The sequence below is a fragment of the Cheilinus undulatus genome, linkage group 7 (genome assembly GCF_018320785.1).
Source record: "Cheilinus undulatus linkage group 7, ASM1832078v1, whole genome shotgun sequence".
NCBI lineage: Eukaryota > Metazoa > Chordata > Actinopteri > Labriformes > Labridae > Cheilinus > Cheilinus undulatus.
Window position 1 is genome coordinate 23,656,258 of NC_054871.1, and position 144,179 is coordinate 23,800,436.

The 144,179-nt window shown below is 38.0% G+C and overlaps 3 protein-coding genes across 3 annotated transcripts; 2 read left to right on the forward strand and 1 right to left on the reverse strand.

Moving 5' to 3' along the window:
* Positions 1-545: 545 nt before the first annotated feature.
* On the reverse strand, positions 546-43,292 carry LOC121512382 (ankyrin repeat domain-containing protein 13C). The gene is made up of 13 exons (XM_041791622.1): positions 42,582-43,292; positions 39,672-39,713; positions 25,072-25,176; positions 18,818-18,903; positions 16,870-16,915; positions 15,455-15,521; positions 13,543-13,687; positions 11,302-11,433; positions 10,545-10,706; positions 6,169-6,248; positions 3,658-3,756; positions 2,302-2,402; positions 546-2,118 (listed from the first exon to the last, which is right to left on the reverse strand). Exons 1-13 carry the CDS (start codon positions 42,958-42,960, stop codon positions 1,988-1,990), a joined length of 1,575 nt encoding a protein of 524 aa, XP_041647556.1. The 5' UTR covers positions 42,961-43,292; the 3' UTR covers positions 546-1,987.
* A 2,338-nt stretch (positions 43,293-45,630) lies between these two features.
* On the forward strand, positions 45,631-60,458 carry LOC121512574 (cystathionine gamma-lyase-like). Its single transcript, XM_041791901.1, has 12 exons — positions 45,631-45,895; positions 48,364-48,445; positions 48,620-48,715; positions 48,821-48,930; positions 49,208-49,342; positions 49,479-49,536; positions 51,754-51,831; positions 53,782-53,934; positions 54,624-54,745; positions 55,327-55,379; positions 56,372-56,510; positions 58,169-60,458. The coding sequence occupies exons 1-12, from the start codon at positions 45,710-45,712 to the stop codon at positions 58,181-58,183; spliced, it is 1,227 nt and encodes a 408-aa protein (XP_041647835.1). The 5' UTR covers positions 45,631-45,709; the 3' UTR covers positions 58,184-60,458.
* Positions 60,459-62,082: 1,624 nt separating this feature from the next.
* On the forward strand, positions 62,083-77,244 carry LOC121511790 (cystathionine gamma-lyase-like). Its single transcript, XM_041790586.1, is given in 11 exon segments — positions 62,083-62,306; positions 65,259-65,340; positions 65,474-65,610; positions 65,791-66,006; positions 66,143-66,200; positions 66,919-66,996; positions 68,776-68,928; positions 70,762-70,883; positions 72,446-72,498; positions 72,901-73,039; positions 75,690-77,244. Coding segments are annotated over 11 exon segments (1,227 nt in total). The 5' UTR covers positions 62,083-62,132; the 3' UTR covers positions 75,705-77,244.
* The last annotated feature ends 66,935 nt before the right edge of the window (positions 77,245-144,179 follow it).

The window sequence follows — 144,179 nt, forward strand, 5'->3', positions numbered from 1 at the left end:
AAATTAAGTTTACCGACTAGTGCTGCTCATTATCTCAATAGACCTTTAATGGCAATGTTCTCATGTTACAAAATCACTGCCAAAAAAAAAGAGGTAGCATGTCAAAAACTCTTAAAGGAATATTTCAGTATTTTTGAAGTTTAGTTGAAGTGAAGGTACATAGCAGTAGTAGAGGCTTTAGCTTCCAATGATTTCAGTGAGCAGTGCTCCTTTAAGAAGGACTTGATGGTTGTACTGGCCAGGAAGCTAGGCTATACAACGGAACAGATGGGTACAGTTTCTCCCTAAAATTTAGTATGTTTTTTTTGTAAATACGGGCCACAAAACGATGTTTGCTCAAACTTAAGCACTATTAAAACATTTTGAAGCATTTTATTTTATACCCAGTGAGCCTCTCTCTCTTTGTCACTACTTTGCAATGCAAGAGCGCCTACCCAGTAGCTAAAACCTGCATTGCAAAGTAGTGACAAAAACACAGAGGCTCTTTGGGTTAGAAAGTAAATGCTATGTTAAAATAAATAAACAGCTTTCACACATCTGACGCTGGTTCATGAAGTTTATCCAGTAAAGGGGTGGGAGAAAGAATAAGGCAGGAGAATCAAGAGATTCATTCTTTCTTTAAAACATTACAAGTATGTACAAAACAGCAAATGCCAACAGGTTACAAACAATAAACCCTTGAATTTATGTAATCTGACGCTACATAAAAAAAAAAAAAAAAACATCTGCGAGTCTCCTCCTGCAGGGGACATCTTAAACTCAGCACAAAAAAAGCTGTATATACATATTGGGTCTCGTCACGTGTAAAAATGACATGAACGATGCAGTCATTCCCTTCTATCTACTTAGTTTACAATCCCCAGGTTTCCTCCTTAAACTGGATTGTACAGTTTGTACATAGTTTACAAAGGGTTTTTATAATAAACAAAAGATGTGAATATAATTGCTGCAACTCAAACAAAAAAAGAGAAAAATGTACCATAAAATTTTCAGCTTGTCTGGCAATGCCTTAAAAACCATCATGAATCAAATGAGGATTTAAGGGCTGACCATCACTATATCAGTGTCTATTAACTCAGCTGAGTGTATTGTGGCTGTAGTGGATCTAAATAGTGCCCAGAAGTTCAGTGATGCTACTCCATGCCCGTGAAAATCAATGTTACACACACCCACACACACACAAACTCACACACAATTTTATAATGTGCATCATTTAAGTGGAATTCTACAAAAACAGGTTTTTAGGTTTCAATTTATAAAAAGGGTCGCTTCATTAAGCATTTCCCCAAACCAAACTGGATGTGAGTGTAAAAACTGTGACTTTTCCTTGTGTTACAGGTCTAAATGAGGCTTTTTACCATTGAATATTTGACCAATCTCAAACCCAATACTACAAAACTTAAAATGAGTCCTTAAAAATCTGTTTAAGTAAGGGGGAAAAAAAACCTTAAAATCATATTTTGCAGAATCCCCCCGAATGTGTCAGACAGTAATATCAGTGCTTCACTACATGTCAGTTGGAACTCATTCCCTTTATAAACATTACATACGAACTTAATACATAGCATCAACTGTCTTTTGCTTATGCCCCATTTTCAGAGCTCTCACCTGCTCTGCTGTTTCTCGTTTGATCTTCAATGCCCTTTCACTGATAAGACATACAGACTCTCAGGTCAAACATATTTGCACTTCCTGCCTCGGCTTCAGGATTCCCCCAAATTTGAATTAAGAGTAAGAATCTGCAACAGTACGTTTAAAACACAGATGTGGAGATGTTGCCCCCTCTGCCGTGGTGAGCCTCTGTCCGCTTTGATAAAGCCTCGTTTGTCCCATTTGGGAAACTGTGGTCACCTTGTTGCCCTCCATAATCAGGGCATGGAAGAGAGTAGCTGTTTTTCTACATCCACTTTTTGGGTTGGAATTCCAAAGTGTCTCATAGCGTAATGTTGCCTGAATGTCAGTGTGTTTCCTCCTCCAGCGTCAGAGGTTAAAGGTCTGGGAAGCGGCTGGGGTCTTCCTTGTAGTCATTGGGGATGGTAAATATGGACTGATCAAACTCATCGTAGCGAAACTCCTGAAAAGTTACCGTGGCTGTGATGGTGGGAAAGACAGGGATGTCTGCAGAGAGAGAACGTCAGTAGAATTACAAACACCTTCGAGGCATGCTTTGAACCTGTCTGGGCTACATTTCTTGATGCATTTTAAATGGGTAGCAGAAATAAATCAAATATGAAATTCCCTTTCAACACAGCTTTTATTTTTTCCCAACATAGTATGGTTCTTTGAATTACATCTGCTTACCAAGTTTGACAGGAAAGCCAGGGGGGAGCTTCATCTGAACAAACTCCCTGAGTTTATTAAAGTGCTTGAATGGTGCAATGACCTCGAGAACGTTCAATAACCTGAAGGAGGACAAAAGAAGAACAGAAAGTCACAGGTTGCAGACTGTAAGCTGGAAAGAACATACGGCTGAGCCACTTTGGATGAAAACAGTTCTTACTGATGTGATACAACACAGAAAAACTACATTTTCTACTTTATTTTAAAAAGTCAACCATTTTCAAGAGGATCTGGCTGCAGACCTCTATGGTGGGGCGTCCAGCAGCAGAGCTCTACACTGGGGCTATGACGTAGGCTATATTACCCAAGCTGAAATTGCAAGACTTGGTAGATTTTCGAATCTTTTTTTTTTTTTTTCATAAAACCGTGCTTTTGTGTAAAACAGCCACTTACCGGCTCTGTCCGAAACCACACACTCATTCCCTACTCCCTATCCACAATATAGTGAGCAACATAAAGTGGACTATATAGTGGACTCATCTGCAAAACACAAAAATGATTTCAAACACTACTCCAGCCGCGGGAAATGGCATCATCGCCATCTCACAATTAAAACATTTAGCAACAACGGCTCATAGATTTCCATGACAATGGCTGAGGATCAAAATTAATTTTCACTGAAAACTGATACTGAACATAACGTATTTTCACAAAAAAATAAAAATACTAATGGATAAAAGAGTCCCCTCATAGGGGTAAAAAGTTACTCCGTTTTGAATCCTTATCATTTTCTTACAGATTAAACATTTTGGTTAAAACCAACAAACAAAAAGAGGCTTTAAAAAGTTAAAAGCAGCAGCCGCCATTGCCCCAGTGTAGAGGTTCGCGGCTTGGGCAATGTACGTCATCGCCCCAGTGTAGAGGTCTGCTGCTGACGCCTCACCATAGAAGGCTGCAGCCAGATGCCTCTCACCATTTTAAATTCAAGAGAACTGTAGCACATTACAGACAAAAAAACATGTGAATTCAAAATCATAGAAAGTTTTGTGAAGTAGAGAGACAAAAGAACAATGCCAGTTTTTATTTAATGTAAAGAAAAAAATAAATTCCAATGAAAACTTTATCTGTAATCAGCCTAAATAATTTCCTTCCCTTTCTTATTACCGCTCTGCACACTGCCAGCAGGAAAGAACCTCAGGAAAATTTTCTTTTAAAAACTATGTGGTCCTGTGTGGCTTAGTGTTGTATCTAAACTTGTGTGATTGTGTTTACTGTTTTATGTTTTTACCTGCCTGCAAAGCAAATTTCCCTTAGGGGACAATAAAGTTGAAAGTTGAAGTTGAAGTTGATGGTAGCCAAGTTAAAGAGAATACTCACGATTCGATGCCCAGAGGGAAGTCTTGACTCATGGCTATCGTGGCTTTGAAGTTTTTCTTGCTCTCTTTACAGACCAGCTCTCTCCCGAGGTGAGGGGCTCTGCAGGAACAGGGAATTGTAAAACTGTCAGGAAGTAATCACATCACCACAAAGAGCTCGGAGCTGTATGAAGCAAAACTCTGACACTTGGAATGTCTGATCAATTCAAAAAGTGGATTCTAAAATGTAGCTATTACCACTGAAGTAAAAGCCCTGCTGTCTGTCACCTGTTATTTGTTTTTAGCAGAGACTCAACAAGACAACCATGTGTAAGGTTAGGTAGTCTAAGTCATATGTTCATACCCATTCATACATGGAGCAACTTTAAAGTGCTTTATAAAGTTAAAAAAAACAAAAAACAAAAACAAAAACAAACATAGCCAAGAAAAATATGGCATTTAAACCCAAAGTGTACTGAAAAATTTAAGTCCAACAACCATTGATTATATTGTTTTATGTTGCTAAATGCACACCACAGCAACACCTCTTTCTCTTTTGTTTCAGGCCTCAAAACCCAGAGGTTATTTCCAAACAAGCTCCTATTGAACTTTGAACTCTACTTTTCGGAGGTGGTATTTTGGATACACACAGAAACAAAATTACTTCACAAAAACAAAACTACCAGGGTCAAAATTATCAGCCCCCTGATGAATCCCAGCCCGTTCTTCTTTGGCCAATCTCTCAAGCTCCTCCAGATTTGATGGTCTTCTGGCATGGACCTTGGTCTTCAGTTCACCCCACAGATTTTCAATGGGATTCAAGTCAGGGCTTTGTACAGGCCAATCAATAAAATTCACTTTGGTCTTCTGGAGGTAGTTCTTCACCAAGAAATACATACGCCTTGGGTTGTTGTTGTGTTGAAAGACAAATGGACAACCTAGACCCAGTTTTGCTGCTGGCTGCTTGAGGTTTTCTTTCAAATCTTTACATATCCTTCTTCCTTCAACTTCCACAAGATTCCCAGTTCCAAGCATCCCCACAGCACAATACTCCTGCAGACGTGTTTTACTGTAGGGACGGTGTTCTCTTTGTTATAATTCTCTCTCTTCCTTCTTAAAACATAAGCAACATCTGTATGGCCAAAGAGATGTAGTTTGGTCCCATCTGACTAAAAGATATGCTTCTATTATGCATAATCTTTCTCTAGGTTGTCCTTAGCATACTCCAGTCTGGCTTACAGGTGTCTCTTCTGCAGAAGTGAACTTCCTTGGTCCGTTCCCGTGTAGGGCTCAAGTGATTGTCTTCTTTGACACTATAATTCCCAACTTGGCTAAGTCATTTACTAGTGTGTTGGTAGTTGTTCTGGGGTCTTTAGACACATCTCTCACTAGTTTTCTTCCCAGGGCCTTTGAAATCTTCCTCTTCCTTCCCCAGCAAGACTTGTTCTGTACTGTGTTGCTCTCTTCGAATTTCTTCTCATTTCTTACTCCTCACCCCAGCTGTTGACACCTGGAAATGCTGTGATAACTTTGCATATCCTCCTGCTTTGTGGGCAACAACAATTATTTTTCTTAAGACTAAACCGATTGTTTTCTTTTTGCCGTGACAGCTCAAATCCTTATTGAAGTTTTTATACTGTAGAGGATAACCCTCAGCTTTAACTTGATTTTACAAGCTTTGAGCATTATAAAGTACATCATCTCACAGCAGTAGTTTGTGCTATGGCTCAACAAAAAGGTCAGTTCTGAAGGGGTAATAATTTTGACCTGGTAGTTTTTGGTGTTTGTGAAATAATTTGTTTTTGTGTACAAAGTAAAATAATGTAAGCATCTAAAATAAAACTAGGATGTCTGGAAAAACTGTGTTAAAAATTCCTTGCTCTACTTACCAGCACTTGGGAAATACTGGGTGTGAAACGTAACACTGTTGCATCTTCAATGTTTAAAGTAATTTCTAGAGTAAAACTACCACCTGGTGGTTGTGTGCCTCTGTGAGGTATACCACGGCCATACAGTGAAAACAAAGTGGCGGGTAAAGAAGGATGGCTAGGGGGCTCAAAGGAATGGATATGAAGCCAAATGACCTTGACGTTTTAACTTTAAAAATCTTATCAGTTCATTCTTGAGTCAGAGTGGACATATGTGCATGGTTGAAAGAGAACCCTCAAAGTGCAGTGTTCACAAGCAACGGATGAACATGAAGCCAAACAACCTTGACCTTTGATCAAAAATCTAAACAGTTCATCACTAAGATTAAAATATACAATCACTTAAAAAGCAATAAATGCCAACTATAATATGGGTGAAATTAGAATGTAAATAATGTTAAATTACACAAAATTAATTAAGAGCAAAAAAAAAATCTTGTGGAATAGACAAAATATATAAACACCACAGTAGTTTTATAAGATGCAAAATAAAATAAGTCATTTTCCTTCATTCGAAATCATGATACTTCTATGAATTCTGCAACATTATTTCCTGTGACTTTCTGGCTTCCCCTGTAAGAGTTGTCATTAATGAAGACACCTACTTTCCATTGTCAGCAGTGATGTATTCTTCCCAGGATATGGTGTTGGGTGTAGGAGGTGTTAAAGACTGCCGCCGCACTGGCTGTGGGGTAGAGAGACAGAAGAAAAGAAGGTTGGATCTCAGTCAAATTAAAGACTAAATAATAAAAAAACATAAATTATGTTCAAAAGGTTACAGTAAGATAGTGCTGGAAAGGAAAATAAACAGAATTGGTATTTGATTTTACAAAAACATAGTCTACTTAATTCACAGGCTGGGGGGAAGAATCCTTTAAAATATGTTTGGAAAGTACTTGTATGATGGCGTGGAGTAGTTTTTTTTTTTTTTTTTCTTTTTTGATAGTTATGCCAATAAATTACACAATAGTAGGTGCCAAGAACTTCTGTTTTATTGCTGTCATATCAAACAAGTATCACTATTGTTTGATTTCTACCAGAATTGTACCAAAAACTAAAATAATGGTACCCCTACAGCAGAGCAGTCTAAAAAGACACAATCTTTTCCATATCAAGCAAGGTGTTTTGAAAGACTTTCCCCCTCACATCAATTGTATTGTCTAAACCTCCTGAGGAGGATGACTCAGCATGTCCTTCCTGAATGAACTATGGAGTTCTCCCTCAGTGTCAGTTTATTTTAGGATGCAACAATCTGTTCTCGCTAAACTGGGATGAGTTCCATCCTGTTTCTCCTAAAACTGGTTTTCCCTAAAGATGAGCCTGCTGTTGGCAAAAATATGTGTAAAACAAAGCCTTTCAATCTGACCTCTCTAATACAAGCAAAGGTTAAATAAGGTAACTAGGGCAGAATAATGTGGATAAATGTTGTGGCTGATTGGACACCTGACTGTGCCAAGTGTGGGCTGTTTGTAGTGTGAATAAGAATGGAGACAGTGTCTTCATCCCCACTCACACAACAGTCATGACAGAACTGCTCAGTGTTTTCATCGTGGGCAGTGGCCTTGTCAAGTGCCCTCTCTCTCTCAGACAGTGTATCAGGGCTGGCATGTTGTTGTGACGAGGACAGAGTACACACAGTCTGCTGGTATGCTGGGCCCTCCCCTCCATCATTTCGTGGCACCAGGGGTTTTAGCCTTCATCCATGTGATCAATAGTGTCAAGCTCTTTTCAAAATCCTCCCCCGCGTTTCCCTGTGTCCACAGGCACAGCGCTGACCTGCTCTCTCTCTCTCTGTGGTAAACACAGCGACGTCACTGCAGCTGCTTATTTCCCTCTCACTTACTTCCATCTGGGGCGGGAGGAGAGACTATTTCCACAATGACACCCTCTAAAACACAGCCGACTCAGTTTCCACAACACGGGTACTGGCTTAAACAAATGCAGATAGACTGACAGACAACAGAGGGCACTGTGATGAGACAAAGCCTGGCACAGAGCAAGAGGGGAGTAGACATAAAAACATCCATTGAGTGTTGAGAGGCATTGTTATCACTGTGCGGCTGGCTTTATGCTCAATGTTTAGACAAAAGCTTGGAAAGCAAACTCTAGAACATACTGTGGTGAGGGGATGGTAAATGGGAGTCATCTCTGTGAACAAGGGGCAACTATGTAGCTTTCACCACTAGGTGGCAGTGCTGGGACAAAAATCCATGCATGGTGGATGAAGAGAGGGTGGACCTGTCTTACAAGCAACAGTGACAGGGGTCTGGTTGTTCTGTTATGATGTCCACAACAAATAAAATATCAAAAAGACAACACGAGGAGGTCAGACAGGAATGTCTTACGAAACCATGCAGAGTTTATCCTCAGAGTTTGGCAAGACAGTTTCAGGGCTGGAGTTGTTGATACGCTGCAGGTAAAGTAAACAGGTGTTCATCCTCAGAGTGGGTACTCTCACTCAGAGGTCACAAAGTGTGCAGCTACACTCTGCTGTCTATACTTGGTTATATGCTTTATACTGAAGGCCCAGGTGTCTGCAAATATCACAACAAATAAAGCAGATTTAGCCATATTTAGCTGACTCATTGTTTCTTCATCTTTCAATGAGAACTTAAACAAGAATGTACTGGACGGAATATAGAGTGTATGCTGCAAAACTGACATTAATCGAACCAGCAGGAATTATATTTGATATATTTTGAGCAAAAAAGACAGTTATATGTTTCTGGCATTGTCATTTTGGGGGTCACAGGCTGAGAAGTTTGGAAACCCCTCACCTATGCAATCTAAAGCACTACACAAAGTTCTTCATTATCAGTTTCTGACATGTCAGAAAGGTGACTGTTTTGTCACATTTACACTTGAAGTCATTTTTGAAGGGGTTATACTTCAAAGCAGGTGCCATCAAGTACATTTGTACAAGGGCCGGATTTGACCAGGCAGATGCTGTGGGGGCCAGACTTTCAAAATAAAATGAAACAATATGGTCTATTTCACTCATACATGTTTAAATATTTGTATTTCTTCCCAAATGTACACAACATTTTGCCTTGTTGTACATTACTGAGTTTGAAACTAATCTACTGTAGTAATTGCAGAAAAACACAAGCCGGAAAGAGGTGTGTTGTTTTGATCCTCAAAGAAAGTTGCACTCTCAAAGAGCCTGAGGCCAAAGATTGATCAAAAACCCTGCACTTTAAATCAAGAATGGACTAATAAGTATGGGTATATTATGCAAGCTTACAGAAATGCTACACTTTTGCACCTCTTTTATTCAATGCTTTAGTGCATTGAATTGAAGGGCATTCCTAATATTTTTCTACTACATTAATATTTGTTAAAATCCAGAATAAAAGTCAGCACGCTATATACCTGCAGTCTGCTTTTTGGAATCGTCCGAAGGGCAAAAAGGTTTGAACTGGCCTCCTGTGTGATGGTTTCCATTTCACTCAGCAAAGTTTACAATGTGTAGTTTCAGTTCTGTCCCTCTTTTAATACTGTCTGGGATTGCTGCATGGAGTTTGCTCATCTATCAGCCATAGTACAGTAGTTGAGTTCTCAGTCTACGGCGATTTTTGTGAGACGGACAGCCCATGAGACGCTCTGTCCTCCACTGCCTGAGGATTGTTTTCTGTCAAACCACGAGGTTTATTCATGTAATGATTCTGTGTCTGATTGTTCCATGCTCTCCCCACATGTTACTTTTGAACTACACAGTCTCATTAAAATTAGGTGTATGAATAGACATTTACTACTGAGTGTTAATTTTGGCAGCTATTTTGAAGTTAGTCTTAGTTTTAGTCTTTATATTACAATTCTTTTTAGTTTTAGTCGCATTTCAGACATTTTTGACCTCTATAGTTTTAATCAATGAAAGGTCAAAAACATTTTCAATCTACTCATGAAAATACGGACATACTTCATATGCAAAGTGGAAAAATACAGATTTTGAATGTCCATAAAAAACTAAATTACGTTTTAGTCTTCTTACAGTTTCCTGATGAAAAGTAAACATACTTTTCATTAGAGTTCAAGTCATCAAAGATATATTTTTAGCTAGTCTTAGTCTAGTCTTCCTTTTGGAAAAAAGTAGTCATAAAACATTTTTAGTCGACAAAATTAACACTACTACTGCTGGGGATAACTGCCAGTAAAAAGTTGCTATCTGTATGCTGGAGGCCTCTGCATACTATTACAAAAGGACATGTTTTTAATATAATAATTGATATATAATTGTATGGAGTTATTTGTGGCAAGGATGCACAGAGCTGCATCTGGAACCATTTCAGGATGGCAGCTGCTGGCAGAAAAAGTTAAGAAATTGTTATTGTAATTATTGATGGAGTGGTCACCACAGAGTCTTTTTTTTTTGTTGTTTTCGTTTTGTTTGTTTTTCCCTTTTTGGTAATTTTTTCTATTTTGTGATATGTGTAGGTTCTTCTGCACATAAACAAAGGCTATTCAATTTTTCAAAAAGAACACAAAAAATATGCAATGATAAACTTTCCATTTTCTTTAAATACACAGTTAGGAAGAGTTCGGTCTGTGTCGTTATGTATTCAATGGGGTGAATATTCAACGGCAACAAGTCTCCAGCGGTGTGTGACAGCGGCAGCTGCAGGCACTGATAGTAATGATGGTTGTGTACTTTATACTGGTACAGAATATTGGTGGCATTGGTGTATAAGCCAGGGACACCTTTTAGATAAAAATAGGTATTGAAAGTACAGACTATACACTCGATTTTATGGGGGGACCTTCTTTTATAGAACCTGACAACCAGTGGTATTCCCATAATGACAAAAGCAAGCATTTTTTAAGTGTTGATGTGTTGTTAGCACTGATCTTTAACAGGGTGTTTGAGCTCTTTTAATCACATCATGTGAGGTCACTTAGGGGGATTTAATTTGATTCTCTAGTGAAATACCTATCCCTCTGCTCGTGGCAAATGACAGTCAGCCATGTCTGATGCCTGACTCACCTCAAAATTCTGCTCTATGAGGTTCCCTCCTTTGCTCAGGCTCTCCATGATGGCCTTGTTCCTCAAGATGTCCTCCTCACTCAGATGCTCTCTTCTCTTCCTGGACTCCAGCACCAGGCCGTTCACGGAGTAGAAATCAGCCAGAAAGTTTCCCACGCGCTCCTGGAGGGATAGAGAACAATTAGATAAGACAATATTTCCTTTGTGATAAGAGGAAGAAGCAGGATAACAGATAGTGATTATTGGCCAAGCTAAAAATACATAACAGTGACAAAGAAAAATTTAACCACCCAGATCTGTTTCCAGCAATGTTGAAGCACTAGGATAGGGATTCATGTTTTATCTTTTTGTCTTCCAGCACACCATCAGAACACTACCAAAAACTTAAATAATGGCATCACTTATAATCTCTCTATGTTGTTTTTTATTTAGACATATTTTGAAGGGGTCAACAGTCTGGGTTCCTTTTGATTCAACCAGATAAAACCGTAACATATTGCTATTTATGTTACATTACATGCTACATGCTTTCTGTAATGTACATTCCAATATATGTATGACCTCTGTGTACTGGTTCCCTTTCATTTCCTGCATACCTTGGGAAATTTGATAAGAAACTTTGTTAAAATGTTTTAAATTCCATACGTCCCTCCAGACAAACAGATGACACATAGCTGGCTTTTAGAGAAGCTGTGATGGTGAGGGTATTAATCATGATCACAACAAACACAAAACAACCACAACTACGGACACCAACCGTTTTGTCTTCTCTGAACAGCCAGCCAGTCTGCGCCCTGGAGAAGGTGATGGACTTGGTAGAAAGCGTTGCAGAGTACACGTCGCTGCTCATCAGAATGTCTACTTCTTCCTCTGTCTCCATCTCTGACTCCTGTACAGGACAGTTAGGAAAGACAGCAGCATTAACATATTTACACAGTAAGAGGATGCATCTGTTCATTAGAAGAGTAAAAAGGAACCAACTTTTTTTAAAACCAAAACAGAAGAAATAATAACATCTGAGAAAGGCTGGATTAAATGGTCGTATTGCTGTGACACTTATATGTAAAAACAATTACTTTTGAGTTCAGTTTTCTGTTTCACATCTCTGCTTTCAGCAAGGAAAACCATAAAGATAGCTTAAAGATAACATAAAGATGGCAAACATGCAGAGCTGCTGTTTTTATAGAGCAAAGGTTTGATAATAGTAGTCACAACTGCAAACATAAGACACCTCAGACATAATACAAGTCTGGAGTTTTTAATGTAAAAATCCTTCAAACATAATGCATTTCCCTCAGATGAAAAGCGGTTGCCTACTGCAACTAAAATAACAAAATTCTCACTAACGTAATAACTATTATATTTGCAAAGATTGAATACCTTTGTGGGAAGGTAAAAATCTCCGGCTTTAAAAAAAAAGAGGTATTTCTCACAAATGTAATATGAACATTAACACTAAATACTTTTGCCCATTGTTTGTTTTAGCCTTTTTACAACTGCCAGTTGATTAAGGCCAGCCTAAGCTCAAGTCACATCAAAAAACTTAATCATGGCAGTTTTTTATCGCCATGAAACAGAAGGTAGCATTTTCAGAGTCTTAAAACACTCCTAGAGCCATGAATCTTAGAAAAATAGACGAATGGATTAAAATGTGTCAAAACAGCGGTCTGGTGAAATTCTCAATAATGTTACAGAAACACTGTTCACCTGGCAATTTTTTTATGACAACTTAGAATCCCTGACCACTCAAAATTAGTTTTTAGTTTTTAGGAGGTTTGTACCTTATATGTTTAAGACCCAGTAACTTGCTCTTGGGAGAGTAAGCACAGAAATGTTGTTGTTTTCACCTCTCTATGAACTGTAAAATTATATATATTTGGGTCACATGAACCCCCTCTGGGGGCTTACTTTAAGAAGAACCCCTTGGATTTTCCAGAATTTCAAAATTTGATATCAATCCTCTCTTTTTCTCATCCAAAGATTTTGTGCTGAGATTCATGGCTGAAAAGCTACTTCCTGTTTCATAGTAAACAAAAAAAAAAAATCACCCATAGCTTTTACAGCACAGAATTTACAGTGGGCAAGTGCTATTACATTTGTTGGAAACGTATTACATTTATTGGATTACTACATTAAAAGCTGCAGATCTGTATTGCGTGGGCGGTTATTACATTCGCAGGTGTTACAACAGTGCCTGTTATTAAGGCTATCAACTTCACTTGATTGACACATTTTATCATTTAAAAATCTTTCCTCACCTCTGTCATTAAACCATGCATCCTATTTTCATGTAAATGCTGTTAAAACGATTTACTTCATGTACACTGAAGAGTAGATTGCATTATTTATTATAATGTTTAACTCAGCATCCATAGCAATCCTTATCTTTACACCATTACCTAATGCAGACTTGTATATGTTTGTTTACTAGCTTAGTATTTCATGTCTCATGCTGCACTGGGGTGTGAGTACACTCATTGGCTGATTCTAATTTGAATAATGGAATATATGTACAACTATTTAACAATGAGTTGTTTAAGAAAGACTAAATGCACCAAATTTGTTAATCTATTGGTGTTTTGAGTCTGATCTATGGCTAGGAAACAACATGTAACAGTCTAAACTTATTAAATGAGAGTACCAAATGCTTATTTTCATTGTCCAAACTCTTAAAACCTTGACATGTGTTACCTTTAAACTGTTACCTGGACAAATCAAGAACTATGAATATTTGAATTTTATATTTTATATTGCCATTATTTTTTTATTAATCCATTTAAGTTCCCTGTCAGCAGAGGTACTGTTGTCTTCATTCTCCATCTGTGTAATTTGTTTTACACAAAAACAGTCCAATTCCTTGTATGTAATTGTCCTTAGCATCACTTCTGATTCTCCTAGTTCTGGTACCTTAGGTTGGTTGTGCTGCACATTTCAACCTTCAGGGGGTGCAACAGACTCTTTAGTCTCCCAGTCTAACACCAGGACATTTCCAGCTCACCTCATGGTGTATCCGCTGGTAGACTTTCTGCTCATTGTCCAGCACAACAAAAGACTCAGATGGGATAGCATTGCCATTGAAGATGAAACTGAGGTCACCACGTTGACACTTCATGTCTGAAAAGTCTATTAAAGTGGTATCCAATCTGCACAAACAAAAAGAGAAATTACAGATTAGATTTAATGTGGCAACTAATTGAAAAAAGAGGCCTGCTAAATAAGGGCAACGAAACAATCTGACAGCAACAGAGCTGCACACAAAAGTGTCAGGAAAAAATGTGTTGGCCATTGCACCTTTGCTCTGAAAGTTCAAGATGATGTTTATGGTAATCATTGCCATGGGAGACCAAAAAAGCGCTTCAAGAATCCTTTTTTGTCAAAGTGGGTAGTCCTAGAATGAAGCATGACAGCAAAGAGAATCAGTGATGTTCTTCTAAAGACCAGACACAAAGTGGTAGGTGCTGTGGGTAGGTATGACAGGCCTGACGCACTGTAGCATGAGAATGTAAATGAACTTGCTGTGACACTTTTTTCCTTTACTTCCTCCCTCTCTGTCTGTCTGTCTCTCCCTTTTTCTCCCTGAAACTCCAGGATAATAAGAGAGCATTTTGAATACCAAATTAGACAGCCAAGAGCGGTTTTAGAGAATAATGAATAGCTCTGCATCAAGGATTTCTCATCCAGGAGCGATACAGAGAGACACAAACACTCACTCTTGCATAAACTCAGTTCTGTCTTTAGATTTAGCCATTGTATTATCATCCCTAATATAGATGAATCAGTATATCTTCACAATGAAGGTCTGTTCTTGTTTTTCACACATGTAACCCTGTTATAAACTAAAATCTGTGTGTTAATGTGTGCATAGGCCCCATCTGTGAGAGCCTGGTGTTGGCTTTTCCCCCACAAGACCATTTAACACAGAAACATGGATTTTCACTTCGGATTCACTGTTGCGTCAGCATGCGTCAGAGTGTGACAGATTTCTGCTGACGCCCTTTGTAAATGAGAGAGGAAGCGGAATAGACACTACAGTAACTGTCCTTCATTGATGGGCTGAAAAAAGAGAAACAAAGAAGTAAACTATTCGTGTCCTGAAGCACAGTGCAGCTTCCTCATGCTGCCAGACAAGGATTTCACACCCTACTTAACCAAACTACATGGACGGGATGGAGAGGAAGATACGAGAGGAGAGGAGTTTATGTGCAGAGAATGATAATATATTTAACAGCATGTACCAAAAAGCCCCTATACAGTGCCTGACATCTGTGGTCCAGGAAGTAAATTTGCCATTCAAATCCTCCGTTGGCATTTCTCAAAATCCGCATATCAACAATTTTAATCCAGAAACAGAGCCATTCAGCTATCTCTGAACTCGTGGCTAGAAAACATTTGATTTGGCGCCAAAACAGCATTTGAAAAAACAGAGAAAAAGGCAAAGGTGCATGACTGTGTACAGAGTTTTTTTTCAAGGATGCAGGAACTGCATATCCCTTTTATATCATTTTTACATCATCACCCTAAATTACACATGCTGATTTGCATGGGATAAGTATTACTTGTGGACCTGGTCAATTCGCATGGGATTGAAAACACAGATGTACCACACATTTATTACAAATTACCAGAGGTCCCTAGGTAATACTAATCCTGTGTGAATAGGGCTTTAGGCTGATAATCAAATCCAACATGAGAAAATGAGTTGGATTTTTACTCCTGAAAAAAATGCTGTTGAGCTCAATAAAGTAAAATAAAGTAATAAAAAATAAAGTAAATATAATAAAGTAAAGTAAAAGAAATAAAGTAAAAGAAACAAAATGAAAAGAAAGGGAAATAAAGGGAAATGTTTTACAAGAGAATTTCCTTTCTCTGTCTTCAGAGGTGTTATATTTGCATTCGTGGACAGGACTTGCCTGATGTTGATGCCTTGCTTGTAGATCTTACACGCGTCTGAAGGCAGGATTCTGGAGAGCAAAGGCACTACAACATGAAAAGATACAGTGAAAACATGTAAAACAACAGCTAAATTTAGAAAAGTACACTCAATAATGAAAATCACCACCATCTTTAAAGCCTCAGTGGCATATAGCTCTGTAGACTAGAGTTGGCATATAAAATCTAGCTCTGCAGATGAATCTTTAATAGTTTATATTCCTCAGCCAGCTAAATCCCATCAAAACAGAAACCCTTGGTGTTGTTCTATCTTTGAACAAAGTACTTTCACAATACATGTAGGCTAAACAGAAATATTACAGTGTCAGGTTGTTGTGTTTGTGTTGTTTTAAATCACCTTGGCTCTCTTATGTACATTTTCTGCCTCAGTTGCCATTATATCACTGTAAGGACACTTTAAAATCATCCATTCACTATATACACTATAAAGCCCTTTATAATATTATTCAGCACTCCTCTAAATAGCTTAAATGAAGCTGCTGTTTATGATTTTATTTTATTATTCTGTTTTCTTGATGTAAAGTGTGTTTTAAGTGTGCTAATTAGTTTCAAATGCACTGCCTCATTTGCATGCATTACACTGTGTTTTAAATGGCATGCATCTGATCACACAGGTCACAGACACACTACTGCCTTTGAATGCAAAAGTACAGAGAATATTTTCTTTTATACTAAAATTCAACCGTTTTAAACAACAGTTGCCACACTAATGCCTTTTGCTCTCATACGACCTCCATCAACAAACAAACTATTATGCAACAACTTTACATTTATCTGCTCTCATGCCTCTGTTACATAATCTTTCCCACATTGTCAATAATTCACAAACACACAGTACACTCGCTCTGGGACCAGACTTGTGCAGACGAAGCAAAAACTGCTTCACCATTGAGTAAATACATGTAATCTACCGTCACAATCTATCTGCTTACTGTAACAGTCTACTACGCCATAGTTGGGTAAATTAAGGGCAACTGGAGAACAACGTCCATGTCTGGTATTAGCAGATATTGCTGACATCATCATAAAAAGAGGGCATTGATGGATTAGGAGATGGTGTGTTCATGTCCAGCAGGAGGAGTTATTTTCAGCCTGTGTCTGCTGGATGCTCAGTCAAAGTCCATTTTGGCACAGATAAACACACTTTCTGGATGGATGCAGTGTAGACAGACGGACAAAATGTAAATAGGGCCAGAGTATCACTTGGTATTTGAATGCCCAAAACGGATAGAAATTTCTGTTACTGCATTTTCTAAATAGGGTACGACTAATTCAATCATATCATCCTGTTAAGTTCACATTAACTTCCAAGTTTTATAATGTCCCAACACAATGTTTATCTTAGTAAAAATGCAGGAAATGATGCTTGACTCACCCCAACTTTGGAAGTCCCAATGAAGCTCCAAGTAAAAGTCTCCAAGCTGCAAAAGACAAAGACAGAAAAATATTAATACCTAATCTTTTTATTATTTTTTTAACCAAAATAACCAACTATAAACAAGAAGTCTTTGCATAGAAGTCAAAACAATGTAACAAAGTCTTTCTGTTTACATGGATATGCATAAGTCTCTATATCCTCCTATACAGGTTATATGCAGAAAACAGTCACAGTTACTCTGATGACAACTCTGACAATCATTCAACAGTCACAGAAAGTCAGAAAATACAAAATCAGAAAATAGAACCCTCAATTAACAAGCACTTTAGCCCTACTCAATGTAAAATATCCTGCACTGTCCCTTACTGCACTTAAATTCTTATACTCTTTTCAGTTTAATTATTTTTTCGTGTTTAAAGTTTAATTCCTGTAAAGTGAGAGCAAAGCTAAACTGAAGTGAAATTCATTGTTTCTTTAGCATACTTGGCAAATAAGCTGATTCTGATTCTTCAAATTCTAAACAAAATCACAGGGCATTTCAGGACACACAATATTCTTAAATTATTATTTTGTTAAATCGATGTGTCCGTGATCACTTAATTTTTGTAACTGATAAGCTATAGCTTATAGTTGATCTATATTGATTTAAACATTTTTTCCTGTAAGTATCGGAGGGTTGCTAATTCTCCCAGCATGCAATAAAGATATACTGGCACAATATCTCGTATCATTTATCATGTTTGGCATGACTAATGTGAATGTGAAATCCTGCTAGCCAAACTTAAGATGTCATTACAAATATATAGTAGTAAGAAGGGATTTTGATTTTACATTTAGCAGAAGTGAACTGCAAAGATGTAAATACACAAACTCAAGACAAGTGAGGGATTAGCATACAGTTAGCTTGCATTCTAGAGGCACAGTGCAGCTCTGAGAAAGCACTGACAGTTCAGTGGGACTGATCATAAGTGTGCAAAATCTTTGAAAAAATAACATTAAAATAACAGCTACAAAATTTAAGGCCTTATATCTAATTCAAGACTTTTCAATACTTTTTAAAAGCCTTAATTTTCACTAAATTGATTTATCATCTTTTAATACTTTTAAGACTCCGTGCTATAACTAATCAGCCTTGGCTGCTGTGAGGTGATAGGAAGGCATGGACAGATTCTGTCATCACCATGGTCAGTCTAAATCTGGTCTTGGCTAATAATGTCAGGCTGCTGGAAGTTCATCATTTCCCAAAGCTACAGAATCTCAGAGAAAGATGATGTAGCTTAAAAATAACAACATCACTGACACTACAGCATCAGGAACACAACTTCTAATGTCAAACACAGACTCAACCAAATGTCAGACAAGTTTTACATACAAGTCAAGGTGGAAGTCTACTAAAACAAGCCAAATCTGGCCCTAAGAGTTAAAATCGACAGATGTTTATATCATGTTACTCTATGCTCTGGCTATTTAGGGAATAAACAAGAACTTAAGATGAACAAACAATAAACACTGACGTATAACTGTGACTCTAATGTTTGTTACTAGTTTTATGTTTCTAATGTGTGTACTTGTGGATACTTATTATGTAAGGCCAGGCAGCTGCAAAAATTGGAGGTGTCATTAAAGCCTTAAAACCCACAACTAAAATCTGACCACGTGAAAGTATGTGCATGTAGGCCTGTGCGTTCCTCCTGGCTTTGCTTTGTTGTCATGACAGTTATTTGCACATGACAAACTTGACTGTAATCTGGGAAGAATGAATGTGGGAGTGAATTTTGCATCTAACCATGCAATAAACAAAGAAAAGATGGCCAAAAGAGATAACAAAACAGTGCAGAAGGCCAAGTATGAAGATCTTATGAGAGGAAAACAAAACAAACGAAATAAAGTATGAGGACACTGGAACCATCACTGTTAATGAGAGCAGATCAGAAACCGAGTTTACTTCTTTAAGGGCTTTCAGCAGCTTGGGCCTTTTGTCTTCCACACTCTCCCTGGATTGTTGCTTCAGCTTCCTCAGAAGGGCTGTGACTGAAAGACACAGAAACACAAACAAGAAAGAAAAAAAGGCAAGTGAGACCAAAAGCATGAACAGTCAGAGAGATTTCAGCAACTTAGGAAAAAAGGAGTGGCTGACGAGTTTTTTTTTTTCCACAGAGAAATCTGTTGAAAAGTTGAATGAAGAAATGCCATTTGTTCCCACACCAGCCCAGAGTAAATTTATTTGACTAACCTTTTGCTTTACTGAATCAGGATCCAACAGTAACTCTAAGAAAAAAGCATTTACTTTACTCAAAGACTTATTATTCCATCATGAGACTTGGCTTTTGGTAGTCCCCTCTTTTTCTGGCCCTCTATTACTGGGCAAACTGTCCTCAGTCTTGCTTGTTCTATATACGGGGACTTACTGAAACATGAACCCTTCATAAGATGTTTCAAGAGAACACCTGTATTTGGACAAAATTACCTCCTCATTCATTTTAATAAAAGGCAAAGGAACAATGTGAACAGGCAGCAATAGTTAATGCTGGAACAATTCTCATCGACATATCGCCAATGTCCACTAATGGACTTGTTTTTGTTGGCAGCACCAACTTTCAGGATAAAACCATTAAAATTCAGACTTTTTACAGTGTCTTGAGCACAAAAACACCTTTCGCTTTAGCTTATGTGAATGCAAGGAAGTAACAGCTCACACTCGGACCCTGTATCTGTGTCATTATAAGCACAAAGGTTTCAGTTTTATAGAAGCACATATTTCTTGTATGAATCTACAACAAGTCACCTCCATTATCAGTGGAGCAGCCTTATTATGCTAATCCTCACAACAATGATACACGGTAAAGATCACATAGTTTATGGCTTTATGTTTAGAGGTATGCTGACTTCCTGGAACCAGATAGGAAACTCCTACCTGCATCACACCCATCCCTCCTCTCTGCCTGCAGGGATCAAAACATTCCAGGAAGTTCAAAGGGAATGAGACTGCCAGATAGAGGGGCTGTCTGCTAATGAGCTACGCCTTTAACCTCCTTAACGACCTGAGGGAGAGACGTTCTCGCTGGAGACTTTAAACCATGGCAGCTCACATTTAAAACCATTCAAAGCTTGTTAGTTTATTGGCTGCAAGAGACCTTCATAGTTAAAAGAAAATAAGAGGATCCACACCCAGTCAGCTGGCATTTATTTTATTGCTAGTTGCTGTTTATAAGGGGAGTGAAGGCATTAGTCACTGACATGATGGTGGTGCTTTGATAAGGGCAGATTGGGATTAAGTGATGACATGATGGAAAGAGGGATAAAATATGAAAAAATATGCATGTCATAGCCTTTAAATATGACAATGAGCATTATGGCAGCCTAGCAATCATTAGCTAGGCCCTGTGCTCCCTGTGGTGAGTCAACACGCAAAAATATACTATAAATGTTTTCTTACTGGGGCTACCTATGAGGTAGCAATGAGAGGGGCAGCAATGATGAAACAAGGCTGAATGAAAGCACCAGCACACACACATACACATGACGACACACGCAACTGACAGGCACAAGTACAGGATGAGGGTGTCTCTGTGGCCTGGCTGCCTAATCAGTGTGGACAAGCTCTGATGGGGTTCCTCCTGATCCTTGCCGCTTCTCAGTGAGACCAGAAAAAAAAAAACACACAGAACAATCTCACCATCTGGCCACAGACCACCCAGCCAATACAGGCCGGTGCTGACGCTGAATACTTTAACACTAACCTGAGCTGACGCTCCATGCTGGTACTAACTCACCGAGACACTGATTAGGGCACTTTCCTGGCAGTAATTAGGTGAGTGATCACAGTAATTCCAGCTTCACACATTAATGAAATGAGGCAGTTTCAGGACAATTTTGCATCAAAATCACTACAAAAAGCTTCTATTTGCTGATGCTTGGAGGTCTGAAAAGATCTAAACGGCCAGTGTTGACACTTGTAGGTTGTGTGGTCAAGTGCAGCAGGCAGGCAGAAGCTAGCAGGATGATCTGAATGTTGTCATATTTAACCTGCTGAGACCTGAGCTGTTGAAATGCATTTTTAGTTACTCTCACTTCTTTAGAATAAGAAGAACCTGATACATTTAAAAGCTCAGCCTTGTCTTTGATCAGGAGATTTGTGATGTCCTACTACTGCAGAAAATACAGCACTGCATAGGTTTTTGAGCCAATGTTATGGCTGTGTCAGCTGTTCCTTGTAAATTCGTGAAAGTATTAGAGGGAATTCCTCAAAATTTCAAAGCAAATTCAGGAATGATGACAGAAATATCTTAAACAGATAGTAGATTTAATTATTAGATATTAGATTTTATACTTAATAAAGCCCCAATTTTACAGAGGACAAATAATGTTCTTGTCATCGGAAATATTTGTTGGTTTTAATTTTAGGTTAAAAGAAGTAATTAAAAAAAACATAGTGGCCTGATAGACTGTGTATATTTTCTAATGTGTGATTTAAGAAAAAAAAATGGCAAAGGCAAGCAAGCTGTTCCCTGACTAATAAACACCAACAAGACTGTGACACCCTTTAAACAATCCCCTGAAGCTGACATCCCAGCTGTGTAGAGGACAGAAATAGATCTTATTGAGCAAAACAAATGACTGAATCTATTTTTAAACATTTGCATTCTTGTGCTAATGAAAAGCTGTTAGTGGCACAACTTAGGTAACAACAAATCATAGCAGGAATGATGTCAATGGAAATTAGTCCAGAACAGAAGCTAAAAATAAAACAGTGAGATTACTGAATCATTATATCTATCCAATTTTAAAAATGCTGGCATTGGAAAGGCACAGAGAATTTCTAATTTAATGCCTATTTTTATATGACAGCAATGACTTGAAAAAAGTGCTTTACAATTAAAGCAAGCCAAAACTGCAGAACTAAATGCACTAATCATAAATTCTAGATTAACTGTGATTAAAAACCTGTCATCATTTGCCAGTAATACTGTGATTAATTCAGACACTTGTGATGTGTTTATTAGAATGCTCAAATTGTGGCAATTAAACTGCAATTATTTAAAAAGACTGGTAAAGACATTGCCACTGTGTCATAGCCTTAGCTGATGTCAAGAATAATTTAAATAAAGCACAGGGTAGAGTCAGCTGCAGGCAGTAAACTGTGGAAATCCTGACCCTGATGCATGATTAATTTACTAATTTCAAACACTTTCCAGGCTTGGGCATTCGCCTATATAAATCAAACATAACATCTTGGTCTCTGCTCCCTCACAGACTTCTGACTAAAACTGACTCAGCTCAAAATGAGTATCTGCTAGGAAGGGCTGTGCGGTGCAAAGTCTATAAAAACTCCACTTTTATGATGCTGAACGGCAAAAACAGCAGCAGTTTCCTTCAGCAAAATTTCCCCTTATGACATTGTGACAGGCAGGTTAATTTTTATGGAAGTGTTATTATTTTATATTGTGCAGATTCAGCATTTTCTAGCTGAGCTGGCACAACAAGGGCTCTGACCTGTACTGTGGTCTCCCATTAAAAGGTCAAAAAACAACACCAGAAGCTTTCTTTAAGTTATAACTTAACTTTCTGCCGTTCCCATAATGCCTTTCACAATATGCAGACCCCATAACCTCCAGTATTCCGAATGTCACAGAAGCAGTAGTCAATGACCTCTACTGGAGCTGTAAAACACAAAGGTTTTCCAAGAGGGAAAAAGTGACATGTGTGCTCTTAACTCAAACATTTATGTGTGTCATGCTGTTGCATCACATGGTGGTCTGTGCAAACTATACAAGGTGAGGAGGACCTGTGAGTGGTACAGAAACTGGTGCTCCATTAGAGGCTGAGATCAATAGAAACACTTGTAAACCTGGTGAGGTAAGTAAGAGGCATTAGAGAGTTAATTAGAGGACACAGTCAATGGAGACACTTTAAGCTGCCTCCCCGTATGATTGCTTGGTGTTTGTGCCAAGTGACTGCACTAATAAGCCCCAACTCTTTCATCCAAACAGCCTAATGCTCACAGAGTGTGTCTGAAAGATTTTAACATTATCCTCTCTTTCACATGGACTTCAGCCATATTGTTCCTGTCTGTCTCCTAACACTGTATTGTTAAGCCAGTTAACTGCATAAATGAAGATACACGTAACCGAGCACAATGGGATCCCTTATACAAAGGATATTACATTTGTGATGCTGATATAATAACAGCATTAAGCTGTTAAAATGTTAAGCTTTGACCAAAAAAAGGGTTTAACACCAGCCATGAGCATCTCAGCTGGTCTATAGTTTCTATCGGATTCCAGTTCTAAATCGATACTTTTTAAAGGGTGCTGGTGCCTATAAGGTGCCTGAATTGATAGCGGCTGAGTAAAAGCTGTCTCAATATTGTAAATCATTTAGAAAAAAAGATGCCAATCAAACATATAATTCAAGGTAACAGGTGTTAATTCTTCACATAATGTATTTTATGCTTCTCTTCTGGAGTGGCCTGGGGTTGGGGTGGTGAGGTACAGGAATGAAGCACCGAAATTTGTCTTGGAATTCAATACAGTAGGAGTTGGATGTGCTGGTACCACAATACTGGATTTTTGCAGACATCTGATAGGCTGATATTTACAGATTTGTTTTAGCTATACCGATATGATTTTCAGATCTAAAATTTCAGTCCTTTGAACACACTTTAAAGGTCATATATTATGCAAAATATACTTTTCAGGTTTTCTAGAAAAAATATGTGCCCCTGGCCTGTCCACAATCCCACCAAGAATTAGAAAAAACTCTAAACAATTGCTAACTGTTAGTACTAGGGATGCCTGATGTTATAACTGGTCCCTCTAACTGGTCACTGTGCACTTCACTTGTCTTTTATGTTGATGTTTTAATGTTGTCTTATTATGCTTTTACTTTATGTAAGGTGACCTTGGGTGACTTGAAAGGCACCTCCAAATAAATGTATTATTATAAGCAGGAAATCAGTATGGGCAGCTATTGGCCTAACCAGTTAAATATTGGTACCAGCAGATATGCTGATATACCAATCAGTAATATAATTCATCTCTCTGCCTTAAAAATTGCCAAAACGTGCAACTATATCATCAGGTATAGGTTAATGTCTAGGGTGCCACGCACTCATGGAGGCCCTCTATGAGCCCTGAACATTTTGAACAAAGCCCCAAACATTTAAGAATCACAAGACTGTCTACTCCCCCACTCCTCTCTCAGCACTGTTTGAATCAGCCTCTCTTTGCACAACAGAAACTTTGTGTTTTATACCCTAAAAAAGCTGTGTCTATATTGGTATTGGCTAAATGGGTTTTTGTAATAAAGGCATATCAGATATCTGCAAAAATCAAATATCATGCATCTCTAGTTAGCACCAATTGCCTCTTCTGGGAACAGAGCTGTTTTCCAGTATTTTGATGTAGAAAATGGGGATCATGTTTTTCAGAGGCTGCGTAACGGTATATTCACATAACAATAATACTCAGCACAGGAATGTGGATGTTAACCTGCAAAATGATTGAAGGCCTGCGCTGCTAGCAATGCTAACGTTAGCCACCTACTGCAAACTAACTTTGCACTGTTACGGTGTGACTTTGTTGTACTGTTGCAGTGTGAAGTCTGTTTGCAGAATGAATTTATTATAGTATTCAGCTAAACACAATTATAATTTCCATGAAATTGGATGAAAAATTATACACCTAGGAACATCAATAGTTTTGTGTTATTACTGTAGTGACATTTAGAACTTTTTCAAGGAATTAGTTTATTTAATATTGACAATTTCACTTAACAGTAGGTATATTAATGCAAAAACAAACACATCTCAGACAGTGTAATAACATTCTGAGCCAAAGTTTGAGCCTTTTTAGAATTGCTGGTGGAAAGCAGGCGAAACGGGGGCTTGACTATGATCAGCCTATGAGGAGAGAGAGAAACATCTAATGAATTGCCTTTCATAGGAGCACAAAGCCAGAGGGCCTTGAGGAATGTCCCCTCGCTCTGAGGGACAAAAGAGGCAGGCTGGCATCACGACCTCACTTGGAGGCAGCAGCCTGGAAGAATGTGCAGAGGCAACTGTTGATATGCATCTGCTGGTCAAAACTTTTCTATCCTTCATCGCCACTTTCACACAAGGAATACTCAAACTGATAAAAGAGATCTCAGAGAGTTACAATCACAGAGAGAGTCGCACATCTGTTTCAGTAAGTCACTTACTCATTTGTCGGTCTCCGTAGCTGATGGCTTCAGCAAGAGGGCTCCATCCCTGAGCGTTCTTCACCTTCACAGGTGCATTGTGGGCAAGCAGCAGATGGGCACACTCTGTGAGAGCAGAGAGACATGCAGTTGTACATGATTACTCACATTAAAACAGCTAAATCTTTTTTTTTTTTTTAAATACAGGAACATAAGACACGTGTACATTCAAACACCAGCAGTCCAAACAACACTGAAGAGGAGACAGAAACATCTTTACATAAATAAGTGCTTTCCAAACATGACTCAGTGTGTGCTCGCGTAACAAAGGTCTGTTTGTTTTTAGTCTGAAGTGCAGATTTTTTGGGAAGAAGTAAAGGTTTGCTCAGGCATGGCAGTTGCACACAGGCTCATTCAGAGTCCAAGTGAACTTGAAGTGAACCTATTTGTGCTGTAAATGAAAATCAGCAAATCTATTGTTCTGTGAAAGCCATCAAGCAACACCGTAAGTGTCATTTTCTCTCTAACCAGTCAGTTTAATCCCAACTGCTGCTTACATTTTAAAGCTGGTTTAGCAACTTTGGAGGAACAAGAAATAGTTATGTACATTCAAAAGAACTGAAGCAGAAAAATGTCCTACCAAAACACATGAACATACTCGGCCTTTCTTACAGCAAGAATGAACTGAGGAGAGGACTGTGTTCTTAGCTGTATTCTCAGGCTTGTGGCAGACTTTGTTGTCAAAAGGCAGAGTGGGAACAAGTAGGCAGGTACCAGGAGTTTTTCTTATAAGTCTTTGATTATTGATTGCAAGTGGGAGGTCATGGGAAATCTATTTAAGTCAAGCATAGAACTTTTTTCTGTTAACTGCTTTCCTGATCTTTAAAATTGAGATTTAGATGGTACTTCCACACTTGCACAAAACTCCTGAAAACTCTTAAATTATGAGATTAGTTGCTTGTGTTTACACATAATTTAGTAGTCAGATTTGCATTCTTTGGTAAACAGACTTGAAAACATCAGGCCATTAACTAAAAAATGCATTCAAAGAAAACTCATCTGGACCTAAACAGGTAAAAGAAAATGGTTTCCTTTTCACTAGACAGAAAAAAACAGAGACAAGCTGGACATAAGATGTGCTGGGCTCTAAAACAAATAAATTCTGTCCAAAAAAAAAAACTTTGTCTTTCTGAAAAATGCCTTCCTGGTTTCTTGATGCTCCACAACCACATAATGGTCAAAAATTCAGATGGTAAATGCAAAAAAAAAAAAACTCTTGATCAATATGATATGATATGATATAGCCTATGATATGATATGATACAGCATGACACACTATGATGCCACATGATTTGACACATCAAAATACAATACAATGTGACATGACGGGATGAGATATGACACAAAATGTGAAACATTGCAGCTTTAGGGTGTATTCACACCTGGCTTGTTTGGGACAGTTGTTCCGAAACAGTGAGCTGCCCCCCCAAAGTCTGGTTCGTTTGGTCATATGTGAACACAGCAATCACACTCAGATGCGGGACAAAACAAGCGGGCCGAGATCGCCAAAATAGGGTGGTCTCGGCTCGCTTCCATTCGAGCCCTGTAGCGGTCCCTTTGCGGTGAGAACACAATCACCTCAGAAACCAGCACAACTGACTCATAACTGTAGTACACACTGTAGTCGCTGGGGCAGTAATGCGCCCGGTTGCCAACCATTCAGTTAAAACAACAGAAGAAAAAGGAGCAGAAGAATCAGCAACAGCAGAAGAAGAAGGGAAGGCGGAAAAACAACAGATCTATCTGAGCAAAATGAGTCGTGGCTCCGTGAGGCGGCACATCTTTGTTTTAACAAGCGCATCAGCACATTATTTTCCAGCCGCAGAGTTGACTGTCGAAAAAAATACATGTTTTGTTGATTTAGCGAACACTGGTACATTAGCCAGATGAACACTATAAAAAAACTAGCCACACACACTGCTGATGTTCCATGGCTGTTGTTTTTCCCCGTGGAAAGTGGTTAAGAACCTGAATGAATGATTGAAGATAAGGAAACTCCCCCGCCTTCCGAGTAAGATTTCTGACCAATGAGAGACGAATTGGATCGCACGTGGCATTTGTTTACAGTTTTGGACTGCAAGAGACTTTTGCCTTGTGAACACAAATGAACCAAGTGACAACTGAAACAAATGTATCAGTTTTACCCCTGAATCGGAACAAAGCAAACGAGCCACAGGTGTGAATACACCCTAAGATCTTTTACTGGGAAACTTTCTATTGTCATCTCTGGGCCAGTGAGGGGAAATCTGTGTTTTATGCAAATAATATGTCACTCATTTTTCGAAAAAAAGTTTCTTTGTGACATTCAGGACATAACAAGTACTTAGTTTGTTATGTACAGACAAAATGCTCTGTTGGTATATGGTGTAAACCAAAACAATGATTGATTGTCTTATAAAGAATGGCTTCAATGAAAAGTCCTTTGTTCAATATAATCTCACTAGAAGACAAAGATCATTAAGTGCACAGAATAGGACAGAGTGTGTTTGTTGTATGACTCTAAGGAAACTGAGAACAAGATTAATTTTCTGTTTCACTGTCCAATTTACACTGATTTAAGGGATGCACTTATTAGGAAAATGTCTTTAATTAATGCTGAATTTTTCTGTTTGGATGATTACTAAAGCTTGCCTTTTGCTTTACAAAAACTACCTTTTTTGTAGCAGATTATATTTTCAAAGTTTGGGGAAAAAGGCAGAATGTATTATTACTGAGCTGGGATCAGTATAATCAATCAATTAATCAATGATACAATGCGATGGGATCAATACAATTGGATACAATACACTACATTACAAAACGATATGACAAGATTGTTACCATACAATATAATGCGAAATGATACATTATGAAATGACACAACAATACAATACAACATGATATATGATACGAAATGATACATGACATGAAGACCCAGGTAAAGATATCCCAATAGGGCAATTCTACCATTACTGAAATATTGCAGAAAAATTGCACAACGATACATCACAATTCACCTAGAAGGGAGGATTTATGTATTCATTCCCTGTAATTTGGTGCATTTTCAACACCTCAGCCAGGCATACACTGTGCGAATTTCATCAGATTCAGCCACGAATTTTGAGTCATGTGAGAGCAGAACCACGGGCAGAATCCTCAATGTCAGGGTGTTTTTTTTTTCTTTGTAAACTGTCAGACATCATCTTAAATTTTAATCGCAAAAGCAGAAATGACTTTCTAATGCCCCCCACACCCCAACTTTAATAAAGGAAATAAATGAGCAGGAAATATTACTACCCACAGATCTCCAGCTGACACAGACGGCGATGCTGTTTGTGTGTGGGATATATAGAGAGAGCAAGAGAAAGAGAGGCTATGACTAGATATAATTTCAACCTCAGTGTTTGAGGGAAACTGCTGATTTTTGTCACAGTCCTTCCTGATTTGCTCATAAAATGTGGGCACTTAGGTGGTGCACAACCATCCGATCATATAGTTTGAGTAAATAAATCGTGCAAGATGGTCGTGCGTTGAAGGCGATTCAGTTGCACAGTATGAACTGACATTCCACAACATCTGTCATAGAGCCGGCTTGAAATCAAAGATGTATCCCCGGCTTTATCCAGCTTCATCCTTTAACACTTTTATGCTGATGTTTGACATTACCCCACTGTCTTCTTTTTCAGCTATCCTGTTGTTAACTTCTTTGGTCAACTAACCATTCACATTACCTACCATTCGTGATAGAAATCCTCTGAGGTGTCAAGAAGTAGTGATGCAATCAGTAAAATTAGCAGGGAAATTTGTATAGAGCTCCATATCTATTAAAATCAAGATACCAACATTTGTCAGTAACGTTTTCACAAGTGTTTCAGGTTGGTGACATAAACTTATCCTGCCCTAATTCACGAATGGAAAACAGAACTTGTGTGGCATCAGATGTGCACAGGACAGACTAGTTTAAACACAAAGGCTCTCCTAAGCCCTGCCTGGTGTTATATAAGTTGAGACTAATGAGCTACTGCTTATAATCATGTTTGATGTTGCTATGGAGACAAAACAAGCCCAAGAAAATAATTCTAGCTGCATGCCAATACTGTGCCATTTTCTAACTGAACGTTTAACACTCTTTCAAATAACAAAAGCAAGAGAAGGACACTTTCATCAGCTTTACATTTTTTCCTGTGCTGCCTTTCAGTCCTGCTGAATGCCTCCATTTAATCTGATCAGACTTTTATCACAGCTCATTTGACTTTGAAACAATCTTCTGCTGTGCTCTGCTAACATTTGTGGTTATAACTGAGTAAGTTTCCTTTAGCATTTTATCAAAACGATACACACAGTCCTGGGTTTTTACGAGGACAGACTGTGTGTAGGATTAAGCTGACAGCTGACCCATTAACCAAAGACCCATATGGGGCCTTTGGTTACACAATCCTCTCCTTCCTACTTTTGAATCCATACTGCCACGAAGTGAGGGAGGAATTTCAGAAATAAAATGTCAAACGACACAAGAAGACATCCAAAACTAGCTCTCTGAGCGGTGCTTGCTTTCTAATGATGGGAAAACACCCAGTAAGCTTCATCCTTTCTCTGTGGTGAGATCAGCAGTAGGTGCAGCACCAAAAAAAAATGCCCTCACCCTACGGGCAACGTGTCAACAAACTACAGCCGGCCAAAAATGAAGCCTGTTGTTCCGGCTCGGCTGTCAGTTTTTTGTGACATCATTCATTAAAATGTTGGCATCTCTACAGCTCGCTGCCTCAGCACTGGGTATAGTCACAGTCACAGGCCTGTGAGCAACAAATCACTGAGATGCACAGCAGAGGCTACCAGCTAACTACTGGTAACGTATGTAAGGGTTAAACTCAAGAACTTAATTATGGTTGTTGGACCTCTGAAAAGGAATTTAATGTCATACTAAACTCACAGTATGATTGTATTTAAATCATCCACAGTTATTCTCTGGTTCTGGAAGGTTTGTATGGCTCTGTAGCAGAAGACTGTGTCTTTGCACATTCAAGCAGTCAGTGGATGAAGAACAAAACCAAAATGTAAGCTATGCCAATACAATCAGCAATTTTATGAGCAGTTATGAAGCCTTACTAGGGAAAAAGAGGAATAATTCAGAATGAACAGCAGGAATGCAATAATTCAACTCATGATACAATACATATTGTGTTACTAGGTACAATTTTATGAACTTTTAAACAACATTTTAATGACATGATGTCCAAAATATGTTGTTGTGCCCTCTTAGGAGATAAATTTGTTTTTCTGTTGACTTTTCTTGAATAGACTTACATCATGTGTAGCTGGCATTAGGGGGAACAAAGAAAGTCTGTGAAAGTTGTTAAAAATTCACACCACTATGAGATACAAGGGCTCTTTAGTTTATTGTTTGGGCCTTATTCAATTAAATTCAATTCTTATGCAAGTGCCTCACTGCAGAATGATGCTTTCTCTTCATTTAAAGGCTCTGTGACTACGGGGCATTTCAAGTCAGAAAAAAAAAAGGTTAACAACAAAAAGTCAATTTTAACTTGCAAAGTGTAACTCTAATTCAATTCAGAGTTACACTGTATTACCAAAAGTATTCACTCACCAATCCAAGTAATTGAAATCCAGTGTTCCAATCACTTCCATGGCCTCAGGTGTATAAAATCAAGCACCTAGGCATGCAGACTGTTTCTACAAACATCTGTGAAAGAATGGGTCGCTCTCAGGAGCTCAGTCAATTCCAGCGTGGTACTGTGATAGGATGCCAGTGCAACAAGTCCAGTGGTGAAATTTCCTCGCTCCTAAATATTCCACAGTCAACTGTCAGTGGTATTATAACAAAGTGGAAGCCATTAGGAACGACAGCAGCTCAGCCACGAAGTGATAGGCCAGGTGAAATGACGGAGTGAGGTCAGCGGATGCTGAGGCACATAGTGCGCAGAGGTCGCCAACTTTCTGCAGTCAATCGCTACAGACCTCCAAACTTCATGTGGCCTTCAGATTAGCTCAAGAACAGTGTGTAGAGAGCTTCATGGAATGGGCTTCCATGGCTGAGCAGCTGCATCCAAGCCATACATCACCAAGTGCAATGCAAAGCATCGGATGCAGTAGTGTAAAGCACGCCGCCACTGGACTCTAGAGCAGTGGAGACGCGTTCTCTGGAGTGACGAATTGCACTTCTCCATCTGGCAATATAATGGACGAGTCTGGTTTGGCGGTTGCCAGGAGAAAAATATTTGTCTGACTGCATTGTGCCAAGTGTAAAATTTGGTGGAACGGAGACTGGGAGCCAGGCCTTCTCATCCAACATCAGTGTGTGACCTCACAAATAAGCGTCTGGACGAATGGTGAAAAATCCCCATAAACACACTCCTAAACCTTGTGGAAAGCCTTCCCAGAACAGTTGACGCTGTTATAGCAGCAAAGGGTGGACTGACATCATATCAAACCCTATGGACTAAGAATGGGATGTCATTTAAGTTCATATGCGAGTCAAGGCAGGTGAGCTAACACTTTTGGCAGTATAGTATAAATAGTCTTCATTGTTAGAGTTATTTGACCGTGTTGATCCATCAGAGTTAGTCCAACTTGACCTAAACTCTGCTCACTGCTATTTCAAATTTTGGGGGATATGTTGGTGGAGTTTTTCCCTCATGCACTTAGGCAGGGTGTACAGTGCTGAACAAATTTATCAGACCACCTGTCTCAGAGACAGTCTAGCAGCATGAAGTGCTTTAATGCAGACTCTTTCATTTTCAGTGAGCTCTCCACGTTTTACCATTTTGAACAGGAATGAGGAATTTCAAACTGAATTCACCTTTTTATACCCAAATTTGAGACGGCTCACTGGGCTTCTCTGAGAAGTCAGAAATTAATCAAGCATAACATTCAAGCACTAAAACTCATTTTTCTGTTCAGGAACGCAAGTAAATAACTAATTTGAAATATTAATCAAGAAATATTAACGTGCTTTACTATTTTTTCAGTTTTTGTGTGAAGCAGTACATTTGAAAATTCATGGATAACAATAATAATTATATTTTAGCATTAAAAATATCATTTGGGTTAAAGAGCTTCTACATATTGGTGTATTAACCATTGCAGAAACATAAAAAAATGATTTTGGTTTTACCAATTTTTACCAATGCTGTTAATTTAGGGCAGCTGTGGCATAAACCTTACTTTGGGTGGTGGTCTAATAAATTTGTTAAGCACTGTATGTGTTTAGTTTGTAGTATATGTAGTGTTGTAGAATATTATAGTAGTTTGTAGTATATATATGCGTTTTGGTGTTTCCTGTACAGTGATAACTGCTTCTCTGCTCATGTTTATGGTGGGTTGATGTTTTTGATGTTGGATACGGTTGCACCATGAGTGAAGTTATCCACTGAATAAGTGACTTGGATGAACTTAAAGGGATACTTCAACATTTTGGAAAATTCACTCATTGCCATAATTCCTATAGTCTTAGTAATAGGTTCATTACCTTCAGTTGTCGGTGTAAGCTATTTTTAGATCAGCGCTGCCGAGTTCAGACCTGCTATGCCAAATTAATGTAAGCAGACAGTATTCCGGCTTTCCCTCATCAAACTCATACACAATCCAACAACTCCAAAATGCTCTTGTGGACAAGTTGTGACCTGTACATTCAGCACACTATGAAATAACCATGGAACATTATGAGACGGAGATGTTTTAAAGCTAAATGCAAAGCCGGAACTACACTCCAGACATGGCTGCTGCACTGTCACTCCGCCCAGTGGTTTACTCAAGAAATAGTTCAGAGTATTTGCTTCATGTGTCATAAGACATAATTATACATTATTATTTCATAGGGTGGTGAATGTGCAGGTCACAACTTGTCCACGAGAGCATTTTGGAGTTGTTGGATTGTGTATTTGATGAGTTTGATGAGGGAAAGCCGGAATACCATCTGCTTACATTGAGTTGGCACAGCAGGTCCAAACTCAGCAGCGCTGATCTAAAAATAGCTTGCACCGACAACTAAAGGTAATGAACCTATTACTAAGACTATAGGAATTATGGCAATGGGCGAATTTGCCAAAATGTTTAAGTATTCCTTTAAGAGTAGGTCAATGTAATAAATATCGGAGTTGAATAACACCGAAAATTTTACCTCAATAAATGATGCCTTCTGCCAGTTGAAAAAGAGAATTTAACCAAACTGTGAATCCTTTTTTAATCAAACTGATTTCAAATATACAGATTTGTATCAATTTGTAACTATATTGCATGCCATCATTAAACCCCTTCTTTATGATAATCATATAGTGACTGAAAGCTGCAAGGAAGCTGTCCATTCATAAACTCTTTCACTGCAATCCTTTGAGTCAGCCCTACTAGTCATGAGAACAAATTCAAACTGGTTACTGCCCTCATGTTGAGACTTGTTTCTACGTTAAACATCAGCATGAAAGCTATTAAAAAACAGCCTAAGGTACCTTACTCACAGAGCCAGAGTGTGGCACAGAAACATTGTCATAGACTCTAAAGTACCTCACCACCCCCTGATCTACATACTCAAAATTATTTATTAATGAGAAACAGGCTAGGATCTCATACATTCTTTATGACAGAGAGGAATACATTTTAAAACTCTCCCTAATTAAACATTTCACCCAAACAACAAAGAGAAATGTGCCAGTCCCGGGAGTATAGTTAGAGAAAAATAGAGCTTTTAGGCTACAGAAACAATTGCAAGCAACACTACTGCTCTAGTATACTGAAGACTGTGCTTTAAGGTGAAAGTGTGGCACAGAAAATGAGAATGAACAAAGACAAGCCAAAGGGGGAGTCAGTAATCACACAAGGGGAGCAGCTGAGGTTCAAAGATTTGGCTCATGACTTGTCTGAATTTGATTTCTTTTAAACTTCTGCCCAGTTTCTGCTCTATGTGATCTGCATGCTTAAGCCCTGAACTCCAAATTGTGACTCCTTTAGGAAGATTGGTTAAAATCTGCCAAATTGATGTGTGCTTTAACTAAATAAGCAGAAAAAGTGGATGTAACTGTTGAGTGTTTCACAAACAGCCTTACATCAGCAGACCAAAAAAAGAGCAGACCTCTGTGTTTATGTATGAGTCTGATCCGTGCCGGGGCTCGGGGATGGAGCTGCTGATAACAGAGGTTGATGTCGAGTGCTAGAGCGCTTCGCTTTCTGATGTAAGCCTCCCCTCTGGCCTTTGGCCTATATATCACCCTGCTAAATCCAATGATTGTGTAATAATAATGACAACATTTAGCAGATATACATTACATAACCGAGGAGGGAAAAGCCGGGCCATGTGTCCTGTGCTTTGAATCCGCCAGTTTCTGGACAGACCTCAGCCTTTCAGGGTTTAAGGGGGAGTAGACTCTCAAGCTTTGAGGTTTTATCCAATATTGATACTAGAGAACATTTTCTGGGCTAAAAATATGTGTTAAAGAACTGACTCGGAGTCTCATTTAAAAATCACTGCTCTGCTGATTCACATTTTCAAATATACAAAGCATATAAAAAGTATTCACCCCTTGGATGTTTACCCTTTCATTGATTTTATGGCTCAATCAAAAAATCCAAAATACCTCTTTAATGTCGAAGTGAAACAGATTTCTACAAAGTAATGTCAATGAAATATATAAAATATATATAAAATATATGGCTGCATAAATTTTCACCCCCTTTAAGTTAGTATTTAGTGGATGCACCTTGTGCATCTTTGGTGAACAGCCCTTTTACAAGTCCAGCAACAAATTCCCTATTGGACTGAGGTCTGGGCTTTGACTCGGCCACTCCAGAACACTCACCTCGTCTTTAAAACATTTCTGTGTAGCTTTCACTGTATGCTTCGGGTCACTGTCTTGCTGGAAAATAAATCTTCTCGCAAGTTGTAGTTCTCTTACAGACTTTATAACATTGTCCTCCATGATTTTCCTATATTTTGCTGAATTCATTTACCCTCTACCTTTACATGCCTTGCAGGGCCGGCTGCCAAGAAGCACAATGCCGCAACCGTCATTCTTTACAGTGGGGATAGTGTGTTTGTGGTGATGTACAGTGTTTAGTGTCCACCAAACATAGTGTCTTGTCTGTCCAAAAAGCACCATTTTGGTCTCATCAGATCAAAGAATTTTCTTCCACTTGACCATGGAGTCTCCCACATGCCTTTTGGCAATTTCTAGTTGAGATTTAATGAGGTATCTCCAACAGTGGCTTTCTCTTTGCCACTCTCCCATAAAGCTTTGACTGGCGAAGAACTCGGGCAACAGATGTTGTATGCAGAGTCTCTCCCATCTCTGCTGCTATAGCTTGTTAACTACTTCAGAGTAGTCCTGGGTGTCTTGGGGGCCTCTCTCACTAGTCTCCTCGCAGTCACTCAGTTTGTGAGGACGCCCTGATTAAGGCAGATTTATACATGTGCAATATTCCTTTCATTTCTTGATGATGGATTAAACTGAATGCAGGGGATGTTCAGTGCCTCTGAATTTTTTGTATCAATCCTCTGACTTATATCTTTAAATAACATTTTCTCTGAGCTGCCTGGAGTGTTCTTTTGTCTTCATGGTATAATAGCAGCCAGGAAAACTGATTAACCAGTGACTGGACCTTCTAGAGACAGGTGTCTTTATACTACAACCACTAGACACTCTCACTGCGTTTGTGATCCCCGTTACACTAATTGTGACAGTACTAGCGCCAATTTGCTGGACCTCTGTTGAATTGGGGCTGTCATTTTAAAAGGGGGTGAATATTTATAGAGTCCCTTTTTTATGTTACATGTTTTTTTTTATCTAATTGACATTACTATGTAGTAATCTGTTTTCACTTTTACATTAAAGACATTTTTGTTGCCAAAAAGTCAAATTCTATTGACCATGATGGATTTATAAAAACTATCAAAGGGTAAAACATACATGGGGGTGAAAACTTTATACTTTATAGGCACTGTACACTGATCTTGGCACAGCCCTTGAAGTGACTTGGTTAAGGTTATCACAATACCTGAATTTTAAACCTGGATATGATTCTAACAGAAATCAGTCAAAATAGATATCATGACAACAAAAATAGAAAAAAGGTCCTAGGTACCCAATATAGGGTAATTTCCTGTTTTCAATTTCCAAAAACTGCACATAAACTACTTCACACTGTCTAAATTGCCCTAATACACTGGTATGCATTGATCTGTGCAATTTTCCAGTTTCCTTCTACCCACCATCCTTATTAAAGAAATGTATTAAACCCTTTAAAGCTTATTGTATCATATTCGATACACATTTTTGTGAGACCTCTATCTAATGAACATGATTAATAATTTCCATAAAAAAAGTTTTGTACACAATCTGATAAATGATTTAAATAGATTTTCCAGTGGATTATAAACTGCCAAAAATGTCTAATACAGATATTTTATGGCAATTTTTCCTTTTTTGGATTTTGGTGTAAGGTTACATAAACATCTCAGTTCCAAAAAAAAATTTTTCTGGCTATAATTTGAGGCTTCAAGCTTATAAGGGTTAAAGTTTTGGTACATGATATAGAAAATGAATCAAAGTTTCAAAATGTTTAGGCCGCTAACTCAGTGTAGATTTCAGTTTCAAAGGGCTAAAATGAAGGATTTTTTTATTTGATTACTTATTTTGAACACTTATTATGTCTTGTGTTAAAAATATATATATAATTCTAAAAACCAAGGTGTATTTTCCATCAACAGTATTGTCCAACCAAAAATTGACATTAAGTTTGTAAGCATACACATCGCAGAAGAAAACATATTTAAATTTAAAGTCTTTAAAAGTTACAGTATTTAGCTGGTTTTGTTGAAAATGCAAACAACAACTGATCAATTTTCTAAATTGGCCTCTGTTGAGATAAACTTGTGGCTGAGGAAATGTGAGCCTTACCATGATCAACATGACTGAATTCATAATGCCAGGTGATTTTTCTTTCTTATCAATTATTTTCTTTTAATTTCCTTTCTTGCTGGCAGCATACAAAAAACTTCATCAGAAAAAAGTCTTCTGTGCATTCACCAAAAATAAGGAAATTTTTCATTTGTGTTTTTGCCACCTTGTTTGGAAGGAAAACTTTAGTTCTCTTTGTTTATCCGTCACTTAATATGAAGGTACAGTTTTCTGACAAAAAATATCTAATCCTTCTTTCTTTTGACAATCAAATGAAGAACTCCTTATACTCCTTACAGAGACTGGTTGGCACTTTGAATTTTTGTTGTACATGTTACAGTGACAATAAAGCTATTCTGTTTTACTCTATTTCTGTTCTAAATTTACATATGATGAGATTTTACCTTAGAAAATGTGACAATGTCTCCTCGGCATGCTTTAAATGATAAAATTCTACTCTAGAAATAGTCAGTCTTGCCTCTTTGTATTAGTGGGCCATAAAGAGGTTTCACTCTTCATTTCAGTCAGTTTCAAATCAAGTAAAAGCTTGTTTTTTCCTTGTAGGAGGCTGGGAAAGAATGATCACACTGCAGTTCATTTATATGAATCGAATCGAATAAAGTTGCCTGGATACATTAACATTTAGCCTATAACTCATTTGCTTGGCTGGCTCTCTGATTCGACCAGATACACAGCAGCAGAAGTATCGATAATAAGAACTTCCCCTCTGGGTCTCTAGCTTGATTGCACATGCAGGAGGTGTACAGAGGTGCTGCTCGAGTCACTTATGACTCGAAACAGAGTAGCGAGAGAGGCAGAGCAGGATGGAGGAATAAAGTGCTAATCTAATGCTTCACTACATACACTGGCTACAGAAGAAGCGCTTGTTAAGAGGCTCTGTGGGTTGTTAAAAACCCCGCCATCACCACCCAGTCTCATCTGGGCTGAATCCATCAGTGAAGAGGCTTTTTCACTCACTTCCCCAGCATTGATGCTACACACCAAATCAAACAGGAGTTGAGGAATCGCACTGACAAGGCCCTTGAGGTTGGGACTAATGTTGTTTTTCTCAAGACAAATGGAATATTACAGTCCATAATAACACTGATATCCACATGCAGTTTAATGGGATAATCTTGTTTTCTTTAGTGGCAACATTTTAGCCTTTCAAAAGAAGACTTTCCTGGACCATGATGGTATACTGGCTCCATAAACCACTAGGTTATCTTATATCTTCAAAATTAATCTCATATACAGTCATGATCATGAATTTGAGGCACGTAGGGAGTTTAGGATTCACTGCAGGGCCTGACATGTCATTGCCCAGGGCATCCATGGCCTCCTTAGTTTTCCTGAGTTTGTCTTTAGCATGTACAGAACCACAGGTGCATAATGCTTGGATTTTCAAATTTATGGACTACAGACATGTGTCACTGTCATTAACAGCCTTGTAAATAACAGGCACTCAGCTGTAACACAAACAGCCTTGTCCTCTCCATCCCAACAGACCAGCCACACCCAGACTATGATCTCATGCTGTAGCCTTCAGTCTGTCTGGCCTGAGCGTCCCTGGAGGACAGTGAGGCTGCTCAGGCAGGAGACAGGCAACCTCATTAGCAAAATCAATTCTACAGCGTCCCATACGCCACTACACTACAGCCCTCGCAGCGTGATTTACCAATAGGCATCAGGAGAAGCGGGACCTTTCGCTCAGGCGACAGGAACTGAACTTTGCCGATGAAAAATCAATTGAAACCCGTGCTCGAGTGGCAGACGCTAAACAAATGGGAACATGCAGTGCGGGTAACCCTATGCTTCTCTGAGAGTCTGCTGTAAAAACAGACGGGATTAATTTTTTACAAGCATGTTGAAGTCTCCTTGTGATATTAAATGTAAGCATCGCTTCCATGAGGATCAGTGCATTAATATTTGATGCACATGCTTTCAGCTAAAAACAAATTCATGTAACAACTTCTACAATGCTTTGATACATCCTGACACACTTTACCAATACGTCAAACAGATTGTGCCTGTATTATATACCAAACACAACTGGTTACACTTTTAATTTCTACCTAAAAATACAATTCTGTACCAATCAATATGAAACAGGCTAAAAATTTTAATGTTTGCGCCATTTTCTATTGAAGCTCCTTTAAATAACCAAGTTAACTTTTTGATAATTAACAGCAAATATTATTAAAGCTGAAGATTACATATATAATCTTATCTAACTATCTTTTCCCCAGATGTTAAGTCACTGAGCCAGTGGTGGAGCATTTCTCAGGACAAGAGACTTCAGCCACAGCAGGGGATCTAATTTCTTGTAGTATCATCATAATCTAATTCCCAGTAATTACATTTGTTCTAGTATTTCCATTTTAGAAAAAAAAAAATTGATTTACTTTCCTTAGTTTTCACCAGACAAAACCTCTTAATTCATGCATGAACATCTTGCCTTCTGGGATGCATGTGGCGCGATCTGTTTGCTAGTGCTCATCCAGACAAATGAACACACAACAAACAGAGGAATTTAAAATACACGTGCAGAAATACACAAATAAAACAGATAAAGCATAAAGACACACAGAGTCGCAGAGGGATTCATTTGAAATACCGCAGAGACACAGGGAGATAAAAATACACCACATGGAGGTAAATCTTTGAAAAATTACTCACCTTTGTGCCCCATCATGACAGCCAGATGCAACGGTGTGTTTCCTATAGGATGGGGAAAAAAGGGAAGTCATCAGCTGCATTTGATTATCACAATAAGAGGAGAGAGTCTGTGACAAGCACTGTGCCTCCAGGACTGTCACTCTCAGAGTCAATTAGGTGTTTAAACTGGAAGGCAGAAGCCAGTAAATTCTAAATTATACACCAAGTGTTTGTGTGCCCCTGCCATAACTAGCAATAATACAGTCCATTAACCTCCTGCACCCCTGATAAAGAAGGGCTTTAACTGACAGCGTTGTTGCATATCAACACCCATGAAGTAAACAGTGAAAGGAATGTATTCAGGGAAAACAATATTTGAGCCAGGTTTGGATAAGCTCAGGTTTTTCTTCCCAGGATGTAAAATGTGCCTCATAAGCATTTGGAAATTCCCTCAAGAGGAAGGCAACGTGCCCCGTCAGCTCCTTTGGGCTCCTTTTCCAAGAGAGGAGTGGTTGGCAAGCATCCAAAGTAAAGAAGGCCAGCCCTGTAGAAGCCCTGATGTGATGTGGGTAAACGTAAGCTGGGTATCAGCCAGCGGTCACACTTTACATCGTGAGAAATGCAGAGGTAGGGCAGTGGAACATCAGAGATGCCAACAAGCATGACTGAAGTTCAAGTTTCTTTTCTTCACCTAAAATTGTAACTTAATCTGTCTTCAAGACTGCTACTGCCAAACCAGGCTACCCGAGGTGAACCAAATTCTATTTGCTTACTTCAAGTCAATGAAACTCTTTTCCAATGTCTGCGCCCTGCCAAGTCTAGATTAACCAGCCAAAATTCCCAGATGATTTCTGTGAATTTCTTTCTTCAGTACAATAGAGATGAATCACTGAATTTTTGATATATGTATCCATTTAAATATTATGTTTTAATTCCATTCTTCTAGTTTCTTTAAGTGACATCTTCTGCAAGTTACTGTTAAACTAAATAAAATTAAATATTCATCTTTATCTAAGTGGGGTGGAAAGAATTCAACAACCATATTTGGGAATTTAAAGACAACTATTATTTGAGAAAATATCTCTAATAAATTAATTAAACAAGTAATTGCAGCCCTATTACACAGAAGAACTAGAGACTGTAGAAAAGTAGATAATCTAAAATGGTTTGATAAACAACTAGTACTTTTTGTCCAGACTTTAAGCTGGTAAGATTAAAATAATATTGATACATTTCATTAATACCACAGCAGAAAAAAGTACAAGGCAAGCATTATTCAATCATTAAAAATTGCAACTTACTCCTACATACTGTATATGGCACAATTATATTAGCAATTAATATAATTAGCAATACATAATTAATTATACTAGCAGTTTATGTGTAAGTGCCTAAATGTTGCTTATGTAGTTTTGTAATTCAATCAGTGTATACGAGGTGCCAGCAATATCTGGTGGATCCATTCCTCTCATAAGAACATTTCTGATAAGTAAGATAAAGTTGTTTAACCTCCTGAGACCTGAGCTTTTGTTTGTAATGCATTTTTAGTTTCTTCTACATCTTTGGGATCAGTAAACCAGATAAGTTTAAAAGTTCAGCCTTGTCTCTGAACAGGAATTAGTTTGGACCAAAAATGATGTCCACAAATCTCCTAAAGGTCCTGCTTCTGCAGAAAATACAGCACTGGATTGGTTTTAGAGCAGATGATTTGGCTGTGTGTCCGCCAGTTGGTCAGCTGTTGTGGGTCTTAAGAAGTCAGAAAGTCATTTTGATGATGAACAACAAGGACTTCTGAATTTCTTGAAAATCTCTATGAAAAGTCCAACACATATTCTAAAGTATTCCGTGAAAAAGTATCCTGTAAGTATGTCAAACATTCCTCATTTGTTTCAGTGAAACTGTACCACAAGCCTAAAAATTCCCATAAATATCCCCAAAACTTAAAATTAATTTTACTTGAATGGACATTTACAAAAACTGTAATTGAAGAAATAACTACTATGTTGTAGCCAAAAATGTACTGGTTCAGAAACATGTTGGCCCTGTGTGAGCCCTACACCAAAACAGAAAGAAAATAACCTCAGCATCATTTTCTGTGCTGTAAAAAAATGGTGTATTGGCCCTGATTTTCACATCAGTGCATCATAATGATTTAAGTATTAAAATGTTGACAGCCTTACTTATAATGTGTATCTAATGTAGGACTCCATTACTGATTGCTTTATCTATTAGCCTGTATTCATAATAGCATAACAAAGGTGCAGATAAACACAACCTTCAGCAACATAGAAAAATCAACCTTCCAGACAAAAAAGTTTTAAATAGTAAATGTTCAATTCCTAAAGCAAAGTTGGAACAGATCTGTCTACAACTGGGGTTGACTGGACAACGAAGTTGAGGTTAGACATGGGGACGGACCACATTCCAGTGCTGACACTGTGCTTCAAGTTCAGGCCATCCTGTTGTTAATGCACGTGAACCGGAACAAAACAAGTTTGTGACCTTTTAAGTCCGGAGAGGAATCCTTAGAAATGTTGATATGTTATCTGAGATGCCTATGGAGAAACCCTGACACACTATGAACAACTACATGACTTATACCTCGAGTATCTGTGAATTCTGATGCTGAAAAGTTGCAGAAGTTAGATTATTTTGAAGCCTCTGGTGTTAAGATAACAATTTTTCCCACTTTTTGGTTCCTTTCACCTGCTGAACTTGACTGGATGGCACTGTAAGGCAATGAAATCAAACTAATGCTCAGTTCTGTATCCAGGCCTGTGGCAAGGAGAAGCCTCGCCTATTTCGTGTGCTGCCAAAGAGGGATGGCCTATTAGCAAACTAAAACTAAGCTTTACCGGATGCTGAAATCATGGAATCACCGTGAAAGGGTTTGAGATGCTGCCTCCAGAGATGGGGAGCAGACAAACTCACCATGAACGTCCTTTTGGGCGATATTCTGAGTCCGTATGAGCGATGACAGGCGCCGGACATCTCCTTTAAACACGCACTCATGTACCGGAAAGTCCTGCCCAGTTCGGATGATAGGGTTTTTGTTATTGTCATCGATGACTTCTGATGATGACAGTGTGTTGGTGTTAGCATTAATCTGGGACTGGTGGTTCTGCTGCTGCTGTGTGGATGAAGACTTGATTAACTTGTGATTGCTGAAGATTTTACTCGCTCTGCTCTTGTTGTTCGTCTTGGAGGCGGTGAACGTCCCAGTGGCTGCCTCCTCGTCCGGCTCCAGTAAATCCTCCTCCTTGCTCGGCCTGTGGTCCTTACGCTGGGAGCGGATCTTCTCTCCGGTCATTTTCTAAACAGTTGACGCTGACGGAGCAGAGGGTGTCGTCTCTGACGATGACCCTCCGGGCGAACTGATGCGATTCGCCAGTTGGAAGTCTCCTCGCAAACACTGTAAATTGTACAACATGAAAACACTTGCCTCTTCGCCTCACAGACAAAAAAGACCGTTTGTTCGAGGACGAACAAGTACAGGCTCTCGTTCGACGGTTTACTCTGAAAACAAACAGTTTGTCCTCCTCCTGTCGTCCAAAGCTGTCGTCGGTTATTGGTTGCTCTACAACATAAGCGGCTCCAGTTGACTACTAAGGAAGATACGACTCTTCCGCCCCGTACTATCGCGAGAGTTCAGCAAAGGTTACTACCGGTCACCTGCAATACATTTTATATGCTGAATTCCAGAGGTTCCAGTTGAAATAATTAAATATTCTACACAGGGAAGAATAAAGTTTACTAGATATAAAAACTTGTATCGTTTTATAGGATGATTAAATAGGTCTACATAACATAAGACAGTATATAAAAATAGCCAACCACATTTTTAAAAGGAAAGAAAAAAGGGGAAATTGTTCCACATAAACAGAGAAACCACTTTAAAATCTTCTTCAAAATAGTAATGTTCTGAACTTTTGATTCAATGAATTTAACCTTTTTGACATTGTGATATGCAGGGATTATTATACATCCTCCCATTGAGTGCTTAGGCTACGAGTTGGCAAAGATGGAAGAAGTAGGCTATTGTAATTCAGTAACAGTGTTTAAATATCACGATTAGAATATCCTTATAATTAGTAGGAATTGATACAATGTGTTGGGTGTTTAATGACATTGAATTTATATTAAATTGGATTGTAATTAACATTGGTTAGCTTGAAGACAATGGTAGGATTTCACTGCTCTGATATGATAGCTACTTCTATGTGATAGTGGGGATTGTGTATTTCTAACCATTTTGTTTAATGTTCCAATAACAGCTTGTATATGAATTTTGTGTTTTTAATGTACTACATTGTACTGTTCAGTTCCATCCTGATAAAAAATACTGTAAATTAAAACAGAACCCTCCTGTTAGGAAAGTTTATTCTTTCAAACAATATTTAATATTTTATAGTAGGACATACAAAACATTAATCCAGTCCCCTGGAAAGGGTGAGACAGGATAATAACATTTAATGATTTTTTTAATCAACAAAAATAGCATTATTAACAGGCATAGACATCAATTCAAAGCTATTTACCCTCGTCATATTTAATTCCACAGCAAAATCATCAAGTCCCATAGTGTTAAATTTATCACTCTCCCTGAGTCTAATTCCCACAGGTTCTGAGTTAAATTTACACTTCAGAAAGTGTTGATATTTTAATGCTCAAATGGTTTGACACTCACAGTGTTATTTCATTAAACTTTAAAGTGTATTTTCAACACATGTAGGTACATTGTATGTTCATGTGGGTTAAAGCATTTATTACTAATACATTGCAACCATGCCTAATTGACTTTGTGAGTTAAAAACAACACTGAAATGTTTAACACTAAAATATCAACACTCCTGTTTTTGCCGTGTATATTCAGACAAGGTCAACAGCTGTATTTGTATCCCTTTTGCATCTATTTCTCCAAAAATACATAACATTTCCGCTCTAGTCGACAAGATCCTTCAAATAGTCTTATTTTTTATGATGTATAACAATATTCAATGGCATTAACTAACATTCAGACAAAACACTGTCAGATTTATCTAAGCTAGAGATGAGTTCTCTTCGGATACAGTTATGAATGTTTCTGATGTTTTTGTGTCTAGATATGACTTTTCTTTGCACTTTTCAGATCCCGCAGGCAAGCATTTGTACACTAGTGTGTATGATATCAAAAACAATCTAGTATTTCCTAGTTTTCTTTCTCTTTTTTCCTGTTATTATTGTTATTATTATTATTACTAGTAGTAGTAGTAGTAGTAGTAGTAGTATCATTATTATTTCTATTAATATTGTTATTATAAAATCAAGGCATGTTTTATTCAAAGCATTTTATTATATACGTGATTGAGTAACTTATTTTCCATTGCTGTGGAACTTCTTGGGTGTTCAGTATTAGATCTGAGCTTTTGACAAGCCAAAGCAGAACAGAGGTCTCAATACAGAGCACTTCCGCCCCCTACGGTACAAAACTTGAAACGCAACTTACACTTCTCTGTTGACAGTACCACGAGGAAAAACATCATAAGAAATTAACAGTGAAATCTTTGAACTGAACCAATAGTTGTGGAGGTGAGTTAGATCACCGAGTGTATTGTTGTTTGTTTGACTATTAAGAATTATTTGATTGTTATTTTGTAGATTTCAACTTCAAGTAAATGTATTTCTTTCCATTTTAAGCGCTTGTTGTGATGGTATTTAAAAATCTAGCCTTTAGACTGTAATGACAATCTAAAAATTAAAGTTAGGATATTGGAAGCTTAGTAAATATGTGAAACTTGAACGTTTTACAACGGTATGACCTCCCTGACTCAAACAGCAGGAAACGTTACATCAGTACACACTTAAAGAACGCAAGCAACGTGTACAGTCACGTGGTTTGGACGCCCCTGTAGGCCCACCAATCTCGGCCGTTCCCCGCTTGTTGATGAGCGCTGATTGGCTGACGCTGCCAAGCGCAGCGACGGCCTACGTTAAATGGCTTTCCTCTTCACCATATAGCGGCAATGCTTTCTCAGACAAGCTGAGTTAACAGTAGTCCACGTCTGTCGGAGCTAACCGTCATGGAGCAAAATCACAAACAAGACGAGCAGAACGAGCTGTTCGCTGGCTTCAGCACAGCCTTTAAATCATTTGCTACAGAAGCTATACATGTAGGACAGGAACCGGAGCAATGGAAGTCAATGGCTGTGGTACCACCGATTTCTCTATCTACCACGTTCAAGCAGAACGGACCAGGAAACCACGCTGTAAGTAGCCCTATATGACTTGGACTTGGTTACTTAAAGAGAGGGGGGGCCAAAGGGGGTGATGGGAACCATCTGGTGCTATGCACGTGCGTATAGCTCATATGCTGGGTCATGCACGAGGACTTAGGTGGTCTATGAATTATTGTAGGGTAGTAGTAGCAAGATGAAGTTTCTGTGTCTCGTAGAGTCTGTTTAGAATATGTAATTTAAAGACACTGAATTGGGACAGACATTTTCTTAACCCCAGTATGTAATCAACCATTAGAGCAGCTAAGTGGCATATGAACCACATTCATATTTTTTAATTATCAGATAAATATATAAATAAGGCCTTCAAAAAATATAAATTTTGGCTATCCTTTCAGGTCCTCAATACATCTAACAAATTGCTAACCCTTTTTCTAATAACTGTCTATTATAGAGAAGCTTAAACAGAACAGAGCCAAAGTTAGAGTCTGTGAACAAAATTAGTGCCAGATACTATCCCATGCATGCTTTTTATAAGGCTTTGTATTGTCCTGTTTTGTGTTACATTAGAACAGGGCACTTCATGGGGAACTATCCGGAATGACAATGCAGAGTTCTTTTTATCAATCCCATGTGACATGTGTTATCCACCTGTACTGCCTCTCAGAAATCCCACAGATCTGCACAGCCTTACTGTAAAATCTATCCCAGGCCTGACTAAGCTGTACTGGATTAATATGCATTTTCCCCTTTCAGTTAAGACTGTTTGAAAAGTTGACTCATAAGAACTGTCAATGTCTTTGGCAATGATTATACTGTGGGTTAGTCATGAATTGTTTCGGGCTACAGGTTTGGTGTTTGAATGTGCTGTTGTTACCACAGCCGCACAGACAAGCATGTCGTAAAATGAAAGAGAGCAGAGGTCATTTAGGTTTTCTTGTGTCTGGAACAAAGGTGCAATCTGTTTAGTTGAGGCATGAATGAACCTTGATGTCTTTCTGTTTATCTTGAGGCATTTTTACAGCATCAACAACTAACGTACAAACAGGGAATAAATATGTGACCAGAGTATTGATACACTTTCAAATGGTGCTTGTTACACATTTACTCCCTGTTTGTACTTTAGTTGTTAATGCATAAAGATCACTCATTCAGTATGAAAGTGTGTTTCCACAAGGTTTAGTTTGATTCACTATTATTTGTGTTTCCACTGTCAAAAGTTGGAAAAAGGTTATCCAATAACCAATCAATACTGTCCTAGCTTTTTGGCACCCTCCTGCTGGGGTGCCAAACATACCTATCCAACCAAAAATGATTAAGCTAGACACACCCCCATCTACCAAAAAAGGATATAACAGTCTGTGGAAACAAAGCAAAATCAGGGTTTAACCGCTCAAACCAGACCAAACTTACTTAACCAAACAGACCACTTGGTGGGAATGCACCGTTAGGCTACTTTCATATAACTCTGTTTAAAAATGTATTTCTTGTGTTAGCCAGATCATTCTCCACTTATGTTTATAGTCTAAAGTTTATGTGGTATGTTTCAGTTTTTATATACAGTACTTAGTCTTCTCCACACTGCCTTTCCTAATCCTTGTTTTTGCTTCCGTCATGCTACAGCTCTTACTTCCCCTCAATTAATTGACTAGTACCTGCTGAGCCCGCTGCCCATGCTGATCTCATGACCTCTTGACCTTGTTCTGTAGTATTTTCAGTCCCTTTGACTATGCCATATGCTCCCAGAATAGTGTTTGAATTACCTCTTTGAACATCCCAAACAGCGCCCATTGCTTGTTCAGTTGTAAAACGAGGAAACTTGCCAAACTAGAAAAGCATTATCAAGGGTTATTTGGCCTTGTGCACTTTGAGAACAGAACATAAGCTCCCTGTTCAAGGCTACTTTAGTTCCATTTGTGTCTAAAGGTAGCAGCCTCTACTACTCCTATCATTTACCTCTCTCTCTTTCACAACTGCTTTTGAAGCACTAAAGTTTTCACTGAACCCAAACACCTGTTACCTTCATAGTCACTTTTCCCTGTAATTTTCTTGATAAAGCAACAAAAATGTTTTTATGTAAAGAAAACAATAGGATGCATGTTTTTACATTGTCTCAAACAAGAAAAACTTGATAGTTTCTCCCACGAGGGAGCTCAAATACTGGCAGTCGTTTAGTCAGCAGAGAGTACTTAAATTACTGGGCGAAACCATGTTATTTTAAGCATGCATTGATGTCGTAACTCACAATAAATACTCTATAATTAGTGATTCTAGCAGCTGTCAGTCTTGTTTGCACACCAGCATCATTAGCAGGTCTTCAAACAGTGGACTAACACTGGTGTTGGGTGCTTGTGATAGCAGTAAGCCAGAGCAGAAATAGAATGTGTTAAAAAGCTAGGTCATCACTTGCATTAGGCAGCATGTCCGCAAAAAAGAATGATCTTTTTAGGATAATACATGATTTTGGTGACTGAAATGTCTTCTATTTTTGTTTTCTGTAGGGGTTTGAATATAGCCGGAGTGGAAACCCGACAAGAAACTGCCTGGAGAAGGCTGTGGCTGCTTTAGATGGAGCAAAGTATAGTAAGTAAGGCTGTTACGTGCCAAGCATATTCCACACAACCATTAAGTAATCACATTGTTTTTTAACAAAGAAGCTTAGAAAAAAAGATTAAAATGCGCAAACAGCAACGTCTGTTTCTTCTAATAATGAACGGATTTGTGACTTCAAAGTCTTTGGTACTTTTTTTCCTGCAGGCCTTGCTGTTGCCTCAGGGCTGGCAGCCACATTGACCATCACACACTTACTAAAGGCTGGCGATGGCATTGTCTGCATGGATGACGTGTATGGAGGTAAGAAAAGCTATCATACTATGTTTCCCATATGTGCCATTACATACCCAATTGATGGTGATATTCGAAACATATCATGTGTTTTGTCAATTTCTTGATCACAAGGCACAAATCGCTACTTCCAAAGAATTGCCAGGGAATTTGCCCTTGAGGTGTCGTTTGCTGACTGTACAAAGCCAGAGAAGCTGAAGGCGGCTCTAAAGAACAACACCAAAGTAAGTCAAAGGATTGTTTTTTTGGTCTAAGCTGGTGTGAGTTTAGCACAGCTTGTTTTCAGTTTTTTTTTTATTTAAGGTCTATAACTAACGCACAAAAAACTCCCAAACCTCAGAGTTGCATAATTGTTGCATAAGCGTGCGTTTTCCTTTGCTTTGTGGAAGTCATTATGAATCAGCTTTTTTTGTAAACCAGTACCAGCAAATGATCATTCATTACATTACCCTCCTAATGATGCAGCAACAATGACATGACATAATCTCTGTCCTGTTGTAGCTGGTGTGGATTGAGACACCCACCAACCCCACCATGAAGGTTGTTGACATCAGAGCCTGTTCTGAGTTGGTCCATGAGCACAACAAAGACATAGTGGTGGTCGTGGACAACACTTTCATGTCCGCCTATTTCCAGGTGAGAGCGACAGATGTGAGCTTCCCGCTCTTTTGAAGTTGAAGCAGCGATTTAATAGTTTCCAGCTGTTGAATTCCAGCTCATGTGGAAATGAGTCACTGATTAACATGTGTCTGTTTGTCTTGTGCTCTTGTAGCGCCCCTTGGCTTTGGGAGCTGATATCTGCATGTATTCAGCCACCAAATATATGAACGGTACGTTATAAACTTTGACTTCCAACATGACCAAAGTTTTTACACTAATTGCCCTTAAAAGTTGTTGTGCAGATAAACAAAGCTTTACATGTAGTGCAGCAAAAAGACACAAGTGACATCCTTAAACAAATGAAGATAAAAAGACAGAAATTCTGACACAGTTGTTACAGGTTGACCAGAAGCAATGATGCTGAATGTCATACACATATAATTAATAAAAAAAGAGAACCAAAAATACATGTATTTAAAAGTTAACATTTATTTCAGTGATAATTTTGTTGACTAAAACTATGACTAAAATTGCTAGTTGAATACATTTTCCATGAGGAAGATGAGACTAAGACTAGCTAAAAATACATGTTTGATGACAAAACTCTGATTGAAAGTAAGTTAAGTATTCAGAAGGCGGACTAAAACAAGGCTAAAATGTGGTTTACTTTTCATCAGACATTCAGACTCCATGATATTACTTTACTTTGGGTAAATCTGACAAAACACAACATTTCTGTAGCTCTTCTGTCTTTCTGAGGTTTATCAGGGTGCCCAGAACACACAAACATGATTTTGCACCAAGTTCAAACAATTATCACTGCTCTATAAGGCAGTGGTTGTGTTAGAAAATAGGTTTTCATATAAAAGCAAAGCTTCTACATTATCTTATCTGCTTTTGTTTATCAAAGCTAACTGGGTCTTATTACATTGACAGGGGCCATGTACAACACTACTGTTGGGCCAGAGTCAACCATATAGCTACAGTAATTCACTATTGTGGTGCAGGCTTCACCTGGCATAGCAGATGGATTTGCCAGACTCCATCTCTGTCATCAGGCAAATCAGTCCAAACTAAAATGTTTGTGCAGCATCAAACATAGCTCGAGCCAATCAGCGTCAATAAGGTGGAGTTTAGTTAAACTAGCTGTCTGTAATGGCTACCTCCGATGCAGTGGTTAGCTCAGATGTTGCTACAACATAGTGACAGTTTTATCAGAAGTGGACCACTTTCTTTCTATGAAATTAAGAGTAAAAACAACACTAAAAGCGTTTCATGATGGAAAAGATGTTTTTGCTCCTCTTCTGACCTGCTTCGGCAGGTTATGGGGTGATGGTTTGTTGTCCTCTGAGTGATTGTATAGAATGGCTGCTAGTGGAGTGATTAGCTCAGACGTAGCCACAGTGGTGGTTTTGTCAGAACTGGACAACATTTCTCTTTTAAAAAAAAGAGCAAAGAGCCACACTGAAACCTTTTCAGTACAGAAAAGATGTTTTCACTCCTCTCCCGGCCTGCTACGGTGTGGGTTTGTGATTGTTACGGGTGGGGTCTGTCAATGCTCTATTTCTTCTACTTTGTCGAATTTGCTACTGCTGTGCTTAATGATAGCAGTCTATCCCTAACCCTAACCATTCACCCCATATACACAAAGGCAAAGTAGCACATTTCAACAGGTAGCACAAACTGACAAAATACCTGTTTTTCCAATGGCTGTTGCTGCAGTAGCTGTTAGCTGGGATGTAGCTGTTGGGAAGTAGCAGTTTAATCAGAACTGTACCACATTTTCTTTTAAACAAATACAAAGAGTCACACTGAAAGCTTGTCCTGGCAGAGATTTTTTTGCACATTTCTTGACTGGTCTTGACATGAATAATATTCACTGAGGAGCTTTTCCATTCTCAACTATGGCAGCGGTATCCTGTCCACTCAGGAGAAGCACATGTGTACAACCTAATTTTGTCTCATCGCTCTCATTGGCTGCCATGAATTTGACAGACAGAATGTTCCTCCATTCATCTTCTGTGGATTTTTTTGAAGAGTCCTGCCCTTCCCAAACACTTTCTATGGGAGTTTTCCCACATGAATAGGAAATATATCCATGTAATACATATATAAAACAGACTAACTGGCATGTCAGGTTAGTGCAGAAGATCTAGAAAACAAACATTGCAATACCAACGGTCAAAAGCGGTACAAAAACATTTACAACATATGCATACATTACAAACAGAATATCAAAAAGAATCTGTTCAAGGTGTATTATACAAAGATTTAAATCAGTGATCACATGATTATTTTTCCTTGGTATTCTTGAAAGCTATTCTTAACCAAAAGTTTCTGCAATAAATTTGAAAATTGCAAATTGGTTCTTGTTCACTTGCATTAATTCCGTTCTCTCTCTCTTTTGTAAATCTCACCATGTTCTATCCTTCCTTTTATTTTGACAGGTCACAGTGATGTGGTAATGGGTCTTATCTCTGTGAACAGGGAAGATCTGTATGACCGACTGAAGTTTTTGCAAAATGGTGAGTAGAGGAAAATAGTGCATGACTTAATGCCACCCAGCAGATGATTTAATGCACTGCACAGTAGACTAGATCTGAACCAGCATATACATTCTTTAGTAAGGGAATAACATGACCTTGTGTAAAAGTATACAGGTGTTTTTGAAAAGGGAGATTTTTCTCCTACATTTTCAAAAATAACCTCGTCCACACATATGACGCTATCGTTAGTTCATGCAGGACATGGTAGTCGTTCACCCAGCTGTGATCAGCTTACGGTCAGCTGATCTGAATTATCTTTCTCTCAACACAGAAGTGTATATAAACATGGCATACTTCTCACTAATCCCTGCTTGCATGAATGCTGATGCACCACGCTGCTACTGCTGCTGCTGTCAAAGCTTAAACTCCTCCACCCCAGCCTACTCCTTTATAGCATAAAGCTTGTTGCACCCTCATATTCAAAACTATGCAACTATGGATAAATTGCTTTTGAGCTTACTCTACTGTGTGCAATGCACATAGTCATAAATGCATCTATCCATATGGGTGTTTCCAGCCATGTGCTCTTTGGTGAGTCAAAGCATGCTGCTTGACTAACCCAGGGATAATCTTTTGAGCAGAGACTTCTCTGCCAAGTAAAACTGTCCATCCAAACTGTCTATCCATTTTGCAACAAAATGGTCAAATATATGATGAGAGTGTTCCTGACTGAATCTGTATTCTTGAAATATCTTTGTTTACATAAAACTGCAAGAATGTATTGTGATGTGGTGTAAAGAGCACATGTCATTGATAGTCAGTCCTTCACTGTGTGGGGGAATCTGCTCAGTCAGAGATGGCAGCGATGTCTTTGACATGCAGAAACCTTCTTGCCATTCCTTTAAAAATCAAATGGTCATTTCAAAGAGACCCCACCAATCTGAACTAGGTGTCATCCAAAATTGTTGACGTCTGTGGTGGACTTTGTGTCCTCGATAACCCTCATAGTCCATTCAGGTATCTCTGTTCGTCAACAAAGTTGGAGAGCAACTGTGTGTTTACTAAGCATGTAAAAAGTCCAGTTAGCAGTGTCAACACCAGCACAACTTTGGCAACATGTGCTGTGGCCATGTAAATTAAAGAGATAATGTTGCACACCAGTGACTTTGAACAGAGAAGAAACCTGTAGTGAGGTTTAACAGGCTCAAGACTCAGTTTTCACTGTTTATTTTAATGCTGAGTTTTTAAAAATCTTCACAATGGAAGCAGTTGTCCAAAGTGTTTTCTTCAGTGAGCTAAAATGCAGTTTGCATGTGTACAAAATGCAAAGAAAAAAAAAAACATCTTTTTTTTCCCCCAAACTTCCCACCTACATGTAGACAAAGCCCGATTCCCAATCTTCTCTTTTCAGCCCCACTACATGTGTCAAGAAAAACAGAGCTGCACATTTATTGGACCACGTAACACAGCATATACAGCCAAAGGTTATTTGCAATGTCTGCCCCTATAGCTGGGCCAAAAACCATGCCATTGAACAAACTATCCCAAGTGTGGGTTTGGTTATTTTAGTTAATATGTGCAAATCTAATTTTCAAAACCCCAGAGCAGACGAAGCTTTGTTCCTCCCGATCCTGAGCCTGGATAGCGAGCTAGCTGTTTAGGTCATGGCAGGCAAGAGAGCAAACATTTGCCTGATCTAGTTTTACCAGATATGGTTCTGTAATAAGATGTTATTCAAGGTCACAGTAGTCAGAGAGTATAATCGCTGCCTGCCTCTGCCACACTCTGTATTTGGGGACCCAGTTGTTTTAGCCTGACCTACATTCACTCATTAAACCACCCCAACATGCTCCCCACAGCTAAAGTTAAGACCACACTTGAAACCTTTTCACACTGCAGTATAAGTGTATACTTTTGTTGTCTGCTACATCTGTGTTAAACATGTCTTAGTATAATTGTTGTGTTTTCTCTCATCTTGTCTTGGTTCAGCACTTGGCTGTGTCCCATCTCCCTTCGACTGTTACCTGTGTAACAGAGGACTGAAGACGCTACACCTGAGGATGGAGTGTCATTTCAAGAACGCCATGGCTGTGGCTAAGTTCTTGGAGGCCGATCCCCGGGTGGATCGTGTCATCTTCCCAGGTGATGTTTCTGTGTTGTAATATTCATTCCAAATTGTTGTTGAGACATGCTAAATCCAAAGCACCAGAGGCTATTTTCTTTTAACTGTATGTTGAAGTCTGCTGCGAACTCTATCAATAAATGAGGTGATGTTATGACAGAATTATTTAAGGGTTATATGGGTTCACAATGTCAAAGAGGTTTTTTTAGCCACTTGACCTCAGTATAAACAGTTAACACTTTTGTTTAATAAGGGGTTACAGGTGATTAAAGTCCAACAGACCTTGGCTTATGAGCAAAAATATAATCCCCTCCCTAGTAGAAAAGCATTAAAACAGTTATACAAACCTTTCCTTTATTCTATCTTGTAAAAAAGTTGCTACTCATTTACAGCTGCATGATCTTGATTGTTTTATATGCAACCTCAATCTATTCATTAACTTGTGCATTTTAAATATAGCAACCATTGCCTTAGATGACATCCACAGCTACATAAAATACACTCCCCTGTAGCTGTAAGAAGGCAGTAAGCCAAAGGTGTAAGAGTACATTTGAAATGAACAATAATTAGACCACATCATTAAGGTGTATTCAAACCCACAAACTGCCTGTATGCTAGCACGCCTCTACTTGCCTTCACTAAGGTGAAGAACAAACATCCTGCTATCCATCCTGACTAGTTCTGTCCTGTTCTCCATCTTCTGATGTAGGACTGCCCTCTCACCCACAGCATGATGTAATGAAGAGACAGTGCACCGGATGTCCTGGGATGATCACCTTCTATATTAAGGGGCAACTGGAGCATGCGACAGCCTTCCTCAGTAACCTTAAAGTAAATACATTTTTTTTCTTTGGTTGATGTGGATAATGTATTCACCTCTCTGGCTTAGAGTACCTGTAGCAAAATGACAGGACTAGATACCCTGACTGTGGAAAAACGCTTGGATAAAACAGACACAGATGCATATGCAAAGAACCTCACCAGGGTTTCAGGATGCATTATGACTGTGCCATGACTCTGTTTTCATTCCAGTGTGTATGTTAACAATTCTGAGGTTACACACTGTTGACATGCCCAGTGAGTCTCTGTCTCACATAATTAAATGTGGAGAATAGAAGGTGTGCCTTTTTTCCATGCACTGCTTGTGGTTCCCAGCTACTCGCAGTCATTTCTGTTCGTATATTATAATGTTTTTAATCCAGTAGAAGAGCTTAGTGTATAGATAGAAGATTTATAAACATTTTCAAATTTTAAACATGACAGATGTCATCTGACCTAATGATTTGAGCAGCTATTGTTATCATGTGAATGTTATTAGAAATCCAGCTACAATTCCAGCTACAACTTTCTACTAGTTGTACACTTAACCTATGCTCCAAATTTGTTTCAAATCATGTCCTTGTGTTTTTCAGATGTTTGCGATAGCTGAGAGTCTGGGTGGATATGAAAGTTTAGCAGAACACCCGTAAGTATTTTTGTATGAATTTGTAATACAAGAATTATTCAATTGTACAGGTAAACAGTTGATTTCAATTATCCAGTCATTCAACAGTGCTGTTTTTCATGTTTAAAAAGTGCTTTTTAACCTTCTGAACCCTGAGCCTATTTTTTAGGTTTTTGCTCGAAAATTGAATACCCATAATAAAATAGGTATATCTGTGCAACCACAAGGTCTATTTGAATAATTTTAGTGTCATAGGAAAGGAGAATTTTTTTTCTTTTGTTTCTTTTTTTTTTTTTTTTTAGAAAAAGAGAAATTTCACAATTATAGTTTGGAAAAGCGATTTCTGTTTTTGTGATTCTTTGGCCTCTATCTCTCTGATACTTTGGTTTAGACTAGTTTGGCATATATCATCGGAATCTGTGGATTCTCTGCTTTCATTTGAGCTGTTGATCGTGTGTTCTTCATAAAGTGTCATAGTGGTAGAGGTGGAAATATGGCGAGTGGGTTGACACAGTGGAGCTGTACGGAGTTTGATATGTCATAATTCATTTAGTTTTGTTTGAGTTGTTTTTGGGGCATGTTAAAAGGGTTTTTATAGTCTTGTAGCCCAAGTTCTGCTGTTTAATTTGATGTGCAACATCACTATGTTCTTTGTTGATTAGTGCATTATTTCACACTGTGTTTGCCAATGCCTCTCAAAGTCCCCCAGTTGGGGGACCTCTGGGTTCAAGAGGTTAAGTTCATCAGCATGATAAAAATACAGTTAAAAATTTCAATTGGTAAGAGAAATATGTAGAAAAACCTAAATGTAAAGCCTTCATTCTCAGATGTAATGTGACAATGGTGCCACAGAAGGTGAATAGAGATCAAGAAAAAAAAATACCGATTTTATTTGAAGCACTCTGTTTCTATTGTAAACTAAGCATGTCAGCTCTAACTCTTACTATAGCAGGAAAATCTTTTTTCTGTGTATGGCTCATGTCTTAGCAGCTTTGTCTCCATTGTGATTTCAGGGCGATAATGACTCACGCGTCGGTTCCGGAAAAAGAGAGGAACATCCTGGGAATTAGTGACACACTGATCCGGCTCTCAGTGGGATTGGAGGATGAGGCAGACATCATTGAAGACCTGAAGCAGGCACTAGATGCTGCTGTAAGTAACAGCTAGTAGAGGAGAAAAAAAATAAACCCTCATTTATAGGTATTTTTCCTCAGTTAAAATTAATCACCCAAGCATCTCTCAGTCTCAGGATGCACTGGTTGCTGTATAATATCACCATCATCACCTCCAACTCAATCCCAGTTAATTTTTCCTGAATATTTCCTGTTGTGTCCTCACATTCGCTAAATCGGACTTTACAGAAATTTTACCTGAGGTCTAGCAGGAAAAATCTGTGTTATTCATCCATTTGTCTGCACATATGCAAGTAACTACGGAGTTTTTGTGACAGTCACAGGAGTTCTAGATATGTGTGAAAGCACCTTAGTTTAATCTCAATGTGCTTTTTTCAGTTAGTTTTCTATTTTCAGATGTTTGTAGTCATTAACAGCTTTACCTGCTAAACCTCTGTGTTCTTGTTAACAAAAGATTACTGAAACAGGGAAACAATGACATATAGTCATTTAGAGGACACAAGTTAGTATGCTATTCCCCCTGTTTTAAGAAAAACATGGTTTATTTGCAGCATTGTGCTAAAGCATTACATCATCTACAGGAGTATAATGGCAGTGTCTCTTATTGGTGGAACCTCCTGTTGCCTGTGAATTTCAGCTGTCTGCTGCTACTAATTGTTTTCGCTCTTCTCCCAGCCTGCTCTGGTATGGGTTTGCTTTCTGGAGTCTGCTGGTGTGTCCAATGGCTGCTGCCGCAGTAGCTATTAGCTAAGATGTAGCTATAGGAAAGTGGCAGTTTAATCAAAACTGGACCACATTTTCCTTTGAAACAAGATATAAGAGTCACACCAAAAGCTTGTCTTGGCAGAGAAGATGTTTTTGCACATCTCCTAACCAGCCTTTACATAAATTTATTCACGGAAGAGTACCACCATGATTTAAAGGGTGTCCAGATATCACATGTGATTTTGTAATTATTAACAGAGGGAAAATGCACCTATGCATTTGTCTTCTTTGTAAGCATAAGGTTACAAGTTATCAGAGAGCTGTGTGCCATGCAAGGTAAAAAAAAGTCTACTGGTGCTGTTTTATTTCCTGTGACATACTGTATGTCAATCAACTGTGAAAAATGTATTGCCGTTTTTACTTAAATGCAAACATTTCTGAGTACATAACAGAGAAAATATTTAACCTGTATGGTGCAGAACATAGTACATCTGTCACTATGAAAACAAGTCAGGCCTGGAGACCAAGTGGGAGTCATTTTGGATCATTTAGAGAGAGCCAGACCAGGAAGAGTTGCTGACCAAGACTGGGTTAGGTATGCAGTGGTTGCATGTTCTGTACTTAATAGATGGCTGTGGCACATCCACTCTCCCTATAAACTTCCCTCTGTCTGCCTGCTGAATGACCAGATCCATCATGCCCTGTGATATTTCTGTATCTGTGCTGCAGTCTGAGCGGACGGGGCTCTCCCTGAGAGCCACTCACTGAGGGATATTCTTCCAATTTTCACTTGCTCAGCAAGTTCCTGTTGGTGCTGTTTCACAGTTTATGTTTGAAAATGCAAGTTCTTGGTATTTTTAACCTGTTTCTCTTTAATGTAGGTCCTTTTTAAAACTTTTTTTGAACTGAGTCATGCTGCATTCATTTAATGGTGCTAATCAGTTTTTTTCTTTTCCTCTTGTCTTCCATTAGCATCCAAAGAAGTAAGCGGTTTTCATGAGGGTGATCTCGAGGCTAAGGTTGAATCAATCGATCGGGATGATGCTCGGAGGTACATGAAGTCTTAAATCACTGCAGATCAACGTTTTGTACCTCAGTTAAGCGCACAAACAGCAAGGATTCACCTATCAGGGAACAGCTTATAAAACAAATGATCTTATATGTGAATAATTAACACAATTGTAACATAAGAATCTCTTTTATGCCAATCTTACTAGAACCTCACTTTTAATCTTATTTATCTTGTGCTGGTTTTTGCTTTGTTTTTATGTTTGTATTTGTTTTGTTTTAATTCAGTTTTTTTGGAAGGCTTTAATGCAGCAGTCAGTCCAGAGTGATGTGAGCAGTCTGAGGTTTTTCAGGAAAATCACCAAACGCTGTATTTACTGTATCTTTTTACTGTTTAAGCCCGTGCTCTTCAGGCCGAATCCTAGATCTAATGAAAATAGCATTCTCCAAATGAAACGTCATATGTATCCCCTCTGGTTTATAATCTGTGGTTGTAACCTGTATCAATAACATCTTTCACATAACTGGTATAATTAGCTCTCCACATACGAACTGTGTTGAAATTCAGACCAGCATAGGTAAAGCTAAAAACTCTACGGACTGGCTGAGAGTCAGCAATGTTTCTCATACTGAAATACTTAAATTTTGCTCAATTAACTATACTCAAAGAAACTATGCTGTTATCCCCTATAGCAGTGGTTCTCAACTGGTGTGTCCTCAGGACCCATCACTGACTGAATGAGAAGTTGTGACTCAAATTTGAGATTTTTTTTTTTTTGACCACTTAAATATTTTTAACGAAAATATTTGAACAAAATGTGACTTGTTATAGAGGCTCAGAGAGAACCTGCATGCATAATTTGATTTTACGTCATCCTCTATGATAATTATTATTATTATTATTGTTATTTTAAGGGATGTGTGTTTTTGGATTTTCACTGATATTTCCTAACTCATTTTAGCCAGTACAGATACCAGTACCTATACCCATATATACCTGTGCTACAATTTCCCTGCAAGCCTTATTGTGACAGTCTATTGTCATATTCAGAAACAGACTTAAAACTAGAAAAACATCTAGTTCTAAACTTAATAAAAGCTGTATTCTTTTTACAAATAAGGGCATTGAGCAATGAAAAACAATTTTTTTTTTTGGTCTTAAAAAAAAGAAAATTCTTGCACATTGCATGCAAAATGTATTTTTTTTTCAGTAACAGTAAATCAAGCTTCATGTGCCTTTGTTCAAAGCTACAAACAGTTCTGTAAAACCTGCTCAACGTAGAGCACTAAATTAAAATGTGACCCCTTCTGGAGCTTAATTTATAAGGTTCAAATTAAATCTCTTATCTAAAGAAATTTTTTTCTCTGGTTCAAATTGCTTGAAATAACACAAAAAATGTCTAAAGTGCAGAAAACTTAAACTAGATGTAGTTTGAACCTAAAACTTCCATCTTCAAATAAGTTTGAATGTTTAAGGAATGAAGATAATAGAGAAAAATTAACTACAGCCTAGGTAGGTCTATTAATTCTACTGTAAACTGCACTATTGTATTTTTACTTTCTGCCGATATATACTGTGGATATATTTGCAAATATAGTCAGGAATGTGTCATATCTTCTGATACAAATTTCTTAATTTTAAAATTTAATTTTCATATATCAATTTCATACAGATGATTTCATGAATCCCAAATTATTTCTTAGGGATTTGCTAAATTAACTTGTTAACTTTGTTTTCAGTTGGGGAGCCAGTAGTCTAGTGGTCCACGCCCGATGAACAGATCTTAAAAACTAAGTCCGTTGTTGTTACAGGAAAACGGAGTTACTCTTAGGTCTACCATATATCAGACTTTTTGCTGCATTGTTTTCCAGAAACTCGTTCATGACTCAAATTTGGGTCATGACCCATCAGCTGAAAACCACTGCCTTTAAAGATAAATCGACCTTTGCGAAATTATGCTTTATCAAGCATATGTGTGGTTAAATAAGATATATTTTCAATTCAGTAGAGACGGAGCAGAATTTTATTTTTTCTCTTAATTCTGAGATTAGTGTCCCATTTATGCAGAAGATCTGTTTTTCCAAATTTATTTGAAAAATTGTCACTAAGAAAAAAAGCAAAAAAATTCAGGCCCATTTATTTAGAGATAAATATCTTGTTAATGTGTTTTTTTTTTTTTTTTTACAGAATTAGCAGGACAATTATCGTCTGTTTTTTTGGATAAACAACCCTGTTGTTTTTTTTAAAAATCAACAACAGATCAGATACTGTATTAAAATTACAGTGAATGCAATACACCTCTATTGTTTTTGGTGCACACAGGCTTATGTGTATGCCTTTAGTATGTTCAATGTTTTTTTTTTTTTTTTTTTTTTTTTTTTTTTTACAATTTTGTGTGGTCAAAGGAGGATTTTTTTGTTATTAAGACCTTTTTTTTTTCTTTTTTTAATTCATGTTATTGACAAAAATAGTCTCCAATGTTGAGACTCCAATGCTGTTTCTGTGAAAGTAAATGCTTTGCTTGGGCACTCCTTGCCTTTGCTCTCCCCTGGCACATCACTCCTCAGCACACGCTTCATTTGGGCCAGACCACTCAAGATCAATGTCATTATGTAACTGGCAAATCCATTAAAATCAGTTTGCTGTACAAGTCTCTGCATGTCTCACTTCTGCTGAACCGTTGCACAAACACAGTAAATGTGAACTTGGCACTGATGAGAATAACCAGTCAATATTTAATTTAGCTCGGGTAGAGTTGGTCTGCATACTGGGGTTTAGGCTGATGAATTCAATGACTTGGCTTTAATTTTAATGATCAAAGTATCAGGAGTATTATCATGTGGAGATTTCCCAATATTATTATTGTTGTCATCAAATCAAGGCATGTATCATTCTAGAAATATGTGCAGCATATTGTATTTTGGGATTGTGTAATTTATCGCCTACCTCCCACAGTGGCTGGTGGATTAAGAAATGTACAAGCCACTCCCAGTTTTTATCAGCCACTTTATTACAATGAGCAGCATTAGATAATGTCAACAGCCAAGGTTCAAAGTATTTAAGTAATATGCTTTATTAAAAGGAATTGTTTTAACTATTAAAGAAAATACTGGCATGCTCTTTGCCTTGTTCAAAGGAGGAAAAAGATTTTAAAATTTTTGTTATTTTGAGTCAGGTTAGAGTTTCCTTTGCAGCCAGATCCTCCCATCTTCTCTCTGCACATGCCAAAGCACTTAGTAAACCCTTGTTTTTACAAGTGCTATGCAATATTATGGGAGTTATCACAATCAAAAGGTTATGGTGTTAAGTGTTATTTTATCATGTTTAATACTGCTATTTCCACATGTCCCATGTTTAAAGACAGCAGGATGTTTTAAAAACCACTTAGACACATATGGGACAAGGTCAGCAAGAGAATAAATGTGCCATTTTCTTTACAGGGCTCCACAAAATTTACACAAACTGTAAGTTTCTTGCAGTAATGTTAACTGTAGGGCTGTGAGTGGGTAGGTCTACTTGGCACTGCTCATAAAGTCAGCTGTAATAAGCAGAAAGCCAAGATTCAGTTCAGTTTTTCACTGTCACAAAATCCCTCTGCTACTGTTATTTACCTGCCCCTGTGGCTGGTAGGTTGAGCAAACTCACCTGACACTGCTCCAAGATACCGGCCTTCAGCTGGTGGTGGGTGCCAATTTCCCACCCTGGTACACACACAAAGAAGGCAAACAGCATGCACGATCACATGGTTTGGATGTCCCTGCGGATCAGTCAATGCTGTTCTCCGCTTGTCGATGAGCGCTGATTGGCTGATCCCGGCAAGCACAGTGCAGGCCTTGAACATGGCTTTTGTCTTCACCAAACTGTGTTAATGACAATGTAAACAAGCTAAGGTTCACTCCAGTCCACATCTGTTGCGTTCTGTCTGTCATGGAGCAAAATCACCAGAACGAGCTATTCGCCAGCTTCAGCACAGCCTTTAAATCATTTGCCACAGAAGCTATACATGTAGGACAAAAACCGGAGCAATGGAAGTCAATGGCTGCGGTACCACCAATTTCTCTATCTACCACGTTCAAGCAGAACGGACCAGGAAACCATGCTGTAAGTAGCCCTATATGACTTGGACTTGGTTAATTTCAGAAAGTGGGCCAAGGAAGGTGATGGTGAATGATATGGTACTATGCACATGCATATAGCTCATATGCTGGGTCATGCATTAGGACTGCTGTGGTCCATAAATGAGATGTCCATAAATGTAGAGTTGTTTTTTGGGACATTTCAGACATGAATACATATCAGCAGGATAAGTTTCTATGCATCTTCTGAGCATTAAGTTTAGAATATGTAATGTGAAGAAAGGGCTAGATATTTTGTTAACCCCAACATGTATTCCAGCCTCAGAGCAACATATGAACCATAAAAGTAATTTAAAATTTTTTTGATAAATTAGAAAGGCCTCCCAAAAATCTAGACTTTGAATATCCTTCAGGTCCTCAAAACAGCAAACAAATGGCTAACCTATTTTTTAAAACAAATAGTCAATTACAGAACAGAACTGTGGCAAAAAACTAGAACCAGAGTTTGAATCTATGGACAACTTTAGCACCAGATACTATCCAAATCATGCTTCTTACAAGCTTTAATACTGTTCATGTTGTATTAGGACAATTCAATACATGGGGAACTATGCGGAATGACAATGCAGAGCTCTTTTTTTTTTTTTAAAATAATCCTATGTGACGTGTGTTATCCACCTGTACTTCCTCTCAAAAATCCCACAGATGTGCACAGGCCTAAGAATAAAATCAATCCCAGGCCTAAATAGGATGTACTGGATTAATATGTATTTTGCCAACCCTTTCAGTTTTTTATTATTAGGTAAGCATGAATTTCTTCATTTTCCAAGAGGGAACAAATATGTGACAGAGAATTGATACACTTTCAAATGGTGCATGTAACACTTTCATTTCCTTTTTCATACTTAGTTATTAATGCACAAAGCCATCCAGTAGTATGGTGTTTCCACAAAGCAGCATGGTTCAGTTTGATTTACAATTATTTGCATTTTGACTATCAAAAGTAGGGGAAAGGGTGTCCAAACAACCAATCAATACTGTCCTGCTTTTATGGCTGTGGAAACACAAGCAAAGTCAGGATTAGCTACTAAACCAGACTTTGTGGAAATGCACCAGAAGTGAACTTTATTTTGTGTTATCCAAATCACTGTCCACATATTTTAGAAACTACAGTCCATATTGTATGTTTGGATTTTTATATACTCTTAAGTCTACTTCACATTACTTGTTTTTGCCTCTGTCATGCCACAGCTCTTACCACCCTCAATTAATTGACCAGTACCTGCTGAGCCCACTGCTTATGCTGATCCCCTGACTTCTTTACCTTGTTTTTGGAGTATGTTTGGTCTCACTGAAAAAGCTCAAACCTAGAATAGCAGTTTAAAAACCTCTTTAAACATCCAAACAGTGGCCTTTGCTTGTTCAGTAATAAAACGAGGAACCTGCCAAACCAAACTTAGCACGATAAATGAGGACATTTTTTTTTTGGTCATTTATTTTTTTGTTATAACAATGCTTCTTGACAATATATTGTATACCATTGTAAAGCCGATTATCTCCCTTTAAATGGGGACACATTTATAAGAAACATGAAATGCATCTGTGGGATGAGCAGCAGAGCTGAGTATGTGGGCTGTGCCCATAAAAAAATTTGCCAAATCCTCTCTGCCAATGCCAAACAGCTTATTCTGCTATTGACTCTTGTTTGGTGGATTGGATGATTGAAGTCTGAAGAAACAAGGCATACAAGTACATCTAAAAAAATTAGAATATCATGAAAAAGTTCAATATTTTTTGTCACTCTTTTCTGTAAGTAAAACCCATATATCATATAGACTCATTACACAGAGTGAAACATTTCAAGCCTTTATTTCTTGAAATGTTGATGATTATGGGTTACAGATAAGAAAACCCAAAATTCAGTGTCTCAAAAAATTAGAATATTGCATAAGATCAATAAAAAAGGATATTTTAACAGAAATATCAGGCTTCTGAAAAGTATGTTCATTTCTATGCCTTCAATACTTGGTTGGGCCTCCTTTTGCATGAATTACTGCATCAGTGCGGCGTGGCATGGAGGCCATCAGTCTGTGGCACTGCTCAGGTGTAATGGAAGCCCAGGTTGCTTTGATAGCGGCCTTCAGGTCATCCGCATTGTTGGGACTGGTGTCTCATCGTCCTCTTGACAATACCTCATAGATTCTCTATGGGGTTCAGGTCAGGCCAGTTTTCTGGCCAATCAAGCACAGTAACACCATGGTCATTGAACCAGCTTTTGGTACCTTTGGCAGTGTGGGTGGGTGCCAAGTCCTGCTAGAAAATGAAATCAGCATCTCCATAAAGCTTGTCAGCAGAAGGAAGCATGAAGGTCTCTAAAATGTCCTGGTAGATGGCTGAGTTGACTGTGGACTTCAGAAAACACAGTGGACCGACACCTGCAGATGCCATGGCAGCCCAAATCATCACTGACTGTGGAAACTTTACACTGGACTTCAAGCAATGTGGATTCTGTGCCTCTCCACTCTTTCTCCAGCCTCTGGGACCTTGAACTGTCAATCCAGTAATGCTGCAACTTGGTTTTGCAGAACACCAGTTCCATGCAGATTCTTGGAACAGACACCTACTGACCTCTGTTGCAAGGCCCATACTCATGAGTGCTGACAATCAGGTGGCTGATTGGCACCTGACTGTCAGCACCTGGGGGTACCAGAAACTCAGGGTCAATAGCAACAGCAAAACAAGCTGTTTGGCATTAGCTGAGCAGATTTGGCAAATTTTTCATAGCCTCAACCCACATTCTCACCTCTGCTGTCCATCCAACATATGCATGTTCCTTACAAAACGTGGCACCATTTAAAACTCAAATAAACAACATTATAAGTAGCATTGCTATGTTATTTTCTGTGATTCGATATCTCTTTGCTATTGTCCATGATTTTGGTGACTGAAATGTCTTTTTTTGTTTTGTTTTCTGTAGGGGTTTGAATATAGCCGGAGTGGAAACCCTACAAGAAACTGTCTGGAGAAGGCTGTGGCTGCTTTAGATGGAGCAAAGTATAGTAAGTAAGACTGTTCCGTGCCAAGCATATTCCACAAAGACATGACACATATAATCACGTTGTTTTCAACAAAGCAGCTCTAATAATGAACGGATTTGCAACTTCAAAGTCTTTAGTACTTTTTTTCCTGCAGGCCTTGCTGTTGCCTCAGGGGTGGCAGCTACACTGACCATCACACACTTACTAAAGGCTGGTGATGGCATTGTCTGCATGGATTATATAAATGGTGGTAAGAAAAGCCTAATACTATTTTTTCCAAAGGATTGTTTTGTTGGTCTAAGCTGGTGTGAGTTTAGTACAGCCTGTTTTCGAACAGGTTTTTTTAATTTAAGGTCTATAACTAACACACAAAAAACTCCCAAACCTCAGAGTTGCATAATTGTTGCATAAGCATGCGTTTTCTGTTGCTTTACAGAAGTCATTACGAATCAGCTTTTTTTTGTAAACCAGTACCAGCAAATGATCATTCATTACATCCCCCTCCTAATGATGCAGCAACAATGAAATGACATAATCCCTGTCGTGTTGTAGCTGGTGTGGATTGAGACGCCCACCAACCCCACCATGAAGGTCGTTGACATCAGAGCCTGTTCTGAGTTGGTCCATGAGCACAACAAAGACATACTGGTGGTCGTGGACAACACTTTCATGTCCGCCTATTTCCAGGTGAGAGCGACAGATGTGAGCTTCCCGCTCTTTTGAAGTGGAAGGAGTGGTTTAATAGTTTCCTGCTGTTGAATTCCAGCTCATGTGGAAATGAGTCACCGATTAACATGTGTCTGTTTGTCTTGTGCTCTTTTAGCGCCCCTTGGCTTTGGGAGCTGATATCTGCATGTATTCAGCCACCAAATATATGAATGGTATGTTGTAAACTTGGACTTCCAACATGACCAAAGTTTTTGCAATAATTGCACTTGAAAGTTGTTGTGCAGATAAACAAAGCTCCACCTATAATGTAGCAAAAAGACACATGCAAACAAATTATGTAAAGCACAAATATTTTGATACAGTTTTTACAGGTTGACCAGATACAGGAAGTTAAAAGTTTACTTTTGCTGACCAGCTGGGTTTAAAAAATGGGTTTTCAAAATTTGAAGCCTCCTTTACCTATTTGGCTAGAGTTATTCATATGCTGTAGCTAATTCTCATTTGGGCTGGAAGTTCTGAAAAAATATGTTGCGTACAAATGGTTAAAAAAAATGAGATGAGATGAATGAGATGAAAAATTTAAATCTGTGATCACATGATTATGATGCCCTGAGAGTTACAGAAAGTGAGACATAAATAATTTTATATATATCCAGTGCTTAACAAATTTATTAGACCACCACCCAAAGTAAGGTTTATGCCACAGCTGTCCTGAATTAACAGCATTGGCAATTACCAAAATCATTTTTTAATGTTTCTGCAATGGTTAATACACCAATATGTAGAAGCTCTTTAATCAAAATGATATTTTTAATGCTAAAATATAATTAGTATTGTTATCCATGAATTTTCAAATTTACTGATTTACAAAAATTTTTGTTCTTTCTCTTAAAATCTCAGCATGCTCTATCCTGCCTTTTATTTTGACAGGTCACAGTGATGTGGTGATGGGTCTGATCTCTGTAAATCAGGAAGATCTGTATGAGCGACTGAAGTTTTTGCAAAATGGTACATGACTCAATGCCACATGATGGGAATTGTCAATGGGTAACTGCATTATCAGCCTTTATAAAGACCAGTTCAGACCAAAGATTTGTGGCGTAACAAAACTGTTTTACGACATCGGTTGTGATGGTTGCAGCTGTCTGAACTGAGCCATTGCAGCTCAAATCTAGTCATCTGATGCTGTTGCCTGCGATTTCGTTTGCCAAACCACAAACAGCTGGTTTTTGGATGTTGCAAGCAGATATGTAGGAAATAAAGAAATGCCAAAAACACTGATTAGAAAAAGAATATTCTTTTTGATAAAATGCTGCTGTGAACTCATGCATTACCAAGACTTTATAGATACAGAAAAAGGTCATTATTGTCCTTCTTCTAGAGAGAGATTGATTGCACAGTAACTCTAGAAAAAATCACTTTAAGTTGATTAACTGTGGGAGTTCTTACAATGGAAAAGACATATCATCTTCTCCAGTCGCATTTGTCAAAACTCAAAGGAATCTTGCAGAGTGGCCTGTCACAAGCAGTTGAGAGTTTAAACTAGTCTTGTCACAAATCTTTGGTCCTTAGGTTGTATTGCACAGTAGACTAGTACTGAAATAAACCAACATTTAAATTATATAGTTAGAAAGCCTAACCCACCTACAGCCTAAGCCACATGTAGGCAGTTTTCAGGTGTCTCTATACATCAGCAAAATTGGACGGAAACTGAGTGTATGTAATACACATAACAAAAATATAAACACAGCACTTTTGTTTTTGCTCCCATTTTTCATGAGCTGAACCCAAATACTTTTTCTATGTACACAAATAGCCTATTTATCTCAAACATTGTTCACAAATGTGTCTAAATCTGTTAGTGAGCACTTCTCCTTTGCCAAGATAACCCATCCCCCTCACAGGGGTGGCATATCAAGATGCTGATTAGACAGTATGATTATTGCACAGGTCTGCCTTACGCTGGCCACAATTAAAGGCCACTCTACAATGCGCAGTTTTACTGTACTGGGGGGTCCAGGGGGGTTAGAAAACCAGTCAATATCTGGTGTGACCACCATTTGCCTCACGCAGTGTAACACATCTCCTTTGCATAGAATTGATCAGACTAAAAAAATTAATCAAAAATTAATATCAATGTTTGGAACGTGAGTTAGAGGTGTGACTGATTTACTCGTCTGATATTTTGGGTTGAGGAAACATGTTGTTGCAGTTTTATTTACAGAAATTAATTGTTCATTTGTTTAGAGACAAATATTAAGCAAGTATAGTGTTGCCACACAGTTGAGCAATTATAGCCAAAGCTAATTTGCAATTCTGATCCCCAGCTGGGCCAAGAGAATTTACCATTTAACAGACTCCCCAGAGTGTATTTTGGGTTTTTTTTTTTCAATATGTGCAAATCTAATTTTCAAAACCTCAGAAGAGACAAAACTTTGTGCCTCCTGATTTTGCCAGCTGTTTAAGTCATGGCAGGCAAGACAGCAAACATTTGCCTCATCCATTTTTATCTGATATTGTTCTGTAATAAGACGTTAGGTCACAGTACTCAGAGAGAGTCATCACCCCCAGCTCTGCCACACTCAGTATTTGGTTACACAGTTGTTATAGCCTGACCTACATTCACTCATTAAATGAGCCCAACATGATCCTCACAGCTAAAGTTAAGACCAAACTTAAAACCTTTTCACACTGCAATATTAGTTTATACTTTTGTTGTTTGCAACATCTGTATTAAACATGTCTTAGTATAATTGCTGTGTTTTCTCTCATCTTGCCTTGGTTCAGCTCTTGGCTGTGTTCCATCTCCCTTCGACTGTTACCTGTGTAACAGAGGGCTGAAGACGCTTCACCTGAGGATGGAGCGACACTTCAAGAATGCCATGGCGGCGGCTAAGTTCCTGGAGGCCGATCCCCGGGTGGATCGTGTCCTCTTCCCAGGTGATTCTTCTGCAATGACATATTTATACCAAAATGTTGAGACATGCTTGCTTTTGCTTCAGTGCATGCTGAACACAGCACCAAAGGCAATACCCTTTCAGTTTAATGGTAAGGTCTGTTCACAAACTGTTACCAGACAAGAGGTGATTTAATGGCAGAATTGTTCATGGGTCATTTTGGTTCAAAGAGAGGTTTTTTTTAGGTATTTTTTTACAGTCTCCCTATAAAACAGAATTAATCAGTGACAGATTTAATCTAAAAACTTCTTAGTCAGTTGACCTCTGCACAAACAGTGTACATGTTCTTATAAAAAGAAGTTATTGGTGGTTATGATCCAGCAGAGCTTGGCTTATAAGCAAAAATGAAATCTGCTCACAATTATAAAATCATAAAAACATGGTTCCACAGACCCTACGTTCTTTTATCTTGTTATAAAAAGGTTGCTACTTATTTACAGCCACATGATCTTGGTTGTTTTATATGCAATCCCCTGATATCCATTAACCAATGTGTTTTATACATGATCATCGTTGCTTCAGATGACATCCACAGAAACATATTACGTGTTCATCTGCAGCAGTTTGAAGGCAGTAAGCTAAAGGTCTATGAGTGCGTTTGAAATGAACAATAATCAGTTCAGATTATTAAGGTGTACACAAACTCACAGACTAGCTAAGTGGGCAAGTGTAACATGCAATATGGAAATCCATCAGCTGTGTGTGTTGTGGGTCTGAATGAAGGATCTCTCTGCTCTGGTCATGTTTGAAACCTATGTATGTTTTTTGCTTATTTATGTTTATAAAAATATAGTAAATCGTTAAATAAAACAGTATAATGTCAAATCCGATTTTAAAAAAATGTTTTAAAAATGACATAAATAATTCAGGCAGCAAATTAATAACAATTTAAAGCCAAAACACCTATTTTTAGTTATTTTTCTTTACATAAATAAACATCATTCTAACATCCACATGAATATGCATCTAAAAGAGCAAGTCCTTAACGAGGAGCAGTGGGTTTATCCACCTATAATAAATACTAGGACAAAACAGATAAATATTACATTTACGCTCCCAAAACTATTAAAACTGGTGCAAAAGATGCCGAACCTTGCATAGAACACTGCACATCAGCTTGTCTGCATATAAATTGTGATTAAAACTTTTAGACATTTTTCAGGGGAGAATGGCATAATATTACCCTACCTCTATGCTAACGGCTATTTTTGATCGCAAAATTCAAATAACAATCAAAAAACAACATTTCATGTAATGCATTTAGACATACAATGCAAAGTGTCCAAGTGCCTGTCAGTTTACAATATTGAAAAAAAAAATAAAATAAAAAGAAGGTGAATACCCAGTGAAATTAAATGGAAATCCAGTTTCTATCTGATTATTTTGTATGTTGTTAAAATGAAGTACGTTTCAGATGCTTTCTTGTTTTGTTCTGCATAGTTTTGTATCTTTAAGAAAAGAGATCAAAACTGAGCTTTTTAGCGGGCTATTTCATTCTATGGATGTGGTATTTCCATGCTAATGGCATTGGCAAGAGTGCTCACTGCGCGTGTACGTCACGCGCACGCACGTGTCTACATCATCACATCCACACCTATGGTCCACACACACATAGTTCCCAAAATACGCAGGAAGGTGGAAAAAAGACACTCCAAAATGTGAACTATTATGAAAATTTTGTATTTTGGTAAAATTAATTGGCTATAACTTTATGAAACTGCTACACACGCCTCTACTTACCTTCACTGTGTTGGATAACAATCATCCCATTGTCCATCCTGACTTGTTCTGTCCTCTTCTCCTTCTTCTGATGTAGGCCTGTCCTCCCACCCGCAGCATGATGTAATGAAGAGACAGTGCACCGGATGTCCCGGGATGATCATCTTCTATATTAAGGGGCAACTGGAGCATGCGACCGCTTTCCTTAGTAACCTTAAAGTAAATAATTGCTTTTATTCAATGTGAATGATCTCTTCACTTACATAGATACACAGACAAACAGGGCAAGTCAGTGACATAAACCCTTCAATACAACAGAGACACAGATGCATACGAAAAGAACGTAGGCAAGTCTGAGGTTGCACACTGCTGACATGTTCAGTGAGTCTCACACAGTTAAATGAAGAAATTAGATAGCTTGCCTATTTTTCGATGGCCTGTGTGCAGTTCCTGGCTACTTGCAAGCATTTGTGTTTGCACAATGTTATGCTTGATCTCAGATCTGGCCAACAGCCAGACTGTCTTGGATAAGATAAGCCTTTATTAATTGTACAAAATATTGACAGTGAAGTGGTGTTATATTACTTGATATCATTACACATGTGAAAATAATGATCAAGAGCAAAGAAAAAATTGCACACTTTGGATAAATGGCTGTGATATCTGTGGGACTGTAGTAGTCTATTCAAGAGTTCATATACATATTTGTGTGTGTCTATACGTTCATTCACACATGCATATACACATAGATATATCTATGTGGCATTTACAACTAGAAAAGCACTCAGATGTCTCGTGTGTGTAGATAATGTTTATGCACGTGTTTTAGATAAAGGATAAAAGCCGTGCAAATATACTTGTGTGGCTACAAATTTATTGGGGTTGCACACCTAAGTATCATCTATAGTATCAGTTGCTTACAGTATATGATCTATTTCCTCTAAGTGTGTACCAAAATCAAGGCTGCAACATATGACTTTTTGATTGTTGATTAGTGGCTGATTATTCAAGGTATTTTCAGATAATCTGATAATGCTTGGCACAGTTGCTTGGTGGCTCTTATTAAACTAATATACCATAAAAATGTATATGTCTTGGCTTTGAGCATTACTATAGTTCATACAGGAAAGATAATTCTGTTTATGTGTATCCTAGTAACAGCATCAATATAATAAGAGTTTATTTCACTGTTTATTGGTAGAAGTGGAGGAAACAAAGGAGATGAAAAGGAGGGAAACAGAGTAACTGAATGTTAGAGTTGATTGTAAAAGTGACAAATGCTCAGTGTGTCTTATTTTTAAAGAGTACACCTTACCAATATGCCTTCTTGACAATGAAGGTCCACTTTACAAATCTTACAGACAATAATTTTGTTATACCAGAAGCATAGTTTTGTTTGTGAACAGCTGAGTGCTGCAGTGTAGATGATAACGGGCATAGTCATGGATTTGCATATGCAGCTCTCAGCAAAGATAGTCATTACATGAGAAGGCATAGTCCTCATCAGTCTCCATTCTGGAAAATTATATGTCTGTGTATGGCATAAAAACATGCAGTTATCTAACCACTAAATCACTCACAAGTAACTCTATCTTCAACTATTTTTTAAAATCTATTTATGTCAAAAATGTTATCAACCCTGATGAAAATGATCCTGAAAAAAAGTTTTGTAGTTGTATTTTCTTCTTGTGTTTATTAAATTCTATCTGTGATTTTCTATTTATACACATTACGCATGCTCAACATTTATTTCACATCATGTTTTGTGTGTGTTACTTCAGATGTTTGCAATAGCTGAAAGTCTGGGTGGATTTCAAAGTTTAGCAGAACACCCGTAAGTGTCCTTGCATGATTTTGTAATACAAGAATCATTCAACCTTATGATTAAACAATTTAATTTGATTATTCAGTCAATAAAAAATGTTCATTTTTTATTTTCTTAAGTTCAGCTAAGCTGAAGTCTTTTTAGTTAAATATCAGCATGAGTAAGCACAGTTCTATATTTCAGTTTATAAGCAGGATAAAACATATATAAAGCAACTGTTTTTAGATGTAATATAGCCAAGGTACCACGAGGGGGCAGCAGAGATCTAAAATAAAATATATTCTGATTTTAATTGAGGGTCTCTGTCTCCATTGTAAAGCAAGCATGCCTGCTTGAACAACTACTACAGCAGCAGACTGTTTTCTATGTATGGCTCATATCTAAGTAGGTCTGTCTCCATTGTAATTTCAGGGCAAGAATGACTCACGCATCCATCCCAGAAAAGGAGAGGTGTGTCTTGGGAATCAGTGACACAGTGATCCGGCTCTCAGTGGGTCTGGAAGACCAGGCAGACATCATTAAAGACCTGGAGCAGGCACTAGATGCGGCTGTAAGTAACAACCTATGCATCAACTAGTATTTTTCCTCAGTGAAAAAAAAAGTTTTAAAAACCTGACCCATGAAGATTTATAGAATATTTCAGGCTGGCTGCTCCCAAAATCTTCCTGAGTTGCTTGCTCACACATGCAGCCTTCAGTTTGAGGATGCAGGACGTGATGTGGAAATGTCAGTTAAAGCTACAGACTCTGATGCTAAGATGACTATTTCTGCCTTTTTTTCTCTAAGGTTGGATGATACATGAGGTCTCTGATCCATGTGCTGAAGGTTGGAGGAAATCTGTCTTTCTATTTTAGCAGTATAAGTCTCTTTGCCAAGAGTGTAGAAAATGCTATCATTTTTTGATATTGAGATCTTGAGGTACTGTTCCAAATATTATATTATGGCAATTATGGCAAAAGGTTCTATGGATAATCCTACAATATGGATAATCCTACACTATCAACCTTTTATTTAGAAAAATGTGGGTTATTCACAGTATTATACAGAAGCACAACACTACCTAAAATAGTCGAGTAGCACAGCGACGGCTCTGATTGGTGAGGCCCACTGCGACCTGTGAATTTCAGATGTAGGCTGCTCCTAGTGAAGTTAATGGTCATGGGAATTTGGCAGTAACTGTTGAGCTCTGTGGTGATGAAAGTTAGTTCCACATACATCACTTACCACAAGATCAGCCAGTATAAAAGTTTCAGTTGCAGCAGCTGGTTCTAACCTATAGAGGGCAGTCATTGTGCATGTTTTTAATACAATTGTTGACTTTCAGTACTTTGAGCTCAAATGTCAAGATTTGGACCCTAACTCATCAAAATTGCTGCCCAAACCCATATTCATAGGTTTTCATCTAAAAGGTGTCTGAGGGTTTAGTTACTTTAAAGCATGGAGATGTCTATGTTCTCCAAGTTTTACCCAGAAAAAGACATGAAATCTTTTTAACCTGTATTGGTATTTATTGCAAAACAACTATTTTGCTCTCTTCTCTTGGACCTTTGTGGTGTTATTGCTGTAAAGGACACTTAGATATCACGTGTGATTTTGTAATCATTAGTCGGAGGATGAATGCACCCATGCATTTATCTACTTTAGATTGTAACTTATCTCAGAGAAATGCCATGCAAATATCTCTATTAATGATCAAAAGCACAGGGCCCTTTTTAACTTTTGAAGCAACATTTTCCAGTACAAAACATAGAACATATTTGACCTGTATAGTGCAGAACATAGCACATCTGTCACTATGAAGACAAGTCAGACCTGGAGACCAAGTGGGAGTTATCTTGGATCATTTAGGGAGAGCCAGACCAGGAAGAGTTGCAGACCAAGACCAAGATTGGGTTAGGTATGCAGCAGTTGCACACTGTGCACTTCATAGAGGGCTGTGGCGCATCCACTTTCCCTATGAGCCTCCCTCTCTCCCCATGCTGAATGACCAGATCCATCATGCACAGTGATATTTCTGTATCTGTGCTGCAGTCTGAGCAGGGGGGAGTCTCCCTCAGGGCCATTCACAGGAGGGATATTTCTCCATTTTTCACCTGCTCAGCACAGTTTATGTTTATGTGTCTCAAGAATCACTTTCCTTTGTATCATCCAAAGTATGGAAAATTGGCTTTAGACTTTAACAGACTCAAGTCTTAAAAATACTTTAGTAGATTTATTTGTTGCATGCTCTTTTCTTTCAAGTGTATTTGCTGTGTGAAGCCTTCAAATATGTCTCCTTTGGATGCCAACAGCAGCATTCCCAGAATTCACATTCCAGCTTACTGCATGGGTTCAGCTTCTCACCTTTGTGCACCTTTCCCTCTCAGATCTGGCCGTGTTAATCCAGACATCTGTGTTTTTATCACATTTCTCTCTGCTGAAACAGCCGGTGTTGGCATCTGAGGTTTTATTACACCTCCATCTTTCTCCCTGTCCTGGCATGGCAACTGAGGTTTTGACCGAATGCATAATATGTGGATCATTTTATTGATATTTCCTGTCGGTGTGGAAGGTTTATGGATGTGTATTTTATATTCTGCAATGACTTTTTAAATGTGGAAAAAAACTAATGAAACAGCAAATATGCAGCAGCTCATTTAGAATCAATCTGGCATTTGAGGAACCAAGGTTGGCTCATATTAAAACTGTATTTGTGGAGCTCAAGTTTGCTGGCTTTGGATGGTTCACCTGTTCTACCGTCAGAAGGGAATTTGGGTTTTCTGAAACCTTTTTTCACCACTGTGTGCAGCTTTCAGCAGCCTGCACTTCGTTTCCTCATGATACAGATAATGTCTCTGAGTCCCTCGTCTGCCCAGCTGAATCAAATGGAGATTAAATGGAGACAAATATCTCTAAGAACAGTCTTTGCGCCCGGCAGATGCACCTCTGATGGGTGAAGCATTTAATTGGAGGGGATGGAGGGTCAGATGAGGGCAGGTGGTTAAAGTTGCAGCTAAGTGACTCATCCTTGGGTTGGATTGGAACCACAAATTTAGTGCAGTATCCAAGGTGATGCTGGAAAGTGCATGTTTTTGGTGTTTTTTAAAACCTGTTCTCTCTGCCATGGATCCTATTTTAAAGAAGCTAGACTTGACCTGAGTCATGCTGCATTTTCTTTAATGGTACTAATCAGTTTTTCTTTTCCTGTTGTCTTCCATTAGCATCCAAAGAAGTGAACAGTTGTCATCAAGATGACCTCAAGGCTGAGGTTGAATCAGGATGATGCTCAGAGGTACATCAAGTCGTAAATCATTGCAAATCAATGTTTTGTACCTCAGTTAAGTGCGCAAACAACAGAAATTCACCTATTAATAGACAGGGAACACTTAAATTAAAAACATAATTTTTGAAATTTTTGCAGATTTATTAAAAAGGAAAAGAACTGAAATATCATATTGTCATAAGAATTCAGACACTTTGCAAAAACACTTACATTAAGCTCAGATTCCTTCCATTTCTCTTGATCTTTGCTGAGATGTTTCTACGCCTTGATCGGAGTCCACTTGTGGTAAATTAAATTGATTGGACAGACCTTTCTATAGAAGGTCTCACAGCTGGAAAAGCATATCAGAGCAAAAAGCAAGCCATGAGGTCAAAGGAACTGCCTGAGAGACAGGATCATTAAAGTTTGGCACAACCATGACTTTCCCAAGAGCTGGTCATCCTGCAAAACTGAGTAATTGGGAGAGAAGAGCCTTAGTAAGAGAGGTGACCAAGAATCTGATGGTGACTCTGACTGAGCTCCAAAGATCCTGTGGGGAGATGGGACACAGTTCCTGAAGGACAACCACCACTGCAGCCCTCTACTGATCTGGGCTTTATAGTCGAGTGGCAAGATGGAAGTGTCTCCTCAGTGCAAAACACATGAAATACCACTTAAACTCTACTCTTAGTATTCTAGTGGTCTACGCCCCATGTACAGAGACTGCTTCTCAAAAGCAGTCAGCCAAGGTTAAAATCCAATCTGTGGCTGTTCTCATGCATGTCAGTCCTGACTCTCTGTCTCCCCTGTTTCCAGCTATCCACTATCCTTCCCTATAAAGCCCGCAAATAAATCTTAAAAAGGAATGCTACGTGTCATTACATGAAAACAGAGTAAAATGAAATGTATGGATACATGTCTGCATCAGGCTACCATGCATCATCATTTTTTTGCTGCATTTTCTCACACTAACCACTGCCTTAAAGTATAAATTATGTCTTTAAAACTCGAAACTTTGCTTTGTTAAGCATAAGCTTTGTGAAAAAGAACAAATTCATATCTAAGAATAAGGAAATAATGGTTGTGAAAATTTTAAATCTGCTCTGATTTTCTGAATTAACAGGAAAATTTGTGGTCAATTCAGTAAACATGGAACAGAGTTTTATTTTTCCTTTAAATTCTGAAATAAGTTTCCCATTTATAAGAAAACTACCCTGTTTAAGTTAATTGGGAATTTTAGTCTCAACAGACAAAATGACTTTGGTCCACTTAACTATAGAATTTCCCAAATTTCTTTTAGTCGATTCTTATTGAGATTACATGTTAATTTTCTTTAACAGTGGCTTTCTCTTTGCCACTCTCCCATAAAAATGATCTTATCTAGGCAGATTTCCATATGTGCCATATACCTTCCTGATGGATTTAACTGAACTCCGGGGGATGTTCAGTGTCCTAGACATTTTTTTTGTATCCATCACCTGACCTTTCGTTAACTTTTTCTCTGAGTTGCTTGGATTGTTATTTTGTCTTCATGGTGTAATGGTAGCCAGGAATACTGATTGACCAGTGAGGGAACCTTCCAGACACAGGTGTCTTTATACTATAATTACAGTACTTGAGACACATTTCCTGACACATTCCCTAACCCATTTCACTAATTTTGAGCTGACTAGCACCATTTGACTGAACCTATATTGAATTAGGTCAGTCATTTTAAAGGGGGTGAATATTTATGTATTCACTTATTTTACCTTACATATTTTTATTTAATTGACATTACTTTGTAGAAATCTGTTTTCACCTTGATATTTAGGATTTTTTTTTATCATTCTTTTAGTCAAAAAAGCCAAATTATTTTGACCAGAATTTATTTATAAAAATCAATCAACGGGTAAAACATCCAAGGGGGTGAATACTTTTACAGGCACTATAACTCATCATTCAGAAAAAAAAATTGCACAATTTAATTTTTCCAAAGTTTATGAGATAGCTATCCTGTTGATATGGGGAAAAGAACAGACTTAACAGGATGATTATCTTGTCCATATGCATAAGATAAGCAGATATTTGAATTTCACAAGTGAATGCATGCCTTCAGTATTTTCAATGTTTTTTAAAATATCAAGTGGCCAAAGAAGGATTTTTTCCTATGATGTAAAGGCTTTTTCAATATTAAAAACCTTGTTTCAAAGATGCTATGTCTCTGTGAAAAATATTCTCCAATGCTATTTCTGTGAAAGTAAATGCTTTGCTTGGGCACTCCTTGCTTCTGCTCTCCCCCAGCACATCACTCCTCAGCACGTTTGGGCCAGACCACTCAAGATCAATGTCATTATGTAACCGACAAATCCATTAAAATCAGTTTGCTGTTCAAGTCTCTGCATGTCCCACTTCCTCTGAACCGTCGCACAAACACAGCAAGTATGAGTTTGGCATCAGTGAGCGTAGCCAGATTCTATTTAGCTCGGGTAGAGTCGGGCTGGGGTTTAGAGTGATGGATTTAATAACTTATTTCAATTTTAATGATCAAAGTATCAGGGATACTTTGGAAGGTTATCTTTGCTGGAACTTTAATTTGCAACCCTCAGACATGCAATAGATTTTATTCCTCTGAGAAGCTTCTTACTCACCCATTAAGATTTTTAAAAGCTATATCTATTCTCAAGTCCCTGCCAAAGCTAAGGTATTAATTTAGCATCCCTAAACATCAGCCCAGAGAATTTATGAAGCCTGGCATGTCCATAGATTTGAACCTAATGGAATCAAGGTTATGGTGCTAGCTTTGCATTTAAAGTAGAGGTGCTGCTGAGGTTTGTGAATTTGTGGCGAGATCTCTCAATGTGGGGTTTCAGTACATCATCATTCAGAGCAGGTTTACCGTTTCTCTCATCTCCCTTCAGTCAGCCTGGGTCGATCAAGAAGAACACATCATCATCAGAGGAGTCTGAAACCTGGAGTCAAGACTATCATCATGACTTAAGGGAAGCATGAGAGGATGTGATATGACGAGTTTGTGTTTATTTTGCAAATATATTACTCAGCTGAATTCACTGCAAAGTAATTCATCATATCATTAGTTTATAAGACAAACGTCCTAAATATAAACAGTAGCCGTTGTGACTCCTGTTTTGGTTTCACTCTGTTGCAACAGAAAAAGAAACAAAACACCCACTTCTTTTCCCCGCGAGCAGTCTGCACTCCCTCACATCCAGAGTCATAGATCCCCTCTCTGTACACAAATCTGCAGATAAAAAGTTTATAGTTCAACTTGCTGTGTCACTGACTGCGATGCCAAAAATGGCAGTAAGCAGCAGAAAAGGTTTGAATTATTAACATTGTTTCCCAGAAAGAAGTGACACTGACTGCAAATAGAACAGTCATGTTTGTCAGGCTGGAGTACAATATACTGCCAAAAGATGCCAGAGAGATGAGAGAGGCAAACGATGTATGAGAGCAAGCTCCAGTTTACTTCTGATGAAATGCTTGCTTACTATATTTAGTACACTGTTGACTTCCCTGTCAAGGTTACTTTTATAGTCATGCTGGCGATAGCACAATTCAAGTGGAAACTAATTGACCAACATTGGGGTGAAGCAGCTGACGCCTTCAGAAGTATCTTATCAAACTAGAAAGTCACTACTCTCAGTCAAAAAACAGCCCACAAGGAACTACAATGAAAAATCCTATTATAGTTTTAAGTATTTGGAAAAGTTTAAAAAGCACATTGTTTTAATAAGTGAACTACAGAAGTACATTACAGATTTTGTTATTCAACAGAAATCCAGCCAACTGGTGCTAGTGGTGTCACAATTAGTGAAATGGGGATCACCGAAGTGCAGTGAATGTGTCTCAACTGATTGTAGTTTAAAGACACCTGTGTCTGGAAGATCCAGTCACTAGTTAATCAGTATTCCTGGCTACCAATACACCATGAAGACAAAAGAACACTCCAAGCAACTCAGAAAAAAAGTTTTTGGAAAGAATAAGTCAGGGGATGAATACAAAAACACTTCCAAGGTACTGAACATCCCCCAGAGTTGTGTTTACACCATCATCAAGAAATGGAAGGAATATGACGTGTGTAAATCTGCCTAGATCTGGCCGCCCTCCCAAACTGAGTGACTGTGCAAGAGGGAAACAAGTGAGAGGCCACCAAGACACCTATGACTACTCTGAAGGAGATCCAAGCTTTAGCTGCTGAGATTAGCTACTCTGCAAACAACAACTGTTGCCAGGATTCTTCAAATTTTTATTGGTGAGTGGCAAAGAGAAAGCCACTGTTGAAGAAAAGTCATATCAAATCTTGAGTAGAGGGCATATGGGAGACTCCATGGTCAAGTGGAAGAAAGTTCTTTGGTCTGATGAGATCAAAATGGTGCTTTTTTGGCCATGAAACGAGACACTTTGTCTGGTGGACACCAAACACTGCACTTCACCACAAACACACCATCCCCACTGCAGCATGGGGGTGGCAGCATCATGCTGTGGGGATGCTTCATGGCAGCCAGCCAAGGAGGGCTCAAAAAGGCAGAAGGTAAAATAAGTGTGGCAAGAGAACAATCGTATTCAGACTGCAAGATAAATTGTTTAAGGACAAACTTGATTATATTGTAAAATCTGTACTTTTATGGGCCAAATTTGTTAAGAATCAGAAATTATCTGCCTGAAAATAATTTGTTTGTTGTACTTCAGTCAAAGTGAAATATACACTTATTAAGAAGGGAAACAATGTTTCAAGTTTTAGAGCTTTACAAAGGCACTATAGACATTGTTTTACAATCAGGTTCTCTTTCCAGCATGAAATCAGTGGTTTGTTGTTGGAAGTGGTATTTAGACTATTTTGCAGCCCCACAAATGCAAATCCTAAATCCTAAATGGTTGGTGTGGGAAATCTGCCACTGATCAAACATTTGTGAGCAGAAAGTTTTGCCTGTTAGTGCTCCCTAGTCCTATCACCACTCTGCCACATTAACCCATCTGTTTTCAGGGAACAGAGACCTGAGATTAAACAGCGACTGTGTGTGTGTATGCATGTATGTGTAGTGTGTTTTATGGTCCATGTAAATGACTGTGGCTAAATGAGAAGATAAATAAACCTGATTTGTACTTTATCCAACCCTAGCTGTTGACGACCATAACAACAAAGAATTACAACACGATACCAATACCTCACAACCAGCACAGTGTTCTTTCAATTTGAGCTTAATTGACACAGAAGCCTTTAAAATTAAAACATATAGATGCAGCAAATTGAACGAGACAGCCAAATGACCCAAAGAGAAAAATGACCACAGTGATGCTGACCTTCAGAGTGATGTGCTCTATTTACAGTGTCATGTTATATAGCTGGGATGTAATGGACGTACACATTTATGTTCATTTTAACAGCATGTCTGCCACGCTTTGTGCCTTATGAATGGTTCTGAATGACAGCCATGCTAGCTTCTTTACTGAGACAATAGAAACTCAGGGTTATCTCGCTCTTGACTTAGTTTCAAGGATTCTTAAAGTTGACATAATTTTCATATTCCTTTTGAAATGTTTTAATAAAGATGGGTACTACTTTATAATAATGGCTCACTATATTTTATTGTTGATTAATGTTTAATGATTTGATGTCACAGTTTATTGAATTCAGCTTTATAGATGATCTATTACGTCAACTACAAACCAGTCATGTGAGAGTTATAAGCGGTTCATAAAATAATCTAAAATGTGAAAACTAAACTAGGGTGTGTGTTTATAATTTAATTTCCCAGATAATGATTCAAACATATGGTGAGGGTTTATGGAGGATTTATAAGCACCTACCAATAAGTGTTTTAAAATGATGTACAAATAAGTATTAATATTGGAACATTGATTATTGATAATAAACTGAGCATAGATGAATAATAACCTATGCTTTACCAATAATTCATAGTTAATAGTAAAATGTTGCCAAAAGAGTCTTTTACAATATGTAGAACATTTGCACTAAAATGTCTAATAAATTAAAACCTGACTACTTCTATGTTGTACTTAGATTACCACATTGTTTTGTGCTACGTTCATCACAGTTATTCTGTGCCATCAGCTGTGCACTCTGTCTCCCAAGATCCTGCCATAATGTCAGCCCCACCACCCCTGACCCTCCAGTGTGGCCCTACTAGACATACCCATATTGTGGTAGCTCACCTATGCCCACTTCTGTGGCTTAGTTGTTTTTTTATTTGTTTTGCTTTGTTTTTTTTTTTTTTTTTTTTTTTTTTTTTTTGAATTGAGGAGCCTTTTTGATTAAAAACTGCAGTCTTTAAAGTGTACTTGATTAACAAAATAACCCTTTTCATTTCATGGATACCTTTTTTACATAATCAGGGAGAAAAGCTGCTAAAAGTGGCCTCTGTGATGAGAGCTGCATGCAATCCCTGAATGCTTTTTTGCATGCAGCACCACACATCATCTTTTGTTATTGTTTTGATTGTGATCCCTCTAGAAGTGTAAATAACATACTGTGTGTTTAATGTAGGAACATCATCACTCGTAGATTACAAATTTAGCATTAACTAATACTGAGGTAATGATTAACTAATGTGTAATAGTGTGTAGTTTAAAGTGTTACCAGAAAAAGTCACATTTTGATAAAAAAAAAAAAAAAAATCTAATAATAAATTTAAAGTAAATTTGTAAAACCACTGGGTGGCTTGACTCTTCATTCCTTACTGTGGATTTCAGTAGTGAAGTTATAAGTGAACGTCACTTCACTTCACAAAGGTTGCCTCTATTTCTAGAGCAGTAACACTAAAGAGCCCTCACCACTCCTGTCCACACTCCCAGGTGTCCAGACCATGATTTGAAATCTTTGATATGCTCAGTCCTCATTCTTTTCTCCATCTATCTGTGACAGAAAAAGAACATAATTAGTCCTATATTGACTTTAGATGATGTCAATTTTGCTGCCCTTCTGGGAAAACTAAAAAAGGCAGCAGCAGTAGCGATTGCCAATCTCAAACTGTGAACTTTGTTAACCCATTTATACCCACGGCTGAGCTGCAACAAACTGAAAATGGATATTTTAGATGACTCTCTGCAAAATGACTCATGGCTGGAACATGTTGTCCTCTAAACTCTGCAGCCATTAAATATAATGGCGATTAAGCCGGTAGGGAAAAAATATGAAAGCGCCTTCAGGACAGACAGTGTTATCACATGTAATCATCAAATAGCTGAAATACACCAAAACAGAGAAAAACATTTGTCACATACATGGAACCATCAGTTCTTGAAAATCGTTGTATGATTATGTGATTCAGTTGACAGTGTTTCATTACAGACTGACTTAATAAAAATGTATCACAGGGGGATAGTACTTGCTTCCCTTATTACAGTATTCAGCCTTTCATTGTCTGCCTTCTCCTCCCCACAGTAGATATATTGATCCTGGCAGCAGTGCAGCGCTGTACAGCTTTGAAAACCTGAAAGAGCAAAAGCAATGCTTTTTGAAGACAAGTCTGCAAGGACAATGAAAGAGAGCTTTATGCATCATTTTGTGTAGGTTTCTATCCATAGTAAATGTAAAGCTCATTGGTTTTTGGTGCAAGGTGTTGCAGCAAAATGTAGAGACATATATTAGAGGCAGACCACTCAAGGAAAGTTTTCAACTTAAAAAAACAGTGATAAATAATTCCATATACATACCATGTTTCAAGCAAGAACAGTCCCATTTTACTTTTTTAGTATTTGTAAAGATGTAAGTCGTACTTAAAGCTCCTGTGAGTAACTTTATGTTTCTGCTGATAGGGGTGCCTCCTGTGGACAAAGAGGTATTTCCTACAGCTGGTTTCAGTTTCAGATGACTTTATTCATCCTTGGAAAGCAATCCAGCTTCAATAAAAGACACAAACAGTCATAGTAACAATTGGAAATTTCAAGTTCATATCTGTCACAACAGATCTGCAGACATACAGGTGACTAATTAAAAAAAGTAGAAACACTTTAAATACAACAATTGTAATGTATTCTATTATTAAATAAATAAACATACATAAAGGCTTGAAGCTTATGTGACCATATAGTTAAGGCTATCAGCATTCAATAGCCCAGTAGCTGAAAGAATAAAGGAGTTACAGTTTGTTCCCCTTCTTCTTAGTGTCATCCAGAGAGCAGTAAAGAGAAAGCTGAGTTGCCAGGATGGGCAGCTATGAAGCTGATTGTACCCCAGACTATAAGTAATGTATAAGAAAGGCTCATCCTGAAAAGGCTATATATTATAACACCATGAATATTTGCCTTGTAAAACATAGAGGAAGGCTGTTGGGAGTCACTTTGTCTGCACTCAGTGAAGGAACCCTTAAAGGGGACACATTATGCAACAATAACTTTTTCAGGTTTTTCTAACAAAAACGTGCCCCTGGCCTGTCCACAATCCCCTTAGGAATCAGAGAAATCCATTTTCTCCCCCCTCTCTTTCTCCACCTTTCAGAAAATGTGTGCTGAAACAAACCGTTCTCAGATTTCCCCCTCATGATGTCATGTGGGGAGTTAGCACGGCCCCCAGGTTTGGTTGGCCCTCCCTGCTTGGAAGAAAGTTCCACCAGCTAAGAGGAGGATCAGGAGAGCCACATCCATTAAGCCAGTGGTTCCCAAAGTGGGGGTCTGGACCCCCAGGGGGGTTGTGAGACAGTGAAGAGGGGTCGCAGGATGTTTTCCAAAAAACAAAGAAAAATGTAATATGATTTAAAATCAAAATTTGACTATTAATATAGATTTGTTTTTCAAAATAAGTTCAATTTAAAATAAAAAAAGTATTTCTCATGTGATATTTGTGCTTAAATGCAAGTTAAATTTATATAAACCACCTAAAATGCAAGTTTTTTACATGGTTCTTTGTGAAACATCATGCACTCTATCCCCGTCAAGGGCAGGTGGGGGTCCCTGATGTCTGACCGCTATTTGGGGGCCACGGGCTTAAAAGTTTGGGAACCCCTGCATTAGGCCTCATCCATTTTGTGAGAGGGAAGGAGTCAGACAGCTAATTACCATTTAAAGCCACAGACAGAAACAGCTCGTTCTGAGCAGGCCTGAGACAGAAGGGATTTTAGACATGCAAAAATCCAGTTCTGGAGTGTTTTTTTTAGCAACAAACTTCACAGGCATGTTTTGGGGACCTCTGAGACCAATATAAACTTGTCTTAAGGGGTGAAATATTTCCCCTTTAAATAGAAGTCAAGGGGCTCCAATGAAAAAAGGATGGGGACCACTGTTCAACCTTTAACAGACCCAGGCTCTAAGCTCTAGGTCAGGGCTATTCTATTACAAATTCAACTGGGCCAAATTTTAAAATCAAGAAATGTAGACGGGCCAGAAATATTCAGTGCCCAGTAAGCAGCTGGTAATGTCAAATTTCAAACCAATACAGATCAAACTGATAAAAATATGCACTTTTTATTTAAAGTCTCCCTTTTAAATTTGACAACATGACAAAAGCACATGAAAAAGTGCATAAAACACAACAGAGCTGTTTTTGAACCTAACCTGAGGTAGTAAAAATGTTTTTTTCACTTGAATAAAAAATTAAATAAATAGTATGAAAAATTAGAATGAAATTCTGTAAATAATAATTTTGGTCACATCTTACCCAGGCATATCTTTAAGTGCATAAAAACTAAATTTTTCAGTTGTAGCCACAGTTAAAAAGGACATATTTTATACTCGGCTACTTCTGTCAGCATCGCCAGCCACGCTTCAAAACAACGCAGTGCATCATTGGTAGACTGTTGCTAGGCTACGCAGAGTGTTGCATTCATGGTCACTGTGGGAATATTTATGAAAACTTGCAAAACAGGTTGCCCTCAGCATCTCTGGCTGGCCACAGTCTGGGCCACTTGGGGGTTGGTTCTAGGCTGCATGTGGCCCTCAGGCCACTAATTGAATAGGCCTGCTCTAGGTTGTGACAACACAAATGCAACCTACCCTACCACACGACCCCTCACTGGCCCCCCAACCCATAGACCAATGGGCAGCAAGACTCTCAGTTATAAAATGAGATAGACAAGATTTGGCTGTGCCATGCCAGTTATATGTACTGAACATAGATAGGTGTAATAAGAAGACAACAGGCAATGCAAAGAGTAAAACTTTACTTTCCTTGCATTGAGATGAGGCAGTGAAAGGATATCATGCTTCTACATGACAGCATAAGTATGGATGGGAAAAATGTGCAGAGAATAAAAAAATCTGCTGGCTGCAGCATCATAAAAGTTTGCAGATTCTCTCTTAATTTGATCTTCCAGATAATTCCCATGAGTGCATGATAAGGGAGTTGTTCAGTATCATAAACAGCATAAACCAAACTGCTCCTGGAGCCATTATACACCATCCTCTGGCCCTACAGTGAAAACTGGACAGAGTGTATGATTTCTGAGATAAGCATAAGAAACACCACAGCAGGAAAGATATCAGCATTCAAGCAGATGGAAAAATTTCAACAATTTCAAGCTAAACAAAAAATAATAGGTGGAAAATTTCATGTAGGTCAAAGAGGGTGAATTTAACTTTGGCATGTGCACATTTTATTTAGGTTGTGCTGTAAAATATCTGCTGAGGAGGCAGTTTCTCATCATGTCACACAGAGATCAATACATAAACATGTTCTTTACCCTGGGCTAAAATCTGTAACAGCACAGCATGACATGCTGCAGACATACATGGAGACGAATGAAGCAGAAAATTGCATCTTGTTCCTCCTTATTACCATCTGTCTATTGAGATCTATTGGATCTTTGCTCTTTCCCATGGAGTCATTAACAGCTGTATATGTTTACACATAGTCCTCTGAGAGATCCAACAGGACTCCTTAAGATTAGAGAGAAGAATAACTCCTGAGAAGAAATTAGTTGTCAGCATTTGGATGAGATGGATGTGTTTGCAGGTTTGAGCTGGAAGCAATATTTTCCCTGCTCCTGACCCCATCAAGGTGCAGATCCACATCTATTATTCAAACTCTGAGGTGTGTTGTGTTGTTGATCGGAATCACTGAGCTGATTCTCTTCTCCCTCAGTCTGGATCTGTCCCAATCTGAAGTTTCATTTGTTTCCCAGAAGTCCTTGTCTCTGCTGGGCCAAATTCATCATCCAGGAAAGAAGCATTAGCAGCACAAATCCTCTGTCCTCTCTGAAGAGTCTGAGTCTCAATCAAAGTGTCAGGAGTCACTGCCAACAAAGCAGACTATTATGAGACAGTGAAAGTACCAGTACAAAGATTATGATCCACGGTTTGTTGAAGCTGACAGCTCTGAGTGTCTTGAAAATGATTTAAAGGATTTGTAGCTGATTTGTGAAATACAGAAAACTGTGCTAAGGCACAAAAAGGTACATTTAACTACACAAATGAAACATGGAGTGCATAAAGACATTTTCTGAAACAGCATCGTCCAATATCTTAAAAATTCAGGTTAACATTTAAAATGATCATAAAATAATAAAATACCTGATTACAAGTCCCAGAACTGACAAAAATATCAGAGGACTTACATGTCACCTTTTAATCAATAATTTTGTTTGATGCACATAAGTGTCCCAGATTTATTGGTGTTAAATGAACTGATGAAAAAGTATGTTTAAAGTAGTAATGTTTATGAGGTGCCATGCAAGACATCACTCATACTGGCTTTTCACATACACATATTCTTCTTCAGAATTCAAAAAGTTTAACTTCCATAAATTCTCCATTTATTTTATACAAAAATAAAATATTTCAAGACTTTATTTCTTTGTTATTCTTTGTTTTGTTCATTCATGCAGTCAGCGCTTGGTCAAAGCTCCTTTTGTATGAATTACTGCATCAATCAGATGTCGCATGGGGGCGATCAGTCTGTGGCACTGCTGGTGTGCTCTGATAGCAGTCTTCAGTTTGTCTCTATTGTTGAGTCTGGTGTTTCTCATCCTCCTCTTGACATTTTCCTGACATTCTCTATGGGGTTCAGATTGCTTCAGTTGGCTGGCCAATCAGTCACAGTAACACCATGGTCAGTAAACCAGTTTCTGGTAGTTTTGGCTTCACTGTGGGCAGGTGCCAAGTCCTGCTGGAAAAGGAAATCAGTATCTCCATAAAGTTTCTCAGTAGATTGAGCATGAAGTGCTCTAAGATGTCCTGGCAGATTGCTGGCAGATGACATGGCACCCCAAATCATCATTTGACTTCAAGCACCTTCTTTTCTTCTCTGCCTCTCCGATCTTCCTCCAGACTCTAGGACTTTGATTTCCGAATGAAATGCTAAATTTACTTCATTACTTCTTACCCTCCTCCTCAATGATTATATTCTTCTTTTGCAACCAACTTTTCCATGATACTCTATTTTTTTAGATGGCTTCAAGCTGCATCTACACACCAAATTTTATTAATCTAGGTAAAACTGCTTATTGACTGTTTGACTTTTCCATAAAAGCATGAAAGGTGGCACCACTGAGGCCATTTTCAATCTCGCAGAGTTTTAGGCATATCCCAATTTTCACAGAAATCATTGCATGTCTAATAGCTTGAAAATGGGCAAGAGTGGGAGAAAAACAAAATGCCTAGGACTACAGTAAGGCTTTCACATCCATTTGGTGCTTGAGTCCTAATAATAGATTACAAAAATCTTATTAAAGCTTTCACAACAAAAGGTTTGGTAAGTTTCTTTGTTAAAACTTTCTTGCTGCAGGCTGGCCCTACCTATTTTTTTGTATTTATTCATTTTTTTATGTGTTGGACCTTTAAAGCAAAGACGTAGCCTTTTTTACTCAGCCTGCTGCTCTTGTACCTCCTGTTTCCCATCATCAAAGTAGTTTCCTATTCTGTTTCTAACACTTCCCTGATGCAAACAGGTACTCAAAAGACTCATTCACTCAGCTACTGCTGCTGTTATGAAGATGGAAACTATCCTAATGAGGTGTTGTTCACAACATCAGAGTCAGAAACAGGAAAGAGATAAATCCCTCCAACATATTTTTTTGCATAAATCATAACAACCCTGAAGACGATTTGTTCCATTACTGAGCATCGACAACGTCCCTAAGAGCCAGAGTTTTTGAAAAGGATGTGTGCTGATGGGCGTCCTCCTGAGGGAGCCCATCATCATATCTGTGTATCTGGAGCTGGCGGGGGATGTTATCTCTGTTTGTGGGTGTTACCTGCTGTTTACCTCTGCTGTTTCCTCCACTGCTTTTGTTGCATTACTGCTGCTGAATGAAAAATGAAAAAGTTGGCCAGATCCATGTTAGATTAAAGGAGAAATTAAACACATAACTTAACAGTTTATACTTTGATCATGACAAATATTAGAGCGCCAAACAAAAGAGAGTTGTGCATTACATCATTCAAGAAAATAGTAGAGAAGTCGTCTCATCTATCGCCTAGAATGGCTTTATAAATAAAGATACACCAATGTGCAAGGCAAGGTGTGAGCAGCCCATTTGACTTTACAATATAATGTACTATGATCAGTACAAAATCTACATTTGTAATAGTAACTATGACTGAGTTATTAAAGTATCCAACTGAAAATGTTCTTTTTTATTTGGCAGACAAGTTAAACACTTTGAAAAGCACGTGTTGTAACCATAGTAACCCCAAGAGCAGGCGCTCACAGGATGAAGAGTGTAATGTGAGAAGTATAAATGCGCAGCACAATCTGACCTCCACGTAGAACACCATTATGATACATTCACTCCTCTTCCTGTTAGTGTCAGGCATAGAAAAAAATAAACTCACTCACTGCATGACATAAAAAACACAACAACATGGACACATGTGAAACATGTTGATGCATAAGAAAAGCGCATGAGTGGCTGCTAATTAGCCTGATGAAGGTCCAAATACTAATACAACCTAACTCTTTCACATTAACTAATCAATACTTTTCTCTTTTACTCACTCGTGAAGCAATCGCAGCATCTCGCTTTAACGTGGCTTGTGTTTGAATATATGTGCTCCACCCATCAGTCCTGCCTCAGCAATCAGAAAACTTAATGATGGACTTTCTGCCTCAACTGACATAAAAAAAAAGTCTTAAATTTGCAGGCAGAGCAGAACTCCACATCAGCATTCAGTGTTTCAGAATGGAAAGGGCAACCTGAGTACAGGCTTGTTCTTTGACATTTTAAGGGTCCCTCTTCTTAAAGCACTGATCTGGTTGAAGGACATCCATTTTTCATTTAGTTGCACAAGGTAGCAGTAATGGTTGTACTGTCTACATTTTAATTAAAATATCATCGTCATGAAAGCAGCTGGAAATTTCGAAAAGGTCAAGTCTGTATAAAGTCAATCAAAATCCTTTTTTACAAATGCACTCAGGAAACTGATGACTTGAATATGACAGACAAACCACAGATCTTAGATGCCTCCTCTTGTTTATCAAACTGCGGGACATAATTTGCAACTACAATGTATATTCCATTTAAGAAGTTTTTTTTATTAATTCAATTAAGGTCAATAAAGGTCAGAGGTCCTCTCCTGGATTAAATTATGTATTGACTCGTTTAAGAAGTAGTTACCAGACAGTAGCTTGCTTCAGCTTCATTAGCTTTAGTCAAGTCAAGTCAAACTTTATTTCTATTGCACATTTCATACACAAGGCAACACAATGTGCTTCACAATCTCAGGAAAATTAAAATCATAATTGTAAGTACAGAGACAAAATAATATAAGTACAGTACATCTACCAGACATTACCCACGCAAACACACACACTCACGCACACACATACCACAAACATGCTGAAAGCAAGCAATGAGATCTAGCCATCAGTGGTGGGTGGAGTACACAGTTACAGTACTCAAGTAAAAGTACTGTTACTTAACAACAATAATTACTCAAGGAGAAGTAAATGTACTCAAAATAAGTACTTGATTAAGACTAAATAAGTACCTTATTAAAAGACTACTTAAGTAGTGAGTAACTTCATGAGTAACTTCATTTTGCGCAATATACTACATATTGCATTACGGCATTTTATTCAGGGGTAGTAATGTAAATTGCACATTGTCATAGATAAAGTAGCATAACTTGCAAAAAGTAAAAAAACAAACAAACAAAAAAAACTTAATACATAAAGCAGCAGTCAAATTATGTTTGTTAATCACAATTATTGAATGAAAAATTCAATATAATGAGAAAAAGCAGACTCTTTCTCTCATAATAGTTATCTTATTTGTACATGATGATTTTAATCTCATATACATTAATTTGTACCTGCAGTTCTTACTTTTAGCAAAATGCCAGTCATCAGCCCTGATCAAAAGTCAGTCTGATAAGGTGTCAACCCAAGTCCATAGTCCTGTAGTTAGATTCACCTGGCCTCTGCACGATGTAAGCATTATTAAAAAGAGGCTCATATCATTGTGAGGAAACAACAGACATTTTACTGAAGAAACCATAAATAAAATGTGTATTTTTTCACTTTATTTGGTAATAGAGTAAGTGGGTAGAAATTACTATCTATTTATTATATCTTGAATTGAGATAAACCATTTAACATCAAGGGTCCCCTGTAATACTAGGCCCCAGACAGTGCCCTGCCATGGGTGGCCTTGGTTACAAGCACAGATTTTTACACACATTTTTTTGTATTTATCTTTTCAGACTTAACCAAATGAAACTGACAAAAATCCAAAGTGATGATAGCTTCAGCCTTTCACTGACTTATGTCAGTCCAACATTCATCCTCTGACTCATTTTTTATTGGTTTTCCACACTACTAATCTTTTGTATAGTTCAAGGCTTGAAAACTGCATCTCTGTGATGTTTTCTCGGAAAAACAAAGTCTGCTTCTGATGAGATGAAACATCTGTGTTGGCAGACGAAAAGCGTACTCGACACCATGAGACACAAACCTGCTGCCATGAACTCTGCAGCCCGTCACATTTCCATCAGCCGCTGAGTGATGCTGCAGATTAACTGCGCCCTGATGTCCTCTGCTGTCTTCTTTGATGGGTTAGTACTCCATAAATTTGTATCTGTAAAGACTCACATCAACCTGATTTTGGCCCAAGTAAAAAAGATACTGGATGTCTGAGTGAGGACAAGGCAAACATGAAAAAAACATCAAAGAGAATCAAATTAAATTTCACTTTAAAGTGAATCCCGGAAGAAAAACAGGCCAGGATGTGAAGACTCCTTTCATGAGGTAAATAGGACACAACATGAGCACAAGAATGATTAAATATAGACAGTAAGTGGTTACATGATTCCCTAGAATGCACTATCAACAGCAGAAAAGTTTGTCAGGAATGAAAACGCTTAAATAGTTGAACTTAAAGTGTCATACATGACCTAGTTCTTTAGTTTCATAGAACGTTATAGTCTGGATATTGTGCAAAAGGCTGCAATAAGAGAAATATTTTCAGTGCCAATTTAGGGATGTTTACTCATCTTACTGTAAAACGAGTAGGGTCAGATTTTAACTGATCTGATTTTTTTATAGTTTGGATTTTTTAGAAACTAGACCATTGGCTTCATGTGATTGATGACTTGAAGAATTAATTCAAATCTACTGTTCACATATTTAAATGAAAATAAGTCGATAATGACCAGTTACCATTCACCTGGGGTACCTGTGCTGCAAATGTGCCTTGTGGGTTTTAGCAAACATAACCTCTATCTTAACTACCTTTTAATGTGTTCAGATTCTGACTGACTGACAAAAGAGTATATCCCTAAAACCTGACCTCTCAAACTTCCCCCATCCCACATCATCAATCATCATCTACTCTGTCTTCTCCTGTTTTTTTTTTTTCTCTCTGAAAAATACTGTGCTCAAGGCTCTCTTCCAAAATAGATCTTAATCCTGATGAGAATCCCTGATCAGATGAAGGTTAAGTGTATTGGATGCAAAGTCAGAGTTTCAAAGACCCTCCCACATGATATGATATGCTCACTTTAAATCTAGCTTGTGCACCCAGATATATGATATATGATTCCTGTGTTTGGTGTATTATTTCTCAGATCTGTGGACAGTAAGCCTTCATTTACACATAAGCTGGGCCTGATGGCTGAAGGTTACAGTGTTCTTAACTCATTTCAACAGGTCCACAGATTGTTGCTATTGTGTAACTATTAAATGAAGCCCCTTCTCCTTTAGCAGTATTGAGAAAACTCATGTTATTTTTGCAAAGTTCTTAATCTTATGATGCACAAGTGTAGGACAGTACACATTTTAGCGCATAGTAGTGGGTACTTTTAGACCCTTTTTAGGTGTGCTACAGCACCCCTAAATTTCTCTAAAGCACCACTGAAATAATAATAACAAGAGCGTAAAGGCCTACCCCACCAGGAGTAGTTGTTGAAGAAGAGTTTCAACACTCTAGTAAGAGTTCATTCAGGAAGACTATATTCCACATGCTAGTTTAACCCTCAGACCCTCCTATAAACCTTTTAGGGCCTTTGAATTGTAGTTTTCACTCCCATTTTTGCAGTTATCATGCTAAGATGAGGATATCTGACAAAGATGTTAATTTTTTAATGAATTTTGGGATTTCAGCATCCACACAGTGTTGACAAAATTTTCCACTGTGTAGACAAAAATCTTACAGTCTTCCCCTTGGAACCCTTTTTGGCCCCATTGACTACGGACTATCATTGAAACCACTTATTTTCTACTGCCATTGCAATATAGCTGTCATTAAGAGGCAAAATTTGCACACACAAAAATCCCTGCCAGATGCCTGGACTGGACTGGAGTTAATGACAAGAAAAAACTTTTTTTCATCCATCCATCCATCCATCCATTTTCTATACCGCTTATAGAGCCTACCCCAGCTGTCATTGGACAAGAGACAGGGTACACCTTGTACTGGTCACCAGTCAATCACAGGGCTGACATACACAGACAGACAACCAGGCACTCTTACATTCACACCTACGACCAAATACTACTGCAGTGCTAGCCTATATAGCCTGGAGCTGCTCATGTCTGCTACCTCTTGTCTTGTTGTTCCAGTTCACCCATCATTAATGTGACAGAAGAATGTTCATCCAGTCACCTTCTAAGAATTTCTTGAAAAGTCCTTGCTTCTCATGGGAGATTTTCCCTGATGAATGGGAAATACATACAATGGACAAATAAAACAGTCTATGTGGCGTGTAAGGATAGAATTCAACACTGGGAGCATTAAAGGAGAATAAGCAACTTTCTCTTTGTCCTGAAAGCTTAAAAATGGCTTTATTTTGGCTTAAGAACTTAGCTGGAGGAAACCACTCACCACAGAGTTTATTTGCTTTTCAAAATTTAATGATGAATCAAATATCACACCAAGGTTTATTGCAAAAGATTTGACACAGGCTTTTATGCTGAATGACTTACAAAAAAGTGTAAACTGATAATTTGATGAAAATAACAGCAATAAACTCTCTCTCACAGACCATACATGTAAGATGCCATCTCAGTCAAATTGGAAGTGCTGTAATTTGCCAGTTTTAGTGTTTTATTTTCAGATTTAACTTTATTCATGGCAATTAGATTCATGAAAAACACATTTCAAAAGTTATAGACTAAGCAACATTTCATAAATAAAACAGAAAAAGTTCAGAGGTCTAATCTGGGATTAAATTATGTATCAACCCATTTTAGAAGTAGTTACTCAAACAGTGGCTACGCAATACTACATTACTACATTAGGCAATGTAGCTAAGGCCCTGTCCACATGAAGACTAATTCAGGAGTATACGCAAAAGTTTTTTGTTGTATCCACACAGAAACTGTGTTTTGGGTGACTGTAAATGATACTTTTTGAAAACAGGTCCCAGAGTGCACAAATCCGTAAACAACTACTATTTCATCTCTGTGTGGACAGCCAACCGCATCTTTCTTGAAGCGATTATGTCACACATAGCATTGCTCTCTTAAGAAGCCTGCGCGGGTCCAGCCAAAACAACAATGGTGGATTACAGAGCTGTGCTTCTGCTACAGAAGCTACCGAGCTTGTTATGGCTTTTACAGCAAAATCTGATGCTTCTTTACCACCACACCATATGTCCTTAAATCCAACACGGAGAACAACCAGAAGGGCAACTAGAAGAAAGTTTGTGTCAGTTTTCTGTGATCTTCTTCTCTCTTCTAGTGCATTTCCGTGGCAGCAATACAGCACCATGTACAGGCTTGGTGTGTGCACTAAAGTGTTTTCAGTTGTTTTCAATGGTTCTGTGCTTATGCGGATATTTCCTGAAATGATCCCATCTTTATGGAGAACTTTTTCCAAACGAAATTGCAATACATCATCTTCGTCTCCATGTGGACAGGGCCTAAGTTAGCTTTAGCAAAATGCACTTTAGTAAAGGTAGCTACAGCTAATGTAGCTATGGATAACATAGCTACATATGTAGTTTACTAAGCTGCTTTGTGATCTAAGCTTAAGCAATCTAGCTACATTATCCACATAGCTTATGTAGCTGACAAAGTAACTTGAGCTGCATTTGCTGCATTACAATTATTGCTGGGCAGTTAACGCCGTTAACGTGCTATGTTAACGCAAGACTCTTACTGCGCAATAAGAAAATTATTGCACGTTAATCTGTTCACTAAAGAGGCTTAGAGACACACCGCCGAGCACATGTAGAAGACTACCAACACGCCAGTCATTTCTAATGGGAGGAGGGCGGAGGTTTGGGTCTGCTGTGAGCAGGCTTAAGCCTGATTTATACTTCTGCGTTGTGTCCACGGCGTCGTTGACCATTCGAAGTTCTGTGTCGAGGGAACGCGTTGCCTTGCAATTCACCGCCATGACGTGTGTGGCTGTGTGTGTATGTGTGTGTATGTGTGTGTGGTTTCAGAGGGGTCACATCCAAGCGGCTGTGTCGCTCTCCGCTGAACTGGACAACATCTGTTTTTAATGAAAGAGTGGATGCTTGGGTGTGTGATTACAACCCGTAGTCGATATTACATGTTGTTTGCATATAAGCACAAACCAGAGGTTGCGCTGGACTTTTTGTTGTCCGTCACTCCTTTAAAATCCCGCTGGATCCATCCTGACAGAGAGGTTCATACAGCACATGCTCGTCACAGCGCTAAGACAAGTCGGAGAGATGGAGAACAACTTTTTAATTCTGTCTCTGTTATGACCTGTGAGTAGGTTACAAACATATGCCTTTATCTGTGGTATTTCCATGACTGATATCATGGACACTACAGTGTTAAAGTGAGGTTCAGGAGGAGAGAGAGGGAGGGAGAGGAGGGTCGGGTGGTGGTGAGCGAGCAAGAGAGAACAGGCTCTGATCTGAATCATTATTCACCCATCTATTATATTTCCATGGTTGAAATCCACATGATAAATGAGCAACCTTTGGTGTTTAAAGTGAGAGTTCAGTGGTGAGCAAGCGAGGTGTTCTCAAGCAGCCTATGATGCATTTTCCTTAATATTTAGATAGGTCAAGTATTTTTTTAATTCCTTCGGCAAAATTCAAATCTAGCATTTTAATCTAGATTAATCTAGATTAACTACAGGATTGCAGTGAGATTAATCTAGATTAAAAAAATTAATCTATGCCCAGCATTAATTACAATATTTTCATGGAGGACAAGCTTTGTTCCTGTAAATAGACTGTTTACTTGGCTTTATTAAACATTTTCTAATTAAACTTTTGGTATCCTAATCCTAACCTTAACCCTAGTCTGAATCCTAGAATCAGTTTGATTGTATTTTGAAAGCTTTAGCGTGTATTTCCTGTCTGACAGAATCAGTGTCTCACATGAACAGTCTGCGAGAAAGGGCATCAGAGAGGAAAACTCTACAGCAGCTCCCCTCTCAAGATTTTAAGTGTCAGAAGAAAACTTGTTGCGCTGTGGTGCTAAAATGTCTAGAAATTTGTTGATGGAGTGGACTGATAAGCCTTCTTTGCTCTGAAGGAAGGAGTTTGTCCAATATTGACCTTTCTTTTTGCAATAGAATTGCTTTCTACATTTTGTTGAGTGGTATGGACAAAAAAGACCAGGAAGCAATATCAGAGTTATTGGTGTACTGTGCTGTTATTTGGACTGCTGAGGGTTGAATCAGCAACAAAGACCTGAATACTTGGACCTGTTGGGCACTGCTGAGTTATAAGGCCCCTTATAGAAACAGACAGATGTGCAATGGCCTTAAATTGGTGTTAGAGAGCTTGTGGCTGAAACTTGATATATCTAACAGTTTTAACAGATTTTTTTTGAAAATCACAGCCTTGTTGTGAAATATGTGAAGGGGAACTACTTTAACGCTCTGGCTTACACTTCACAATGACAGAGAAAGGGTTAATTGAGACAAATATCAGTTAAAAAAAAAGCGTAGTTTATGGTGCCACCATGTCTCAAAGTCATATTCAAAGAAGATAGCCAAGCTAAGGAAATGAATGAACATGCCATAATTGATTATGTAAATGTGATTACAACACGGTCCACCATTCTTCAGATCAATGGACGTAAAATCGATCGGCAACGATCGACTCATTTGCATCATGGCAAACAGCAAAGATGGATAAACTGCAACCCAAGAGAGCTGTAAACAGAGATCTGACTGGAAGGAGAGAAAATTACAATATGTAATCTAAGACAGGTGCTCTGAAAAGCATATTATTTATTGATGAGAATGCAATTTCAGTCTTTTAAAGTGAGATGATAACAGACGGATGTCATCGAGTGGCTCACTGTTTGGCATGTCCATATTAAAACATGGATTTAACATTAAAGACAGTAACAGGGAATATTGATATCATTATGATAAATGAGTTACATAATACTTTCTCCACATTAACCTGGTGACTCTCTTAAGATTTTAATTGATTTTAGTCACAGATTTATTTACTGTCTGGGCATAATGATGAAAAACAGCCACTTTATAAAGGCAGAGAACACTCTCTTTCATGCTGAATTTGCATTTCTGACAACATTTGACAACACCAGTTTACCATGCCGTAAAAAAGGCAGCTTAGCCTCTCTAGCCACACATGAGTGCTGAAGAGCAAAACCAGAAGAAACATATTTTTCGATGATTTATGTCACATTTTCCTCCTAGAGTGTTATAAATTAGACACTCCTTTTGCCTTTTCCTTTCTGTTATAGGTCAAAATAATACGCTTTATGTTGTGAGAGATCATAAAATGGATGGTGCATTAAGTCAAATTGAGTAGTAAATTCTTTTTAGGTACTCTCTTTACGGGAATCTGAAGCTTTAAGTCCAAAAGTGCAATAAATCAGGTTTATATCTGTCCCTCTGGCTACTTGTTCTCCTTATCGTTTCACTCTTTTTAAGCAGGTGAAATATTTACATATTCTTTTAGAGTTACTTATCTCAGTTTGGCATTGCTAATAGTTTCAGAGCCAACAAATTGTGGCTATAAATAAACAGAGTGGTTATTCCCAGAAAAGGAGCCTGCTTGCGTGTTTTACGAGAATCAATTGGTCTAATAAATTAGAAACAAACAGGCTTTGCCCGCAGTGGCATTACTGCATGGTGAAGATGCATGCATGTTAAAGCATCTTGAGAATGTTATAAGATATGAACCAACATAAATGTTGTTAGCTGCATGTTCCATTTGAGTTTGTAGTCAAGCATACAGGTATGTGAAATAGAAGAGTATGCATACATACATATGCTTTACTCATATTTATTCATGACCAAAGTCACATATAGTAAAGCCTAGAGGGGAGCATTTTTCCATGAGGTTACATTCAACACATGATCACGTTCTACATTCCTCATCTGGCAGAAATCCATTTATTCTGACTGTGCCCACCACCACATCAGCCGGAGCAGGAGGATTTTTTCATACAAGAGCCAATTTTTCTTTCATGGCTTGAGAGGACCTGTGGTCTTTCCGACTGTGAGAAATTCACCACCCTGTATTATCATCATCTCTCAGCTGCAGCAGGCAGCAGCAAGACTTCAAGCAACACAGATTTGCCTTCTGCACATCTCCGTTGTTCTATCATCTTATTAATCTTGTTTCCTTGATATATATGTGTCTGGCCTGGTGTTTCACAGGTGAATATTACTGCCGCTGGCCTTATGATGGATATTTGATCAGTCGTGAATATAGCGGCACTTCAAAGACGCACAGCACACCATCGCCGTTGATGAGGAAGTGATGTGATTTATTTGGAGATTCTCTTCAACTCATGAAGAGCCAGATGAAAAATACTCATACAGAGACATGAAGGCTATGAAGAAATAAGATGACAGAGCTATCTCTATAGCTTTCCTTTGAAGAACTCCTATGATGTCTAATTATCCTTGGTTTGGCCCAAGTTACATGGTCCAATTTACCCAAGAGCACAAACAGACACTCGTGTTGGTTAAGACCAGCCATCTCTGCACTTGTTTATTGCTTACATGTCTCATGTGATTATTTGCTCTGCCTTCGCTATGCTTTCATCTTCTGAATTGAAGGTGATTTCCAGCACACATCTGTTCAGCTAAATGAAAAAGAACCATGCAAAGTCTCTTCAGCTCCTTTTAGCCTGCAGTTGTGCTGGCTTGTTGCTTTAAAAGCCACCACACAGTTAAAGCCCTTCACCAAATAATAGACAATGACAAAAGAAACACAAACGTTGATGCATTTTTTTCTTCAAGAGTTGTCGGAGACCAAAATAGATGTGTGACAGTGACAGTTGCAATCCCTTCCTGGTGTGTGTGATTTAGCTGCTTTTTCTAATCTGTTATTGTGTTACCTTAGATAGACAAAACATACAAATACACAAATATACAGGATAAACATACATGTTTTAAAAGTGCATCAATACAAAGGGTCTGGAATGACATACAGGGACTATAGAAAGTATAATGATGATTTTATAAATCAGTCAAAGTCAAATAATTTTTTACAATTTTTTAGAATTTTTTTTTTTTAAAAGTGAAAGAGAAAACAGATAAGTTCAAACGGCAAGTAAACAAAAATATTTTAGGTAAAACAAGTGAGTGCATAAATATGCAACCGCTTTAAAGGTCACACATTTTCCTCTTTTAAGACAAGTTTATATTGGTCTCAGAGGTCCCCAAAACATGCCTGTGAAGTTTGTTGCTGAACAAACACTCCAGTTTTAGATTTTTGCATGTCTTAAAACCCCTCTGTTTCAGCCGTGGTCAGAACAAGCTGTTTCTGTGTCTGTGGCTTTAAATGTTAATGAGCTGTCTGGCTCCGCCCCTCTCAGGAAATGGATGTGGCTTAATGGATGTGATCCTCCTGGTCCTTCTCTCAGCTGCCAGCTGAGAGACCAGAGTGTTTTGGGTGAAATTGGGTGTTTTCAGCAGCAACTTAACAAAGACTACTCATAAACGGGAGATAGATATAACTTAACATGACTCATAAAATGAAAACCTGCGGTGTTAAATACAGGATGAGAAAATGAAACTGAGACTTTTCCGCTCTAATCTGTCTGCTTGTCATGACCTAAATGTGATTATTTCTCTTGTGAGAGAAAAAGAGACCTGTCACATAGCAGCATAGCAGACAGATGATTTCTCCAAACACGTTAATACAAGAGCGAAAGACATTGAGGTGATAGTGTTCCAGGGTCTTTGTCTGTGGCTATTTTTTACAGCAAGGAGATGGTTGCAAGCAGGGAGAAATACAAAGTGGGCCACGAGAGGGGTTCCCAACCCAGACATCTGACTCGGTGCTCCCCGTGTTAATACTCTCTGACCATTCTTTGTTTAACAGTGCTCATGGCAAGTCAGTTTCAGCTCAAATTACTTGAAACCCCAGAGAGGATACCAAAAAAAGTACTCTGCACCAGATAGGAAGGGAGGGCATAAGTAGAAAAGAGATGCATGGAGACAGTGCCACTTCGTAGAAAAGCACCGTAACATGTCAATGTCTTTGTCAATCAATTATCAAAAAGAGACTTTCCATTTACCAATAAAGATGCTTCTCTGATGGATAACAGGCTGGAGGTTTATTTTTCTGAGGCAGAGTTGATGTAATCCCTAAATCTAAACAAACCCAGACAACAACTGCTGTTTTTACAAGAGAAATTTTGATAAATGTGAAAACCTGTGCTGGTAATGCTTTTAACCATTGCTTCAATGGAAAAGCTCAGGGAACCTTTTAACTGTCAGGAGAATGAGCCGTCATGGATCTGATGATCTCCTGGTGTGGCTGCTGGTGGTGCCGTATTGGTTGGATGTTGTCGCAGGTGCAGTTAATTGAGCTGAAAGGGCCTGTTGATTGTCGACTGGCTGCTGGGGGAGAAGCATGTGCTTCAGGGAACACTTGGTCTGATGAATGTTGAAGTTCGTGTTGTAAAGAGACAACACGAAGCGGTTATCTCCCAAAATGATTTGAAATAGACACAGAAACCACCCCCGAAGGACTCGACTGAATCAGAATTGGAAGGAGAAAACAGTGTTTTGGGAAAACAAGAAGATCCACTTAGTGTTATTACCACCTTATTTTCTAACCACACCTTATCATTTATTTCTATTCAGGGATTCACTCTGAGTAAAAATTGCTCTGGAGGTTATAGGGGGTCTGGGAGTCAGATATAATAACTGACTGAGGACAGTGGATTTCACTTTTGTGTTTCACTGTCAGTTCTTTAATTAATATGGATCACTGAGTATAAAATGAATCATTAAAATCAGTTCAATGTGATCATTTTTACTTTTTCCCCAAAAACTCACAAATTCCTTGTCTACTTGTATTGCCTACTTAGCGGCCTTTCCTCTGGAAATATGGCGGCGATGTTGACATATGGCCAGATAGTCAATGAGATGTCAAATATTATGTATATGCTCAGTGGTACGTGGATATAGATCATAAATTGATTCATTAAAATCAATTTAATGTAATTGTTGTGCTTTTTAGTCTGAAAACTCACATATTCTTTGTCTTGTATTTCTTTATGTGGTGGACCTGCCACCATTAATATGGTGGCAACACACAAAGAAAACAACAAAGAAGACAAACTTCCACTATTCAGTTCAAATGACTTCCAGTATGAGATATGCTGGCGCCTGTCTGACTTCCAGCATGAAGCTGAGGTCCCTGTCTGCATCCAGGTCCCTCTCAAATCTCCTCTTGATATCTCTCTGCATTGAGATTGCCTCCAATGATGACAAGCCTTGTTTTTCCAGTGAGAAATGCAACCCCACATCATCACACTGCCTCCACCAAAAGAGACTACTCTAATGCCGCAGCAATAAGCATAGTGTCCTCCCCGTTCTCTCCACACTTCCTAAGATTCAATAGGCAGAATCTGGACACATGGCTGAACATATCAGATACCAGTCAGACACCTGATTGTCAGCACATGAGGGTACCAGAAGCTCAAAACAAGAGTTAATAGCAACAGCAGGATAAGCTGTTGGCATTGGCAGAGACGATTTGGGAAATTTTTCATGGGCCAAACCCACATACTCAACTCTGCTGCTCATCCCACAAATGCATGTTCCTTATTAGTGTGACACCATTTAAAGAGGAAATAAAACGGCTTTCCAACAGTATAATAATTATTGCCAAGAAGCAATGTTACAACAGAGAAATAATCTACCAGACACAAATCTCCTTACTTTATGTGCTCAGTTTATGTATATATAGTGTTCTATGTACTGTTGGCTATCTGTAAAGCACTTTGTAACCTTGTTGTGAAAAAAGTGCTATGTAAACTTATAATTATTATTATAAACCTACTTTTCCAGCACTGTGCCCTAGACTGTTGATTTAATCACTTTCTTGTTTTGTTAAAAGTTCTGCAGCTTAATTTGCTGATTGTACTTGGCAAACTGTAGCAACAATATGCTAAGTGCTTTGTTTAGTGGAAACTGAAATGGGTTCCAATCTCGTTAAAGTTTTATAAGGCTTATGTTCATTTAGTAGACTTCAAATATGCTAACAGAGAAAAATAAAATTGTGATTATATACAGACATCAAACATTAATGTGACAAGTCAGGTTTCACTTTTGCCATGGGTTGAAATGAAGTGACTATTACTGTTTTCACAAATAAATCATTCATATAAAGAATGATAAGTGGTTCATGAAATATATATTATAGAATTATTAAAGGTTATTTTACTTGTAATGGTTAGTATTCCTTCCTGTCAGCCATGACCTTTTGCTGTGCTCATCTTCACTAGAAGGAAGCTCTGACACTGTCAAATGTGACCTGTGATATATAAAGTTAACGACTCAGAATCCACAAAGAGCCATTGTAGTCTCCATCACCATCATTCATCTCTGATGCAAGCTGCACTGTCAACATGGTGTTATGTATCAAGTCATAAAGGGATCATTTCTCAGTGGATATGACATGCAAGGCCAACAAACTGCAGATAGTATTAAAAAAGAAGAGAAGCTCTCCTCATCTTCCTTTCACAGTTTCTTTTTAAAAACAAAAAGCACATTAGGTTGTGTTAGATAATGCATAGGTTAAGGATGACTTTTCTTTTCTGTAACCTCAGAATTGTCGTCAGAAATATTTCAAATTCTGAAGACAAATGCTGCTGCTTATGACCAGCTAAAGTCTTACATAGCTGCTTTTTAAAAAATTTCAATATTGATGCAAACTAAGCACATTATTCTTAAAGATGAAGGTAAAATGGAAACATTTGCAAAGGCAAGTCATAAAAAACGGAGCCATATAGACTAAGTAAACTCATCAGTGTCTCAGTTTGTTCAAACAGAGCCAATGTAGTCTTTAGATCAATGACGGTCACATCTTATAAAAACATGTTTGCACACTGTCTTACAGTTTATAGAAATCCTTGGTTTATAAGTAACTGCAGTCTTTAGGGGGACCTTTTACTGAGTGAAAACACCCATTATCTCCATCAGTTAAACCAATAAAACTGTGACTACGTTCATGTGGAGCTGCCCTGACTTATTGTTGCCATCTGGTAGAAATGGCCGACCAGCTCGGGCTAAGGAACATTGATATAGATGATTTTATGAACACGTCTGTGCAGTGAACAGTAAATTATTCAAGGTTTCACCCCCAGCTGATTTGTTTAAACAGGAGATCAAGTCCCCCCTGGGCTGCAGAGCCTCCATCTGTTGTGAAAGCAGGTTTGTTTCTGGGAACAAAAGCTCTAATCTCCCCAACATTTACTGCCATTAGAGGCAGGATTGATTATAGGTCTTTAGCATATGCTCAGGCCCAGCAGGACAAAAACTGTTAGTAAACCTCATCATGGGGTTTGAGTCTCTACAGTAGACAGTTAATGCATAGTGGGAGTCATGCGGACATAAGCAGTATTGGTTACCTAAAGACAAATGTCAGCAGCTGGGACACTCACTCTTACATTGTGTATTTAACTGGTAATGGGGATTTTTCAAAAGAAATGCCCAGCATTTACTCATTCTGGCTCCTTTACTCTGACGATTTGCTGCTTAGCTTTAGCAAGCAAAACATTAAACGAAGAGTCTTTCCAGTATCAATACTGGTATTAGCATTAGCCTTCAATATGACCTAAAGTGCAGTGTCAGGTTTCAGTGAGTGCAGGTCAAGCCACCAGTCCAATACCTTTATCAGTTTACCCCACTGTAAGTAATTGGTCACAGATAGATTAGCATGTGATCAATTTTACTGATTAAAGTGTAGAGCTAGCGTACAGTAGGTGTGAAAACATCCTACACTGTGAGGAAACTTTCACACCTATGGTTAGGTTGTTTTGTTACAGCTCAAATGCTATAGGTCCATAAAAATATCTGATATGCAATGATTATTACTGCATCTGGTTCTACAAGCCTACTACTGTTAGAGTCAAGGTTGTTATAGTTAACTAGAACTAACTAAATAACTAAAACTAAAATTCAATAATCTCTTTAGTTACCTGAAACTAAATAAAAACTAAGCTTTATCAAAAAAATGAAAACTAACTGAATCTGTATAGTGCGCTTACAAAACTAACTAAAATAAAATTTAAAAAGAGACAAAATATCCTTAGTTTTAGTCTTTGACACAACCATACTCACTGGCACCGACACCAAAGTCTGGGGAGTGTAAAATTGCCTGATCTGATTGGTTAAGACTTCACATAGTGGTAGTTTTATGTCTGGAGTTTTATTCAAACATTGTCATTAAGTAGCCTAAATAAAATGATAAGTGAAGAGTAGCCTTTTTTAATATGTTTTTAAAAATGTATGACGCTCACTCAGTCCTGACATCTATCTGTAAAAAACTAAAACTAACGCTAAAACTAATAAAAACTAAACTAAAACGAAGCATTTTTACAAAATTAAAACTAAACTAACAAACCAGCAGTCAAAACTAATAAAAACTAAACTGAAATCGAACACAGAAAGTGAAAATGAAATAAAAATAGAAACTAATGAAAAATCCAAAACTGTTATTACCTTGGTTACAAATATTCTGCTTAAACTATTACTACTGCAAACAGCTACCAGTCCAGTTGTTTTGCTTGTTAGATATGTTACATTATCATTGTAAGCAAACCACTCCAGGGCAGTGGTGGTCTCAGGATGTTTGAGGGGCGGGGGTAAAAATGATTTAAAATGCCCCCTAAAATTTAAAGGAACTTATTAAACTTCATTGCATTTTCTCCACAGTTGGACATGTCTGTCAAGTTTTGTCCACTTACAGGGCACCAAAGAGGTCACTTTGTCAAATGTTGTCCATTGAGATGCAGGCCTCCCTTCCCCCTCCTTTCTTTTTTGGTGTGTGTGTCTCTGGAGCTGTGCATGGATCACCTTCCACCAATCAAGCAGTCACACCTGCAGCTCATCTCCAATCAAACCACCACAGTGCAAGATAAAAGCCAGCTCAGACTTCCTACTCATCACCAGATCGTCTGCAAGATTCTTTTGCAACTTTTACTGCTTCTCAAAGTACAGGATCCTTCCTTGGAGCTTTACTCAAAGTTATGCCATAAAATTATGATGATATAGTATTTATGGTGATAACAATACTTTCAATTAAAAGTGTACTGAGCAGTAGAGGACCCAGCATCCTCCTTAAATTGTGATTTTTATGAAGCAGACTTCCTACTCATCACTAGATCGTCTGCAAGATTCTTTTGCAACTTTTACTGCTTCTCAAAGTACAGGATCCTTCCTTGGAGCTTTACTCAAAGTTATGCCATAAAATTATGATGATATAGTATTTACGGTGATAACAATACTTTCAATTAAATGTGTACTGAGCAGTAGAGGACCCAGCATCCTCCTGGAAATTGCATCCCACCCCATCCCAGCTGCTGTCATATCCTAAAGACAGTTTCATTTCTATTGTGGGTTCAACTGTATGTGTAATAAAAAGAGCGCATCTTTGAATGCAGATTTCATGCAGATCCATATACATTCACACAAAGCTTTATTTACCAGGGATTGACATTTACACCTGCCAACTAGCCAAATGCGGGTGGATTTCAGAAGTGGCGGGTAGCAGTGTGGCTCTAACTAGCCACGATGGCGGGTTGAATTTATCAGTGTCACAACTAATGCTTCACTCTGACCGTGCTTGTCTGTTAGCTGTTATGATTTAGGCTTACAGAGAAACTGTTTGGCACACAAAGGCTCAAATTTCCCTCCAAAATAACTGAAAAGGCTGGTCTCTTCATCCATTCGTGTGTTTTTATGCAGCGCCAAGTGCTTTGATGCTGCATGACAAACATATACTGATACACACTCACACTGACATGTTGGTAATGTAGACTGAAGGCTTCTATCTGTTTAGGGAAAATGTTTCAGAATGTTGGAGGATAAGCTCAGACCTGAACTTTCTCCTTCTGCTTTAGAGCTTCTCTCTGTCCATGGAGGATCAGTGTGTCAGCGCCGTTTGTTTGTGTGTCTGCTCAAGTTGTGTGTCTCTGTTGCTTGTGCGAGCCAGGGTGTGTAGTGTCTGAATATGGTTTGATTAATACTCCATCTATATTCTTTGTTTGTTAAGGGCCATCTAAATGATAAAACCTCTGCAAATGCGAGCATAATTTAAACGTTATTAAAACCTTTGATATGTTTGTATAATGATTTGTCATATATCTATAATTAACGGATATAAAAGACGAGAGAAACTCCTAAACTTTAAATCAGTTCACTGAGGCATTGAGAAACAGAGGCAGAAAGATAAAAGTCTGTTCACTTAGGAGTCAAACAGAATTCAACTAAACAGGGATTTTTTTGCTTCTAATATTAAACAACAGACAGTATAGTTGTTTAATGTTCTCCAAACGTGACCTTCATGCCCAAAATGTAATGATTTTTAAATTAGTTTTAGACACTCATAAGAAGACATTTCCAGCATACAGTTTAAAAGAGAATAGAGCAGAGGACAGGAGAAGTTTGACAGTCAACATTCTCTGGTGGAGATTTGTCAGAGTGAAAATTAAAGGTCTTCTTGTAATCTGTTGTAGTTTTTCCTAATAAACAGCCAATTACCAGTATTTTAATATTAGCATAAACTTAATATCCATTGAAGAAAATAAAAATCTAAGAGTCTTGACTCTTAGATGACTGTCTCTAACAGTGAAGTGTGTCAAATCTCTAGTGTGCTGTGTACAGGGAGAGGTGCTTTATTAAGAGGAGAGCTGATATTGATCATATTGATGAGGAAAAGTAGAGCACATGTGTCATATCATACCCTTTGTACCAAATTTGGCATATAGCTCATAGTTTCCAAATACTAAAATTGTGGCTAGTGGAAATACCATGTGGCTAATAAGTTTGCAAAACCACAAGCCACCGTGGCTGGTGAGCAAAAAGGTTAATGTCAAGCCATGCCTTTAACAATAAATCAGTGAATAAACTCTAATCCCTTCAAGGCTGAATTTAAACCTTAAAATCGTGATCTGCAAATGTTAACCCACACAAAACAATAGTCATGCTTGTCAGGGAGTTTTTTGTGCCCTTTGACTCCTTCACTGTTCTGTAATGAGCTTCTTCTGCTCATTTACATTTCAGGCAGAAAACTCTTCTGGGTGGTTTGACACCATCCATCATCAGAGAAGATTAAGCCTTCAGCATTCAAATCAAATTAATGGACACATCAGTCAAAAGCACACTATAGAATACTAACAATCTGAATAGAGCCAGTGGAGATATATTCTCCCAATACTACTACTGATACTAGAACTGTGCTACTTCTACACCTGCCACATCTAAAACAGCATGCATCAACACCATGTATATATTCAGCAGTTATGGAAATGTGTATTTGGTCATTGAATATTATCATTTTTCAGAATTTTCAGCGGAATATTTTTTCTGTTTATCAGCTTTCGCTTCAAGCGGTGCTGAAAGAATCACTTCAGTCCTGTTACTCTATGAAATATATGAAAAAAACAAACAAACAAACCAAAGGTCCCCTCTGACAGGCACTTTGTGACACGTAATCTCATCTGTCGTTTAAGTTGTTTTGAGGCAATGATATCCAAGCAACAGTGGAATGACTGTGATGCAAATGAATGCAATCAAAGAAACAAAACCCTTGTGCACCCTTTATTCTAATTATTATCAATGTTCTGGTGGGAAATGAAATGCATTCATCACAATGTCTGAGAGAATGGTTTGGAGCAGAGCTTGACAGAGCACAGAGAGCAAAACCTCTGTATATATGGCAGCACTCAGCAAGCACAAAATAGTTCATTTCAGTAACATGAGAACAAACCTCATGGCATCTATCATGGATGTTGAAATTTACTGTACATGGGGGTGATTTGATCTATGCTCACCAATCAAAACAGGCTTTTATCATACAGTGCATGCTGCACGTGAAGGCTCAGGCAATTAGCTTCTACTTTGAAAAGAATGGGCTCATTGTAATTCAGTTCAGTCTCAGGTCAGGAGTGTGACACCTTTTATTGAGCTACTTTAAACTGAGATTGAAAACAAGGTGCCTGATAATTCACTGTTGATACTGACCATTTTTTATATCTCACCAATCTCACAGAAAGTTGTCATAACTCTTAAATGAAATATCTGATTTGCATCAAATTTCACATGTATGATCAAAGTCTGTTGTCTGCACATTTCAGTGTTAATATCATGATTTTGCTTTTGCGGCACCCATTGCAAGAAGCCAGTTGCACATGTCTTATTTGAATTTTATATAAGGTTTAGTAGTCCTGCCCAGATCACATCCACATATAAGCATCTTGCCTCTTTCATACTGCCAACTAGTGTTGACAGCCACTACTACCTTCTATGTAAAGTGCAACATCCTCCTTATTTTTTACTATCGTACTAAATTCGTATACGAGTGAATCCGATGTTTCTTGCTGTAGCTGCAGCTCAAGTTTTATTTTGAAATGCCACTAAAAATCACATCATATGAAATCTATTGTGCAAGGAGTAATTACAGAGCTTCTTATTTATTTATTTATTTTGCTGTTCTTTATTTATTTATGTGGTATGGACTCACTTTGTATTGATTTCTGCTCTCATGTAACTACTCCGACAGGCTCAGACATGATGAGGTGGCTGAGGCCGTGGAAGCAGTGGGTCCACCACTAATGGTAACACAATAACCAAACCCAATGGCCTCTGTGCTGCAAGTCTGCCGTCTGTTTTAATATAATTGCCTTATGATTTACTGAAACACATGAGTCACTAACAGCTTCATACCTAACACCCTGTAATCAAAAAGCCTGCCCTTTGTTCGGTGCGGCGGTCAACTTTGATGTTAGAATAGAATTATATAAGAACCTGGGTGCATAGTTTCTATACCACCATTGATATATCACTGCAGCTACTCCATTAAATACCAATTTAAACTGAGGAGCAAGCACAAAGTCATGTGCTTGGATGGGCTGCAAAGTGTTCCAGCAGGCTGAACTGTGTCCTCATAATGTTTAATGCCCGGGCAAACAACGTTGCTGCGCAGGACTCAAGTCCAACAAAGTACAAACATACACCATTAAGGCACAAGTAAGGTGAGCTGAGATGGACTTACTGTGTAGATAAATTTCCATAAAAGTAGGAAAGGCTTATCTTATTGCAGTAAAGGACAATGTTCCTGCTTTGAAGAATTTCACTACTCTGGAAACTGTGATAAGTTTCCAGTTGATGCATTTAAGAACTAAAAAGGCCTCAAGGTTGTTGCCAGATCTGATTATGACAAATCCATTTTTCTTAATAATGAATCATTCAGCCCAGCCATGAAAAGAACATGCTGCAAATGAGAGCAAACAGCATTAAGTTGGGCTTGCAGCTGTTTTGTCACAGACACAGTCAGCGTCAAGAGCAGATAATTCTCCGGCAAGATTTCCATAGAAACCTCAGCACCACTCTCAGTCGCTCAGTCAAACCGGTCAGCTAACAAGAATTGAGTGTAAGCCAAAGCTCTGCTGGCTCTAAACCATGACTTCCCCTCCTGTGAGGCAATTAGAAGACATTATGACATCATGGCATTAGTGGCATGCAGACTTTTCATGCCCAGTGAAAGGTTCGGACTCATAAAAGCTGATGCAAGGCGCTTAAATTGTTTGATTATTTTACTGAACCATCTGTGCAGGGAGACTGAAATTCTTCTGTGACTGACAATTAAAATCTGGACAGAGGAAAAGTGTGAACTCCTTAGTTCTGTGCCATATTTTCTCTTCGTAGCTTTGGGAGGTTGCGCATTTTCCATTTTCAGACAGTAAGTCATGTTAGACTGAGCAGCTGTAAGTGGAGTGTAGCTGTTTAGATAATAACACAGCATTTCCAGAGAAATATCATACAAGCTCTACAGGCCAGGTCTGGTGGAAAAATAAGGGTGATGACATGATATGATTGTCTCCTTTGTTTTTCCTTAAACATGTGTGGGTTTTTATTCCTCCTCTGATATCAAACACAGATGATATCAGTGTTTCTGTTTGGAGCTGGACCAGCTGTTCAAATTTACTTTAGATATGATGTTAAGAGTTTCACAATATGAAGTAAACACAGCACAAAATTAAAATAAGTTCTGCCACACATATTAAATTTTACAAGGAAATTATTTACTACCAGAATGATAAACGACCAACTGCATGGTTCTGTTATGTAGGTCACTGAAACAACTGACAAAGTTACGTACAGTGCTTATGAAAAGTAATCACCCCCTTGGATGTTTTATACTTTTATTGATTTTATAAATCAATGGTCAAAATATTTTGGCTTTTTTGACATAAACATTAAAAAAAACCTCTTTAATGTCAAAGTGAAGACAGAGTTATATGGAATAATTTCAATTAATGAAAAAATATGTGGCGTAAAAAAATGACTGCATAAATATTCACCCCCTTTAAAGTGAGCTAATTATCAGAAGTCCAGCCAATTGTTGCTAGTAGTCTCATAATTGGGATCACCTGAGTGTTGTGAATGTGTCTCAAGTGGTTGTAGTATAAAGGCAACCGTGTCTGGAAGGTCCAGTCCTGGTAAATCAGTATTCCCAGCTACCATTACACCATCAAGACAAAAGAACACCTTAAGCAACTCAGAGAAGGTTATTGAAAAGTAAAAGTCACTGGATGGATAAAAAAAAATATCCAGAGCACTGAACATCCCCCAGAGTTCGGTGAAATTCATGATCTAGAAATGGAAGGATTGTGGCACATGTGTAATTCTGCTTAGATCAGATCGCGTCCTCACAAACTGAGTGACCTTACAAGAAGGTGACTAGAGAGGTCACCAAGACACCTTCAACTATTCTGAAGGAGTTATAAACTTCAGCAGCTGAGATGGGAGAGACTGCATACAACTGTTGCTTGGGTTCTTCACCAGTCAAAGCTTTATGGGAGAGTGGCAAAGAGACGCCACTGTTAAAGAAAACTCAGATGAAATCTGGACTATAGTTCACCAAAAGGCATGTGGGAGACTCCGTGGTCAAGAAGAAGAAAGTTCTTTGGTCTGCTGAGACCGCTATGTTTGGAGACCGCTAAACACATCACCACAAACACCATCCCCACTGTGAAGCACAGTGGTGGCAGCATCATGCTGTGGGGATGCTTCTCGGCTGCCGGCCCTGAAAGGCTTGTAAAGGTAGAGGGTAAAAGAATATTACAAAATATTGGAAAATCTCGGAGGACAATCTTATTCAGTCTGCAAGAGAACTACGGCTTGGGGGAAGATTTATTTTCCAGCGAGACAATGGTAAATGATAAGAGACTTGAGCTTGTACAATGCCTTTCTAGTCCTCTAACGACTCAAAGTACTTTTACACCACAGGTCACACCTACACATCCACACAGCAGAGGGAGCAAATTGGGATTAAGGGTCTAGCCCAAGGGCACATTGACATCTGAATGCAGGAGCTGGAGATCAAACCCAAAGGCCTCTTGACTGTAGAATGACCAACCCAACCAACTAAACCACAGTCACCCCAAATTTCTTCCCAGTCCATAAGAGAAGAGGGTAATACAGAAAAAAGACCTTGGATGCTATACTTGTAGATAACCATTTGCTTCTCTCTTCTTTCAAAGTTGAAAGCCAATTATGACAACAACATTTACATATTGATTATACCCCATTTAATAATTTTAAGGTTGATAAGCAGCTGTGTGGAGTTATATCAGCGGGTTTCTCTGCTCTGTGGGCGTCTATGTACTGATGTATCTGTATTATTCTCCTAGGACTATTGTTCTTCACAGCAGGATTAGAGAACATTATTTCTAATTTTTCATTCCACTCTTCACACCAGCTTTACGGGCTGTCAAGACTGAACTGGCTGTGCACAGAAGTAATGCTTCTTTGAACCATAGCCAACATTCTTCAAAAACAGTAGGGGAGGGGAAAACTTGTTCAACAGTCCTTCAGGAGGAGCAGGGTCAAAGGAAAACATCCGTCCTCTTAAAGTCAGCTCCTCAAGAAAAAGATGAACTCCTAACTGTGGCATATTATTTTTTTTATTTGAAGTCTTTAGGTGTGACTGCTTACATAACATCTTTGCCTGCATTATATTGATAATAATGTTAATAAGGAAATCTGCCTGCCGTAATTAGCACTTCTATTTGGGAGTAAAGTTGATAGAAAATATTAATAGAATTGCTGTGTTCACAGCATGTTTTTAATTAAGCATCAACATGAAGTGATGCATGTGAGGATGAATCAGAGCAAAGCTGCATTAGAGTGACAATGTAAAGATGTAAAAGAGGAGAACTGAGGGCATCCAATAGTTTTTGATTATTACGGAGCATCTATTTTTTTTTAAATGTTTATTAGAAGTTTTATAATTATTTTAATTGGAGTTGCTTTGACATCATGTCAGATGGCAAATAATTAACCCAGTGGGAAGCATTAATCAAACCACGAAGGACAAGTAAACATCTGAGCTGAACAATCCAAGCTGCTGAGGAATAAACACAGTAATAAGACTGGAACTGCTGTCTGGTGGTGAAATGCCACAGCAAGGTAACTGGAGGACAGTTATGTACAGTTGAGAGTCGAGAAGGAGAGCTGGGGTGGTTTATATGGAAGAGTAATTGATAAATCTAATTTATTAAACGCTGCAGGTGCATGCTTTGACATGCGCTTAGATTAAAGAATGAGTTAAGTGTATGAGGGTCAAATCAGTCCATTATATTATGACCTCTGACCTCCAAAATCTGATCAGTTCAGCCTCAAGTCCAATTGTAGGTCCGTCACAAATTTAAAATCCTGCCATTTTTCAATATTGTTTCTCCACAAGATTCTTGTTTAGTGACCTTAAGCTTTGACCTCTTTGAGTCAGAGGAAATTTCAGCAAAGTAAGCTAAATGCCTCAAAGTATTCTTGAGATATAGCATTCACAAATAAAGAATGGACATGATAAACAGTCATCTTGACCTGAAATCTAATCAGTTCATCCTTGAGTCAGACACAACCAGAAAGCATACAGCCTCCAGAGCTGGCTGTCACTGGTATGAAGGTACAAAGGGATCTGTCATATTTTGGAATTGGTTCATCCAAAACTATAATTGATGATTTTTCCCCCCCAAAGTACTTATTTAAAAGTACAACACCTTCATGAAAATGGATCATTGAGATCCAAATCAAAGCATTTATTCTCTTCCCGCTTTAGTGATCAGCTTATTATGGGTAATCACTTTAAGTACTAAGCTAATCAGATTCCACTTCAACCTTGTTTGTCCAATCATCATGAACCTGTCATATCATAAATCTGTCGTCCTCTCTTCCACAGTCAGCCTGTTATTTCAGAGTGGACAATTCAACCCTCCTCCACCCCAGCCACCTCCATTCAGCATCTAGTCCAGATCCAAACAGGACCTCTGCTCATCTCATCCTGCAAACCTTCGTATCCTCCTCCCTTCCACCTCATTCCACCTTTTGTTTGAAGTTTGGAGTATGGAACAATTAACAGGCCCTGAAAACCAATAGCCCCAGTAACTCTGATTACTAGACCCTGATGAGTCCCTGATTCTGATTAGTGTTTAACTCATGTGTTTTGATCAAACTAGCTGTACAGTACTTTGCTACCAAAAGTTAGGTTGATGATGATTGTAAAAAAAAAAAAAAAAAAGAAAAAAGAAAAAAAAAAAAGCTATTATTTAATTTCTTATTTCAAAGCCACAAATTAAAAAAAATATACAAGGGAAGAAAATATTCAAAATGTGGATATATCTTTCTCCACTTCATGCTGCAATGAAAAGGTTTAGTTGGATTACTGTGAGGTAGACAATAAAAAATAGGTTTCATTACCAGCATTTACAGCAGGATGCCTTTTATGGTAAACAAAACTGCTAAGGCACCAAAGATTGCCTGCTGATACATTTGCCACCGCACTATCCAATCAATTAAGAAGATAATAGTTCATTCTTGAACCACAGCACATATTTTGGATAATGAGATTAAAGCGTATACCTGAAGGTTAATAGCTGGCAATCTAAACCCTTGGTTTGTCACAGTAGCTCTGTGAAAATATTAATTTCAAGTCTTGAATAAGACAATATGGCAAAAAACTACTTACTTCTTATTTACATACTTAAATGCAATGGAAAATCCATGTGTGAACATTGTTTCCATCAGTATATCAAAGAATGTAGCCTTTCAGTTTAATTTGTGAGGCAACCCTGTGAATTAATCAAGTTACAGCAATAAATACAGAGAGACTTTTATATGTCATAACTTAGATGAGGCTACAGCGCTTATGATTAAAATTAATCAGTATTTTTCAATCTCCTAAATGAAACAAAACATCTGTACATATGTAGATATATATCTCTGTACATCCAGCTCCAGTATGTGTCTTGAGTTAACATTGCATGAATGCTACCAAACAAAAAAAAATCGAGCTTTTACACCTTGTGTCGATGCTGAAATGTGTCTGATACCTAAACATTATTGTCTTTGTACAGAGATATAAGATGAGAGCTGTTAATTGTTCTGCTTTTCTTCAAAGATCAGGCCATGCTAGTGTGAGCAGAGAGGGAGCTGTCCAAGGTGCTGACCCTGCTTTATTTAAACACCATCAACTACCATTACTGAGAATGTTCTGGTTGGAGTGTCTACTATTTTAAATGGCCTGTTTTATTGTTATGATACACATACCCTGCATATGTGCTCTTACCATCTAAAGCACAGATGTGAGTCTAAGCGTTAAAGTTTAGCACTTTTTGCCACACTGACTGTGACTGATTGTTAAACTGCTTGTAAACTCTTGCCTTTACAAAATGAATACATTTTACCTTATTGAACTGTGTGCATTATCTCTGGACTTACTGATTATTTACAGTTGAAATACTGAATCACATACATGACTAATGTATAGTTGTTTTACTGACTTGAAGGTTCTCCTGGGTGTTTTGACATCAGGAAAGTCTATATGAAAGTATTTGTCTGTGCTTGTCTCTTTATTTGTTTGGAAAGTAAATTATGTCATTCATTATTCAGACTAAGCATTGCTCTAGTCCTAAATCCCAGAGTACAGCTGTTGCAAATGATTAATATGCTAATTATTTTCTCAGTCAGTCCTTTAGTCAATGACAAAACTGAAGGTGTAAAGGGACATGATGGCTGGGAAAAGCTGCAAACACATCACACCATTTCCTTTTTTCTCTCTCTCTAATACAACAGTCAGGTATGACTGCCAAAGTTTACCACTCATTTATGTTCCCCCTCAAAGCATAGAATGTAATACAGTGCAATACATACAGTTTGTCTGTGAAACAACCCCAAAAAAAAAAAACAAAACAATAATTTTACTGTTATAGGGGAGAGTGGGGGGATTTGTGCCAAAGGGGAAGTAGTGCTGCCCCTTGTTTATGGAAAACCATAGAAGAAATCGGTCATGTGACCACATATTTTTGAAGAGCCATCCATTTTACTCATCCTGTATAAAAGGGAGACACATGGCATGAGAGGTAAGCACGTTTTAGCTAAAAAAACTGATTTTTGCCTTTCAGAGTAAAATTTCTATGATCAAGGTTTTTTGATTGTTGTGTCTGAAGAGTTAAAGACACGTTAAAAAAAACATTTCACACATGTTATAGTGCTTAATTAGGCTACACAATGAGTCTATACAGTTAGCATGATATTAGCTCTAAACTGCTGGATCATGCTAGTTTTTCAAAAATAATGGGGGTGGGGTGATTTGTGCCAGTGGCACACCCATAAACCCAGACCCAAAGATACATCCAAACCCTGACACCCACACAACCAGACCCAAATACCCACAACTCCAGACCCACACACCCAGAAACACAAATCCCAGACCAACAGGCCTAGACCCTAACCCACACACCTTCTCACCCAGACCCACACACACTGACACACCCACCCTAACAAATCCACACACCGAGACCTACACACCTAGAACCCAGTAAAGAAAGGCCAAGAACAGCTGGAGAAGTGAGGAGATGGGCATGCCTCATCAGTGTTTGATTTACCCGCCATTTGTTTAATTTAGCTAAGACTGATTTCAGTTTTGAGTTTGCACTATGTTATTAAAGAGCAGTTTTATTCAGTTTTTAACTGGCCTAAGCCACAATAAGATGTTCAGAATTGGCCAATATCACTTTATTGAATGATTCACAAATATAACATATTGTGTATTAAAGATTTTTGTGTTTCCCCAAAAACTAGAAAATATGACTTATTCCATTAGTTTAATAGGGTGATGAAATCTAAATAAAACTTAAATGAGTAATTTTGTATTGAATTTGTCTTGCTTTTATACAGCATTACAGTTTATGAGATTAAAATGTTCTGTTTTACTTTAATTCTCTTCAGTAGTCACTGGCACAATTTACCCCAGTGTATTCTCCCTAAAAGCACAACTTACCCCGCACCGGGGGCAAGTTGTGCCATGAGACCCCCTTTTTTCTGAAAGCTATATTTCTTAAACAGTTTATTTCAGATCCAAAGTTATTGTTCCCAGGGATGCACCACATCCTGAAATATATGTACATACTTAAGTTGGAGGCATTACTGTCATGGCCTAACTTTAAAATCACTTTGAGTAAAAACTGGCACATCTCACCCCACTCTCCCCTACATGGAAAAGAGAATCCGCAAACCTAACTTATGAATAGTTGGTTAGTGGTTACTTTGTGTGTTTACTTAAAATGAAACGATCCCTCAGAGCTGGACCACAGGAATGACTTTTTTCTCTCCGGTTTTAGTCGTTGCTGACTACGGCTGACAGCTTCCTGGCTCTTATCTCTACTCATTGACCAACAGCACCAACTGAGCATGAAGTGATAACAAGCTGTGAACATGTTTTTGGCTTACACTTCTGATGAAAACATTGACTTTACAATGTGGTGGACTGTCACAAAGGCTTTTAAAAAGACATGTTTCTCAAGCTTACTTGCGTCAGACATGAAAGGAAAACAGGAAATAAAGCAGCGAATGTCGATAATGACGAGTGGAGCTGGAATGTGCTCTCTTTCTTTAAACAGTCAATCTTCAAAAAGTAAAAAAATGATTCAAGGATCTTGGAAAAACCTCAGATCATTAAGTTTGACAACAGTCAATTCACAGTTTCTTTGCAATTTTTCCATATTTTTTGAGAAACAAATTCACAGTGATCCAGGGATTACCAAGTCATTAGAATGCCTTTCTATGTAAATCCATCTGTGAAACCACTAATATATACAGTGGGATAGAGATGCATGAACTGAGTTGGAGTTGACATCTATAAGAGTTGATTTTTGTTTTTATTGGTACCAATAGAAAAATAGCAAAGTCACAGACAGATAACAGTCAAGGAATCAAAACATTTTGCCTCTGTTGTTCTCCCACTTCCAAACCATCAGACAGCTACTGGATGACAATGCTTAGACAATGAACAGACCAGGCAGTTTTCTCCAACAGATCCTATTACTTTGACAGAATCAATCTGTAATGATTATAATCAACAAGCAGCCCAAGATCCATCCCAGCTTAAAGTGTGAAAAAGAATACTCTGAAATAGAGGAAGAATTTGCAAAACTTTCTCTTGAATATTCAAATCCTTTAGCAAGATTAATTATACCAAAGTGAATTGAACTCTTTGGGGATTCATGGACAGAATGTGTGCTGTTCTCTCTGAGTCGTGAATCAGTTGATCATTTCCATCCTATTCATGACAAATCTGTCATACCTACAGAGCTAATTATGCTGGATCCAGATGGTTTTTGAGGAACAGGAGACTCTGAGGAGACCGTGGCAGACGAGATGGCTCTGTGCCATTTGGGTCCATCATCCTAAAGGAACTGAAATTGCACTCTCATCTATTTCTCTACTGCATCATGCCAGTGAATTATAAGCCTTCTGATTGTCTAGACATGTAGCTCCATACCGATGTCTAAGCAGCCCTGTAGATCGGCAGTAAAAGAAGTAAGGTAAATTAAGATGAACAAATTAATGTTATCAAAGGATGGTGCTTTAATCACAATAGTCTATCTACTGTCCTCACAAACACAATGCTCCTTCAGAGAGGACACAAGGGAAGACGAGGTAGTTTAAATTCCAGCCACACACCAACGGCAGGTTGCTTCTTCCTTTATTTAGCAGCGACATGCTAAAGCTCTCTGAAGCATGCCCTTCACTATATAACCTTGAATAGCAGGATGAGCAGTAGGTCATGGATGCTAAATTCTGCTTGTATGCTCGGACTGCATCAATCACTGTGAATAAGATAATGGCTGGAAATGTACGGCACATGTACAATACACTCCTGCAGCACAGGACTGTAAAAGTATCTCACTGTAACCTGATTTATGCCCCACTTACTCCTTTACCTTATAGTGAAGCCCACACAGTTAAGTAATATCCCTCCACCAGAGGAGCTAGAGTCTGTCATCCGCAGTAAGACAGTGCACAAGGGAAACTTGTAAATTTCCATCCTGTTTGATTCATTACTTTCCCCTGGTGGTAATGCACCTGTAAAAGCCAGATAAAATGCTCCAGAGCTGAATACTATCACTGTGTGTGGTGAACTGTTATTATTTAGCTGTGAAAAGTTCCTGGATTCCGTCTAAACTTTTTCATCTTGTAAATTAGCTAACATTGTGACATTATTCCTTTGAGTAGGTTAAACTCTACGACTGCACGCTGACAATGAAAAATGACAAACTCTTCTTTAACCAGAGAAAGAGGAAAGCAGCAACAGCAAAAGTGGGAACTGAAAAGAATAGAATAGGAGGTTGTCCTCCATGGATAATTGCTTTAATGATGCTTTTTTTTCTTTTAGAGGGGCCTTATCCAATAGAAAGGTACACAAGAGGTGTCATTACAGTTTTGCTTCTGCATTGTACTTCACAGAAATCAACAACAGTGTGGGCAGTAAGTGGCTTTTATTACTATTTAGCCTTTAGAGAAATCAGCTCATTTAGACAGAATGGATTTAACCACTGTTTTTCTATGTGGATGATACTTTTCATCTATCTGCAGATAAACATAGACAAATGACATGGATGATGTTATACAGCTCTGCTCACATGTAGAATCAGACTCACTTACAAGAAGCTTTGGTGCTGTAGAAGACATTTTTAGTTACAACTAATCATGAATCTGTCTGCTTTTACCAGTGTAATAAAGCAGTGTGGAACCAACGGTTTACAGTGATGTTTTAGAAATGCGTTCATCTTTTCATTGTCTCTACTTACACTTCCTTAGGATGATCTTTTTTCTGGTGCTAACTGCTTTGTTTCAGCACAATTTGTGGCTAAATTCAAGTCCAGTCACCGGTTAATCAGTATTCCTGGCTACCATTACACCATGAAGACAAAAGAACACTCCAAGCACCTCAGAGAAAAGGTTATTGAGAAGGAATAAGTCAGGGGATGGATACGAAAATATTTCCAAGGTGCTGAACATCCCCCAGAGTTCAGTCAAATTCATCATGAAGAAATGGAAGGCTTATGGCACGTGTGTAAATCTGCCTGGATCAGGCCGTCCTCAAAACCAGTGGCAGGCAAAAAGGAGACTAGTGAGAGGGAGCAACAAGACACCTACTGTATGACTACTCTGAAGGAGTTACAAGCTTCAGCAGCTGAGATGGGCATACAACAATTGTTACCCAGGTTCTTCCCCAGTTAAAGCTTTATGGGAGGGTGGCAAAGAGAACTGTTAAGGAAAACTCACAGCTGGAGCTCTTGGAGCTTTGGCTCCGCCACCACACTATAGCCTGCTTCAGGGGACTCTGGAGGGGAAAATCCTCCACCTCAAAAGATTGCTCTGAAGCAGCAGTGCTGTGGGACTCTGTCACTTTCTTGAAATCTTGAAGTGGGTGGAGTTAGCTATGAGCACACACTTTGATATCTGCCACTGGCCTTTTATACTTACGTGTTAGTGGTTGTATGATAAATAATGCAATATTATATTTCATGAGTGACAAGCCTCCAAAAGCAGGATTTTGTCTAAAGGTTATCTGCATGTAGTTAGTAAAAAAGACACTACTCATGTCAGTTAGGGCCCAGGGCTGCATGTTTGCATTAACTTTACAAAGGACTCTAGAGGTTGTAGTTATTAAATCAAAGGTCAGGTATTATTATAATGGAGTGAAAGAGCCTGTGTATGGAGGAAGATGGAATATATTAGTATGCCAACTTTGCACTGAACTGTTCATCCAGTGTTTTGAAGCTGACAGTCTAGCACAATCTCTTACTAGCAAACTATGTATTTATTTATCATAACTATGGCAATCATATTTTAGTCATATAAGTCAAAGAGCTGCACAGCAACGTTTCCTCAACCTTACCAGGTTAGATATTTTCAACCCTATTACCAGGTTCCAGTCTCAAGAAAATCTCAACACAAGTGACCCACTTTTAAAGAGGGATTTTAAAAAGGTAATGACAAATTATTTTGCTCTGCCCTTGGAGGGAACATATCAGAAGTTATTCATTTCCATTCCCTTGTTATGGACAAAACCTTCCAAATTTGTGAAAATTCTGTGGAAAATATTTGACAAATTCTGAATTACAAAAGAAGAAAAATAAAAGTTAAGGTGTAATAGTAGCAACAGTTTGTAAAACTTCCAGGGGTAAGATTCTGAAAACTTTTTCAGGAAATGCCTAAAGTTTCCAAAATTTCCAAGGGAAAATTCTCAAAAATTCCATGGTAAAATCCATTTAAACCACAGGGGAATTTCTGAAAATACCTGGTAAAATTCCTTGGAAAGTCTTTTAAAAAATGGGTTGAGAGTTTCTGATAAGTCCTGGGTTAATTTCAAGAGAGTTTCCGAAATTTCCCACAATAATGGTGGGTTCCAGTTAGTCTCTGGACTCAAAAATTCACAGTTGCCAGTCGGATATGTCACCAAAAATGTTTCTTGAACTCTGAATTCCAACTCAGAAACCCAAGGAACTCTGGCACTGCCAGTTACCAACTCACAGCAACTGGAACACATACAACTCAGATATCATCCCCAGCTCCAACATCCCAAGTCAAATGGAACGCAGCGCAAGTTTCTGAACATTTCTTGGGGAAAAAAAAATTCCCAGAGTATTTCCAGTGAAATGAGGGAATACCCCCAGGAAATTTTTCTATATCTGTAAAAACCTTTATGAATTTTCCCAGCTTTCTACTTCCCCTAGAAAGCTTAAGAGAGTTACAGAAATTTCTTGGAATAGGTTTCTAAAAATACCCAAGAAAAAATCCTGAAAGTCTTCAAAAATTCCAGAGAAATTCTTGGGGAATATTCTCAAAAAAATGCCAGAGCAAATTACCAAAAGTTGTCAGGAAAAATTCCCAGACATGAAACTGCATTTCCAATAAATAATCCCCAAAGGTTTCTGTAAATTTTCATGAAGGGTTTGTGGAGTCTGTCACAAAATATTTCTGGTAAACTTCCAGAAGTTTCCAACAAAACTCGAAACAGACTAAAACACCACAGATTTCTGACCCAACTGCTGTGTGAACTGTCTGTTTAGTTCTTTGGAAAAAACTCTTCTCTTTCAGTACCAGATATTGGAACAATCCTTGTGTTCAAACATTCAAACAAAACCTTTGTGGCTGGGTGATTCTTCAGTGTCCTTCCTGAGACTACAGGCTTGGACATATGATCTGCAGATATGAACCTTCACATACAGAAAACTAATTGCTGAGTCATTTCTTTTGATCAATAGCTCTGACAACCCCAGACTGATGTATTGTGTCTTTCTTGGTATAAGGCAATAAAAGTGTTCTTTATTGATTAAATCATCAAATAAGTGTCTGGCCAAGTGCATTTCATCTTTTGTCGAACCCCATTTCTGCTCCTAATATCCTTTCATTCTAATAATGACGTTTGATTTAAAAAGATGGCATCCCTGGTAAATGACAAGTGAATCATCAGACTCTAGAGCTGGCCTTCAAACACTAATGTGCTTCTTAACTGATTCAGTTTGGCTTCCTGTGAGATAATACCAAGTCTTTTAGAGTATTTGACCTAATACTCTCTTTAACAACTCAGTGTTTTTGAACTGGTTCCTGTGACCTTCAAAGTAAAAGCATCTTCAAATGAACTGATTCAATCACATTACACCACACAGTACGCCTTTGAAATGAGTCAATACACATAGTACTCTAGTCTTAATGATAGCAGAGGTGATTTCAGGAATAAATGCTTCAGGGATTATTAAATCCCTTTGGCAGGGGAAATATAATTATACAAGTGCTTCAAACTTTGCTATGGACTGCCAGGCAGACATAACTTTAAAACTTAGCGGAGCTCATGGCCTGTGCACAATAAGTAATAAATAAGTTAGGTTGCTGCAGACATCTCATGAGAAAATTTCAATTATGTCCCCACAAACTGCGGTTGGAGGACACAGTGCAAAAGAAATAAGGATGCAAGTCTAGACAAAAAAAAACAAAAAACCCAAACTCCTCTGCTAAGAGAAAAAGACACAAATTTATGAACAGCAAGGACAAGCTCCTCCTTCAACCTCCCTGACTTCCTCTAATGAAAAATTCAGATGCTCCTGCACACCTACAGTCTGTGCATTTTAAAATGTTATGGTGTCTTGCCCTGTTTACCTGCTGAGTAAACGTTCTTGGAAATGCATGAATCACCTTGAAAGCTTTGCTGTCAAATTATCACAGAACAAAGAGCCTTCTGAGAGGACAGCTTTTCATGAATAAACATCTTGGTGTTCAAAATGTTCTTACTTGCTCATAAGAAATTACCTTTCTATAGGTCTGGTCATTCACTGTACAACTGTTTTTTAGATCCAGTGTGTTTACTTTGTTCAAATACATACTTACAGATAAAAGTTATAAATTTTATAGCTATATATATATCTTTTGTACAAACTACTGCATCTATGTGGCATGGCATAGCACCCCAAACCATCACTGACTGTGGAAACTGAAACGACGAACTTCTCCAGTCCTCCAGACTCTGGGACCTTGATTACCTCCGCCAAGGAGGTTATGTGATTGGGTGGGTTTGTTTGTTTGTTAGTTAGTTAGCAACATGACTCAAAAAGTTATGGATGGATTTTGATGACATTTTCAGGAAATGTCAGAAATGGCATAAGGAAGAACTGATTAGATTTTGGGAGTGATCCGGATCACCGTCTGGATCCAGGAATTTTTAAAATGATTCTGTACTATTGGGAGATAGGGCTAATGGTGGAGGTCTGCGCTCTCCGAGAGCTTTTCTAGTTTCCAAATGAAATTCAAAATTTTGTTTCATGTGAAAACAAACTTTGGACCAGTTCTTTTCCTCCTTTGCCCTCAGGAAACACTTGTGACATCTGTGGTTCAGGAGTGGCTCGACACTAGGAACTTGACACACAGCCCATTTCTTGAACCTTTCTGTGTGGTGACTCTTGATCCGCTGACTCCAGCCTCAATCCTTTCCTTGTGTAGTTCCCCTAAGTTCTTGAATCTGCTTTATTTGACAATCCTCTGGAAACTGCACTCATCCCTGTTGCTTGTGCTCCTTTGCCACACTTTTCTCTTCCAGTCAATTTCCAACAATGTGCTTTCAGTATTTCTGTGACTTACCCTCATTGTGGAGGGTGAGAATGATTGTCTTCTGGACATTTGCCTAGTCAGCAGTCTTCCCCATGATTGTAGTTGTGTTTGCTGAACCATAGTGAGAGAATAAAAGGCTCAGGAAACCTGTGCAAACTGGACTTTACCACAATATTCAACTATTTTGAGAGTGTGGATTTTTGATTTTTATGAGCTGTAAGCATTCTTGAATGGTAAGTCTTCAGTTTCATCACATAAGATTTTTCTATATGTTGTTGGTCCACATATTGAATTCCCTGAAAAACTAATAACCTCCAGTTGTCTCTCAGTGAGCATGCTGTTCAGTGTGGATGAATCTGAGACACATTAAAGCTTTTGCACTGCTGCATAAGCGTGGTTCATTTAACATTTAAACCACATTTGTAGAACTCATTTTGCAAAAATGTTGCTCTATTTCCTTTTTTTTTTAAAGTTATATATATATATAAAGCACTGAGGAGTCTTTAACAGCCGGTAGTGCTGCTCTCTCATTTCCTGGCAATGACACACACTGGCAAATGGAAAGACATTTGAACTGAATGGCTCATTTCTATTCATACCTTGTCCTTCGTAATATCATGATAGATTCTTTGGCTGAAAGATACAAAATCGTCTTCATTAAAAACAGACATAGGAAAGTTGTGGTTATGAGAGGAGAAAAGGTTGCTGAGGATTCAGAAAAAAAGGATCAATTCTTGACTTGTCAGACCTTGATGGCAAATAAAGAGATCTGCCTTTAGACTGCCTATTTGAGAGGAATTAAAAGTCCCAACAAGGTTATGGGGGAAAATCTCAAACACACAGCATTACCCTGAGGTCTAATCAACTGAATATCATTTTGCATTACACCTTATCAAAATCTGCAGATGCAGACATTTTTAGACATTACAGCTTAGGAGGTGTCTTCAGCTTTCATCAGATTAATTCCATGTTTCCTACCCTGTCGTCCTCTATCTATTTTTACAGCCAGTCACACATTCTTTCCAGACGAGTCTTGACCCTGATGTCTCAGGAAATCCTCCTTAAAACCTTCAGTCTGCTCAATGACCAGGGAATGTCAACAGAGAATTTTTGGCTGACACAGACGGCTCGGGAATCGGACGTGAGCTCAATAAGAGACCTTGTATGATGCCACAAATTGGCTGCACACTATGAGCATGGAAAATCCTTGAGTGCTTGATATTCACATGTGGCTAAAAATGTAGATGAGGCATACCGTTGGCCTTGTACATCCGTATACTCACCAGTAAGAGCACTCAGTCCAAACATGGGACCTTGATAGGGCTGTCTGTTTCAGTAAATAGTCACTGTGCTCGAGGTCAACGCAGCCCACACATGCTTTCTCTTTGGAAACAGTAAGTCTGAATAGCATGAATTGAATATGTCCTTATTTGCGCATTTGTTTCATTCAGGAAGGTTTTCTTCAAGAGTTAAAGGCACACAGTGGCTCAGAAGAGCTGCAAAAAATGGTACCACATTTGTAACCACATTTTCAGTGAAACCCCTGCTGTTGTGAGTGATGATAAAAAGCTACTTATCTTAAATCAGTTGAAGCTCATTTACCCTGAGCAGGTTGATATTCATCAACTAGGTTGTTAGAGTATTTTATCCAAAAGACATTTAGCATGGGATACTCAAATGAAATTGTTGAAAATGCTGCAGAAGGAGAAAAGTCAGAGCTTTAAACTGTGCTCTATTGCCAGTCAACTTACTTTTTGTTTAATGAGGGATTTACGGCAAAGGTGCCAATTGTCTGGGGCCTGGTGCTCCAAGAGGACTTGGCATAGTCATTATAGGGCGCACTGAATGTAAGGTACAAATAGAATTAGTTTCAGTGATTTAGTATGTATTTTGGATTTAATGAAGAGGCCAAGAGTGATCTTAAAAGCAAGGTCCCAGCCCTCAAAAGGGTCCAAAATGTAATGAGAAATAACTATGAATCACTGGCTTTAATTGCTTCTGTAAAACTTTTATAGGCATCACTAAATGCACACAGAAAATTATTAAAAATACAAGTAAAATATATTAAAATAAGTAACTTTCATGTTGACTACTTTGAAAAAGCACCTTAAAATGTATATAAATTTCTTGTTTATTCCATTAAATAAGCTATAGCTATTTCTATTTGTTTAAGTGTTTAAAATTATAAATTGCTGGTGTAAGGCCAAAACCTTATGTCTCCAAAATCATCACTTTTCAGGGAATGAAAAAAAAACCCACTGTATTTTCCAAATAATTTAACACTGAATGGTTGTAGTCAGCATCTATCTGACACTTTTTTTTTTTAAAATTGCTTTAAAATTTGTTAAAACCTTCTTACAGATTTAAAGGGTGACCAATAGCAGTGATTTATGAAAAATAAAAGAAATTGTGAATAATGGAGATTCAAAGTTTTTGCCCAGTGCTTGCAAAATGTTTAATAAATGATAATAAACGCAATATGTTCTTTTTTTATTTAATTATTAGTTAAATTGAGAATAGCTAACAATCTTTTTTAAGTTTAGCCCTTTGGCATTGACAATGGAATTAATGCAGCCCTCTGGGAAACTAAAGTCGCCTATCCCTGCCTTTACATACTGAAACAATGACTTGGTGGATTACTGTGTGAGCATGTAATCAGTTAAGCATGATCTGTGGCAGAAGAGGAAATATTACACTGATAATGAATTCATATTTGCTTTTTCTAAAATCAGTTCTACCTGGCCTAGTAACACTAAAATATTATGATGTGGTGAGTTTGAGTTATGATGCTCTGCCAAGATGTGATGAGCAAGTGCTGCTGAGTAGTTGTTTATTTATACTTCAGATTTTGGTCTAGAGAGGTCTTTGATTTTGTCACCTGAAACACAGATGCCTTCAAATCTTTTGTTCACTTGCTATAATTGATTTGAGGTAATTAGGGAAGGGCCTAATACTTGGATCAGCCTCAGGCCTAAAAACTGCTACAGTATTTTCTTGTGGTGTGCTTCACAGACAGAATCAATTTATTTATTTTTTTCCATGGGATGAAAATGTGATGCATGTTTTTTGACTAACCTATCCTCATTATTTCGTCAGAGCATAGCCAATATCCTGTGAGTAAATCTCAGCTGGATGGCCTGAGTCATCCAGTTTCACATCACATTCACTGCGGGAAAGCTGAACAAAACTGACTGATCGTTACAAAGAGGATGATGAAACAGACTTCAAGCTCCATTACTGATAGATGAGACGTAAATCCGAAATAATTTTCTTTGGGGTTAAGAGATAAAATAAATCAAGTTATCAATCATCTGATGTGTAGAGCTGAACTGAACGAAATCCTATAAAGCAAAGCAAATACAGCAGTGCTGTCACATACTGTAGCTGCTGGGAGTTCAATACAGGGCTTCTGTTAACTGAGGTTTTGAGTTACTTTTCCATATGTTTTCCATCTTGCTTTTTTTCTTGTCTCAGGATGTTGTCATTGTTGTTTGAACAGACACACTTCCTGTTTTCCCTCACCTTGCCCCAGTCTTCCCCAGAGGACTGCAGAGATTTGTTAATTCAAGACTCTACACCTAGCACTGTGCTGCAAAGATTTTGAGTTGGAACTTTAAATCAGTTAAGAGCAGAGAAACATGACACTGTTTTAAAGTCCTACTGTTACATGTAACACAAAGAAAACTGAGATGTTAGAATTATAGGGAATTTTGATAGAAAATCCTGACTAAAATCTCAAATCACCTTGTCAGTCTTTCATCAGGAGATAAAATAAGCTGGTACACACCGTAAAGGCTGCTGGTAAAATAACTTGCATTATACAACTTAATCTGTCTCAAAGCTTTTAAATTTTAAGTTTAGATTTCACACAGTAATCTACTGAACTTAAGATTCTGTCCTCCAGCAGGAGAATCAGATTTCCTGGGGCAAAATCTGAAATAATGAAAAAACTATTCTATCACTTAAACCATTACACCACTAAACTTTAAAAATGATCCAGTGTGAAGCAATTGATTTTTTTTTTACTTATGGTGTCTAATGGTAACCTGGCACACTAGATAGACTGTTTCACTAATCAGCTGCGTCAGATATGTCTCACATCTAGCTGGGGGTTGAAGGGTGATTGGAGGTATGTTTGGTCTGTCTCATTCCATTGTCAGTCAGAGTGACAAAAGATACGACATGGTAGGCATGTGCATCTCTGGTGTGAGCTAAACTCAGTAGCTGCTATCCTTTTTCTAAGAAAAGTTTTCAGTGCTGTTCTATGCTCTTTTTCAATGAAGAAATGTGGTCCAGTTAAAAACTGATGCTATTGCTACAGTGGCTTGCAAAAGCATTCATACCCCTTGAACTTTTACCACATTTCTTCACGTTACAACCACAAACATAAATGTAAATGTAGAGGAAAAATAGAAATACAAATCAGTGTACCTGGACTGTGCGCAACCATCTCAAGCCTATTCTGTGAGAAAAGTAGAAACAATATTGATCATTAACCTTTGGCCCTGCACATTCCTGCTAACAGCTATTAATAGTCTGCTGTAATCTCTTTCTCTCCTCTCATTAGTACTTCCTCTCAGCTACAAGAGAATTAGAGAGGGAAACGAGATGTTTCAGGTAAATTAAACAAGAGGAGTATACTGTAGTGAGTAATAAAGCAAAGTAAATAAGCAGCCAGAGAAAAGATGAACACTATTTACATTCTATTGATCTATGCAAACAAACATTTAGTGAAACACGTACATTTAGACGAGCCAGATGATTAGAACATCATTATTTTGATGATACTGTCTTTTAAAGAGCTCTCTCTTTGTTTAATTCTCACTGCAAAGCCTGCTGTGGCTTTTTTTTTCTTCTCGTGGAGTCATTCAATACAATGCCCAATAAAGTTTTTGTCCTAATTAGAATATTAAATTTAATCTGCCATCTATTGCTCTGTACTCTACCTAAAACAAATAGCTGATTAGGCTGTCGAAAGAATGAAATAATATTAATAAATTTACAATCATGAATTGCGATAAGTTTGTTTGTCATTAGGTTTTAATTGGTTTTAGTGTGTTTGTAGTGATGTGCAGCATTTGGTGTTTGCCAAACATAACATCTTGTTCGGTGGCCAAAAAGCACCATTTGGTGTCATTAGAGGAAAGAACTTTCTCCCATCTGTCCATGGAGTCTCCCACATGTTTTTTTTTGTAAACTCTGGTTATGATTTCATGTGAGTTTCCATCAAAAGTGGCTTTGCCTGGTTAAAAACCTGGGCAACAGTTGTTGTATGCAGAGTCTCTACTGTCTCAGCAGCTGAAGCTTGTAACTCCTTCAGAGTAGTCACAGGTGTCTTTGGCCTCTCTCACTAGTCTCCTTCTTGCATGGTCACTCACTTTGTGAGGATGGCCTGATCTCGGCAGATTTAGTGCTATATTTCATTTCTTCATGATGAATTTGACTAAACTCTGGGGGGTGTTCAGTGCCTTAGAAATATTTTTGTATCCATCCCCTAAACTTTTCAGTAACCTTTCTCTGAGAAGCTTGGAGTGTTCCTATGTCTTCATGGTGTAATACTAGCAAGGAATATCAAATGACTGAACCTTCCAGACACAGGTGTCTTTACACTGCAGTCATTCACTGCGCTCACCATGATTGATTTATAAAATCAATAAAAGGGTAAAACCTCCAAGATATTGAATATTTTTTATAGGCACTGTATGTGTTCAGAATTGGTTACATATGCTGGTGTAGGTGTTGAATCATAGCTTTCTTTTCAGTTTTTTTCCATTTTATCACCACAGCAACACCAGAGAGATGAACTGTATGTAATTACGCTATTTACTATTCAGTTAAATTCCACTTAGAATAAACTACATTGTTTGTGTTCAGCATAATGAAATAATCAGGTCAATGCCAGTCTGACAGGGAAGTTCAATTATGTTTTTTTTTTAATAGAATTAGGTAAAGCAATAATACATTTTAGCCATTCATTACACAACAGTGCTTGTAGTTGGAATCAATTCACTCTTTGTTTTCATTTCAAATTATACAGCACATATGGCACTATGTGATGATTTAGAGACAAACCAGATTAAATGAAATAAAAGCCATGTATCTGCTCCAACACCTGACACATGAACCATATCCACAGTCACATCTGAGCAGTCACATCACTCTATGTGGATATGAATCATTATCCTTACAACAACAGCTACATCTAAGCCACAAAGGTCACGACCCTGCTCCCTGCCTTCCTTTTGTCATTTCTTCTGGGGGGAGCATAATTGAATAGAGGCAAGATCTATAAGACAATACAGCCCAGCTTTCTCAGATGTTATCTGAGAGAGACTTTTATGAGGTTTCCAGGTTGATGAATCAGATCATTCAGTGTGAGCGGCTGGTTGGTGCCTTGACACGATCTTCCCCTCTCTTAAAGTGAGTCCGTTTAAAGCAGAAGCCTGGTGATAGTGACAATCAGTGATATCCGCTGTGTAACACCCCCTGCTGTTTCCAGTAATTGCTGTACAATAAAAGGCAGGGTGTTCATTGTGGAGATCCTCGAGGTTAAGTTCCTCTCATTAAGTTTCTCCTATGTTGTTTCCTGGATTGAAAAGCAGCAACAAGATTTCAAGGATATTGCCTTTTCTTTTTTTGGCATTTCTTTGAGTTGCTTTAGGGAGAACAATGCACTTCCTGTTGTTTTGCTTTAAACGTAAAGGAGGAACAGGAATGCACTTACTGCTGTGAATTTAATTTGCCTCTAAAGTCATTAACTACAAACCCATAGGGAAAAAAAGAGAGTGGTGTCCATTCAAGCTCGGCAAAGGGTGGTTTCTCTCGGTGAGGCTGTAGTAGAAACATTGGAAAAGCCATTATATGCTGAGGAAAACTGAATTATGGATGCTCTGAGGTTGATTTCTTATGTAAACAAATAGAAATGTCAATACGGGAAAAACAAAAGTCAATAGACCATTTCAAATCTGAAAAAAGACCACAGATCACAAGTCAACCATTATGAGATCTGACTTCCTCTTTTGTTGGCCCCGGTCCACAGTAGCAACACATTTCTGATGAATAAATTTACGATTCTCTTTTAAAAAAGATTGTTCTGGAAGGATTTCCAAGCATGACCTCATTTATTTGTGGTTTTAGTGGGATGGTCAGTGCTCACCGAACACTTTGGTCAAATATGTCAGCTGAAAATGATCATGTCAAAATGTTCAGTGCGGCAGATGAGGAGAAATCAGGGCAGAGAGCTACTATAAAGACGTATGTGGTTGGATGTGGCCCTTCACTGCTCTTGCAGCACCAAGAAGAGAGCAGGACGTGTCATTTTTAGACCCATCACTGCACACAGCCACATAAAAAACGTCTGATGCTTATGATTTTTAGGCAGCCAATTTAAACATCTAGCAGAGCGAAAAAGGGGAATTGCTGAGTAGTTTTGCTCTGTGAGCAGAGCCTGAGGACCTAAGAGGGAAAACCAACACTAAAAATATATAATGCTACAAATTAGTGATTGTTTATGTTTGTCTTGAAACTGTATTGCGGTTTTTATTGGAGTGTGTCCAGAGAGAATATGTAGTAAAATGTAGTCACTATTAGTCTGTAATGTTTATTTTACAGCTTTTGTGTATAATGGTCAGCAAGGAGCGTAAACCAACATTTTTATGATGCTTGTAGACTTTTTGTTACTGGGTTTAATGAAGATTGGTTCCTGGAGTAAACAGCCAGTGAGTCTTCACTGGACTCAGAGACAACTTCAGCTTTTAGTGGTTACATTATCCACGTGGTTCTTCAATTTGTTTTAAAATTCATTTAGGAATTGCTCCATGAACGTACAGTACGTAACGTACTCCAAACGTATCTCAGAGAAGGGCTATTGATCGCAGACAGTGTTAATACTGTGCATCAATCAAGGAGAGGTGGTGGATTATTGAATGCTTGGTCATTTGTATACAGTTGATGCACAGTCAGCAAAAGAAAAGACGACTAAAAAAAAATGCTTCAGTGTTTCTTGAAAGGAAAAGAAGGTGATTTTCTTTGTGAATACCAAACATTAGAATAATATGTGTGTGACTTGGTTGTTTGTCAAATTGAATATACTGTATATATTAAAAGTGTTGGATGTGGTGTCTTGATTTCAAGAGGATTGTCCTGAATCTCAGCCTCCAAAATGTGATATAAATATTGAAGCTATTATTATTATTATTATAATTATTATTACTATTACTACTATTACTATTTTTACTATTACTATTATTATTGTTGTTGCTGAAGAACAGGGCTTTTTTTATTAATCCCTAAGGGGAAAAAAAAATCAGACCTGCTGTGTTACTGTAAATGATGCACACAAATAGGCCTGAAATACACAAACACACATGCACAAACAGGATCTTATGGACATGTGTTAATGGAGGGATGTCACAGTGAAGGGCTGTAGATGAGACAGCACCCTATCCTCTTCTCCCAAAAGGTAAAAGTCAATAACCTGACCTGCAACACCTTATTACAAAATATTAAATAAAGCAGAGTAAACAGTCTGCTTAGAGGAAAAAAGCTTGTACTTGGTGAAGACTTCATGCAGCTAACATAGCTAAGGCTAAAGCAAACAACTACATAGTTAAATGTAAAGCTAACAAAGTCACATAAGTTACATGGGTGTAACTCCATAATTAACATAGCTAAAGCAAACAAAGCCACATAAGTTACAGAGCTAAAGTAGCTACGTAGCTAAATCTAAAGCTAACCACATTACATAAGTAACTTGGCTAACATAGCTAAAGGAAACAAATGTCTAAAAAAAGGCCTACATATAATATCTAATCTCAGATTATACACTGGACTTTTTTTCTTTTTAATTTATGAAATGTTGCTTAGACTGTGATGTTTGCAATTGCATTATGTAATAAATGTAACTGCCAGATTTTATGAATGAAGCTGAACTAAACAACAACCAAAAAGCCATCTTAAACGTAACAAAAAGTTACGTCACCTCTGTTCTGATGGATGCAGCGCCGCACGGTAGTGGTCTGCAAGAGGGGGCATCTTATGTTCAGTCGGCAGCTGGACTCCTCTCTCTTTAGTGGCTTTAAACTTGTAGACTTCCCTTTCCTTTGTTTTTTATTTAACCGAAATTAAAAGTTGGCAGTGAGTTTCTGCAAATCTGACCACAAGAGAGAGTTCAGCCGTCAGCTCCAAAGCCTGTTTGTTGTGTGCAGCTTGCAGAGGGGAATCCATACAGCTGTCTAAACATAGAGCTGGAGATTGTTGCTTTTTCAGAAAACCCTGGAGAAAGAAGTGTTAAAAGAATAAGGATTTTGGCCACTGTGTACCGGGTAACTTTACACAGTCATCTTGTTAATAACCTACATAAGCTGTGGCTGTAACACCAATCAACCTTTCCTTTACTCCTTATTAACAGGAACATTCAAAGGACAATTTCTATCCTTTTCAATCTCACAGCAATTTAAATTAAACATCCAGAACAAGCTGCCAACACCAACATGCAACAATGTCACCACAAATTTGTGCTTTGGGTTCAGTGACTTTCTGCTGTGTTCTCTGTGAACAGCGGCTTTAGAGTGTTTACCTTATACTTCCATCTATTGGATGCCTCACCGATAATGAGACAGTCAATCCCAGCAGACTCGTGTCTACACAGCCTGTTTGTTTGGTGTTGCTTTCATCATGATATAAAATAAAGCAAGGTCATAGAAAGCTTTATTGACAAGCTAATAAGAAAGATAAACAGAACCTTTGAAGCATGCAACACAAAGACACTCATACTAACAAGAAATGTATCCCTTTTTTATTTTTACCCTTCTGAACAATGATTCCAATTTTTCATTTTTGTTTCAGCGACATCTCTACAAATTCATTTGATGTAACATTTACCTTCTGTTGCAGGCATGAGAACAAATACAGCATAGTAGAAAGAAGGATGTTTAATCAGTCACAACAAAAACAGACTTAATTTTTAATGAAATATCTGCATCATGAAATCCCGGAAAGTGACGAGCCAAACCTATTTTCTACTCAGTAATTGAATTCATAATACATTTCATAAAAACCTGGGGAGCTTTCTTGGAAATTTTTACACAGGTCCCTCATGATTGTCTAAGTTTTTTTTATGTTTTATCATTTAAACATTAGAATAGAGTTAAATTATTGTGGGGAATTTGTGAAAATTTGTAGTGGTGCAGCTGATAAGCAAACCTACACTGAAGTGCAGCCAAGCTCGGCTATAACGTGAATAATAGCCACTCTTATCGAAGCAACAAAAAATATATTTTTTGTTTTCATGCTGTAGCACAGAATACACAGCCTTTTTTAAAAATGCAAGCCCCTTGTCTTAAATCGGAATTAACTTTTAACTGGGAAAAATAACAATAAATTGATTAAGGAAAGTACTAACAGGCTTCATAACTAAGCCATAATGTTCATAAATGCCAGAAAATAAAGAAGAGGAAACTGAAACAACTTTAATGGAAAAAAGGAACAAAAAGGTGTGAAATGTGGACAAATTGGTTTAAGTGGCAAAAAAGGCAGAAAGTGCAAAAAAATGGGTCAAAAGTGGCAAAAGAAGTTGCACAAATAGTGGACAAGCAGCAAAAAGAATCCAAAGTGGCAAAAATGGGCATAAAAGAAGTGGCAAAAAAGGGTCGAGAGTGGCAAAAGAAGTAGCAAAAAATAGGTTAAAGTGGCAAAATTGGTAAAAAATGATCAACAAGTGGCTAAAAGCTGAAAAAAATAAGTTTAGGTGACAAAAACAAGTGCAAAAACTTGGGCAAAAAGTGGCAAAAATAGTGGACAAGTGGCTAAAAGGTGAGAAAAATGACCAAAAAATGGGACAAAAGCAGCAAAAATTGGCCAAAAATGGCAAAAAAAAAGAGAGAAAAAAGTGGTAAAGAGGGCCAAATTTAACAAAAATGGATCGAGTGGCCAGGATGTGTCAAAAAAGACAAGAAGCGGGCAAAAAAGTGGCAGAAAGAAGAGGCCAAAGGGCAAAAAATGGAAACAATGGTGGACAAGTGGCAAAAATGGGTTAGAGGTGGAAAAGAAGTAGCAAAAACCATGGATAAGTGGTAAAACTGTCGCTAAACTGGCAAAAAGATAAACAAAAGCAAAAACTGGCATAAATGGGTATAAAGTGGTAAAATCATGGACAAGTGGCATAAAAAGTGGCAAAATTGGTTAAAAGTGTTAAAAAGAGGGCATAAAGGTTTTAAGTGGTAAAAAGAGGAGGCAAATACAGGCCACAAGTGGCAAAAAAAGAGGACAACATGGTCAAAGTGGGTTAAAAGAGGCAAAGGAGTGGCAAAAATCTGTAGAAAAGTGATGAAAAGGTGTCAGATAGCGGCACAAATAAATAAATTCAACAACAGAACCCAATAATAGCTTGAGACACTCCAAAGATGCTACAAAGTGAAATAACTGTTAGTCAGGACTCTTTACTTCTGCTACAGGTCTAACACACATGAACTGACAGCATCACTAAATCCAAACTAGGCAGGGCCCATTCTCTATAGGGGCCCAGCCCATTCTGTGGGCCTTTTGCAACAATGAATTACCAACAGAAAATAAATCCACTCAGGGGAAACTTTATATGTGTTTAAATATGTATCCCATCTTGTCCTCTGACTGAAAGAAAATAAGCAGTATAATATTATGAATATGTGTCTGCATCAGACCAAAAAATCGCAATAGAGTGATAAGGGTCAAAAGTCATAGGCAATGCGCTTTTGTTACTGCTTAATCAATATGAGCCTGAGGCAATAATGAGAATATACTGCTGCTGAAACAGATTATTGCTGTTGACACTGAGTGCTAAAAACAACTCAGACCTTCCTGTAAACCAGTGGAGGTTGACTATTCTTAAACAAAGCTTGTCCTGTCTTTTTAGGAGAGAAATAAATTGGATAAAAGCCTCCCAAATGTTTTCCAAGCAGTCTTCCTGAACAAATAAACTTTAATGACATTACTGTGTAGTACATTTAAGAGTTAAAACTTAACTGATGGCATAGATGGCATGAGTAAAGGTACTTTCATCATGCCATCAAGGATAAAGACTTGATGGCATAAATAAAGTACCTTTAATCACAAGCGAGCTCCATTTGCCTAACTGGAGTTACTAAGCAGGTGTCCAGTGGATTAATAGCCTCGTTAGTCCCTGTTAGGATGGTAGAGAGGAACAGTGACAGCCTGTCAAGTAGAAACTGATAAAGGTCTCAGAAAGTCTGACCATGTTGTTCTCCTACTTAAAGGAATCAGGATATAGACTGAGAAAAGAAAATTAAAAGGTGAATTCAGTAAGGAAGTCTACTTAAAAATCTCAAATCTTATCAATTAGGATTTTGGAATTTTGCAACAAAAATTATTGTTAAAATAATTTTACTAAAATGTAATCCACCTTTGTTTGCTTTATAATTGATCCAATATTTCCATTATTCCCAGTATTTACAATGTTTTGTATTTGAATCCCTTTTATTTTTGATTAATAGTGTCTTGTTTTTCTAAATAGTGTTTGGTTTTCATCATACAAACAGGACACAGTACAAAACAAATACAACAACTTTACACCCATAAAAACAGCAATAAAAACCAACAAATGAACACAACAAAATGAAAGACAACTGTTTCAGCCTCATCAGAGCATATGGCACATAGTGTCACCCCTGAATATCACCCAGTAGGGACTACAATTGCAATGTGAGAGAATTAAGATGCCTAATGACCCAGATACTTTTAAATTTTCAATAAACGTATGTGCGGTTATGCAGCTTTTTAAGATGTATGCATGCCACTAGTTCACTAAGCCATTGAGGAAACAGGGAGTGCTGCCAACTTTCCATTTCTTTAAAATGATTCTCACAGCCACTAACATACAAAACATGAGTCTGCTGCTCATTGGTAGTGTACAGGAAGCTTCTGTTCAAACTAGGAATTCAATCTCTACGTTTTACATTTTTACAATACCAAATAAAGGTGTCCTGCCAAGGAAGGCAATCTTTGCACACATTAAAAAGCATGAGCTAGAGTGACCTTTACTACTGTTGTCACAAATATAAAAACATGAGGGTATACTTTCTTAATCTTTTCTTTAGAACACTGGGCTCTGTGATCAACTTTAAACTGAATCAGTTGCAACCTCTCATTGACAGGACTTTGATGGATCCTTTCCTCCGCATCGCCTCAGGAACTCCACACTGAGATTAGCTTCCCAGACGGATTTGATTTGATCAGATAAAACAGAACCAGATTTAGAAAATAATAAAACATAATATGAAATGTTTTGAATCAGCCTGGCTCAAGCTGATTAATGATGTTCTTAATGATGCTTTTAGCTCTGTAAAGCACTTTGGATTGCTCTTGTATTAATGGTGCTCCATTAATTAACCACCCTTGTCTTGTCTTCATTCCCAAATCATATCACTGTGCCATATATTGTGCCATATCTTGCTGCATCAATTCCATCACATTGCATCATGTCCCATCACTCAGGGTGATGACTTAGGGTGTTTTATGCAATCGTATTGTTTCATATCATATGTACTGTGTCATATTGTTGTGTCGTATGTCATTGGGTTTATCATCATTTCAATCAAAATAACAGAACATATGGATGCTGCAGGATCCTTCTGCAGCCAAACATCAACTTTTGACCCCTCTGGCTGCTAACCTGACCTCAAGTATACTTAGTCCTTGGAAAAACCCTGGCAGCATTGTGTTCCCTTTATCCTCAGCACACAGTCTCCAAGTCCATACATTCAGAGTATACATTAAAAGCATAAGCAGGGTAAAGTAGAGGCATAAATCACAGACCTGATTAATTCAGTTATAGTTGTGGCTCCTCCTTGAGAGGTCCTCCAGGAGCAATTATGTCATTTAGAGTAAAGAGACATTTATCTCTCTTAGCATAATGCTCTATAAAGGGGGAGCAGCAAAGGCACGATAGCAGAGGATGTCTAGGGATATCTTTTAAGACCAGAGCTCACACAATAGAAGAGAAAAAGCATGAGACACAATTTTGTGATATGTTTCTCTTAAATGAATGTCCCTTTTCTTAGTCTGATAAAGCTGGTACAGCTGAGTCAGCTCTCTGCTGCTCAAAGTCATAATAATTCCAACAAGCAATGTCCCTTTCCTTAAATATGATTTGCCTGTACATCTTACTGAATAACCTTAGTGTTTACATTTTGATTTGATATTTGAGATGCCAGTATAGAAAATTCCAAGCATCGCTTCAGTAGAGACAGTGACTTTGATATAAGTGACATTTGGACCCCTTACTTTCCCTAGTGGCTAGATAGTTTGAGAATTTAACAGCTTTCACAGTCTAGACTCAAACCAGGACAGCAAGCTTGATAATGTCACAAAATTATATAACTTCCCCAGAAAGGATGTAAAATGACATTGTTGGCTATGCAGCTGATGTGTAAACAAAGTATATGAAACGTCTGGAACTTTACACTATTAACTGTTGACACTATTTTTTTGTTCACTACATACTTTTGAGAGAGTATTTTGTCTGTAAATGGTATTAAGGATTTTGTCAAGACCAACCAGCAACCTCCAGTGTGGAATAATGAAGTTAAAGACCCTGCACAGTGAAAATGAATCTGTATTTAGGTTTGTTGTATGAACCCCTAAATCAAATTTCAGTCAAATAAAACATCTCTAATTTTATGAAATTAAGCTTCAAAATCATGAAAAATGAGGCAGTAAAAACTGCTCCAGGATGGTGTGGGTGTCTGTTGAATGAGCTGAAGCCACGCCCACTCAGGAGAAATGCAGTCCTCTCAGATTTAAAACATGTTACAATCTAAATGTTGACCTTATGATCAGAGTGCAGCTGCCTGGCTCTGTGCCAGAGAAGAGACAAAGTCATTTTTCTGGCTCAAATCTTCCTGTTACGATACTTTAAATGATCCATGGGCCACTGTGGCTGATAGATTTGGCAAATTTACTTCACAATGAACTAAAAAACCTGTATTTAACTGACTGTTAACTTTCAGCAAAGGCAGTGGCATCAGCTAACAACAGACTGTACTGGGATGAACTGCTCTGTGAATTTATATTGTAGTGTTAGAGGGGCGGGGGTCATTCCCCACTGGGGACTTGTGACATCATGAGCCCACATATTTGCCCCGCCCAGATTAAACCAAACCAGGAAAGAGGTGAAAAACTTCTAACAGTCTAAATCCAGAATTTTGGCACATGTAGATCTCAGTGATTTCACATGTTTACAGCAACATACCTAGCGTGTTAAGACACAAACTTTGAATTTAACTTTACGGGGACTTTAATGCACGAACTACAGTTCCCGGAGTGTCCACTTGAGGCGTGTTCCAAAAGCCTAGATGTCCCATTGACATTCATATTATAATGACAGTTTTACAGCAGGGAAAAAGCATATTTACAGCTGTGTTCAAAAACAGCGTTGGCCTTTGTAGCTCATTTTTTTAACCACACACTATATAGGGGAGAGTGGGGGGATTTGTGCCAAAAGGGAAGTTGTGCCACCCCTTGTATATAGAAAACCATAGAAGAAATTGGTCATGTGACCACATATTTTTGAAGAGCCATCCATTTTACTCATCCTGCACAAAAGGGAGACACATGGCATGAGAGGTAAGCACATTTTAGCTCAAAAAACTGTTTTTTGCCTTTCAAAGTAAAATTTGATTGAAATTTTGATTGTTGTGTCTGAACAATTACAGACAAGTTTGAAAACGTTTCACACATGTTTTAGTGCTTTATTAGGCTACACAATGAGTCTATACAGTTAGCATGATGTTAGCTCTAAACTGCTGGATCATGCTAGTTTTTCCAAAATACTGGGGCTGGGGTGATTTGTGCCAAAGGGCCTGGGTTAAGTTGTGCCAGTAGCACATCCATAAACCCAGACCCAAAGACACATCCAAATCCTGACACCCACACAATCAGACCCAAATACCCACAAATCCAGACCCACACATGCAGACCCACACACACCGAAACACCCACCCTAACAAATCCACACAACCACACACCGAGACCCACACATCTAGAACCCAACAAAGAAGGGCTAAAAACAGCTGGAGAAGTGAGGAGATGGGCATGCCTCATCAGTGTTTGATTTACCTGCCATTTGTTTAATTTAGCTAACACTGATTTCAGTTTTGAGTTTGCACTATGTTATTAAAGAGCAGTTTTATTCAGTTTTTAAGTGGTGTAAGTCACAATGAGATGTTCAGAAATTGGTCTAAATCACTTTATTGAATGATTCACAAATATCATATATTGTGTATTTAAGTTTTTTGTATTTTCCCAAAAACTAGAAAATATGACTAATGCCATTAGTTTGGGTGATGGGTGATGATATCTAAATAAAACTTAAATGAGTAATTTTGTATTGAATTTGTCTTGCTTTTATACAGCATTACAGTTTATGACATTAAAATGTTCTGTTTTACTTCAGTAATCTTCAATAATCACTGGCTCAATTTACCCCAACGTATTCTCCCTAAAGGCACAACTTACCCCGCACCGGGGGCAAGTTGTGCCAAGAGACCACTTTTTTTTTCTGAAAGCTATATTTCTTAAACAGTTTATTTCAGATCCAACGTTATTGTTCTCAGGGATGCACCACATCCTGAAATATGTGTACGTACTTAAGTTGGAGGCATTACTGTCATGGCCTCACTTTAAAATCACTTTGAATAAAAACTGGCACAACTCACCCCACTCTCCCCTAAGGTAACCAATCTGATTAAATGGAGTAACAAAAAGATGAATGATAAATAATGGCTTGGATGATCTAACCACCAACATTCTGGTGTTTGGCAGAAGGCTTAGAGCTAATTTCAGCTGTTACTAGTTTACTGAACTTTATTTGAAGTTGGCATTTTCAGTATTCAAACAACCATCTATGGGCTTCAAAAACCTATATGTGACATCACTCAGACTACGACCATAATTATATAGTCTACAGATTGTAACTCCCTCTATGTGGTACATGTATTTTATGGCGAACAATTCAATACCTGTGGAGGTGTTTTACTTAAATTCATCTCAGAGTTGGTGACTATCAGCCAGTGTTGATTTCTTTTACTAGATCTATGACTGAATACGTTGGGTGACTTACTTTTATCCAGGAGGAAAACTTCACCAGGACTATCTAAAAGAAGGTTTTAGGTAATAAAAACTCTGAAAAAGAGCAATGCATTTGTACTAATGTTAGTGATGAACTGTTTGATGTTCAAATATTTCACCACTGTTCATAAAGGTATATCAGTGTTTTCATCAATATATAGGGTATTGATAGAGCATTAATATTTATGAGTGATATCTAGGCTGTATCAATTTAACAATTTGGTTGATTAAGAAGCTGGAAGAGAATGAGTGCTTTGACAGACAGTAAAGACTGAAATGTAATGACTTTTTATTTACTATAACTGGGCGAATGCTTTTTTTGGTTTGTTTTTTTTTTTTGTTGTTGTTTGTTTGTTTGTTTTTTTTGTTTTCATGGATTTAAACTAGATTAAAGCCGAAAAGGTTAAAAATGACTGAAATCTGACTACAGATTAAAAGAAAATTCTGAATACAATGTGATAAATGATAAAAAATGCTCTCAAGTGGATTATTAGTTACCAAGAACACCTAAAGTATTAACTGAGATACAGAAAGTATTAAATTGTATGGAAATTTGGATTTTTTGGATTTCAGTTGAAAGTTAAATAATCATTTCAGTCCCAAAAGATTAGAAGTTTTTTGGCGATAATTTGTCTTTTCAGGCTTTAATGGGTTAATCTAATGACTTAGACTAAATTTGAAACTCCTGCCAAAATTTGTGTGGTCAGCACCAAAAATGGCCCTAGAGGTAAGTTGTAAAACACCTTATAAACGTCCTATAAAGTGTCAAGATGAGTTCTGCAATACACAGATTTCAGTAGTACTTGATTGATTGATTGAGAGAGAGCATTTCTAACATGACAACCTTTGTGCCACAAAAACGACTCCTCAGAAATAGAGTGATGTCATTGATACTGCGTCCATGTTTCATTTAGTCTATATGTATGATACAGAAGTGCTCTGCTCTGTACTTTTTCTACACACAGGAAATATATATCCTCGGTCTACTAAGCTTTAACTTTGATGAATCAAAGGACAAAAAAGTCTGTAATTCAGACCCACCAGAATCGATCAGACGGTGTCTCTTCTGGCAATAAACCCACAATATTGTGTTCAGAGCCAAAAGACTGAGCCAGAAAATCCACACAATTCATGATTCAGCAAATTAAAGCTCCAATAAGTCACAGGCGTCATCTATGAGGCAACGGAAGGGCGTTTTTTAAATCTTTGAATTGATCCTGCTACTTTTATTGCAAAGTATCCTCTCCTCTCCTCAGCAGCTCATGATTCTCCAAACAGGCACCATCTCTCTCTCTCTCTCTCTCTCTCTCTCTCTCTCTCTCTTTTTTTTTTTTTATTGCCACTGGAGGTTTTGTGACTGGCTGAGCAGGCTGCAGCACCTGGACCCTTAATGGTGTGATGGCATTTAAATTTTATTTTAAAAGCCTGGAGAGTTTTGTGAAGCAACTGAAAAGAATACCATATATGGATCTAAAAGGTCAAGAGAATTAAAAAAAAAAGAAAGAAAAGGGGCACTTCTGTTCAATAAAAGTTGTTAACAAGAATGAGTGAATAGGACTGTTTTTTCTGGGCTCTTTGCCTTTTCTCCATATCTCAGATGCTTTTTTTTTAATATCAGAATTCTCTTTTCATTAATTGTCATGTCTCTGAATAAAAACACATACAAATGCCTCTTATGCATACAAAAGAAATCTTCAAAGTCATCACAGAGGAAAGTGCACGACACAAATACAATAGACAAGAAGGGGTTGGGGGGTGCAGATCATTTACAGTAAGTTCAGTCATGTAACTTTTTATTTTCCAAGTACAGTCTTATAAAGTGCCAGGCCCTCCGTCTCCACATTCAAGTTCAAGGAGGACTGAGGCAACTTGTTCCACTGCAAATAAATCCATAAAGTCTTGTAATGAAATGTGAATGCTGAAGCAGTTTTGTTTGTGTATTCTCTAGTTCATCTATACACAGTAATACATTTATCTGGCAGATGAGCTCAGTCCAAAATCTCAGGTACTTTTTAAAGTGCATTTTGAAACTTTCGCAAAAGAGGATTCCAGTGGTATTATGATTACAAGCCATTTGAATTATATCTGTATTTTTGTAAAGGTTTTTTGACTGTGAAGAAAATATTTCTGTGATTATGCTCATTTTTCCAAATGGTACAGTAGAAGAAAGTGGTAGTAAGAGGAAAATCTTTTTTGAAGAATACTTCACACTGGTTGTTAGTAGTGATTTTTTTTTCATAAACTTTTATGTAACTGTATTTTCTTTTGTAAATCTCTTATTGTAGTCTATTTTATGTTTTGTCTTTTAGCATTTTATTATTTTGCTCAGGCCTGTTCTTCTGCATTATCTTGTAGGATATTGTGATCATAAACAGGCTACTCACTGGATTATTTAAGACCAATCTCCTTCACAAACAATCAGAAGGGTGCTATGAAATTCAAGGCTTCCTGCAGCTGATTCATCCAAATGATCTTCATTTGTGGTGTGTGATGCCAAATGCAATTATTTTACTACAATAGTGAGTGGGCAGACTGGATAGCTTTAGTAATTGGGTGCTATATCTTTACAGCTTAGAAATGCAAACACAGCTATATTGTCTTCTCAGTGGGCATTTTACTTCTATTCAATTCCATTTTTTCTTGTCTTTAATGCTGCAAAACAGAACACACACCAGTACAGCCAAGTGAGCACATCCATTGTCCTCCATGTTTTTTTTTTTTGTTTTTTTTTTATGTCACAATTGATTACGTAAGTCTCTGTGAGATCTTGTGTGTGTGTGAACTCTCACCCCTGAAATTATTTCCACAAACAGCACATGTGTGGTGTTGCAGTCTGGCTGAATCAGAGTTCAGGGCTGCCCACAGAATTGGCTGGCACCTGAAAAATCAAAGAACAGGCCCTCCTCTGTTGTGATTTATTGATGATTTCAATTCATGTGTGTTGGACCAGCATCACTGGTGCTAGCATCCTGGCTAACAGTTACTTAATTTTGGACCTGAAAAGTGAGTTTAACTATAACTGGGATCTGATGTTGGAATTATGTGCTGCTTTTTAACCATTTTTCAACACATTTTCCCTCTAATGCCACATTTTTGCCACTGCTTTG

Bases quoted from the DNA above. Each gene is read 5' to 3' on its own strand.
- LOC121512574 (XM_041791901.1), top strand. From the start codon at position 45,710: ATGGAGCAAAATCACAAACAAGACGAGCAGAACGAGCTGTTCGCTGGC. The intron at 45,896-48,363 runs GTAAGTAGCCCT...TGTTTTCTGTAG, and splicing joins ACGGACCAGGAAACCACGCT to GGGTTTGAATATAGCCGGAG. The intron at 53,935-54,623 runs GTGATGTTTCTG...CTTCTGATGTAG, and splicing joins GGATCGTGTCATCTTCCCAG to GACTGCCCTCTCACCCACAG.
- LOC121512382 (XM_041791622.1), bottom strand. From the start codon at position 42,960: ATGACCGGAGAGAAGATCCGCTCCCAGCGTAAGGACCACAGGCCGAGC. The intron at 16,916-18,817 runs GTAAACTCGGTT...TGTCTTTTGCAG, and splicing joins TGCTGAAAGCCCTTAAAGAA to CTTGGAGACTTTTACTTGGA. The intron at 2,403-3,657 runs GTGAGTATTCTC...GTCCTCCTTCAG, and splicing joins TTCCCTCTGGGCATCGAATC to GTTATTGAACGTTCTCGAGG.